Source organism: Haematobia irritans, chromosome 5, assembly GCF_050003625.1.
Source record: "Haematobia irritans isolate KBUSLIRL chromosome 5, ASM5000362v1, whole genome shotgun sequence".
NCBI lineage: Eukaryota > Metazoa > Arthropoda > Insecta > Diptera > Muscidae > Haematobia > Haematobia irritans.
Genome location: NC_134401.1, coordinates 37,749,262 through 37,893,440, shown reverse-complemented (window position 1 = coordinate 37,893,440; position 144,179 = coordinate 37,749,262). Strand labels below are relative to the sequence as shown.

General features: G+C 29.8%; 4 protein-coding genes across 8 annotated transcripts; 2 read left to right on the top strand and 2 right to left on the bottom strand.

Moving 5' to 3' along the window:
* Nucleotides 1-24,684: 24,684 nt before the first annotated feature.
* On the top strand, nucleotides 24,685-79,852 carry stmA (Protein EFR3 homolog stmA). 5 transcript variants are annotated; one of them, XM_075309988.1, is made up of 10 exons: nucleotides 24,685-24,919; nucleotides 36,487-36,691; nucleotides 41,229-41,382; nucleotides 65,853-66,104; nucleotides 69,923-69,964; nucleotides 70,191-70,321; nucleotides 74,085-74,948; nucleotides 75,019-75,481; nucleotides 75,552-75,710; nucleotides 79,423-79,852. In XM_075309988.1, exons 1-10 carry the CDS (start codon nucleotides 24,835-24,837, stop codon nucleotides 79,555-79,557), a joined length of 2,490 nt encoding a protein of 829 aa, XP_075166103.1. In that variant the 5' UTR covers nucleotides 24,685-24,834; the 3' UTR covers nucleotides 79,558-79,852. The 5 variants fall into 5 exon arrangements, with proteins under 5 accessions (XP_075166103.1, XP_075166105.1, XP_075166106.1 ...); XM_075309991.1 differs by lacking the exon at nucleotides 24,685-24,919 and adding an exon at nucleotides 30,197-30,379; XM_075309990.1 differs by lacking the exon at nucleotides 69,923-69,964 and having other exon boundaries at nucleotides 24,693-24,919.
* On the bottom strand, nucleotides 61,971-62,843 carry LOC142238374 (large ribosomal subunit protein uL16). The gene has a single exon (XM_075309993.1). The coding sequence runs from the start codon at nucleotides 62,791-62,793 to the stop codon at nucleotides 62,137-62,139; it is 657 nt and encodes a 218-aa protein (XP_075166108.1). The 5' UTR covers nucleotides 62,794-62,843; the 3' UTR covers nucleotides 61,971-62,136.
* A 283-nt stretch (nucleotides 79,853-80,135) lies between the features above and the next one.
* Nucleotides 80,136-80,673, top strand: LOC142238375 (uncharacterized). Its single transcript, XM_075309994.1, has one exon. It carries the CDS (start codon nucleotides 80,205-80,207, stop codon nucleotides 80,622-80,624), a length of 420 nt encoding a protein of 139 aa, XP_075166109.1. The 5' UTR covers nucleotides 80,136-80,204; the 3' UTR covers nucleotides 80,625-80,673.
* A 12,757-nt stretch (nucleotides 80,674-93,430) lies between these two features.
* On the bottom strand, nucleotides 93,431-143,529 carry gcl (germ cell-less). Its single transcript, XM_075309986.1, has 6 exons — nucleotides 143,222-143,529; nucleotides 107,683-107,964; nucleotides 107,383-107,603; nucleotides 101,872-102,652; nucleotides 94,741-94,959; nucleotides 93,431-94,680 (listed from the first exon to the last, which is right to left on the bottom strand). Exons 2-6 carry the CDS (start codon nucleotides 107,823-107,825, stop codon nucleotides 94,221-94,223), a joined length of 1,824 nt encoding a protein of 607 aa, XP_075166101.1. The 5' UTR covers nucleotides 107,826-107,964; nucleotides 143,222-143,529; the 3' UTR covers nucleotides 93,431-94,220.
* Nucleotides 143,530-144,179: the final 650 nt, after the last annotated feature.

Below are 144,179 nucleotides of genomic sequence, written 5' to 3'. Positions count from 1 at the left end.
TTGCTGCGATGTTTTTCAATACTTAATTTTAAAGACATTTTTTACTTGAAACATAACATAATTTCTACTGGAAGTCGAGTCTTAATTTAGAAAATAAAGTTGCCGTTAACTCGTGTTTAAGGGACTTTGATAGCATATGAAGAAAAAAAGTTGAAAAAGCGAAAAATTAAAATTTGTTTCCTAGAAGCAAGTACACACAACCCAAATTTAAAAGAGAATTCTGGCTTACAAGTATCCTTACTTGTATTCTACGAATTAAAACCATAATTTTTAAAATAAAGACAAAATCTTTGGAACCGAGCATGCTTTTTTTTCATTGTGTGTAAAGAACATCTTTGGGAGGGCATTTTTGGAAGTCCTTCCAAAGTTGTGCCTTTAAAAGAACTTCGATTTTTTTTTTTGCTGGGCATTTAAATTGACAATTGGTCGTACGTGAATAGTGTTATTAATATAGCGCACAAGGATAATGAAAATTCGATAAATTTTCATTTTATTGATCCTAGATTTAAAGCTAATAGGTCCCTAAAAATGTCTTTATTATAAAGAAGCCGAAACTTTTGCTCGATCAATGCCAAAATCCTTAAGGGAATTTACATAAGTGGTCAGCCATTGAAACTTTCTTCTATGGACATTTACCATAGAGGGCTAACGATTTGCGAAAATGATATAAGTGGTCGGCTTTGAGACTTTTTCCTATGAATAGAATCCACAGGGTACTAACGCGTTTAAGTGATGGGCATTCAATACTTTTTTTTTTTCTTTTTTGAGCCCATTTGTCTTTCAACTTTTAATTGGATTTTAATTTTAAAATTTACACGAAAGAAAATTCTATTGAACTAAAGTCAACTTAATAAACAATTTTTAAAAACAAATAGAACAGTCTTTTATAGCCTCATCTGAACGGCGAAAAATCTATTTTATAATAATATTGTATACTTTCATTAAAGTTTAAAAATAACCTCATTACATATTTTAAGTAGCTTTTGTTAGTTATTTCTTTACCAGAATTATGACTCCTTTATCTAGCAAATACTGATAAATGACATTCAATTTTAAAAATTGCCTAGAATAGTAAAAGTATTAATGAAAATCATTTAAATGATTTATTACACAAGTCACGTTTGAATGGCTAAAGAATTACAACAAGTTACAGAAAAAAAGAATAATTTCAAATATGAACAAAGAGACATAAGGGTGGATATTGTAGTAAACGGCAACGAAAAAAATTTTGCCCGGTTCCAAAGATTTTGTCTTTAAACTAGGGATTTTTGCATTGATGCCGAGACGAAGAAGCAGAGAATTGAAGTAACGATACATTGAAGACACAATTCTTTTTCAAATTTGAGTTTTGCCTACTTGATACTAGTAAATAAATTTTTATTTGGACAAGGAAAAACACTTTATATCTACGCATTATAAGGTTAAGAAATCTTAGGTCTCACGACAATATTTTTTTTAATATATATAAGTATGAGTCGGAGATAAAAGAAATAAATGGGAAACTGAGCAAGAATTAGCCCGATAGAAAGGAGGGACCTTTGAACGGTTCACTACAACCCTTTGTACGATTGTGTAATACCCACTTGCTAGGCTAAAGTGGTTATTACCATACATCCAATTTATTACGATTGAAGCTACTATAAGACACACTCTATATTGGAAATTGGGTGATTGGGATTTAAGAAACTTAGAACTCTTTAAATCCCCCAGAGCTAATCACAACAATATATAATATTGCTATATAAACTCATCCTAATCATTAGGATAATCCTCATTAGGCACTCAAAAAAAAAGTTTACTTGGATCTCAGAATTTTTACCTTCACTTAAGAATTTTGGAATTGACTCCGAGTCCATGATGCGGCTTCTTTAACCCATTACAGCCCTCTGTGCCCATATGAGGACACCTGTTTAAAGTCATACAAATATTCTTGTTATTGATTCGGATAACTTTTGTAAAATACTTTCAATTGTTTTATGTGTACCAAGTGATCTAAAATTTATAATTCTTCGCATATAATATTTCATATTGCAAATGAGCCATATCGGACGATTTTTACGTATAGCCCCCATAACAGGTTGGCTGATAAGTCCCCGGTTTAACAAAGAAAAACACATTTTTTTGTCAAAATTCGTTTTTATTATTCAACATAGTTCCCTTCAAGAGCGATACAACGATTATAACGACTTCCAATTTTTTGATACCATTTTGGTAGTACTCCTTCGGTTTTGCCTCAAAATAGGCCTCAGTTTCGGCGATCACCTCTTCATTGCAGCCAAATTTTTTCCCTGCGAGCATCCTTTTGAGGTCACTGGGGGCCAGATCTGAAGAATACGGTGGGTGGGGAAGCAATTCGAAGCCCAATTCATGAATTTTTGCCATCGTTCTCAATGACTTGTGGCACGTTGCGTTGTCTTGGTGGAACAACACTTTTTTCTTCTTCATATGGGGCCATTTTGCTGCAATTTCGACCTTCAAACTCTCCAACAACGCCATATAATAGTCACTGTTGATGGTTTTTCCCTTCTCAAGATAATCGATAAAAATTATTCCATGCGCATCCCAAAAACAGAGGCCATTACTTTGCCAGCGGACTTTTGAGTCTTTCCACGCTTCGGAGACGGTTCACCGGTCGCTGTCCACTCAGCCGACTGTCGATTGGACTCAGGAGTCATGTTTCATCCATTGTCACATATCGACGGAAAAACTCGGGTGTATTACGAGTTAACAGCTGCAAACACCGCTCAGAATCATCAACACGTTGTTGGTTTTGGTCAAATGTGAGCTCGCGCGGCATCCATTTTGCACAGAGCTTCTGCATATCCAAATATTGATGAATGATATGACCAAAACGTTCCTTTGATATCTTTAAGGCCTCTGCTATCTCGATCAACTTCATTTTACGGTCATTCAAAATCATTTTGTGGATTTTTTTTTATACCCACCACCATAGGATGGTGGGTATATTAACTTTGTCATTCCGTTTGTAACACATCGAAATATTGCTCTAAGACCCCATAAAGTATATATATTCTGGGTCGTGGTGAAATTCTGAGTCGATCTGAGCATGTCCGTCCGTCCGTCTGTTGAAATCACGCTAACTTCCGAACGAAACAAACTATCGACTTGAAACTTGGCACAAGTAGTTGTTATTGATGTAGGTCGGATGGTATTGCAAATGGGCCATATCGGTCCACTTTTACGTATAGCCCCCATATAAACGGACCCCAAAATTTGGCTTGCGAGGCCTCTAAGAGAAGCAAATTTCATCCGATCCGGCTGAAATTTGGTATATGGTGTTAGTATATGGTCTCTAACAACCATGCAAAAATTGGTCCACATCGGTCCATAATTATATATAGCCCCCATATAAACCGATCCCCCGATTTGGCTTGCGAGGCCCCTAAGAGAAGCAAATTTCATCCGATCCGGCTGAAATTCGGTACATGGTGTTAGTATATGGTCTCTAACAACCATGCAAAAATTGGTCTACATCGGTCCATAATTATATATAGCCCCCATATAAACCGATCCCCCGATTTGGCTTGCGAGGCCCCTAAGAGAAGCAAATTTCATCCGATCCGGCGGAAATTTGGTACATGGTGTCAGTATATGGTCTCTAACTACCATGCAAAAATTGGTCAACATCGGTCCATAATTATATATAGCCCCCATATAAACATATCCCCCGATTTGGCTTGCGAGGCCTCTAAGAGAAGCAAATTTCATCCGATCCGGCTGAAATTTGGTACATGGTGTTAGTATATGGTCTCGAACAACCATGCAAAAATTGGTCCACATCGGTCCATAATTATATATAGCCCCCATATAAACCGATCACCCGATTTGGCTTGCGAGGCCTCTAAGAGAAGCAAATTTCATCCGATCCGGCTGAAATTCATAATTATATATAGCCCACATATAAACCTATCCCCAGATTTGAACTTCGGAGCCTCTTGGGGGAGCAAAATTCATCCGATCCGGTTGAAATTTGGTACGTGGTGTAAGTATATGGGTTTTAACAACCATGCCAGAATTGATCCATATCGGTTCATAATTATATATAGCCCCAATATAAACCGATCCCCAGATTTGACCTCCGGAGCCTCTTGAAGGAGAAAAATTCATCCGATCCGGTTGAAATTTGGTATGTGGTGTTAGTATATGGTCTTCAACAACCATTGGTCCATATCGGTCCATAATTATATATAGCCCCCATATATATCGATCCCCAGATTTGGTTTAGGAGGAGCAAATTTCATCCGATTCAGTTAAAATTGTGTATTTTGTATTAGTATATGGTCTATAACAACCATGCTAAAACTGGTCCATATCGGTCCATAATTATATATAGCCCACATATAAACCGATCCCCAGATTTGACCTCCGGAGCTTCTTGGAGGAGCAAAATTCATCCGATTCGGTTGGAATTTGGTTCATTGTGTTAGTATGTGCCCGCTAGGTTAGGTTAGGTTAGGAGGCAGCCCGATGTATCAGGCTCACTTAGACTATTCAGTCCATTGTGATACCACATTGGTGAACTTCTCTCTTATCACTGAGTGCTGTCCGATTCCATGTTAAGCTCAATGACAAGAGACCTCCTTTTTATAGCCGAGTCCGAACGGCGTTCCACATTGCAGTGAAACCACTTAGAGAAATTACTGAGGTGGGATAATCCACCGCTGAAAAACTTTTTGGTGTTCGGTCGAAGCAGGAATCGAACCCACGACCTTGTGTATGCAAGGCGGGCATGCTAACAACCATGCTAAACTTAGTCAATATCGGTCTATAGTTATATATAGCCCTCATATAAAGCGGCCCACATATTTCAATTCTGGCTCTCTAATTACGGCGCAAAAGTTCATATCAGTTAGTTATTATTTGTAGATGTTCCTACACTGAAAAAAATATTGTCGTGAGGTCAAAGATTTCGTGTCTTTAAAATACGAATGCAAATTTTGCTTAGCATAGAAGACGCATTTCTCTAATATAACGTTTTTTTCCTTGTCCAAAAGTCGATAAACTTTTCAATGAAGTCGTATTGTCCTTATAATTAAGTGATTTGAATTAAAAATGGGTATCATAACATGAAAGAAAAAATGTTTGGTCAAGGTCAACTTGACTTTAACAATTCAGAAATATTCTTTAAATTTAATGAAATTGTCTTTAAACTAGTTGTCCTTTTGTATCTTGACTACAAAGCAAAAAATCGTTCAAATATAGGACATGTTTTTCAAAACTTTATTTTAAAGAAGTTTTTTACTTGAAACATAGCATAATTTCTACTGGAAGTCGAGTCTTAATTTGGAAAATAAAGTTGTCGTTAACTCATTTTTAAAGGACTTTGATAGCATATCAAGAAAAAAATATGAGTAAGCGAAAAATTAAAATTTGCTTCCTAGAAGCAAGTACACAAAACCCAAATTTAAAAGAGAATTGTGTCTTAAAAGTATCCTTACTTGTATTCTCCGCTTCTTTGGCTCGGAATCAATACCAAATTTTTTAAAGTAAAGACAAAATCTTTGGAACCGGGCATTCTTTTTTTCAGTGTATATATACCTTTTTTTGCCTAATATATATATATATATCACGTATGGACTAACTTACAATTTAGAAGACGATGTTAAGAAGTTTTAAGATATCTTCGTTTGTGGATGACAGTCTTTAGTAGAAGTTTCTACGCAATATGCATAAGATTCGGCCTAGCCGAACTTACGGACGTATATACTTGTTTTCTTTAACTTTAGATCTCGAATACTTGCAGCGAAACTATCGGCCAGTTATCAGAATATATTCGGATAATTCACTAAACCAAACGTAAATTAAACTCGAACCTCCTGAAAAAGTTTTTTGATACACGACTTTGCCTTCATAAATTTTTTATATTAGGAAATAATGTTACTTTGAAGTATTCGTAGTATTTTTAAACAAACATTTTTTGTATATATGAACATTTGATAAATGAGATGTGTATCCGAATTTAATTTTTATAGAAACTAAGAAGTCTTTACATAAACTCTTAAATGCACAAGGTCACCGATTCCTACGAAAATGATATATAATATGCAAAATATTAAATAAAGAACATCTACATACCACATTTAAAAAAACATGTGCATTTTGAAAAATAGTTGTTGTATCTGAAAAAATACGGTGCGATGTAAACTATGTTTTTTTCTGGTTGTATCTTAAAAGATACAGTGCACATTTAAGACGCATCTTTGGAGCGGAATCGATACCAAAATCCTTAATGGAAAGTCAACATCTCTGGATCAAAGTAAACTTTTATTTGTGCACGGAAGCTTCGGAATTTTCCCAGCATTACAAAGAGGAGAAAAGTTCCGCTGACAAACTTTTTGGTATTTAGAATTGAACCCATGATATCTCGTATACAAGACGGTGAAGCTAAGTAGACGTTGAACATAAAAAACCATTGAAAATGGTACCCTATAAAATATCTCATAAATTTATTTACAAATAAAATACTAAAATAACATGACACCACACTAATACGTAGGCCAAAAGATCTATCTAGGTATTATGTAAATTCCATTTATGAAAATAGCCAATTGTATAATTATGGTCAGAAGGTAATAAAAATTGACGTTTTTGGAGAGAGACCTACACCCTCAAACTCACGCGTAAACAATAAGAGACTTATGCCACAAATCCAAAGCTTTAAAGTGTGAATGGTAGTTACCACAATACATCAAACCCAATGGCCTTTGATACGAAGCTTTGGTAATATTTCTGGTGCCAATGGAAGTTAATTAAATAAAATTAAATTACAAAAATTATTTTGTTTCTTTTTTTTCAACTTCTTTAGGGCTTACCTAGAATTCAGAATAGCATACCCATCATCATTATAGATAAAATATTCCTAGGTTTTGGTTATCCACAGCAAAACTTCACTATATTCCTCCATCATTCATTAGATGGAAATTCATGCTTTAATAATTTTTTTATTTATTATGGCGATTTTTTTTTTCAAATTCTTTTACAAATACTTTGCCTCAATATTTAACTTGGTTTAAATGAATTTTAATAACCATGGTAGAGTGTGAATAAATCCATTATTCGAATCCCAAGTGAGGTGAGATACTATGGCGTCTGTTACTTGATGTGTTCAACGTTGTAATTTACATAAATACTCACCGGGAGGGAATTTTACCCCAACTCTTTGGTTGGGGCCATCAAGGTTAAGTCCATAATCAGTGAAGTCCATGCAAATGAACGATGATTTATTGTTTTCCTTTTCCTTATAGTTTTCATTATGATTTAATGTTGATATTTTTTTTTTCTACTACGATTATGATTTTTTTTGTTTGGATCTACAATTAATTATACAAAATTTGTAATGCCAAATTAGCACCAAAACAAAATTTACATTTTTTTCATCGATGGATAATTGAAAGATGTTACTAATTAGTGAATAAATGAGCACCAAATCAGTAATTGTTATTTATTTTATAGGAGAAATTATTTTCTGATTCATTTAAATTCAACTTATGAAATTAAAACAAAAAAATTTTAAAAATTAACGAAATTTGTGTAGATCGAATTAATATAAATTATTTAAAATCATATTTACATAAAAATGGACACAAAATCAGAAATTAGGGATATCAAATAATCAAATTCATTTCAATTGAACTGTACTAAATTAAGAAATTTATGTGGATAGGTTAGGTTAGGTTAAGTGCACCCAGAGAAGGAATATGATCACCTCAACCATGTTTTAAGAGCAAACTGTTATTTTTGGGTGGTGACCATGTAACATGGTTTTCGCAACCATGTTATTTTCTCGGAAGTCATGTATCTGACTTCGGAGAGCAGGTTATATTTGACGAGAAAATAACATTTTTGTGACAAACATGTTACATGGTCACCATACAAAAATAACATTTTGCTCTTGAAACATGTTTGAGGTGATCATATTCCTTCTCTGCGTGTGGCAGCCCGATGTATCAGGTTCACTTAGACTATTCAATCCTTTGTGATACCACAGTGGTGAACTTCTCTCTTATCACTGAGTTCTGCCTGATTCTATGTCAAGCTCAATGACAAGGGAACTCCTTTTTATAGCCGAGTCCGAACGGCGTTCCACATTGCAGTGAAACCACTTAGAGAAGCTTTGAAACACTCAGAAATGTCACCAGCATTACTGAGGTGGGATAATCCACCGCTGAAAAACTTTTTGGTGTTCGGTCGAAGCAAGAATCGAACCCACAACCTTGTGTATGCAAGGCGGACATGCTAACCATTGCACCACGGTGGCTCCCAAATTTATGTAGATTGAATTGAGATACATTATTTAAAATTTGATTTCTGCTTATTTCTATGTTAGTCAAAATATTGCTTAATAAATTTAGCAACTAATCAAAAAAAAGAATTTTTAGTAACAAAACCCCTAAAGCACGGTTGTCATTCGAGACTAAAATAATCTACCAACATTTGGAGAAAATTTTACCAAAAAACTACCCAACAAAAAATCTTATTTTGACATGTTTATATAGAAAATATTGACAAAATTTTATTTTTATAGGAACTTTTGTCAAAATTTTATTTCTATAGAAAAAGTTGTCAAAATTTTATTTCTATACAAAATTTTGTCAAAACTTTATTTCTATCAACAATTTTGTCAAAATTTTATTTCTATAGAAAATTTTGTCAAAATTTTATTTTTATAGAATATTTTGTCAAAATGTTATTTCTATAGAAATAGGTTAGGTTAGGTTAGGTGGCAGCCCGATGTATCAGGCTCACTTAGACTATTCCGTCCATTGTGATACCACACTGGTGATAAGAGAGAAGTTCACCAGTGTGGTATCACAATGGACGGAATAGTCTAAGTGAGCCTGATACATCGGGCTGCCACCTAACCTAACCTAACCTATTTCTATAGAAAATTTTATCAACATTTTATTCCTATAGAAAATATTGTCAACATTTTATTTCTATAGAAAATTTTGTCAAAATTTTATTTCTACTGAGAATTTTATCAAAATTTTATTTCTAGCAAATTTTTTGTCAAAATTTTATTTCTATAGAAAAATTTGCAAAACTTTATTTCTAAAAAAATGTTGTCAACATTTTATTTCAAAAAAAAAAAATGTCAAAATTTTATTTCTACAGAAAATTTTGTCAAAATTTTATTTCCATAGAAAATTTTGTCAAAATTTTATTTCCATAAAAAATTTTGTCAAAATTTTATTTCTACAGAAAATTTTGTCAAAATTTTATTTCTATAGAAAATTTTGTTAAAATTTTATTTCTATAGATAATTTTTCCAAAATTGTATTTTTATAGAAAATTTTGTCAAAATTTTATTTCTATAGAAAATTTTGTCAAAATTCTATTCCCATAGAAAATTTTGTCAACATTTTATTTCTATAGAAAATTTTGTCAAAATTTTATTTCTATAGAAAATTTTGTCAAAATTTTATTTCTATAGAAAATTTTGTCAAAATTTTATTTCTATAGAAAATTTTGTGAAAATTTTATTTCTATAGAAAATTTTGTCAAAATTTTATTTCTGTTGCAAATTTTGTCAAAATTTTATTTCTATAGAAAATTTTGTTAAAATTTTATTTCTATAGAAAATTTGGTTAAAATTTTATTTCTATAGAATATTTTGTCAAAATTTTATTTCTATAGAATATTTTGTCAAAATGTTATTTCTATAGAAAATTTTGTCAAAATGTTATTTCTATAGAAAATTTTGTCAAAATTTTATTTCTATAGAAAATTTTGTCAAAACTTTATTTCTATAGAAAATTTTTGTTTCTATAGAAAATTTTGTCAAAGTCATATTTCTATAGAAAATTTTGTCAAAATTTTATTTCTATAGGAAATTTTGTCACAATTTTATTTCTATAGAAAATTTTGTAAAAATTTTATTTCTATATAAAATGTTGTCAAAATTTTTTTCTATAGAAAATTTTGTCAAAATTTTATTTCTATAGAATATTTTGTCAAAATTTTATTTCTATAGAAAATGTTGTCAAAATTTTTTTCTATAGAAAAATTTGTCACAATTTTATTTCTACATAAAATTTTGTCAAAATTTTATTTCCATAGAAAATTTTTGTCAAATTTTTATTTCTATGAAATTTTTTTGTCAAAATTTTATTTCTATAGAAAATTTTGCCAAAATTTTATTTCTACAGAAAATTTTGTCAAAATTTTATTTCTATTGAAAATTTTGTCAAAATTTTATTTCTATAGAAAATTTTGTCAAAGCTTTATTTCTATAGAAAATTTTGTCAAAATCTTATTTCTGTAGAAAATTTTGTCAAAATTTTATTTCTACAGAAAATTTTGTCAAAACTTTATTTCTATAGAAAATTTTGTCAAAGTTTTGTTTCTATAGAAAATTTTGTCAAAGTCATATTTCTATAGAAAATTTTGTCAAAATTTTATTTCTATAGAAAATTTTCTTGTTTACGAAATTTCCTATAGAAATAAAATGTTAACAAAATTTTGTATAAAAATAAGTTTTAATAAAATTTTCTATAGAAATAATATTTTGACAAAATTTTCTATAAAAATAAATTTTAATAAAATTTTCCATAGAAATAAAATTTGGTAAAATAATTTTTTTTTTTGGTAGATTATTTATTCTAACGCCAAACGTATAATTTCTACCAGAACGGATGATAACTTCACCCCAGGAGGCTCAAGAAGTCAATTTGCGGGTATAAATTTATATTGCGGCTATACAGAGTGACTGATATGTAATGCAACGATGTAAATCTCTATATATTTATACCCACCATTCATTCCGTTTGTAACACATCAAAATATCGATTTTCGACTTTATAAAGTACATATATTATTGATCAAGGAGAAATTCTAAGACGATATAAATATGCCCTTCTGTCCTTCAAGTATGACGGCTACACCCAAAAAAAAATTGAAAGATGGCACTTTTCACATATTTTTAATTAGTTAAAAAAATTCACAAATATTTGTTAATTAAATCATTTTATTCTCAGACACGCTCTTGTATCACCTGTCCATAGATAACAATTATGTTATATGACACCCACTTGTGAACCACTAAAAATTTCTAGACAAATTTTGCATTTGCCGCAAGTGTGACAATAAATCATGGATAAATTTCAAATCAATATTCATATATTTTGTCAAATAATTAAAATTCGTGTTTTATGACATAAATCATGTCCGTTTTTTTTTTGGTAGTAGGTAACCCCATCTTGTGTTCACATTAGTTTGACTTATAACCAAAATGTTCTGGGTTGTAGATTTTGACATTTTTATTAACAGTATGATTCACTCAATACCTTCTCCCCTTTCAAAAGCTTGGACATCTAGCAATGTGATAGTTTTATTGTCAAAAATTTGGTTTGGACAAGGGAAAAAAATGATGATGAACAAAATCTTTTCAAATGGAAGTTTGTAGCTTTCAAATCATTCAAGTTGATTAGTGGCCAAAAATGCTTTTCTGGAGTTCTGGAGAAATTTGGATGATGTAATTTAGTTTATATATGTTATGTGATTCGTGGCTATGGGGATTTTATTAGCCAAAAATTCTTAATATTCACATTTAATGTGTGAATTTTTGTGGGAATGTGATTTTGTTGATGGAAAACAAAGATCTCTTTTTTCTGTCACCTTAAAAAACAATTATTCTGATATGTGCATATGTGATTTTTATGTCTTTTTACACTTTTGGCTAAATCTTCTCATGCCCTGGTATAAACTTAGATTTGTGGTTATTGGCATTTTATACGACTTTTTTTGTCAAAATAAAATTTTATATAGAATAATAAACATAAAAATACGCGTATTTAAGTAATAAGGAAATTGAAAATATTTTTACAGTATTGTTAAAAAAATTAAAAGATTTATTCGTTGTGAAATAATTATATATAACATAGTTAAAATTTATTAAAAATTTGGAATTTATTATTAGAAAATATTTTGGGAATTTATCATGTGTCACATCTTTTGCGACACTGTCCGTCCGTCTGTGGAAATCAGGCTAACTTCCGAACGAAACAAGCTATTGACTTGAAACTTGGCACAAGTAGTTGTTATTGATGTAGGTCGGATCATATTACAAATGGGCGATATCGGACCATTTTTTCGTACAGTCCCCATATCAACCGACCCCCAGATTTGGCTTGCCCCTTAGAGAAGCAAATTTCATCCGATCCGGTTAAAATTTGGTACGTGGTGTTAGTATATGGTCTCTAACATTCACGCTAAAATTGGTCCATAATTATATGTTGCCCCCATGTAAACCGATCCCCAGATTTGACCACCGGAGCCTCTTGGAGAAGCAAATTTCACCCGATCCGGTTAAATTTGGTACGAGGTGTTGATATATAGCCTCTAATACCCATGCAAAAATTGGTCCAAATCGGTCCAAAATTATATATAGCCCCCATATAAACGGATCCCCAGATTTGACCTCCGGAGCCTCTTGGAGGAGCAAATTTCATCCGGTCCAGTTGAAATTTAGTACGTGGTGTAAGTATACGGTCTCTAACAACCATGCAAAAATTGCTTCATATCGGTCCATATACATATAGACCCAATATAAACGGATCCCCAGAGTTGACCACCGGAGCCTCTAGGAGGAGCAAATTTCGTGGAATTCAGTTGAAATTTTGTATGTTCTGTTAGTATTAGAGGTGAGCACGTGAGTAATATTTGTCTCACGCATACTCACGAAAAATATCGTGACTCACGAATAGTTTTATGACTAATTTACCTTAGGGACGTGTTTGAAAACATGAGCATGATTAAAATCGAGAGCGTTATTAAACTCTTAACATCCCCGGTGTCACTAAAATTGTAAATGAATTTCATCTCGTAAGCGTTTTTAGTCCGTGGGCGGGATTTTTTCGTGAGCGTATTTTTCCGAAATTCATTACACACGCACACTCACGAAGAAATTATTTTCGTGACTCACGCTCAGGCACGACTTGTTTTTGTTAAACACGCGTGAGTCACGAAATTTTTCTTGTTAGTATATGGACACTAAAAACCGTGTAAAAATTAGTCCATATCGGTCCATAATTATATATAGCCCCCATATAAACCGATCCCCAGATTTGATCTCCGGATCCTCTTGCAGGAGCACATTTAATCCGATCCAATTGAATTGTGGTACGTGGTGTTAATATATTGCCTCTAACACGTGGTGTTAATATATTGCCTCTAACACCCATGCAAAAATTCGTCCAAATCGGTCCATAATAATATGTAGCCCCCACATAAACGCATCCACAGATTTTGCTTGCGGAGCCTCTTGAAACCTAACATGGTTCATATCGATCCAATCATACAAAAATTGTCCATATCGGTTCATAATTGTATATAGCCCCATATAAATCGACCCTCATATTTCACTTCTGGCTCCCTATTTACCACGCAACAGTTCATATCGGTTCGTAATTATTTATAGACTCCCCTATATATACCGATCAAGAACTGAATTATATACGTATTTAATCGGCCTTCTTTTTGTCTAATATATACCCCGTATGAACTAACTTACAATTTAGAAGACGATGTTAAGATGTTTTAAGATACCTTGCCATCGGTTAGTATTAGCACAACCCAAGTAATTCGATTCTGGATGACAGTCTTTAGTAGAACTTTCTACGCAATCCATGGTGGAGGGTACATAAGATTCTGCCTTACTGCTTGCCGAACTTGTTAAAGCTAAACTTAGTTATAGTTAAATTTAACTTACTTAGATTCAGCAGTGTTGTCAGAATAGGGGATTTTTTCCCAAACTGGGGATTTCTTTTTCTCGTGGTTGGGAATACTATTTCACTTTGGGGATCTGGGGATTTGACTGAGGATAAAGTTGTGATTTCGGGATTTTTGTGGGGATATTTACACCTTCAATCACATAGTATTAAATTTATTGTAGAAAGTCCATAATAATACTTGGGGTTATATACACGGTTACCACTCGAGCCAAAAATTATCTTCAAAAAAATTGGAGAAAATATTACCAAAAAACTACCAAAAAAAATCTTATTTTGCAAGATTTTATTTCTATAGAAAAATTTTGTCAAAATTTTATTTCGATAGAAAATTTTGTCAACATTTTATGTCTATAGAAATTTTTGTCAACATTTTATGTCTATAGAAATTTTTGTCAAAATTTTATTTTTAATAGAAAATTTTGTTATATTTTGCAAAAATTTGTTTATAGAAAATTTTGTCAAAATTTTATTTTGTATAGATAATTTTGACAAAATTTTATTCTGTATTCACGCAGAGAAGGAATATGATCACCTCAAACATGTTTTAAGAGCAAAATGTTATTTTTGAACATGGTTGCGAAAACCATGTTACATGGTCACCACCCAAAAATAACATTTTGCTCTTAAAACATGTTTGAGGTGATCATATTCCTTCTCTGGGTGTAGAAAATTTTGTCAAAATTTTATTTTTTATAGAAAATTTTGCCAATTTGTTTATAGAAAATACACACCGAGGAAAAAGGGGCTCTAATGCCAACTGAACTTTATTTTAGTTCATGAATCTTAGTTGATTTTAGTTAAATTTTGCACAATATGAGTAAATGTTCCTTATTTGAATGACTTGAACTTTAATGACGTGAACTAAAAATAAGAAAAAAAGTTGTATTCAAATATAGTGCACAATTTTACTAAAAAATAAAATAGTTCATGTTTTCCTAAAATGGCAGAAGTTTGCTTAAATTGAGTTCATAAGTCTCTCAAATGAGTAAATTTTACTAAAATTGTATCTGTCATAAACTTCGTATAGCGCTAAAGACATTTTAACAATTTTTAAATCCAATTTTTATACCCACCATCATAGAATGGTAACGGGGGTATAATAAGTTTGTCATTCCGTTTGTAACACATCGAAATATCGATTTCCGACTATATAAAGTATATATATTCTTGATCAGGGAGAAATTCTAAGGCGATATAACGATGTCCGTCTGTCCGTCTGTCTGTCTGTCTGTCTGTTGTAATCACGCTACAGTCTTCAATAATGAAGCAATCGTGCTGAAATTTTGCACAAACTCGTCTTTTGTCTGCAGGCAGGTCAAGTTCGAAGATGGGCTATATCGGTCCAGGTTTTTGGGATCTTGGGCTTATAGAAATCGTAGTTTTTATCCGATTTGCCTGAAATTTGAAATCTAGAGGTATTTTATGACCATTAAGAGGTGTGCCAAAAATAGTGAGTATCGGTCCATGTTTTGGTATAGCCCCCATATAGACCGATCTCCCGATTTTACTTCTTGCGCTTATAGAAACCGCAGTTTTTATTCAATTTTCCTGAAATTGGAAATCTAGAGGTATTGTAGGACCACAAATACGTGTGCCAAAAATTGTGAGTATCGGTCCATATTTTGGTATAGCCCCCATATAGACCGATTTCCCGATTTTACATCTTGGACTGCTAGAATCCGAATTTTTTATCCAATTTGTCTGAAATTTGAAATCTAGAGGTATTTTATGACCATAAAGAGGTGTGCCACAAATGGTGAGTATCGGTCCATATTTTGGTATAGCCCCCATATAGACCGATCTCCCGATCTTCTTGGGCTTCTGGAATCCGAAGTTTTTATCCTATTTGCCTGAAATTAGAAATCTAGAGGTATTTTCGTGTTTTAGTATAGCCCCCATAAGAACGATTTCCCGATTTAACTCCTTGGGTTTCTAGAAACCGTAGTTTTTATCTGATTTGCCTGAAATTCTAAATATTCTGGTATTTTAGGCTCACAAAAACGTGTATCGGATTAAGTTTTTATCGGTCCATTTGGCAATGCCTCCATATAGACCGACTTCACTTTTTGAGGGTGTAGAAGGCGCACTGATCATGAAAATTGCTTGAAACTCAATGTAAAACTTCCAGATTTTTCTTCTACAGATTTAAGATTTCAAATCAAGACGTTATTTTATAATTTTCTTGCACACTTACAAGAGATGTTAATGATTCCTCTAAAACTCAAACAAAAATGGTTCTTATAAATCCAGAATCTGATATAGTCTTCATAGGTGAAATCTTTAAATGTATCTTCGGGAAGTGTCCTCAAGTCCTCTAGCCCTCCTGAATAGAGGATTTACATGGTGGTGGGTATTTAAGATTCGGCCCGGCCGAACTTAGTGCTGTATATACTTGTTTCTTTCAACATATGAAATTTTCTTAAACAAGAGAAAAAAAATAATTATTTTTAATAAATTTTCTTCAATTTGACAAAAAGTATTAACTTATTTGTAACATGTTGCAATTAGAAAACTATTTTAGTTAAAATTTTCTAAAATAAACCTACATTTTCTTCCACGGTGGGTTAGCTTTTTTTTTTTGGTGCATCTTTGGCAGTATTGTTTTTTTAGTAGTACATTGAATTTTCGCTGGAGGGAGTAGTTTTTATGGTGGGAACTGGTATGTTAGAATTTATAATATATATTTTGTGCTTGTGCGTGTGTGAAGAAATACAAATTTTATTTTATTGTCCTACCAAAAAACAGTATTTACTCATCAAATTACTTCGACAGAAGTGCAGCATTTAAGTAAATGATCTAACAACCATGTATTGGTAAAAACTTAATTTCTGATATAACAACAAATTTATTTTGGTATTATAAAAGCTATGAACTGAAAAAAAAACTTACATGTAAAGTACCATTTCGATTTAATCAAAGAATTACTTAGACAACACTAATTATTTGGCAAGTATGTTTGTCATGGATATAAATAGTTTTCTAACATTGTTATATAGTCCGCAGAAGAAATAAAGTAAAACACAAAACTACAAAAAATATCGCCTGTGGAAAACTATCGTAACACACAAAACCAACTAAACGATACAAGCATACAAAACTAACTGATAGTTTCAATTTTGGATCTTAATAAAATAACCAGTTGGGTAAGTAGAGGAAGGCAACGGAAACTCTCAGTGTTTGTGTTTTTTGTGTGTGTTTTTTTAACGGAAGAGTACATAAAATTAAACCCTTCTTTTTTCACTCACAGTTTTGGGGTTTTTTGTTCCCCTTTGCTGCTCTTACCTTGCCAACGATGTTGATCCTCTGTAAATCCTCTGGTTTATTCACCCTATGCTCTCTCAAAATTTTTTTGTGGTGGAGACTGTTAAGCAATGGTGAATTGTGTTTTACGGTAGACCACAAGCAATGTAAGCTCATATTTAGTGTACGCTTGTGTGTGTGAGTGAAGCATACAAATCTTATTTTATTTTCCTACCACAAGAACAACTTATGGTTGTTGTTGCTAGTACGAGTAAATAACGCAAAATTTCATACTCACTAAAACTACTTCCACAAAAGTACAGCACGTAAATGATCTAACAGTCATGTATTTGGACAAAATGAATTTCTCCATTAAGAACAAATTTATGTAAGCATTTAAAAAACTTTGAACAGTAAACAAACTTACATGTAAGGCACCAATAGGATTTATTCAAATTATTTGGCGAGTATGTTTATCGTGGGTATAGTTTTTTAACACTGTTATATAGTCCACAGAAGAAATGAAAAAAAAACACACACACAACACTACAAAAATAGCAAATTTTTATAACACACAACACGACCATACGGCACGAGCATAAAAACCGAACTGTTAGTTTAGTTTTTGGACGATAATAAAATAACCTGTTGAGCAAGGAGAGGAAGCGCATATTAAACGCATGCAACTCATTTTGATGGTAACGGGACAAAAGAATTTTGTGGATGTGATAGATGTATCTTCACTTGTGTTATTTTATGTATTAAGCCTAGTAGTAAGATCACTTTTTCGGACGAAAAACTGTTATATTCCATATAAAAAAACGTTAGCGCGGAAATCTTTGTTTCGAAATCTTTGTTTTGAGCATTTTCAAACACATATTTATACAACCCTGGATTTTTCGCACGAAAAAATAGGCAGGCATATTATTTCGCATAAATAAGTTAACATCTCTGGTTTTGAGAACGTTTTTACGGAGATAGATGGAGATATTCGTTTTTCGCAGAAACGAACTTTGCATTTACAGAAAAAGGGAGATTTATACATTCAAAAAAAGTGAACCCACCAGAAACGAAAATGTGCACAGAAAAAAATTTCTGTAATTAAACTAATGCTAAATTTAACTTATTTTTAATGCAAAAAAATCATTTGTTTGTAGTTAAATTTTATTATTTTTTGCGAAATTTTCCTTTCTTTAAGTATGTCTCAAACATTTTATGAACTAAACGAGGGTATAAATTTCAACGACCGTATACATAAGTTCAATATGAACTAGAGCAGAAGAAAATTTTCGTACGATTCCCAAAAATAGTAAGAATGAACTAATGTATGGTTAAAATAGTCATGGTTTGGGTGTAATTTCGGAAATTGCAGTTAAAAGTACACCAGGGCATTAAATTTTCCTGGTTTTAACAAAGCTTTGTGGAAATCTCAAAAAGTGGAATACAATTTAGTTTAATTTTCGCACGAGGTAGTTCATTCTTCCTATAAAACAGTTTTACTTCTTTTTTGTACAATTACCACTTTTTGAAACGGAAATAATGTAATTTAATTTCTATTATACTAAAATCAATTTAACTTTATTTCAGTTCATGGAATTATTATGTTTGGAGAATGTTTCCTTGACTATAATAATTTTTTGTGTACGTTAGTTAAATGAACTAAAAAACGGGGAATAATTCTGCACAAATGAAGCAAAAAGATACACAAAATTCGTGATTCTCACAAAATAGTTCATTATTTCTTTAAATTTGTAATTTTACTGCAAATGTGGCACTAAAGATATTCTTGCAATTCTGAACTCCAATTTTTTCCTTCAAACTACAAAATTTTCTTTAACAACTCTAAAAAGTTTTTCTTATTTTTGTGATATCGGAACGATGTCAGCGTTTGCAATACTGTTTAGTTAAAATTTTCTAAAAATAATTTAAATTTTCTAAAATTAACCAAAATTTTTCTTTCTGGCTGGTTCACAGTTTTTTCAGTGTAAAGACAAAATTTCTATGAAATTTTCTCTAAAGACAAAATGTCTATGAAATTTTCTCTAAAGACAAAATTTCTATGAAATTTTCTCCAAAGACAAAATTTCTATGAAATTTTCTCCAAAGACAAAATTTCTATGAAATTTTCTCTAAAGGCAAAATTTCTATGAAATTTTCTATAAAGAAAAAATTTCTATGCAATTTTTCAGTGCAGTATACCCGTTTTGAAACGTTTTTATTTATTTTCTGAACAACACCACTGAATAATTTCACTATTTTTCACTTTTGGCTCTTTGGACCTCTCATATACCACTTTTTAAGAAGAATTCACCTACCCAAAGAAAAATACTTTCCTCCGGAACTAAAGTGTAACCCCCGAAAAAAGGCAACGAAATTTTTTACATAGCCAATTTATCTTTATTTTAGTTCATGAAAATTGATTTAGTTGATTTTAGTTCTATTTTTATTTTATTTATTTATTTATTTAGTGTAAATTAATTTACAACAAGTATATACGGCCGTAAGTTCGGCCAGGCCGAATCTTATGTACCCTCCACTATGGATTGCGTAGAAGCTTCTACAAAAGACTGTCATCCACAATCGAATTACTTGGGTTGTGGTATCTTAAAACTTTTAACATCCTTTTCTAAATTGGGAGTTAGTCCATACGTGTTAGAGAGCCAGAATTGAAATATGGGGTCGCTTATATGGGGGCTATATACAATTATGAACTTGATATGGACCAATTTTTGTGTGATTGGGGATCGATTTATCTGAGGGCTATATATAACTATAGACCGATATGGACTTAGTTAGGCATGGTTGTTAACGGTCATATACTAGCACAATGTACCAAATTTCAACTGACTCGGATGAAATTTGTTCCTCCAAGAGGCTTCAAAACCAAATCTCGGGATCGGTTTATATGGGGGCTATATATGATTATCGACTGATATGGACTACTTTTGGCATGGCTGTTAAATATCATATACTACCACCACGTATCAAATTTCAACCAGATCGGATGAATTTTGCTTCCCCAAAAGGCACCGGAAGTCAAATCTGGGGATCGGTTTATATGGGGGCTATATATAATTATGGACTGATATGAACCCATTCCTGCATGGTGGTTGGATACCATATACTAACATCACGTACCAAATTTCAACCGAATCGGATGAATTTTGGTCTTCCAAGAGGCTCCGGAGGTCAAATCTGGGTATCGGTTTATATGGGGCCTATATATAATTATTGACCGATTTCGACCAATTTTTGAATGGGTGTTTGAGGTCATATATTAACACCACGTACCAAATTTCAGGCGGATCGGATGAAATTTGCTTCTCTTAGAGGCTCCGGAGGTCAAATCTGGGTATCGGTTTATATGGGGGCTATATATAATTATGGACCGATGGGGACCATTTTTTGCATGGTTGTTAGAGACCATATGCTGACACCATGTACCAAATTTCAGCCGGATCGGATGAAATTTGCTTCTCTTAGAGTCCCCGCAAGCCAAATTTGGGGGTCCGTTTATATGCGGGCTATACGTAAAAGTGGACCGATATGGCCCATTTGCAATACCATATGACCTACATCAATAACAACTACTTGTGCCAAGTTTCAAGTCGATAGCTTGTTTCGTTCGGATGTTATCGTGATTTCAACAGACGGACGGACGGACATGCTCAGATCGACTCAGAATTTATATATACTTTATGGGGTCTTAGAGCAATATTTCGATGTGTTACAAACGGAATGACAAAGTTAATATACCCCCATCCTATGGTAGAGGGTATAAAAAATATAAAGAAAAATAACATTACACTGAAAAAAATATTGTCGTGAGGTCAAAGATTTCATGTCTTTAAAATACGAATGCAAATTTTGCTTAGCATAGAAGACGCATTTCTCTAGTATAAAGTTTTTTTCCTTGACCAAAGGTCGATAAACTTTTCAATGAAGTCGTATTGTCCTTATAATTAAGTGATTTGATTTAAAAATGGATATCATAACATGAAAGAAAAAATGTTTGGGCTAAGGTCAACTTGACTTTAATAATTTAGAAAAAATCTTTAAATTTAATGAAATTGTCTTTAAATTTGTTGTCTTTTTGCATCTTGACTACAAAGCAAAAAATCGTTCAAATATAGGACATGTTTTTCAACACTTTATTTGAAAGACGTTTTGTACTTGAAACACAGCATAATTTCTACTAGAAGTCGAGTCTTAATTTGGAAAATAAAGTCGTCGTTAACTTGTTTTTAAAGGACTTTGATAGCATATGAAGAAAAAAAAGCTGAAAAAGCGAAAAATTAAAATTTGCTTCCTAGAAGCAAGTACACAAAATCCGATTTTAAAAGAGAATTGTGTCTTAAAAGTATCCTTACTTGTATTCTCCGCTTCTTTGGCTCGGAATCAATACCAAATTTTTTAAAGTAAAGACAAAATCTTTGGAACCGGGTATGCTCTTTTTCAGTGTAGGATTGGTTGTCAGGACCTTCATCTATAATATCTAATAATTGTTTATTGTTTATAAGAAAAATTTTAAATCATTATATATTTCTAAGAATGTTAGCTGGTAGGTGTGATTTCAGTTGGAAGTAGTCGATTTCCTGAATGGATGCTGTAAGCGATTCGATTTTAGTTCAATTTTGCCAAATGTGAGAAAATTTTTCTTTTTTAAATTATTTTTTGTTTACTTTAACACAGAAAAATATCTACTGTAAAACTGATGCTAAAATGAACTAATATTTATTGCAAAAATTTTATTTTGTTTTAGTTGATTTTTAAAATGTTGTAAGAAATTTTCCCAGCTCAACGAATTTTTCTTTATTCCAAGTATGTCTCAAAAATTTTATGAACTAAATGACAGTAAAATTTTAATGGCATACAAATTAGTTCAATTCTAACTAAAAAAGAAGAAGTCTTTCGTACACTTCTCAAAAATACTAAGAATGAATTACAGCGTGGTTAAAATGGGAATAATCTGGCGCCCAAGATTTTTTTCTGTATTTTTAGTTTAGTTTTTCGAGAAAGATGCATTTCGTAAATGGTAATTAAAAATCCAAAAATGTCGGAAAAAGTTCGTCAAATTTGAAGAATCTCAAAATTTGGAATATAATTTAGTTCAATTTTCGCACGAGATATTTCATTTTTCCCATAATGTAGTTTACTTTTTTTTTCTGTGAATGAGATGAACTAAAAATGAAAATAAAAAGTTGTATACAAATAAAATAAACAATTTTACTAAATATGAAAATAGTTCATATTTTCCTAAAATGAGTGAAGTTTGCTGAAACTGAGTTCATAAGTTCAATTACTAAATTAGTAAAATATTTTATTTAAAATTTTCTAATATAAACATACATTTTCTTTCATCGTAGGTTAACTTTTTCTGGGTGTAGACAAACGAATTTACCCTTTATTGTAAAGTATTGTCTTTAAAAGCAATAAAACTCGAAGTGAGGACAAAGACGAGTGTATCCAATATTTTTTATTTTCCAAGAAACGCCTTCTTTCAATCTAGAAACAAAAATTATACTTATTAAATTGAAGAAAGGTCCTTTTAGACTATAATCAACTACTGTCTGCAAATCCCATTTAGCCTGTTGTACTTAATTATTTCTATTATTCAAACCATATAGCATATAAACACTCTCCTTATTCCATTAAGCTCGATGGACTGCTACATACGTATTATATATTTATGAGCGAATCTTTAATTCCTCATCAATGAAAATATAGAAGAAATGGTCAAAACAATAAAACTCCAACCACAAGACCGGCAAAATAAATTGTCAAAAGCTAATTTTGGCAAAAGCTTCGGAGGACAGAGAAAATGTGAGAGCAAAAGCTTTAGAAACCATAAAAAATAACCCAGTCACACGCACAAAACGAAAAAAGCTTTTTTCATTAGAATTTCTTGGCAATTTCAGTAGTTGCTCATAGATATTGTTAGGCTAAAAAAGATTGTTGAAAAAAAATTAAATGAAAATTAAAGAAATATATTTAAAATATATAATTTATAGAAATTTTGATTTAGTGTAGTTTAATATATATAAAAGTTAATTTGAAAATGTTTAGCAACATCAAAAAAAAATCACAGTGATATATAATTAAAAAAAAATATCTATAAAGTGTAAAGGTTGAAAAATATTTATGAAAGTAGTTAAATAAATGTTTATAAATAATACTATGTTAGTTAATATTAAAGCAATATAAATAAATTATATTATAATAATTAAAATAATAAAACAAGTGTTATGCAAATTATGAAAATTACAAACGGAAAAATTAGGTGTAGTTCAGAAGTTTCTATGAGAAAAACAATTTGAAAGAACCATTATAAAACTATATATAATCCTACAACAATAATGTTCCTCTTCTTTGTATAAAACTTGAAACAAATAATAATAATTGTTAAAAATAGTTACTACCATCACCAAAATACAATTTTGGCCAAAATAAGCATTGTTACCGTTAATTATGTCAAAAGTGACATCCCAACTTGACTCTGCAGTTATACATACACAGTCAAAAGCAACAGCAACCACAAAAGAGACGACCACTATAGACTACTTAGCGTCATCGTCATAGTCTTGGCCATTATTATTATCATCCAAGAGACTCAAGAACTTAAATGTTAAAAGTAATGCGTGGGGTATTCCTCATATGGAAAAACAAATGTCTACCGACATTTCATGATATGAATTCAGAATAAATTTTTCAATAAAAAAATATACAAAAAAAAGTGAACTAAACCTTACCATAAATAGAATAAGCTTTTGTTACCCCATCCAAAACCTAGAATATAAATACTTGATATGTTTTCTGAAAGAAATGACATTTAACCCACAACAAAAATATAAATAATTTCCCCAAATACGATATTATTAAACATGTAACGAGGAAATTTGTTTACCCCCTAAAAAACAAGAAACAACACAAGCCAGCAGAGACCATTAATAATAATAAAATAATAGAATCAAAAAACCAAAGGTCTAAATATGTCAACAAAACAAAAAGAGATGAGATAAAAAAAGCGTCACATGGTCCTCGAAAACAATTGAAAACAGCTGATTCATAAATGAGCAATTGTAAACACACCCCAAGATATATTAAAAAGCAATACAGTTATACCCTATAAGCTCTCTCTCACTCTGTGTTTCTCCCCATTCGTACTACACAGAGAGCGATATATAACTAACCTACCAAAACCCCATTTGTAAACAGCCCACCCACCTTACAAACAGTGGCAACTTTAAGCAGAAATGTGTTACACATACCCAAACCTTTTATTTACACTGCCACCTTCTGTAACGTACATTTATATGTAAAAGTGTATTAATGTTAGCACTGTTAAAGATAACCCTATCTGTAGTGTTGTTGTTAAACAGTTCAAGGTCGTAGTGGCTGTTGCACTTGTTAAGCTTTCACAAAAGAAAACAAATGTATCAAACAACTATGTACGAGAATCTATAAAAATAATTAGTTAAACAAAACGTCAATGAAAACAAAAACAAATTCAAAGCATAAAGCAACAAACACACACACATAATTAGCCTTTTGGTGTCATGTATTCAAAGAAATAGACAACAACAACAATAAAGGAAACGGAAATCTAAAAGCAAAGTGTGTTCACATCTCTTAATTAAAGTCTACTCATGATCAAATCTAAGTGAAAATATTTGTGTTTGTTTTATTTTAAAAAAATATATAAAAAGAAATACACATGATGCTGTTTATCAAAGGTTTTAAAAGTCTCATGTAAATGATTTGTTTGATAAATAACATTATTTAAATAAACCTCTCAACAAATATAACAACCTGTAAGCTTGGCTTACACTAATCATCTGTCGATATGGCTTTATTTACATGTTGCTTTGAACCTGTGGAATTTCCAGAATTTTTAGATACATTTATTCAAAAATGTACCGATCCATCATGTAAGTTAAAAAAAAATTATTTTAGTATATTTTATATATATGAAATCAGATCATATACCATTACCTACATATATTTTGAACAAATTTCTCTATGTAGTTCTATTCTATTTTAATGACATAGATAAGGTACACCGAAAAAAGTCCTCTTTTATAGGAAGAATGACCAAACTCGTGCGAAAATTGAACTAAAATGTACTCCATATTTTGAGATTTCCACAAAGCGATGTTAAAACCAGCAAACTTTAATGCCATGTTGTACTTTTTAAATGCAGTTCACGAAATGACACCCTCTCATAGAAGAACAAGTATATACGGCCGTAAGTTCGGCCAGGCCGAAGCTTATGTACCCTCCACCATGGATTGCGTACACGCAAAGAAAAAAAAACGTTTGGAAAACGTGTACCGAAAACGTTTTTCTTTTGTTAGAGTTTTTTTAATTGCTTCGAAAAGTATACACTTTTATCACCAAAAAAATTCGTTTGTTACAAAATTTTTATTTTTTCAGTAAAAAAAGTTATTTTTGAACCAACAACACAGTCCATTTCGTTTATATCAAACACTGTTCTTTTCTAAATTTAGGTCTTTAATAAGACACATTTTACAGTTCATAGTAAAAATTTAATATAGTAAAGGGTGATTCTTTTGAGGTTAGGATTTTCATGCATTAGTATTTGACAGATCACGTGGGATTTCAGACATGGTGTCAAAGAGAAAGATACTCAGTATGCTTTGACATTTCATCATGAATAGACTTACTAACGAGCAACGCTTGCAAATCATTGAATTTTATTACCAAAATCAGTGGCAGAAAATCCGCTTTTTTATCGACAAATTTTGTTCAGCGATGAGGCTCATTTCTGGTTGAATGGCTACGTAAATAAGCAAAATTGCCGCATTTGGAGTGAAGAGCAACCAGAAGCCGTTCAAGAACTGCCCATGCATCCCGAAAAATGCACTGTTTGGTGTGGTTTGTACGCTGGTGGAATCATTGGACCGTATTTTTTCAAAGATGCTGTTGGACGCAACGTTACGGTGAATGGCGATCGCTATCGTTCGATGCTAACAAACTTTTTGTTGCCAAAAATGGAAGAACTGAACTTGGTTGACATGTGGTTTCAACAAGATGGCGCTACATGCCACACAGCTCGCGATTCTATGGCCATTTTGAGGGAAAACTTCGGAGAACAATTCATCTCAAGAAATGGACCGGTAAGTTGGCCACCAAGATCATGCGATTTGACGCCTTTAGACTATTTTTTGTGGGGCTACGTCAAGTCTAAAGTCTACAGAAATAAGCCAGCAACTATTCCAGCTTTGGAAGACAACATTTCCGAAGAAATTCGGGCTATTCCGGCCGAAATGCTCGAAAAAGTTGCCCAAAATTGGATTTTCCGAATGGACCACCTAAGACGCAGCCGCGGTCAACATTTAAATGAAATTATCTTCAAAAAGTAAATGTCATGGACCAATCTAACGTTTCAAATAAAGAACCGATGAGATTTTGCAAATTTTATGCGTTTTTTTTAAAAAAAAAGTTATCAAGCTCTTAACAAATCACCCTTTAGAATGTAATGTTGAAAATTTTTCGGAATCTTCCGATCATATCTGGAATATATGTAAAAAAAAAAAAAAAACTTTGGTCGAAGCAGGGATCGAACCCACGACCCTTAGCATGCAAGTCAGACGTAGCAACCACTGCTCCACGGTGCCCAACTAAATGTATTTTTCTGTTAAATAAACTTTGTTTAATCGGCTCGTGGGCGCCGCAAGCTATGCTATATAAATATAACTTTGTTATATGGGTAATTGTCTATTGATGACAATAACGGCTACATGGCTCAGTGGATAGTGTGTTGGCTTACAAATTGCATGGTCCGCGGTTTGATTCTCCGTCCAGGCGAAAGGTAAAAAAAAAATTTTTAATTTATAAAATTGTACAATTTCTTCTACATTGTTTGTGTTACAGAAAAAGGTGCTAAGAACTAAAAAACTTCGTGGAAGTGGGAAAGATGTGAGGAAAAATGCAATTAGCCAGAAAAAAAATTTTTTGAGTTAGTCTTTATGAAATTGTTTTTACATCCTGCAAAAGAATAAACGTTTATCACAAAAAAATATACTTTTCTTCCAAATACACTTCCTTTCAACGAAAAGCAAATGAGAAACGAACTTTGTTTGTCTAAAATTTCGTTTGGGAGGAAAGAATTATTTTTTTGCGTGTAGAAACTTCTACTGAAGACTGTCATGCACAATCGAATTACTTGGGTTGCGGTAACACTTGCCAATGGCAAGGTATCTTAAAACTTCCTAACACCGTCTTCTAAATTGCAAGGTAGTCCATACGTGGTATATACACACAAAAAATTTTCACGAAAATTTTTCCAATTAAAATTTTAATTGAGTTTTAAAAAATATTCAATTAAAAATTTAATTGATTCAACAAATTTTTTAATTGAAACAAAAATCAATCACAAAAATAATAGTATCAATTAATTTTTTAATTGGATCAATTAACTTTTTAATTGACCTTCAATTAATTTTTTAATTGATACTATCATTTCTGTGATTAAAGACATTTCAATTAAAAATTAAATGGATCAATTAATTTCGTGATTGAATCAGAAAAAAATTTTTTTGTGTGTATATAACTAAAAAAGGCCGATTGAATACGTTTGACAAAATTTTCTATAGAAATAAAATTTTGACAAAATTTTCTTTAGAAATAACATTTTGACAATGTTTTCTATAAAAATAAAATGTTGGTAGATTATTTTTGGCTCGAGTGGCAACCTGAATATGAACCGATATGGACCAATTTTTGTGTGATTGGGGATGGGCTATATATATAACTATAGACCGATATGGACCAATTTTGGCATGTATATTAGCGGCCTTATACTAATACCACGTTGCAAATTTCAACCGGATCGGATGAATTTTGCTCCTACAAGAGGCTCCGGAGATCATATCTGGGGAACGGTTTATATGGGGGCTATATATAATTATGGACCGATATGGACCAATTCTTGCGTGTTTGTTAGCGACCACATTTTAACACCATGTTCCAAATTTCTACCGGATCGGATGAATTTTGCTCCTCCAAGAGGCTCCGGATGACAAATCTGGGAATCGATTTATATGGGGGCTATATATATTTATGGACCGATATGGACCAATTTTTGCATGGTCATTAGAGAACATATACCAACACCATGTACCAAATTTCAGCCGTATCGGATGAAATTTTCGTTTCTTAGAGGCTCCGCAAGCCAAATCGGGGGATCGGTTTATATGGGGGCTATATATAATTATGGACCGATGTGGACCAACTTTGCATGGTCATTAGAGAACATATACCAATACTATGTACCAAATTTCAGCCGGATCGGATGAAATTTGCTTCTCTTAGAGGCTCCGCAAGCCAAATCGGGGGATCAGTTTATATGGGGGCTATATGTGATTATGGACCGATATGGACCAATTTTTGCATGGTTGTTAGAGACCATATACTAACATCATGTACCAAATTTCAGCCGGATCGGATGAAATTTGCTTCTCTTAGAGCAATCGCAAACCAAATTTGGGGGTCCGTTTATATGGGGGCTATACGTAAAAGTGGACCGATATGGACCAATTTTTGCATGGTTGTTAGAGACCATATACTAACACCATGTACCAAATTTCAGCCGGATCGGATGAAATTTGCTTCTCTTAGAGCAATCGCAAGCCAAATTTGGGGGTCCGTTTATATCGGGGCTATACGTAAAAGTGGACCGATATGGCCCATTTGCAATACCATCCGACCTACATCAATAACAACTACTTGTGCCAAGTTTCAAGTCGATAGCTTGTCAGCCGGATCGGATGAAATTTGGTTCTCTTAGAGGCTCCGCAACCAAATCGGGGGATCGGTTTATATGGACCGATGATTATGGACCGATATGGACCAATTTTTGTATGGTTTTTAGAGACCATATACTAACATCATGTACCAAATTTCAGCCGGATCGGATGAAATTTGCTTCTCTTAGAGCAATCGCAAGCCAAATTTGGGGGTCCGTTTATATGGGGGCTATACGTAAAAGTCGATCGATATGGACCAATTTTTGCATGGTTGTTAGAGACCAAATACTACCACCATGTACCAAATTTCAGCCGGATCGGATGAAATTTGCTTCTCTTAGAGCAATCGCAAGCAAGGGGCTATACGTAAAAGTGGACCGATATGGACCAATTTTTGCATGGTTGTTAGAGACCATATACTAACACCATGTACCAAATTTCAGCCGGATCGGATGAAATTTGCTTCTGTAAGAGCAATCGAATATATATACTTTATGGGGTCTTAGAGCAATATTTCGATGTGTTACAAACGGAATGACAAAGTTAATATACCCCCATCCTATGGCGGAGGGTATAAAAATACCTTAACATTTTTGATTTTATTCTGTGAAATACAACCTTCGCACGGGTCTTTAAACGTTGAATTTTATCTAAAATAAAATCATAGAAAAATGATCTCTAGAAAACAGGAGCTGTTATATTTTCCAACAACCAAAAATTGTTTTTAGTTTAATCCAGCCATAAAGGTTGAGTTACATATCATGCGTTAATCCGTACGTTGATGGAAGGATTGATATTTTTAAGTTTGAAGCACTCTAACAAAACTGTTGCTTTCAAAGAGAAAATTCAACTCTTCAATCAACGGACGAATTAAAGCATGGCATGTAACTCAACCTTAATACTTAAAATACTTAAAAGCAAAATACTTAAAATCTTCTAAATGTAAATTGCTGCCGGGTTATATAGGCTTTTATCTTTTTTTTTGTTGAATTTATTTCGAAATACAAAATGTTACCCAATCTACGCCTTAGACCTGTTCCATCCATATTATGACAATATTCGATAAAAATATAATCCTCGCCATACATATTTTTCCGCTGGTAATTTAGAGTTTTGTAGGCAAATCGAATATTATTGAATTTCAGTTTTAACAGTTTTTCGAAAAACTTATTTTTCTGCTGTTTAGAGTTTTGGAGGGAAAATGGAATATTATTGAATTTCATTCAATTTAACAGCTTTTTAAGAGCTCTTAAATACAACTCTGTTCAATAATAACTTGGCAGCATTCTACAACAGCTGATGGTAGCATTTATTTTCTTATTTGTGCGATTTTATTTTAACCTAGTAATTATCGCATGTTTTCTTTTGTTTTGTATTCTAAATAATTGATGCCATCTCTTTTACCCACACATTGCAAACACCACCCGTACTCTTCACACCATTCATTCAATACTCATCGTCGAACAGCTGCTTTTGGAATATATTCCTGGTATCCTCGTCTCAGATCTTGTGAAAAAGTAGCTGTATAACTCTCAGATCAAGGATCCAGAACATTATTCCATCAATCAGTCAAACGAATTTTGTATTAATTGCGGCTTTTTAAAACCATCAACATGTCGGGTGAGTCACTATTGTAAGCAAGTTCTCTTTGCAAAGGCCATTATTGTCCATCTAGTGGGTATATGGTGTTGAGTGATTCCTCCTATAGTTTGGAATCATGTACGATATCCACAATGTAAGAAAGACAAACAAATGGTTTGCGTGGACCCTTGGAAAGTTTACAAATCCTTGGAGAAAGGTTTGCTAGTGTTACTTAATATGACGTTGCAGGTCATTGGCCTTGCCTTGGGGTTGTTTAATATTTAGTTGATAGTTCAGAGTACATCCAAGCGTAAGGGAATCAAAAATATATGAAATTTTAGCTCAGATATTTGTCTATGAAGCCTAAAATATGTTTTTCCAGTAGGATTTTGTATTTTCACCTCTTTTTTTAATAAGCCAAACGATCTATAGAATCTAGAAATGTTATCCCTCAAACATATAATTTACACATAAGCCCTTTACCTTTTATCCTTGCCATCTTTATAAATAATATAACTTATTTTCTATAACAACATCACCCATCGTTTTCCAACTTCATTTTATAGAGGTTAAAGTCCAAGGTCTATGATACTTCTATAAATGCCTGATGAAAACATACGTAAACGTGTGCCGTATATGATAAATCTATTTGCAAAGTGAAGAGGGGTGTGGTTATTTTGACCTGATCACCTATAAATGTTTGATTTTAAAAAGTATTATTCTTAATTGTTTCTGTCAATACAAGCAAAGATATAATAGGAAATAATTGTCATAGCTATTGGAGGGGAAATCTTTATTGTGAACTTATACAAAAATATCTTTATTCGATTGATAAGATTGCATACTAACAAGAATAGTTAACAAATACATGCGAAAAAAATGTTACCGGCATTCTGTATAGTTATTTAGAGTTAATGGTTTTAGATATTTCATTCTTTCTATTCCCATGAATCTATTCCTTGTAGATGGATACATTTTTATTCACTATATTTACTGTAATCTAAGCAGCTGCACCAAATAAAAAGAATGGAAAAGGTCCAAGGCATTAAGTCAGTAGCATTTGGTCTTTCTATATTATTTAAGTTAAAGAAGGGCCTCCACATGCTGGTTTTCAGGACCCACTTTAAGGCATAATAAGAACGACACCATATTTGTTCAGACCAAATCATTTATTCTCAACCTATGCTATGGATTGGATTGTTTACTTGTTCACACTACAATTAGATCTTCTCTCGAACATAAAGGATGAAACCTTGAAAAAAATGGCTGATAAAGCAAAACCGCGGTTCTACGACAAAATTACACCTCGAATTTCTCAAAAGTATGACACTCTCAAAGTCCAACTCTGAGTTGTCTACGACAATTGTTCATAAAATTATAGAAAGGGAACCATCATGGTACAATGGGTTCTGGGTCCAATTTCAGTTTCGACCGAACACCGAGGTTTTTTATCCCCTCTCAGTAATACTTGTAACATATTTGAGAGTTTCAAAACTACTTTAAGTAGTTTGACCCTAATGTGAAATGCCGTTCGGACTCGGCTATGAAAAGTAGGTCCCTTCCCATTGAACTAAATACGGAATCGGAATGCACACAGTGATAAGAAAGAAGTTCAGCAATCTGGTATTGCAATGGACTGAATAGTCTAATTAAGCCTGAAAAAACGGTCTGCCCAACCCAAGCTATTATTATAGAAGTGAATCGTCGATTTTCGATAATTTGTAATTGGAACATTAACTTTTCACTCGGTTCAATTTCTCGTACCACATATAAGATGTGCTTTCTATACCCACCACTGTAGGATGCTGGTGGATATATAATAAGTTTGCCGTTCCGTTTAAAATACTTCAAAATCAAGTTAGAAGATGAACAACGGTCCAGGCTTTAATACCCGCATGTAAACTGACCCCCCTATGTGGTTTCTTAAAAATCTAAAAAACGCAAGTTTTGTCCGATTTGCTCGAAATAAAAAATCTAGAGGTGAGGTTCATAGATAGGTTGCCTAATATGGTGTGTATCGATCCATGTTTTGATCCGATTTCTCGATTTTAATACTTGGTCCTCTAGATACTACATTTTTTGTCTTATTTTCCTGAAATTAAAAATGTATTTTAGGTGCACAAAGGTATGTTCTAAATATGGTGTGTTTGGTCCATGTTTTGGTATAGACCCCATATAGGCAGACATCTTGATTTAACTTTTTTGGCTCCTACACACCATAATTTTTATAAAATTTCCATGAAATTGGAAATCTGGAGGTCTTATAAGTCCACAAGTAGGTTTGGCGAAAATGGTTTATATCGGTCCATAGATTGTTATAGGCCCCATATAGAGCGAATTTACTTCTTTGCCATCTAGACACTGCAAATTATATCCCATTTGCCGGATATTTGATATCCTGAGGGCCTAATATGCATCAGTTCATGGTTTCACATAGCTTCCATAAAGACAGATCTCCCGATTTGTTTTCATGAGCTTCTAGACATCGCAATTTTTATCCTATTTGCCTGAAATTGTAAATTTAGAGTTAGAGGTATAAGTATGCCGAATATGATGGGTATCGGTCCTTATTTTAGTTTGGTCTTCATATCACGGTTGTCACAGTTGTTAGTATTCTACGAAAAACGGTAGATTGTACTGTTTGGTAAAAAATTTTATAGAAATAAAATTTTGAAATAGAAATAAAATTTTAAAAATTTTTTATAGAAATACAATTTTGAAAAAATTTTCTATAGAACTAAAATTTTGACAAAATTTTCTATAGAAATAAAAATTTTTTAAAGAAATAAAATTTTGACAAAATTTTCTATATAAATAAAGCTTTGACAAAATTTTCTATAGAAATAAAATTTTGACAAAATTTTCTATAGAAATAAAATTTTGACAAAGTTTTCTATAGAAATAAAATTTTGACAAAATTTTCTATAGAAATAAAATTTTGAAAAAATTTTGTATAGAAATAAAATTTTCACAAAATTTTCTATAGAAATACAATTTTGACAAGATTTTCTATAGAAATACAATTTTGATACAATTTTCTATAGAAATAAAATTTTGAAAAAATTTTCTATAGAAATAAAGTTTTGACAAAATTTTCTATAGAAATAAAAATTTGACAAAATTTTCTATAGAAATAAAATTTTGACAAAATTTTCTATAGAAATAAAATTTTGACAAAATTTTCTATAGAAATAAAATTTTGACAAAATTTTCTATAGAAATACAATTTTGACAAAATTTTCTATAGAAATAAAATTTTAACAAAATCTTCTATAGAAATAAAATTTTAACAAAATTTTCTATAGAAATAAAATTTTAACAAAATTTTCTATAAAAATAACATTTTAACAAAATTTTCTATAGAAATAAAATTTTGACAAAATTTTCTATAGAAATAAAATTTTGACAAAATTTTCTATAGAAATAAAATTTTGACAAAATTGTCTATGGAAGTAAAATTTTGACAAAATTTTCTATAGAAATAGAATTTTGACAAAATTTTGTATACAAATAAAATTTTGACAAAATTTTCTATAAAAATAAAATATTAACAAAATTTTCTATAGAAATATAATTTTGACAAAATTTTCTATAGAAATAAAATTTTGACAAAATTTTCTATAGAAATACAATTTTTTAAATTTGGATGTATTTTATTTTAGAAATTTCATTTCATTATACGTAAAATTTTCATTTATTTTGATCAAATATTCTATGGAAATATAATTTTGACAAAATTTTCTATAGAAGTAAAATTTTGACAAAATTTTTAATAGAAATAAAATGTTGGCAAAATTTTCTATAGAAATGAAATTTTGACAAAATTTTCTATAGAAATACAATTTTGACAAGATTTTCTATAGAAATAACATTTTAACAAAATTTTCTATAGAAATAAAATTTTGAAAAAATTTTTGATAGAAATAAAATTTTGAGAAAATTTTTTATAGAAATAAAATTTTGAGAAAATTTTCTAAGGAAATAAAATTTTGAGAAAATTTTCTAAGGAAATAAAATTTTGACAAAATTTTCTATAGAAATAAAATTTTGACAAAATTTTCTATAGAAATAAAATTTTTAGAAAATTTTCTATAGAAATAAAATTTTGAGAAAATTTTCTAAGGAAATAAAATTTTGACAAAATTTTCTATAGAAATACAATTTTGACAACATTTTCTATAGAAATAAAATTTTGACAAAATTTTCTATAGAAATAAAATTTTGACAAAATTTTCTATAAAAAAAAATGTTGACAAAATTTTCTATAGAAATAAAATTTTGACAAAATTTTCTATTGAAGTAAAATTTTGACAAAATTTTCAATAGAAATAAAGTTTTCTCCTTGCCCCTGTATACACCGATTTGACTTTTTGAGTTTCTAGACACCGAAATTTTTATCCGATTTGCCTGAAATTGGAAATCTAGAATTATTTTAGGTTTACAAATAGGTGTACCGCATATGGTGTATATCGGTGTAGGCAGATCTCCCGATTTGACTTTCAGCGTGGAGAGATCTCCCGATTTAACTTCCGCAGCTTCTTGATACAGCAATTTTTATCTAATTTGACTGAAATTGAAAATCTAGAGATATTGAATTCTTTAAAATTTCTTTTCATAGATGTAATTATTCGTATAATGAATAATTTAAACTATCAAATTCTAAATGAGAATTCCTTTTGAATATATTTGTAACTATTTTAGATTTATTTTATTAAATAAATAAATGAAAAAATATGATCTGCAGGATTTATTTGGTACACTGGATCTCGTACTCTAGAAAATTAAGATTGACCTTGACATTTCTGGGTGGGTGTTTTATGTTTTATCTTCTTAAAACTTTTTGACCATTTGTTTTATTTTCACATTATCATTGAGTGACGTATGTTGTATATACATATACATAAATAGATAATTTCTTCAAATCGATATTGAATTGATTTGCCAATTTTTTGTTTGCTCACCCAAATTTTACAACGAATTTATGTCACCTTCATATGCCTCACCTGAAGTCCAATATAAAAATTCAAATTCTTCCTTAATATCCCCAAAAAATATTCAACTTCCGTGGTCTAATCTATTTCCATATCAAAAGTTCAATAATGGGGCAATTTGCCAAAAAGGGTATAACGACTTTTTTATTGACCTAGTCCAATGAATTTAGTTTCCTTTTAATATAGATCAATACGCTGATAAGTCAGCATGATTTAGGCCAACAAATAGTTTAATAACCTCTTCGCATAAGACTTACGTTATCCTTTTGCGGCCATAGTGCTTTAGGTTCTATTAAAACAAAAGAAAAACGTTCGTCTTTTTTTCTACAAATAAAATTGAAATTGAGACGACGTTATTCGCAAGTAAATGACTAGCGTTCTACTATCATTTAGGGTTTCATGTTAACTGATGACAAGAATGCTAGTAGTAGAATGCCACTCCAAAGTGTATACAAAACAATAATATGAAAACTATATCGACGTCAGAGGTATCTCAAAACAAAGGCCGTTGTCGCTCTTGTCTAAGGGCTATCATAACGATTTGTAAACACAACATTTTCTTTATAGCAAAAAAAAAGTAAAAAAGTAAAATTAAGCACGATGTTAAAAGTAATTTCGCTATGCAAAACAGAATAAGAATATAGAAATGAAATGAAAAAAAAATATGATACAACAAACGTGGAAAACATAAACATTCACACCACAATCCAACAACACAACCACCAACACTTGGACTGTCAAGAAACAGACTACTGCTGATATGAACGCAATCTAACCGCTATGAGTACCTTGGAAATGTTAACGGTTGTTTAGTACTAAAACGTCTTCCTCGGCATAAACACTGGGCTAAAGAACGGCAAAGCCCTTATACATCCACACGAACGCATTGCTGCGATTTTCCATGCACAAGATTCCTTACTAGCTGGATATTGCTTTGCGGATATGTTTGTTGACACTTCACATTTTCTCTTCGTCGTTGGAACATTAAGACGCATAGCCTAGTGTGACCGATAGAGAAGACTTAGGATAGGAGGATATCATATCCATTTGTCATCATCATGTTTAGTTATAGTTGCATGCGTTTATTCATACCGCGTCCCTCGGTATCGCGCGGTACTTGTTCTTGTTGTTTTCAACCTTGCCTTATACCCTTAGGTTGTTGCGGCTGCTGTTCGGCTTTGAGACCGCGTTACAAGCGTCTTGTGGATAATATATTTCCGGTCAACTCTGAAGATGGTTTGGTCAAATCAAATATGGAAAAGCTGACCTTTTACTCTCTCAGCTCACCAGACAAATTGGATCGTATTGGTGAATATCTATACCAGAAAGCATCCAAGGATATTAATCGCAAACGTTACAAGTAAGTATAGAATGCAAAATTATTTAAAATTCAATTCCAATGCATATCTAAAGAATATCCATAATTTATGATAGCTATAGTGTGGTAGCATATGGCAAATAATAGAAGGAGGTGAATTCATAACAACAAAAGTCCTATAATAATAAATATTTTCTCAGCCGCCACAATTAGATGTGTAGCAAGACAATTGAATTGTATCATTTATTACCAACATGTGCCAATATGTTGGACATCTTGTTTGTTTCTCATTGTGGCTTATTTATAATGCAGTCCCACCGAAACTGATTCAGTCTATATGATGACATTGTTTTTGCCAGATGTTTAAATTTAAATTTTATAAAAATTGAATGCCCAGAAACAAAATATTACAAATATTTGTTTTTTATTTTGATTAAAGATTTAAGTAATTTAACAAAAAAAGTGATTCAAAAAATTATTTTCTTGAATTAATTTCAATTAAAAATTTATTAGCTTAATGAATAATAGAGTCCGACCGAAACTGATTCAGAAAATGTCATAAAATGTTTTATTTATTTATTTATTTATTTATTCATTCAGAGCTCGAAATTTAAATTCAAATTTTATAAAAACTGGATGGCATGAGGAATGATTAAAAAAAGTTAAAACAAATATTTTATTGAATTAATTTCAATTAAAAATTAATTAGATTAAAATGTTTATGCCCGAAGTTTAAATTTCATAAAATGTTGATGCACGGAAAAAAATATTGCCAATATTTTGTTTTTTTTTTCTGACTAAAGACATAATTCAATTTAAAAATAAATTTAAATTAAAAATTAATTCATTCGATTATTTTTTAATAAAATAAAAAATTATAAATTGAATTAATTTCAATAAAAAATTAAGAATTAGCTTAATAAATTTCGTGGTCCAAACCATTGTGGCTTATTTATAATGCAGTCCCACCGAAACTGATTCAGAATATGTGATAACAAAATATTACCAATATTTGCTTTTTGTTTTGATTAAAGATTTAAGTGATTTAAATAAAAAGTGATTCAAAAAATTATTTTGTTGAATTAATTTCAATTAAAAATTTATTAGCTTAATGATTAATAGAGTCCGACCGAAACTGATTCAGAAAATGCCATAAAATATTTTTGGCCGAAGTTGAAACTTAAATTTTATAAAAATTGGATGCACAGAAACAAAATATTACCAATATATCTTTTAAAGCTTTGATTAAAAATTTTAGTGATTTAAAAAAATTAAAAAAAAAAATATTTTATTGAATTAATTTCAATTGTTTGTGCGAAGTTTAAATTTCATAAAATTTTGATGCACGGAAAAAATTGTTACCAATATTTTCTTTTTTTTTTTTGATTAAAGACATAATTGAATTTAAAAATAAATTTAAATTAAAAATTAATTGATTCAATTATTTTTTAATAAAAAAATTTAAATTGAATTAATTTCAATTAAAAAATTAGCTTAATAAATTTCGTGGTTCAAACCAGCTTTTATTTCTGTAGGATTATAACGTTAAAACCTAAACGCTAAATGAAAAATTTTGCGATTCCGAATAGTGGACCAGTGTTGCCACATTTGGTAGTTGGTCCTTTGGAAGGATTGGCAGACCTGGAAAATATTATCTTGAGACTACTAATGTTTTTTGACCAATCAAAAAATTATAGTTGGGTTGTTTCCACGATGAAAAATTAAAGGATGAATAAAATCAATAGTCTAGGCGGAGAAGTAGCACATGTTTGAATAATATGTCACATCAAGACTCAACATTCCAATAGTCGTCTTTTTCCAGAATCAACAAATTCTCCGTTTGACGTACGCCAATTGAATTCAACAGTGTTGATGGAACAGCTCTTATATAAGAATATAACCTAATTTTGATTGAAATGGCCACAAAACTCACAGTTCATAAACGATCTCAGCTACTATATGTGTTACCGTTGTTTCAAGCGATGATACTCTTGTGCCACAAAATGAAATACCTTTTGCTTTTTTGCGCCACGTTTTTGTCAGACTGCGCCACTTTTTAATTATATTAAATTATACTGTAATATTTTTTATATATTTTGATCCCGAACACCGTTAGGACCACAGATATCATTAGATTTTTAACAAATTCACGAGCTAAATGTAATATTTGTAAGAAAATTTTCTTTTTGTATATTATACGTGTATACATATGCTGCCTAAAAGTATGCAATGAAATTTTACTACTGTATATATACCGGGTTTACGTTCGGAATATTAAATTTCAATGGATGATTTTCAACTGAATTAGGTTAGGTTAGTTAGGATCTAAATTGAATCCAACCATCTTGCAGTCTAAAGGGCTTTGTCCAAATAAATTCAACAAACATACCTTTCTTCTGGTGGTTAAGCTACACTTGTAGTTGGGTCAACGGAAAGTTTTAAGTCGAAATCAAAACGATAATAATATTTCACTATGCTACATAAAACATATGTGATACATGTGCGTTTAATAGCTCGTTTTAGTTTATTAAAAAGTGTGCCACTTTGTATGCTATCGTCTTAAAATTAGTATGCCAGCTTTTATGGCGTATGCCACTTTTTAGAAATTCTCAACGGTAACGCTGTATATGTAATGTTCCCCGTTTATGTTAAATATAGTGGCAGCCCGATATTTCATGCTCACCACTTAGACTAGTCGATTGTGATACCACAGTGGTGAACTTCTCTCTTATCACTGAGTACTTCCCGATTTCATGTTGAGCTCAATGACATGTCCCCCAATTATGACTAATTTGGGAACAAAACGTAAAATATAGATAAACCTGGCATGTAGTATTAAAATATATCCAGAAAGAATGAAAATACAAGATAACGAAATTGTGTATTTTTGCATGGTTGTTAGAGACCATATACTTACACCACGTATCACATTTCAAACGGATCGGATAAATTTTGCTCTTCCTAGAGGCTTCGGTGGTCAAATCTGGGGATCGGTTTATATGAGGGCAATATATAATTATGGACCGATATGGACCAATTCCTGCATGGTTATTAGAGACAATATACTAACACCAAGTATAAAATTTCAACCGGATCGGGTGAATTTTACTCCTCCAAGATGCTCCGGAGGTCGAATCTGGGGATCGGTTTATATGGGGGCTATATATAATTATGAACCGATATGGACCAATTTTTGCATGGTTATTAGAGACCATATACTAACACAACGTACTAAGTTTCAACCGGATCGGATGAATTTTGCTCTTCCAAGAGGCTCCGGAGGTCAAATGTGGGGATCGGTTTATATGGGGGCAATATATATATTGCATGCAGAATTAGTCCGTAATTATATATAATTATGGACCAATTCTGCATGGTTGTTAGAGACAATATTCTAACACCATGTACCAATTTTCAGCCAAATCCAAAATCTGGGGATCGGTTTATATGGGGCTATATATAATTATGGACCGATGTGGACCAATTTTTGCATGGTTGTTAGAGACCATATACCAACACCGTGTACAAATTTTCAGCCAGATCGGATGAAATTTCTTAGAGGCTCCGCAAGCCAAATCTGGGGATCGGTTTATATGGGGGCTATATATAATTATGGGCCGATATGGACCAATTTTTGCATGTTTGTTAGATACCACATACTAACGCCATGTACCAAATTTCAGCCAGATCGGAGTAAACATGCTTGTCTTAGAGGCTCCGCTGGCCAAATCTGGGGATCGGTTTATATGGGGGCTATACGCAAAAGTGAACCGATATGGATAACAATTACACTACGCTTCTTTTAATCTCTACATAGAACCAGTGTTACTGTTTTGCCACTTGAGTGGAAAATTTATGTCACCTTTGTGCCCACTAAATGCCATACTTGTTTGGTCCACCTTTTTCATTATTTCCATTTTTTGTTTCCAGGTCCCTTTAAAATGGCGGATGTTTTTGTTTAAAATCGAGCTACTGCGTCAAATATTATAATTTTTAGTACCTTTTCCTTCTCAAAGACATTTTTCTGTAGTAGGTATACCGGGTTCTCACATAAACTTTTAATTTCAAAGGGTGATTTTATTACTTCGTATTTTTCTTTAGAAAAAAATTGCCACTTTTTGTGCCACCTTTTATTGCAAGTGACACTTTTTAGAAATTCTCAATGGTAACACTTCCAAGATTTAATTTAAAGACTTCACGCTTTCCTCTGAATATTAACCTTTAAATTTTCTAGAGCTCATTTTTCTACCTCTAAAAACTTACCACCCTAAGAAGCTTCTCAGTTTCGGTTATTCATTTTTTCCCTGATTATAGAATATGACCGAATAGTTATAATTCCAATTATTAGGCCCACCTTTGATTGTCGTCATTGCTGCTATTACTCCCGTTTTTGCTTTTGTTATTTGTTTATATGTAATTGGTCTCATATTTCTTCGAAGGGGAAGGTTATAAGAAGCTAGGGCTGTTCATCTTTTGCCATTGTTTATGCACTTTATTAGAAATCATCTTTTTTTTTACTCTTGTCCACTTCTTACTCACTATTGTTAATGCTCTTATTAATGTTGATGGTTTTCTATAGGTTTGTGGAAATCGCTATGGAAGCAATGGATATCTTACTACAGGCATGCCATGCCCAAACTACCCTGAATTTGTTTGTGGAATCATTTTTACGTATGGTACAAAAGCTATTGGAGGATTCAAATCCAAATTTACAAATTTTGGCCACCAACTCGGTAAGTTTTCCATACAAATTTAATTCAATTAAGGAAGTAACAGCAAATATTAAGTCACACTATGAATCCAAATTAAATTTGGGGACAAGGACAAGCATAGTTTACTCGAAATACTGATCCTTTTTTTTCTATTTTATGACTGACCTCTATTCAAATCCAAATTGCTATGGAGCAATTAAATGTTTTGTCGTCGTCGGGTGCGTTAACTATTCTTTTTTTTTTTTGGCTAAAAACTGTTGTGTGTTTTATTATTATTGCAAGGTTTCTTATCACTTACGAAAGTGATGACAATGATGTTTGTTAGTGGTTAACAAATTGTTGTTGCTATAGATTGCCAACAACAAATGGGTCGGAGCTAGATATGACGACCATTTTATGTTGCTGTTTTTGTGTGTATGTCATTTTGTGATCAATAACATAGTATTTTAATGTTATCCACGAGAACAGCAACACCAAAAAATGGGAACTATATCCAATTAATCGAGGGAGTTCTATAGAGAACTAGGCAAAAATTTTAACGGGTGTATGAAATTCCTATGAAACATTTGCAATATTTGAAAAGACTTAACGTGAAGTATTTTATCCCTGAAATGTGAAAAAAGTTCAACAGTTTGGATACCGGAAATACTCCTGACATTGTTAGCTCACTATACCTTGACTTTGAAAGTCATAGTCTAAACCATGAAAAGTAACTTTTGAAGAACAAGAAAAGTGGACTTCTATTGGCTCGTATGGAAAATGTTACATCCACCTGAACTAATTTAAACGACTTACATTATATGAGCTTTATATCAGAAGTATGTGTGTGAAAATAAATCGTAATGTATCTCGTTATAAAATCACTAAATGCGCGCCCCCTTCATATCAAATTTGAATAGTTGTGAAAAAAAATTACACAAACCGTAAAAATTAATTTATTAACCATATCAAATTCTATATTTTATTTAAAAAATATTATTTCTATAAAAGAAATTATTAAAATTCTATTTCTATAGAAAATTTTGTCAATTTTTTTCTATAGAAAATTTTGTCAAAATTTTATTTATATAGTAAATTTGGACAAAATTTTATTTCTATAGAAAATTTTGTCAAAATTTTATTTTTATAGAAGATTTTGTCAACATTTTATTTCTATAGAAAATTTGGTCCAAATTTTATTTCTATAGAAAATGTCAAAATTTTATTTCTATAGAAAATTTTATCAAAATTTTATTTCTATAGAAAATTTTGTTCAAATTTTATTTTTATAGAAGATTTTGTCAACATTTTATTTCTATAGAAAAATTTATCAAAATTTTATTTCTATAGAAAATTTTGTCAAAATTTTATTTCTATAGAAAATTTTTTCAAAATTTTGATTTCTATTGAAAATTTTATCAAAATTTTGATTTCTATTGAAAATTTTATCAAAATTTTATTTCTATAGAAAATTTTGTTCAAATTTTATTTGTGTAGAAAATGTTGTCAAAATTTTATTTCTATAGAAAATTTTTTCAAAATTTTATTTATATAGAAAAATTGTGTCAAAATTTTGATTTCTTTTGTCAAAGTTTTGAATTCTATAGAAAATTTTGTCAAAATTTTGATTTCTTTTGTCAAAGTTTTGATTTCTATAGAACATTTTGTTCAAATTTTGATTTCTATAGAAAATTTTGTCAAAACTTTGATTTCTATAGAAAATTTTGTTAAAATTTTGATTTCTTTAGAAAATTTTATCATAAGTTATTTCTATATAAAATTTTGTCAAAATGTTGATTTCTATAGAAAATTTTGTCGAAATTTGATTTCTATAGAAAATTTTGATTTCTATAGGAATTTTTTTAAAAATTTTTATTTCTATAGAAAATTTTTTCAAAATTTTATTTGTATAGAAAATTTTATCAAAATTTTATTTCTATAGAAGATTTTGTCAACATTTTATTTCTATAGAAAATTTGGTCCAAATTTTATTTCTATTGAAAATGACAAAATTTTATTTCTATAACCAATTTTGTCATAATTTTATTTCTATAGAAAATTTTGATTTCTATAAAAAATTTTTTAAAAATTTCGATTTCTATAATTTTTTTTTTTTCAAAATTTTATTTCTATAGAAAATCTTGCCAAAATTTTTATTTCTATAGAAAATTTTTGTCAAATTTTTTGTTTTCTATAAAAAATTTCGTCAAAATTTTGATTTCTATAGAAAATTTTGTCAAAATTTGATTTCTATAGAAAATTTTCTCAAAATTTTGATTTCTATAGAAAATATTTTTATTTCTATAGAAAATTTTGTCAAATTTTTTGATTTTATAGAAAATTTTGTCAAAATTTTATTTCTATAGAAAATTTTATCAAAATTTTATTTCTTTAGAAGATTTTGTCAACATTTTATTTCTATAGAACATTTTGTGAAAATTTTGATTTCTATAGAAAATTTTGTGAAAACTTTGATTTCTATAGAAAATTTTGTCAAAATTTTATTTCTATAGAAAATTTTGTCAAAATTTTGATTTCTATAAAAAATTTTCTCAAAAATTTATTTCTATAGAAAATTGTGTCAAAATTTTATTTCTACAGAAAATTGTGTCAAAATTTTGATTTCTATAGAAAATTTTGTCAAAATTTTGATTTCTATAGAAAATTTTGTCAAAATTTTGTTTTATATAGAAAATTTTGTCAAAATTTTGATTTATATATAAAATTTTGTCAAAATTTTATTTCTATAAAAAGTTTTCTCAGAATTTTATTTCTATAGAAAATTTTGTCAAAATTTTGGTTTCTATAGATAATTGTGTCACAATTTTATTTCTATAGAAAATTTTTCCAAAATTTTTATTTCTATAGAAAATTTTTGTCAAAATTTTGATTTCTATAGAAAATTTCGTCAAAATTTTATTTCTATAGAAAATTGTGTCAAAATTTTGATTTCTATAGAAAATTTTGTCAAAATTTTGAATTCTATAGAAAATTTTGTCAAAATTTTGATTTCTATAGAAAATTTTGTCAAAATTTTGATTTCTATAGAAAATTTTGTCAAAATTTTGATTTCTATAGAAAATGTTGTCAAAATTTTGATTTCTATAGAAAATTTTGTCAAAATTTTATTTCTATAGAAAATTCTGTCATAATTTTGATTTCTATAGAAAATTTGGTCAAAATTTTATTTCTATAGAAAATTTTGTCAAAATTTTGATTTCTATAGAAAATTTTGTCAAAATTTTGATTTCTATAGAAAATGTTGTCAAAATTTTATTCCTATAGAAGATTTTGATTTCTATAGAAAATTTGGTCAAAATTTTAATTCTATAGAAAATTTTGTCAAAATTTTTATTTCTATAGATAATTGTGTCAAAATTTTGATTTCTATAGAAAATTCTGTCATAATTTTGATTTCTATAGAAAATTTTGTCACAATTTTATTTCTATTGAAAATTTTGTCAAAATTTTATTTCTATAGATATTTGCTAATATATATACTATTGCAGTGGATGTTTATTACATTCTGTTTAAAATGAAAATTTTATTCCTACGGTCATTTTCATTTAAGTCAATCTGGAATAGATTAGAGACTTTTAAAATCATTGGTCATTATTTGTAATTGTTTCATATACGTCGTTTTAATTTGGTTTTCCTTATCGAAATTGAGGGCTGTCTATTTCTCATAAAAACTTACAAAGACCTTGAAATACTAATCAGAGTTCACGTTACAATAATACACATAGTATTCGTGCCAAATAATTTTCAAATTAGTTATCGCATGATCGATGTATGTAATTTCATCATACAAAATGATAAACTATGTACATTTATACTTGTCAAATGGATCAAACTTGAGTTTATCTCAGAATGTGCTATAAAATCATAGGGTGTTTAAATTTAAAGATAAAATGGCATTTCATTCCAATTCTACCAATAAATCAATTCTCATTCAAGAGTATGAATTTAATCCAAAAATTATTCCGATTTACTTGAAATTCGTTAACATCATCATACCTTAAAATACCATATATTTTTAATCCAGTCCATTTAAAATTCATTACGTGACATTAGTTTACACGATTTCACTTCTTGTAAAGATCGAAAAGAGAATTTCTAGTCTGTGTCTCGTTTGTGCCCCTTTAGTGGCAAATTTGCCACTTTTTCCTTTGATGCTACTTTTCTCAAGCTAAATGCCATGCTTTTTACATTTTTGTTCAATTTATTTGTCATGATGTGCCACGATTTAATTAATATAATTTTTTCTGTAAAATACTGTGTGGAATTAGATTCGTAGCTTTATCCTTATGGGAAAGAGTGTAATTTTTTTTAAATAACTATGTCACTAATGAAAATAAATTAAAATAAATTAGGATTTCAATAAATGTGTATCATCCGTTTGTTACAAATTTGGCCATTTTACCCCCTTTTATTAATCGATTTCATTTTCATTTGTCGCTTTTTATGATGGGGGGTATAATAAGTTTGTCATTCCGTTTGTCATTCTTGATCTGGGAGAAATTATAAGACGATATAAGCATGTCCGTCTGTCTGTCTGTCTGTTGCAATCAATCTACAGCCTTCAATAATGGACCTATCGTCCTGAAATTTGGCACAGATTCGTGTTTTGTTTGCAGGCAGGTCAAGTTCGAAGATGGGCTATATCGGTCCAAGTTTTGATATAGTCCCCATATAAACCGACCTCCCGATTTGGTGTCTTGTGCTTTTAAAAGCCGTAGTTTTTATCCAATTTTCCTGAAATTGGAAATCTAGAGGTGTTTTAGGACCATGAAAGAGTGTGCCGAAAATGGTGCCTATCGGTCCATGTTTTGGTATAGCCCCCATATAGACCGATTTCCGGATTTTGCTTCTTGGGCATCTAGCAACTGTATTTTTTATCTGATTTGCCTGAAATTGAAAATCTAGAGGTATTTTAGGACCAAAAATTGGTGTGCCAAAAATGGGGTGTATCGGTCCATGTTTTAGTATAGGGATCATATAGACCGATCTCCCGAGTTTACTTCCTGGGAGTCTAGCAACTGTATTTACAACCCGAGGTATTGTGGGACCATAAAGAGATGTGTCGAAAATGATCCGTATCGGTCCATGTTTTCGTACAGCCCCCATATAGACCGATCTCCAGATTTTATTTCTTGGGCTTCTAGAAACTGTGTTTACTATCCGATTTGCCTGAAATTTGAAATCTAGAGGTATTTTATGACCAGAAATAGGTGTGCAGAAAATGGGATGTATCGGTCCATGTTTTGGTATAGGGCCCATATAGACCGATCTCCCGATTTTACTTCCTGGGCGTCTAGATACTGTATTTTCTATCCAATTTGCTTGAAATTGAAAATCTAGAGGTATTTTAAGACCACAAATAGGTGTGTCGAAAATGGGGAGTATCGGTCCAGGTTTTGATATAGCTTCCATATAAACCGATCCCCCGATTTCGGGTCTTGAGCTTTTAGAAACCGTAGTTTTTAATCGATTTGCCTAAAAATTGAAATCTAGAGGTATTTTATGACCAGGTGTGCAGAAAATGGGGTGTATCGGTCCTTGTTTCGGTGTAGCCGCCATATAGACGGATCTCCCAAATTTACTTCTTGGGCTTCTAGAATCCGTAGTTTTTATCCAATTTGCCAGAAATTAGAAATCTAGAGGTACTTTAGGACCATAAAGAGGTGTGTCGAAAATGATCCGTATCGGTCCAAGTTTTGGTATAGCTCCCATATAGACGGATCTCCCAAATTTACTTCTTGGGCTTCTAGAATCCGTAGTTTTTATCCAATTTGCCAGAAATTAGAAATCTATAGGTACTTTAGGACCATAAAGAGGTGTGTCGAAAATGATCCGTATCGGTCCAAGTTTTGGTATAGCCCCCTTATTTTACTTCTTGGGCTTCTAGAATTTGTAGTTTTTTCCCAATTTGTCAATCCTAGAGGTATTTGAGGAACATTAAGAGATGTGTCGAAAATTTTGAGTATTGGTTCATGTTTTGGTATAGCCCCCATATAGACCTACCTCCCGGATTTATTTCTTGAGCTGCTAGAATCTGTGTGTACTGGTTGAATTGATCTGCTTGGGAGAATATCTGTCAAGATACCCGTACCGACGAAGAGTTTTCAAAGGAAACTTGTTACGAGCGAGTCTGATTTCGAAAATCCTTTTCTGTATTGTGATCAAATTTAAAATAAAACAAGTCATTGGCATAAAAGTTGACGGCTAGTTCTCAAGTGGCGTGATTCTTTGACCCATTAAATTTTCGACTCGAACATAGTTTAGAAAAAATATGCCATACAATGCCACATAAAATTTAAATGTCATACATATACAGTAAATGAAAAGGCTTTCATTTCACTATTCTGATTTATCGAGTAACGCGATGTTATTGTTACAGGGAGTACATTTTTCCCCGCCCATGACCCCGTTGTGGGTACGCCTATGGTAATGTCAGTACTCGTAGTTATACATTACCCCTTTGATTGCACCTGTGTTGTCACTACATCTCCCTACCAACTGTCCTCTCTCCAATTAAAAGAGTTTAGGGTTTCATATTCAATCTCTTATTATTAAAACAAATTCATTTATATAATTACAAGAGGGGAGAATCTTAAAACTATGTTGTAATTGTACTTACAAATACTCTTAAGATAAATTAAGTTAATAATGCTTTACAAAATTGATCAGATTTTTGTAATAGAAGAAACAGCTGGCTTGTATGTTGATTGAAGAAGAATATCATAAATGGTTATAGTTGTTGATCTCGGGGATAATCTTGAACCATACATTTCAAGGTTGAAGGGCGCGTGTTTAGCGATATAGTTCATACATATAATTTTCTTTATACTGCGGGAAAATTGTATTTACTTATTCTCTTCCATCGCGTAGATACATGGTATTGTTGATTTTTTTGACATTACTTCTTTTAATTTTGTTGCTCACTAGTTAGCAATATTGTAGTATGTATCAATTATAGTTATTTAACTTATATTTATTAATTTTTTTTTTGTCCAGATTTGCACATTATACCATTTCCTTCGTGAATTAGCATTAACAAACTACACAATGTGGTTATTAATATTTACATCGTCGTATGAACAAATAATATTTACATTTTTCTTCTTTTACTGTCCACGACGACACAAATGGTTCTATTGACACCTCAATTTGTTTTATGGAAGTTATACCGTTCTTGATGGTTTTTGAGAAACTGGATGGAACCAAAGTGGTATTCACTGATTACATATCATTTTCATTTCGTTCTTGTAAATATATTTTTTTTTATAAATTCTGCAAGCGAAAAATCAAATATATTTTTTTTCATCTATCTAAAAGTCACTTTATTATTATTTAATTTAGTTCAACAACTAAGGTTTTCTGATCACACCACATTGTAAAAATAATATTGTTTTTGGATCGCGATGATTTTCTTTAGCTTGGTAAAGTAATACGGAAATCGCGACCGTTTTCTTTAAATTTATTTTCAGATTTCATCACGTTGACTGAAATAAATTGAAACGATTCAACAACGTGGTTATAATTGCATAACCTTTTTTTTTTATCGATCTTGTTTTATATTTCACGCGACTCCGCCTTGCTTCACGACCTTTTGTTTCCAGCTTTGCCTACGTGACTGACTCGCGCATATCTCGACGATCAAACCTTAATATACAAAACTATTTCTAACGGTACTTTTCCAATTCATCAAAAGGGAAAAGAAATAATGATTAGAATGTATATGTACGAATAAGTGCGAATACAGAAGTATGCGTACGAAGAAACTGAATAAGAAAATGTTGGGAACAGTTAAGGGATACCATCCCTCATAACCCAAATGTTTGCTAGAATTAATTTACTGTGGGATTTTTAAAATCTCCTATGCCAAGTATAATTCAGAAGTAATGTTTGCAGAAAATCCCCAACAAAACTGCTTCGTTAAGAGAATGTAAATTGATTAACGAACAGGAAAAGGATTTTCACTTACTTGTTATTGCCAACGTGTGGCACGACCCACGACAAGCCGGGCAAAGAATAGCTTTATTATAATTTCTATTCTGTTTTGGCAAATCAGGAAATAGCATAGGGCATCATCATTATCATGGTTTCAGATCGGAGGCATGAACCTTACCGACATATTTACCGCGAAGGTCTTCAATTTCATATAAGGATGATCCTACTTTTGAAAGTATACGGCATTTAACATACTTTGGGGTAAACTTGGCATTCAATCCCTTCTCAAACTTGCTTAGATTATGGGTCTTTCGGAAAACTTCCTGGCCAATTTTATAATCAACAGGCTTAACCCTGGTGTTATAGACCCTAGCCGCTTTCTCATGAGCCTTTTCCAAATTTCGTTCTATTTTCTCCCGAATATTAGACAATTTATCTACCCTCGTAACTACGGTGTCATCTCTTAGTATGTTCAACTTATCCAATAGTGGGTACGTCGAGCCATGCATGCACATGTTTTGCCCAAACATGGCATAGTAGGGCGTACATTCGATCGAAGAATGAAAATCACTACGTAACACTGCCAGGATGCGGGGAATGCAAGAATCCCAGTCTAAATGATTGGGTTCATCTTTTAATAAAAACCGAATTTTGGAAATGATTTCACGGTTTGCACGCTCGGAAGCGTTAGCCTGCGGGGAGTAAAGACCAGTGCGCACATGATTAACACCATAAAGTTTTAAAAACTCTTGCATCTCTTTAGAAATGAATTGTTTAGCATTGTCCGAATGCAGAAATTGTGGGACCCCAAAGGTATTAAAAATTTGATTTTTAAGATAGTCAATAACGTTGATAGAGGTTGCAGATTTCATAGGCTGAAGGAATAAGAATTTTGTGAAATGGTCTAGAATTATAAACAATTGGGTGTTCCTTGCTCTCGATAACGGATAAGGGCCGAGAAAATCGCAATAAATTCTTTGCATCGGGCGTACCGTTGGGAAAGCCTCACCCATAGGTGGCCTTAATATACAGTTAGCAGGCTTAATTGCCTTGCAATCGTCGCATCCATCTACATATGCCTTAACGTCTCGCGCCATGGAAGGCCAATAATATTTTTGGCGTACACGAGTGAGGGTTTTCATGAATCCCCCATGGCAGCATGCCTCGTGTCCAAGTATCACGGCTTTCCCGGTTAATGATTGTGGGAGCCATAGTCTCCACAAACTATCTTCTCCTGATTCCACGCCAAGGCGGAACTTAACCCTCTTAAAAATCTTGTCCTCGGAAATGCGTACATCGGGTAGACGATCGCCATTTTCCATAACAGTCTTTCTCAAAAGATCATATTCGGGACATTCAAAATCTTTTGAGTTAAATTCAATCTCGGGAAATGAAGAGGCGAGCTCTAACGCGTCTACATCAAAGCGGGATAAAGTGTCTGGGACAATATTTAGAGATCCCTTCCTATGTTCGATGCGGAAATCGAACCCCTGGAGTTTTAGGCTCCATCGGGCGAGTCTGCCATTCAAGTCTTTTTGGTTCATGAGCCATTTAAGACTTGAATGGTCCGTGATTATCCGGAATGGCAAACCTTCCACGTAAGGTCTGAATCGTCTAACGCATACTATGGCGGCGAGGCACTCAAGCTCCGTGACTGTGTAGTTGCGTTGAGCACGATTTAGTTTCTGAGAAACAAAAGCAATCGGTCTTTCCCTGTTATCATCATCCAGTTGGTAGAGTACTCCACCAACACCAACACGTGATGCATCACACTGGATGATGAATTCCCGCGAAAAATCGGGCTGTGCTAACACCGGGGCATTGCTAAGAGCGTCTTTCAGCTTCCTGAAGCTTGCAATTGCCTCTGGTGTGAGCTGGAATTTTACCCTACTTGAACGCAGACAGTCTGTCAACGGTCCCGACATGTCTGCAAAATTGGTGATGAAATTGCGGTACCAGTTTGCCATGCCAATAAAGCGACGAATTTGGCGAGGGGTCTTCGGTAGAGGAAAATCCACTATAGCCGAGACCTTCTCTGGGTCAACTTTAAGACAGCCACTACCTATGCGATAACCAAGGTACTTAATTTCGGCCTGACAAAACTTGCTCTTGGACACATTGATCGTTAGACCGGCGGTCTTCAAGCAATGGGCCACTTCGCGTAGAAGTCTAAGGTGGTCAGAAAACGATGCGCTACATACCAATAAGTCGTCTAGGTAAATAAATACGTTTTCTCTCAGGCGAGATGGTATGCATTTATCCATCAGACGGCTCATTGTCTGTGGACCATTACAGAGCCCGAACGGCATAACTCTATATTGGTAGAGCGGCCTACCGGGAACCGCAAACGCCGTTTTTTCCTTGGAGGAATCCGTGAGCGGTATTTGAAAGAAGGCGTCTTTCAAATCAATACCGCTAATAAATTGGGTATCGCTGAGTCTGGACAATAATCCGTTGATGTGAGGAAGTGGGTACGAATCCTTCTTAGTTACCGCATTTAATTTTCGGGAATCCAAACACAGTCGAATCTTACCAGGTTTCCGCACATTTACTATGGGAAAACACCAGGGTGAATTGGATTCCTCGATTATACCCAACTTCAACAGGCGATCAAGTTCTTCATATACTTCCATTTGCCGCGGAGGAGATAGCGGATAATGTTTACACTTGATTGGAGCGGAATCCCCGGTATCTATATGATGACTTAAAAGAGTTGTCTTGCCTAGACCAAGTTTTTCAAATGAGGGGAATTCGGCTGTCACAGAATCGAGTTCCAAAGCCTGTTCGGCAGATAGCCTGTGAAAACAAAACTCTTCTTTACGGTCAGATTCCTCCAGGTCCATGGACTCAATAGGGGGAATTATATTTGGGGCTATCGCAAATTTCTGCCAGAAATCTAATCCCAAATATATTTCCTGGCAAAGAGTAGGTACAATGTAAAAGTCGATATCCTTAGTTACGCCTTTATAAGTTACTGGTAACTTACAATGTCCTAAAACATGATTTTTCGATCCGTCAGCAGTAGAAATCGAAGATCTAAATGGCCTCAAAATTACACCGTTGTTCTCTAGAAACTTTATGCCATTCTTCCCTAGGGCTGATACGCTCGCTCCAGAATCGAGTAGTCCTAAAAATTGTTCACCAAAAATTGAAATTTTTGCAAAAGGTCGTTCATCCTCCCTTCCGCAAAAAACGGATGACTCAATCAAGCGACGGTACATTTTTCTTTTCTTATAGCGTTCACGACAATTTATTATCTTCCTAGAGCGGTTTCCAAGAGTCCTAGTTAAAATCGTCACTTCCGGGTTTAACAATTTATCATTAGTATATGGTATAGATTCGCCTTCCTGTGGAAGACTTATCTTTGACCTTGACTCAAACACGGGGTTTGCTGAGGAGAACGAGATTCCCCGGTTACAATCTCGTTCCGCTTCCGGTTTCCCGGGTGAGGATTCTTACACCTGATGGTAGATACGTTGCGTTCCCCACATTTGTAGCAAAAAAGTGCTCGAGTCTCATCGGGACAATAAATGTAGGAATGTCCAAAAGATAGACAGTTCCAACATTTAATATGAGAATAATCTTGCTTGCGTTGCGAAAACTTAAATGCCTCTACCTGTGGATCGTCCTCGGTATCTGAGTCAAGAGCCTGAGCATCGATCACTTCCAGTTCGTGGACCTGACGATTCACTACCTTCGAGGGATATAAACTCTTGTTCTCCCTTAGTATCTTTTCAGCGTTTCTTGCCACCTCCCTAAGGGAGTGCAAATTCTCCGCATCAGAATTGAAAAGCATTAACTTTAACTCCGGAACAACATTCTTCCTTATAATTGAAATGAGACGAGACTCAGAAATCGGTACCCTCATTCTCGCATTCATTGTAATTATGGCGGAATGAAAATCATCATATGTCTCGCGTAGATTCTGTTTCCTCGAGTTAATCTGATATAAAAGATCGTCATCGGACTCAAATGAGGAGAATTCCTTTAACAACGCCTTCTTTATAAGTTGATACGGAGGGTCATTATTAATCTTCACAAACTCCCAATACCATAATTCGGCCCTACCACTGAGGAATATCTGAAAGTTATCCTCTAGCTGCTCTAAAGGGCATTGTGTCCTATCAACAAGGGTGTCTATTCTAAAAAGGAAGTCTGTCACATTACCCGTCCCATCGAAATTTATCTTCCATTTCTCTAAGTCGATTCTTCGTCCAGTCGATATCCTAGGGACTGGATTTGAATTAGTACCAGCGGGTGGTCTGTCAGAATCGGCTGTATCCGATTGGTTAGTCATAACTGGTGGTTGCGTTAGACCTGAAATAGTTTCCCTAATTGATCCTAATTCAGTCGCAAAATTTAACTGGTCTTTCCTTATGTCATTCAAAAGCTCTAACATATTAGTGGCGTTTGTCCTATCGCCAGATTGCTGGTCGTTACCTTCCATATTAGCTGTTAAAGGCTGAGATGTTAAAATTTCGTCGAAACCAATCAAGGTGGTAGTTTGGCCTAAGGACTGATCCAAAATATTTATCTCGCTATTTATAGTAGTTCCTATCCCGTTCGGTGAGGATAATAAATTGTATCTCCCTTCCAAATCAACAGACCGAGCGTCACTAATCTCGTTATCCTGACTTGTAAATGGATTCACTAATAAAGCACTAGAACTACAAGGCGGCGAATGAATAACTTTCGGCCTTCCTATCGGCGGACTATTCAAATTTAATACCGATGGTCTTGTCGGCGTTTCTAATCTTTTGCCGCGACCACGAGAATGATTTGTTTTACTCGGAGAAACTTTCCCGGAGCTACGCAAAAACATAATACTTAATGGAGTTCATTAGGTAAAGGATTCAACGCGCCAATGATATCGTTAAACTTTGAGTTAGAAAATTTTTATGCATGTGATCAGATAATCTTTAAACCAAAAGAAAATGATTTTTCAATATGTTACTAAAATTTATTTTTAATTAATTAATTTATTATTTTTCCTCATATAACCAAAAATATATTTACGGTATTATGGTAATGGAATGGAATTGGAATGGAATGGAAAATCAAATAATTCACGAAGAAGATGGTAGATTCGAGAGGTATTATATGCCGTTTATAATTTTGAATAGTTTATGTATATATGGTTTTGATAATATCTTCTTTTAGAGTGAAATTTGAAAAACAAATATTAAAGAAAATGTTACCTTGTTATTGTTTTTGTGTTCTTAAGCACTCGCTATGAGGAGAGATTCCAGTTTCTTAGGAGTTGTTGTGACATCCCAGGATTTTATTAATAATTGAATACACAAAGCAAATTATCTAATAATCGTGTACCGGCTATATTCAATTACATGTACTATGTTCCAATAGACCAATTGACATGGACTATTGTCTATAGTTTTTTTTTTTTTTTTTTTTTTTTTTTAATTTTATTTAAAAAAAATCAGAATAGTGAAACATTATTTACCAACAAATGTTATTATTGCTAGGCCAATTGTGATATTCAATACCATGAAATATCAAGGTTCTTTCCCAAATATTTAAGACTTTTGAATCTCACAAAAAGCTTATTCACTCGTCAAAATCGGAAATAGCATTGCTAATAAAACAGAAATTTCGCAAATTTAATGCTACTGACTAATGTATTTTCGAAAAATCAAAGTGAATGGGATGTACAAAAAAAAATAATTTAATATTAGTCTCAAAGCGGCGAACGCATGACAGTGTTTCTTGACACCAGTCCCGTATCCCTTCATTAAGATTTATATCTTAGCCATTTCCAATGTACGCATATTAGAATTGGTATGCATTTCCAATGCATGATCATAAATAGATTTGATTTGTTTGGCAATACTCGTTACAAAATATATAAACCAATTTCGAGTTGACTCTAGAACTGAGTAAAAAACCTAACAGACATACCAATTTTAATATACTGACTATATTAGTATGAATCGTAGGACTGGAACTTTAAGGAGCAGTCCCACGTTTTCGTTGGGCGCCATCTATGTTACGAGCGAGTCTGATTTCGAAAATCCTTTTCTGTATTGTGATCAAATTTAAAATAAAACAAGTCATTGGCATAAAAGTTGACGGCTAGTTCTCAAGTGGCGTGATTCTTTGACCCATTAAATTTTCGACTCGAACATAGTTTAGAAAAAATATGCCATACAATGCCACATAAAATTTAAATGTCATACATATACAGTAAATGAAAAGGCTTTCATTTCACTATTCTGATTTATCGAGTAACGCGATGTTATTGTTACAGGGAGTACATTTTTCCCCGCCCATGACCCCGTTGTGGGTACGCCTATGGTAATGTCAGTACTCGTAGTTATACATTACCCCTTTGATTGCACCTGTGTTGTCACTACATCTCCCTACCAACTGTCCTCTCTCCAATTAAAAGAGTTTAGGGTTTCATATTCAATCTCTTATTATTAAAACAAATTCATTTATATAATTACAAGAGGGGAGAATCTTAAAACTATGTTGTAATTGTACTTACAAATACTCTTAAGATAAATTAAGTTAATAATGCTTTACAAAATTGATCAGATTTTTGTAATAGAAGAAACAGCTGGCTTGTATGTTGATTGAAGAAGAATATCATAAATGGTTATAGTTGTTGATCTCGGGGATAATCTTGAACCATACATTTCAAGGTTGAAGGGCGCGTGTTTAGCGATATAGTTCATACATATAATTTTCTTTATACTGCGGGAAAATTGTATTTACTTATTCTCTTCCATCGCGTAGATACATGGTATTGTTGATTTTTTTGACATTACTTCTTTTAATTTTGTTGCTCACTAGTTAGCAATATTGTAGTATGTATCAATTATAGTTATTTAACTTATATTTATTAATTTTTTTTTTGTCCAGATTTGCACATTATACCATTTCCTTCGTGAATTAGCATTAACAAACTACACAATGTGGTTATTAATATTTACATCGTCGTATGAACAAATAATATTTACATTTTTCTTCTTTTACTGTCCACGACGACACAAATGGTTCTATTGACACCTCAATTTGTTTTATGGAAGTTATACCGTTCTTGATGGTTTTTGAGAAACTGGATGGAACCAAAGTGGTATTCACTGATTACATATCATTTTCATTTCGTTCTTGTAAATATATTTTTTTTTATAAATTCTGCAAGCGAAAAATCAAATATATTTTTTTTCATCTATCTAAAAGTCACTTTATTATTATTTAATTTAGTTCAACAACTAAGGTTTTCTGATCACACCACATTGTAAAAATAATATTGTTTTTGGATCGCGATGATTTTCTTTAGCTTGGTAAAGTAATACGGAAATCGCGACCGTTTTCTTTAAATTTATTTTCAGATTTCATCACGTTGACTGAAATAAATTGAAACGATTCAACAACGTGGTTATAATTGCATAACCTTTTTTTTTTATCGATCTTGTTTTATATTTCACGCGACTCCGCCTTGCTTCACGACCTTTTGTTTCCAGCTTTGCCTACGTGACTGACTCGCGCATATCTCGACGATCAAACCTTAATATACAAAACTATTTCTAACGGTACTTTTCCAATTCATCAAAAGGGAAAAGAAATAATGATTAGAATGTATATGTACGAATAAGTGCGAATACAGAAGTATGCGTACGAAGAAACTGAATAAGAAAATGTTGGGAACAGTTAAGGGATACCATCCCTCATAACCCAAATGTTTGCTAGAATTAATTTACTGTGGGATTTTTAAAATCTCCTATGCCAAGTATAATTCAGAAGTAATGTTTGCAGAAAATCCCCAACAAACTATTATATTTCATTCATGGCGGTGGGTATTTAAGATTCGACCCGGCCGAAATTACTACTGTATATACATATTTGTGTTTTAAACATTTGATGATATTTCCTCAAGTTTAGCCATAGCTCAGTCTTTCTAAAATCGGTGCAAGATATATTTCATGATCCTCATATACAAGAGCATACGAATTTAAAATATGTATTACAAACAATCTATTTGGTATTTTCGATTTTTTTGTCAACTTTTGGATCCCAACTTAATGATTATTTTTCCTTCCCATAACGTTTTTGTTAATATCATTGCACAATTAAACTGAAATGGAGGGCTGCGTCACTGTTAATGTTTAATATGCTAAACGTCATAAAAATTTGAATTTATCTGAAATTAAAATAAATCAAATAATAAACGATTACATTACCATACTTCAAGTTATTGTTCTTTTTGCACAAGCTAATGAGTTTAATTCCAATTTAAAGCGAATTTAGGTATATGACTCATTTCTTAAACCAGTCCCAAATATAAAATGAGTGAGTGAAGGGAAAATCTATACGTGTCTTCATATGCTCAAAGGCATTTGGGAAATATTTTAGAATATTTGTGAAAAGTTGGTACGTTTCCAAAAATTAAATCTGAAATTGAAACATATAGACTTTTAAATGAAAATTTCAACAAATTAGGCCAGAAATCTAGATATAAAACTAGGCTGTCTCATTCAAATATTTTTTTGTTATGGAAATCTTTAGACCCAATTAAACTTTTTTTATTGTCAGATTTTATGGCATAAGTTATTCAAAATTTTAACTCTACCTCATCAAATCACACACTGCAATCAAAAGAAGTTAAATCTGAAATCGGAATATATACACTTTTAAATGGAAAATTCAATAAATTGAACCTGAAACCTAGATAGAACATTGGGCTGCTTCATTTAACATGGAATCGGGCAGCACTCAGTGATAAGAGAGAAGTTCACCAATGTGCTATCACAATGGACTGAATAGACTAAATGAGCCTGATACATCGGGCTGCCGCCTATCCTAACCTACGCGGCTCCTAAAAATTCCCTTTTTTCCCTACACCCAAAATTTTTTTCCCTACATTTTTCGCTACGGTGAAAATTTGACTAAATTCAAACAAATATGGGAAGAAAATAATAAGAATTTCTTTAAAATTAATAGTCAGGGACTATATCCCTCAATAAAGGGACCAAATGTGCAATAATATTAATACTGACATTCTTAATCGGATTTCAAACTTTGCAACGTCATTGCTCATTTTTAATACTACCAATGCAAAAAATCTTTTAACGATACCGCTGACCTTTTCTAAATAATATCATTACAATAACATTGCTGACGGTGATTTACGCATTCAATTAGTTGATGCCTTGACTACCGTATATTATGGATCTTATAATATTTGAAATGCAAAAGTACTCTTCTTGTTGCAAAATATAGTAAAATCTGAAAATTGGAAAAGTTCCCTACTTTCGTAGAAAAAATGAAAAATCTGTCATTTTCCCCTACAGTTAGGAAAAAAATCCCTACAAAAAATGATTTTCCCCACGCATGGCATCACTGCCCGTCTGTATCAAGTAATATTAGTTTTTAATATTCATGATTTCTGGAGATTAAGACGAAATTATGCCTACGAATAACTTTTAAAATTTTCGCAAATTTGGAAGTATGCAGTATGGCCAATGGAAAAAAAAAACTAATATGTATGGCATAATCTTTTTTGCCTTGAGTTTGCAATGGGTCAAAATGCTGACAAACTTATTTTCTAGCTTTAAGATGCAATGGAAAGAAAAAATGATTTTCGTCAGTCGTAGTGATAAACGATCATCCACATCTAAATGTGATTCATACTAACAACATGAATACATTTATATGTGGCCAGTAGATAATAAATTTTGGAATCACTCAAATTATTACTTATACCCTACACTTCTGCGTTGCAACAATATTCTACGTTTTAACGAAATTGATTGGGCTCTTCCTCATGGTATATGCGGATCAACTCAATCGCCTTCTGATTTAATATATTCCTTAAGTATTCTTTGCCAGATACAATAAATTCCAATCGTTATCAAATTTTATACGAATTTGAATGAATTGAATTTGAAAGAAAAACAAGTAAAGAAAGACTAAAGTTGGGCTGGGCCGACTATATCATACCCTGCATCATTTATAGAAGGAAAGATATATATGAGAGCTATACCTAATCTGAACAAATTTCATCCAAATTTGTTATACCTAATCTGAACAAATTTCATAACTAGGATGCTAATTCTACTTCCTGAGCTATATAGATGGCATGCATCTATTCCCTGTACAAAATATCACATAAATCGGAAAAAACTTTGGCCTCTGTGGTCATATGAGTGCAAATCAAGCGAAAGATGTATATGGGAGTTACATCCAAATCTGAAGCGATTTCAACCATAATTGACATGCATAGCTAGAATGTTAATTCTACTCCCTGGGCTATATCTGAATTTGAACTGATTTTAAACAAATTTGGAATAAATAGCTAGGATGATAATTCTACTTCCTACGCAAAATTTCACGTAAATCGCATTAAAAATTTGGCCTCTGTGTTCATATGAGTATAAATCGGGCGAAAGTTATATGTGGGAGCTTATATCTAAATCTGAACTGATTTCATTTTGCACAAGGGTGTGCAAAATTTGAAGCAAATCAGGGTAAAATTTTGGTTTCTGGAGCCATACAAGTACACGTCGAATGCTATATATGGGAGCTATATCTAAATGTGAACTGATTTTAGTTCTACTCTGATCCAAACACATATTTGTGCCAAATCCGAAGTCGATTGGACTGAAACTGCGACCTAAACTTTGATCACAAAAATGTATTCACAGACAGATGGACATCTAGATTGACTCAGGAGCACGGTTGCACAGTTAGTAGAAGTCTACCAAAAATGGTAGATTTTTTTACTGTTTCGTAAAATTTTCTATAGAAATAACATTTTGACAAAATTTTCTATAGAAATAAAATTGTCCAATAGAAAATAATAAGAGAAAGATCGAATAAAATCAAAATTTCGAAATAAAATTGTGGTCAAATTTTCTATAGAATAAAATTTTGACAATATTTTCTATTGAAATAAAATATTTCTGGTTGATTATCGTTGACCTTTTTATTTATTTTTAAATAAATTTGAATATTTAAAATTTTGAAAAAATTTTCTTAGCAATAAAATTTTGACAGTTTTCTATAGCAATAAAATTATGAAAAATTTTCTATAGAAATAACATTTTGAAAAAATTTTCTGCAGAAATAAAATTTTGCAAAAAATTTTCTGTGGAAATAAAATGTTGACAAAATTTTCTATAGAAATAAAATGTTGATAATTGGTTGATAGTTTTGCTGCAAGTAGAGGATGCTGATGAGGAATGTGGTAATTCCGAAACGTGCGTCCATCCAACCATCTTGCAGTCTATAGGGCTTTGCTCAAATAAATTTGACAAACATTCTTTTCTTCTGTTGGTTAAGCTACACTTGACTTGCTACACAGTTAATGCATGGTTTTAAGCTGAAATCAAAAACAACAATAATGAAATAAAATTTTGAAAAAAAATTTCTAAAGAAATAAAATTTGACAAAATTTCCTAAAGAAATAAAATTTTGACAAAATTTTCAATAGAAATAACATTTTGACAAAATTTTCTATAGAAATAATATTTTGACAAAATTTTCTATAGAAATAAAATTTTTACAAAATTTTCTATAGAAATAAAATTTTGACAAATTTTCCTACAGAAATAAAATCTTGACAAAATTTTCTAAAGAAATAAAATGTTGACAAAATTTCCTACAGAAATAAAATCTTAACAAAATTTTCTAAAGAAATAAAATTTTGACAAAATTTTCTAAACAAATAAAATTTTGACAAAATTTTCTATAGAAATAAAATTTTGACAAAATTTTCTATAGAAATAAAATTTTGACAAAATTTTCTATAGAAATAAAATTTTGACAAAATTTTCTACAGACATTTTTTTGTTTGGTAGATTTTTGTAACATTTTCTCGAAATTTTGTTAGATTATTTTTGGCTCGAGTGGCAACCGTGTCGAACACCCTGCATAGAATTCTGTGTTCGTCCCTTCAACGAACAATTCATCTTCATTATACCCTTCACCACTACTGTGGTACAGGGTATAATAAGTTTGTGCATTTGTATGTAATTTTTTAATTTAACTTAGATTTTATGCATTATCAATACTTCAAATGTAGCTTCAGAATACCTATCTACAATCCACGTAACTATTAAACTTTCTTTACTTTCGGTCCGAGAAGCCGTTGTCTGTAATGAGATTTACGGCAACTCCATCTATTTTTCCAATTTGATGGTGACATTCTCTTAATGTCAACTATCAAATGTGAAGGTTTGTGCCATGTAGAAATATGGATATTATCCTTGAAAAAATGAAAATGAAGTGACCATGCACTTTATCCTACTACTCTGTGGTAATGGAATTACTAATGGCCTTCATGCCTCTTGGGATTCTGTTGTAATGTGACATACACATTATTAGTTGTTGCTCCTTGACCTCTAATGGTAACATGCTTTACTGGTTTAGAACATGCCTTGCAAATGGTTGCGTTGGTCAATGGTTGGTTTGGTGCTTAAAAGTTGTTATAACGATATTTCCAATAATTTAACGAACTTCCATACGTCATGATACTCCTTGAATCTATGAAAAAAGAAAACAATTATCATATTGAAAATATGTTATTATACTCACCAACAGCTTGTCTTTTGGCAATCCCAAGTTCTCAGACTCCATATCCCCCCTAACCAGATTCTGAAAATTCCACTTCATCAAATCCACTTCCATGTTTAAATAAAAACCAAGTAACAAAATTCATTGTTTTTCTTCAAGTAAATGGACGAAATAAATCGCCATTTACCCATTTTATTTTATTTAAACAAATTCTATATATTTCACAAAAGATGTTCACTTGTGTTGTTCCTTCTTTCATTGTTGTTTAACAACAATTTGCGACACATATACACCAAACCATGTTATTTAAGCATAAAGATCACGTTGAGCCTTTTCCCAGGCAGCCATGGGTCCATGTTCTGGCCTGTATTTAACGTTGCAACCATCAGGTTCGAAACGGTTCTCATCACGCAATTCCTCGTAACGCTCACGTTCGTATTTGGTGAAGCCCCATTTCTTGGAGACATAGATCTTTTGGCGACCAGGAAACTTGAACTTGGCACGACGGAGAGCCTCAATAACTTGAGCCTTGTATCTGTCACTGGAACGCACCGACATGATGGGTTGTCCAATGCGTACACGGGCTACAGTACCTTGGGGTTTGCCGAAGGCACCACGCATTCCAGTTTGGAGCCTATCAGCTCCGGCACACGATAACATTTTATTGATGCGAATGACGTGGAAGGGATGCAAACGCATACGGATGTGGAATTGATCCTTACCGCAGAATTTCACCAAGTATTTGTTGCAGCAAATGCGGCCAGCTTCCAAGGCTTCACTGCTAAGTTGTTCATATTCGTCAGAAACTAAATGCACGCACAGAGGGAAATCTTCTACGCCAGCCTTCTTTCTGCCCAAATCGAAGATACGAATTTTGGGATCGGGTACACCACGACAGAAACGTGATTTTGGGTATGGCTTATTTTTGCAGTAACGATAACATCTCGCTGGACGGCGACCCATTTTTCCAACCGAACTTTACTCCGTCAGAAAAAGAAAGAAAGAAATACAACAGGAAATTACTTAACACAGCATAGGAAGTGTTCAGAAATCATGTTCAGTGAGTCACATTTTTCGCTGAGATAACACATTGCTGTGTGCTAACTAAACAAAGCCCAATATGTTGTTGAGCGTACGACGGCCACCTAATTGATGGCGTTAATGTCTATCGTATGCTTGCATATTTGTAAACAAAAAAATGAGTCATTCATAACATGCGTTTATATAGAAATAGCGACATAGATGTTAGGCTTAAATCTACTTTAGCACAATTTTTGGCCAGGGCATACATATTTTTAATTGGAATACAAAATGTTTGTAACATTTTTTGTCGGAAAGGGCCATTTTCGAAATTACGTGCCCCTGTAGCTTTCATTATTGCTTATAATCTCAAAATCTGCGTAAAATATTTTTGGAGTCCAAATAAAGGCTATATTAACTCAAACAAAAAACTTCATACTAGGGCTGGCTTCGGGACGATTTTTATAAATCCTGGGATTCGGGATTTCAAAATATAGAATTCCGGGATCCCGGAATTTTTCGGGATTCTTTAAATATTTTAAGTTATAACAATCTACAGCGCCAAAAAATTGTTGTAAATTAAGCCAATTTAGTTTAATTCAATTTTATTAACAAAAGAACATAAGAGTAAACTAAAACGCCATTTCAAATTGCTATCACATTTAACGAACACTTAATCCAACTGAACAAAATGAAGAAAAGAAAAAAAAATATAATAAAAAAAATTAAAAAACAATTCTTACTCACCAAAAAATTTTAAGGATTTTGATTAGATTAGATATATTTTCATACTCTTGTGTTAATCCTTTGGTACTTCATCGTTTTAAGTAACTTCTTAAAAATATCAAGGCATCTAATTTTTTTTTTTATCAGATAAACGCCATCTTGTCATATTGTCGACGGACATTTTATCATTGTTTTTTTATTTTATGTGGCAAGAATTCCATTTCACATTAACTCATTGTTCAAAGGAGGGCCTTATCCTTTATTACGATTTTTGATGAAATTGTGCTTTTTATAGTATACCACGTGTATAATAAATTCTTACTTAAGGTGTACCATAAATTTTTATTAACTTAATTTGTCGGGTATGAAATCTAAGGGCAGTTTGCACTGAATAGAGACTCCAATTTATTAATAAATAATGCTAAAAAGTCACAAATTTTCCGATCCCGAAAAATCTTGGCATTCAATATAAAAATCTGGGGATTCGGGATTAATCCTGTCCCGAAAATCCCGGGACTTCCGGACGGGATTTATCCTGGGTAATAGCCCTTCACCCACAGAGGTCCCAGGCCCTTCAAAATCTTCACATCATCCCATATAAGCAATATGGTACGCATATTAAAGCTTATTGCGAATTCAATAATAAGACGGACTTTAGAAAGCCAATTGGGGAAAATATCAAAAAAAAAATTGCCTGCGGCGTTTTTATTAATAGTTGCTTACATTGCGAATTCGATGAAAAAAATCGGACTGTTTCATTAGGATAAACCAAAATTGCGGTAAAGATAAGGAAGGATAGCAAATAATATCCATGAAAATGTTTAATTTACAACTGTAAAACATGACCTTAAAGTAAAAACTCGAAAACTCCTTTTTGGCATTTAAGGACTCGCATTTGTATAGAAAGGTGATTTTCAAATTCGAAAAAGTGAGATTTCTAACATAGCGTTAACGTATATACATTATTTGAAATCTTTTTATTTGAAAATATATCGTTGGTCGCTTAACGACTTTAATGTGTTTCCACCTTTTATTCATCAGCGTACTATTTTGTTGTACGTCGCCATCTGCGTTGGTCATGACTAAATACAACCATGGTGTATTACTTATTGAACACATCCAGGGGAAGTGTTCAGAATTATTCTTATTAGTCAAAACAGTTAAGTGATGTCAACATAAAACACACTCATAAAATTGACAAGTAGAACACGCCTTCAAATGTAAGGTATTGAAAGCTCTTTGAATTCAAACCTTTTATGTTTCTGTGGGAAACAAAATATTAGACGTGTTTTGTCTTTCTATATTTTATATTTAAAATATAACAGATGATAGATTTAAGTTTCTATTCTATCTACAGCCACAGAAATAAATCTGCACTCTATAGTTTGGGGAAGGAAAAAAGACATTAAATTATCATTTTCAGAATTTTAAATAAATCGTTTAAAAAACGTACCATACACACAAAAAAATAATGTTTGGATTCAATCCCGAAATTAATTGATCAAATTAATTTTTAATTGAAATGTCTTCAATCGCAGAAATGATAGCATCAATCACCGAAGTCAATTAAAAAATTAATTGAACCAATCAAAAAATTAATTGATAATCAATTTTTGTGATTGAATTTTGTTTTAATTAAAATTTGTTGAATCAATTAAATTTTTAATTTAGTATTTTTTAAAATTGAATTATTTTTTTTTTAATATAATTTAATTTTTGTTATTTTATTTTTAAGGCAGAATGATGTTAATAAATTTTCATATTTTTAATAAAAATAATTTAAAGCTATAAATCTAATTTTTGTAGCATATTTTCTTAAAAGAAATTTCTAATGCTCATATGTGTGCTTAAAAGAAACTTTTTTCATACTCTATAAAAAGAACATTTTCTTAAATCCGTTGTATTCCGCATTACTGAAAGGCTAACATAGCCTAATTCATACACAAAAATGATATATTATCAGTGAATAATTTCCACTTAATATCCACAAATTTCATATTTATAAACCTCTTTATATATTTTTACTTTTAATTGTTATTTTTAATCATATATTTTATTCAAGCTGACCTTAAGACCAGGGTCAGCCGACAATGTCCTTACTATTTCTACCTTCATTAGTATATCTGTTACGTGAGTGTTCTCTGAAGCACACAAAATATTGTAATTCTTCCATATCTATGTATATATGAGTATATCTTATTTCATTTTGTCATTTATAATGATTATTATTAACCTTGTTCTATTGTTTGTTTCTCCCTTCGTTTGTTTTTTTGCAGTTTGTTAAATTTGCCAACATTAATGAGGACACTCCTTCCTATCATCGTCGTTACGATTTCTTCATTTCGAAATTCTCATCTATGTGTCATGGGAACAATGAGAACATTGAGCTGCGTGACAGTATTCGTTTGGCTGGTATTAAAGGTGTTCAAGGTGTGATACGTAAAACTGTTTCCGATGACTTGGTTGAGAATATCTGGGAAAAACAGCATATGGAAAAAATTGTACCATCGTTACTTTTTAATATGCAGGTGAGAATAACTTAATTGTTGCACATTTAAATAATTCATATCACATTTAAAATGGAAAATTATATCATTTTTATAAATATAAATAATTAAAAGAAATTTATTTGCACTCTACTCAAAATATATTGAAAACATTTTTTTACTTTTGTCACAGTGGAGGATAAAAGATTACATAAACTTAAGATTTAAAGTGGGTAGAATTTTACCAAAAATGGTATATTTTTTATTGTTTGTTTATTGTTTGGTAGATTTTTTATATAGAAATAACATTTTGACAAAATATTCTATAGAAATAAATTTTTGACAAAATTTTCTATAAAAAATAAAACTTTGACAAAATTTTCTATAGAAATAAAATTTTGACGAAATTTTCTATAGAAATAATATGTTGACAAAATTTTCTATAGAAATAAAATTTTGACAAAATTTTCTAAAGAAATAAAATTTTGACAACATTTTCTATAGAAATATAATTTTGACAAAATTTTCTATAGAAATAAAACTTTGACAAATTTTCATAGAAATAATATGTTGATAAAATTTTCTATAGAAATAAAATTTGGACAAAATTTTCTATAGAAATAAAATTTTGACAAAAATTCCTGTAGAAATAATATGTTGACAAAATTTTCTATAAAAATAAAATTTTGACAAAATTTTCTATAGAAATATAATTTTGACAAAATTTTCTATAGAAATAAAATGTTGACAAATTTTTTTTATAGAAATAAATTTTTGACAAAATTTTCTACAGAAATAAAATTTTGACAAAATTTTCTACAGAAATAAAATTTTGACAAAATTTTCTATGGAAATAATATGTTGGCAAAATTTTCTATAGAAATAAAATTTTGACAAAATTTTCAATAGAAAAAAATTTTGACAAAATTTTCTATAAATAAAATTTCGACAAAATTTTCTGTTGAAATAATATGTTGACAAAATTTTCTATAAAAATAAAATTTTGACAAAATTTTCTATAAAAATAAAATTTTGACAAAATTTTCTATAAAAATAAAATTTTGACAAAATTTTCTATAAAAATAAAATTTTGACAAAATTTTCTATAGAAATAAATTTTTGACAAAATTTTCTACAGAAATAAAATTTTCTATAGAAATAAAATTTTGACAAATTTTTCTATAGAAATAAAATTTTGACAAAATTTCCTGTAGAAATAATATGTTGACAAAATTTTCTATAAAATTTTAACAAAATTTTCTATACAAATAAAATTTTGACAAAATTTTCTATAGAAATAGAAAAAAATTTTGACAAAATTTTCTATAGAAATAAAATTTTGACAAAATATCCTGTAGAAATAATATGTTGACAAAATTGTATTTCTTTAGAAAATTTTGTCAAAATTTTATTTTTATAGAAAATTTTGTCAACATATTATTTCTACAGGAAATTTTGTAAACATTTATTTCGATAGAAAATTTTGTCAAAATTTTATTTTTATAAAAAGTTTTGTCAACATTTTATTTTCTATAGAAAATTTTGTCAAAATTTTATTTCTATAGAAAATTTTGTCAATATATTATTTCTATAAAAATTTTGTCATATTGTTTTTTCTATAGAAAATTTTGTCAAATTGTTTTTTTTTTTTTTTATAGAAATAAATTTTTGACAAAACTTCCTGCAGAAATAATATGTTGACAAAATTTTCTATAAAAATAAAATTTTGACAAAATTTTCTATAGAAATAAAATTTTGACAAAATTTTCTATAGAAATAAAATTTTGACAAATTTTTTTATAGAAATAAAATTTTGACAAAATTTTCTATAGAAATAATATGTTGGCAAAATATTCTATAGAAATAAAATTTTGACAAAATTTTCAATAGAAAAAATTTTGACAAAATTTTCTATAGAAGTAAAATTTTGACAAAATTTCCTGTAGAAATAATATGTTGACAAAATTTTCTATAAAAATAAAATTTTGACAAAATTTTCTATAGAAATAAAATTTTGACAAAATTTTCTATAGAAATAAATTTTTGACAAAATTTTCTACAGAAATAAAATTTTCTATAGAAATAAAATTTTGACAAATTTTTCTATAGAAATAAAATTTTGACAAAATTTCCTGTAGAAATAATATGTTGACAAAATTTTCTATAAAATTTTGTCAAAATTTTCTATACAAATAAAATTTTGACAAAATTTTCTATAGAAATAATATGTTGACAAAATTTTCTTTAGAAATAAAATTTTGACAAAATTTTCAGTAGAAAAAAATTTTGACAAAAATTTCTATAGAAATAAAATTTTGACAAAATTTTCTATAGAAATAAAATGTTGACAAAATTTTGCTATAGGAATAAAATTTTGACAAAATTTTCTATAGAAATAAAATTTTGACAAAATTTTCTATAGAAATAAAATTTTGTCAAAATTTTCTTTAGAAATAAAATTTTGACAAAATTTTCTATAGAAATAAAATTTTGACAAAGTTTTCTATAGAAATAAAATTTTGACAAAATTTTCTATAGAAATAAAATTTTGACTAAATTTTCTATAGAAATAAAATTTTGACAAAATTTTCTATAGAAAAGAAATTTTGACATCATTTTTTGGTACAATTTTCTCCAAATTATAGTAGATTATTTTTGAGACAGTGACAACCGTGAGTCGAAGACGATATTCGGCAAAAATGCAAAATTCGGACAAAGACGAAACCGAAACCAAATCTTTTAAAATGTATAATTAATGTGCTTTTCCCTATCTCACACGAAAGCTATTTCTTGTTTGGAATACAATAAATAAATTGATGTTGGTTCTTCAATTTCAAAAGGCAAGTCACTTCGAGTAGAAGTCAAGAGTGTACAACGTTTTTTTAAAATTTAAAATTTAATTTTTGATAATTAATGTATTCTATACAAAGGAGCCGAACTTTCAAAACTAGAAAAATACCCAAGATCATTCAAATTAGAGTGAGTGCTTAACGGTTGAGTTACATACCATGCGTTAATGCGTCCGTTGATTGAATAGTTGAATTTTCTCTTTGAAAGCAACTGTTTTGTTAGAGTGCTTCAAACTGAAAAATGTCAACCCTTCCATCATCGCATGGATTAACGCATGATATGTAACTCAACCTTAAATTTCGAATGGGGTTTCGTACGATTTACACATACTACAAAAAAACCTATTTAGACGTTTTCATAAATAATTAAATCGAAAGCAATAGATGTCAGAAACCTAATATGGTATTTGGTCTATTGATAAAACCGTGCAAAACAAAGGATTTTTATATAGGACCTCAAAATAATTTTTGTGAAATGAAAATTAAGTCGATTTCTAGAGGAGTATTTTTGGATGTCCATCAAAATGTTATTTTAAGTAAGGCCTTTGTAAGGCTTAGTTACATATGAAATGAATAAATTAAAAAAGTAATGACTTAGGAAAAAATTTTATTTTTTTTTTGCTGGAAGCTTTGTTAAAAAATACGTCTTCATAGTTTATGAAATCTTTGAATCCCCATGTTATATTTAAAAAAAATAAGAATAATAATTACTTACAAATTAATATTTATTAAAATGTTTTTTTTTTTTCTGTATTGTTGTTTGTTTCGTTTTCCTTTTGCCAAAATTTGTTTGTTTGTTTAATATCACAATGTTCCAAACATTAAACTCACCACACAAAATGCTCACATTCAATTTAATTTAATTTTGTTTTTGCTAATAATCACAATGACAAAATAAAAACTAAATTAAAATCAAAATAATTTTCTTGCTTTCACACATTATTCCACAATTGAAACACACAACCAAACACCACACACTACTCTCTCGTTCTAATGTGAATTCGAAAAAAGTTTGGCGTTAACGTTATGTTTGTGAAGAAAAACATGCTGGTGGTAATAACAAAATTTATACAAATATTTATTTATTGATTGTGCCATAACAATATATGTATATGTATGTCTAGAATTGTTTGTTTTATAGATTTACGTATATATGTAAAAGTAAAATTTGCAATAGTTTTTTATTTGTATTTTTAGGAATTGTATGTCTTTAGTTTTAAAATGTGTTTAATTCCTTTAGTAATTATGTCTTTTTGTTATGAAATTAATCCATATCTAGTCTGGAGATTTGACACCGGTTGAAGACGCTACAGTGAGTACTCCACCAGTTTTGGCCGAGGAAGTATTGCGTGAATTGGTTGGACGAGCTTCATTTGGCCATATTCGAAGTGTATTGAAGCCGCTTTTGACGTAAGTATAATTTATTTTAAAAAAATATTTAATCTTTTTAATTTTAAATTTAAATTAAGAGCATAAATAATCTACCAACATTTGGAGAAAATTCTACCAAAAAACTAACTACAATTTGTCAAAATTTTATTTCTATAGAAAATTTTGTCAAAATTATATTTCTATCGAAAATTTTGTCAAAATTTTATATCTATAGAAAATTTTGTCGAAATTTTATTTCTATAGAAAATTTTGTCAAAATTTTATTTCTATAGAAAATTTTGTCAACATTTTATTTCTATAGAAAATTTTCTCAAAAATTTTATTTCTATAGAAAATTTTCTCAAAATTTTATATCTATAGAAAATGTTGTCAAAATTTTATTTCTTTAGAAAATTTTCTCAAAATTTTATTTCTTTAGAAAATTTTCTCAAAATTTTATTTCTATAGAAAATTTTGTCAAAATTATATTTCTATCGAAAATTTTGTCAAAATTTTATATCTATAGAAAATTTTGTCGAAATTTTATTTCTATACAAAATTTTGTCAAAATTTTATTTCTATAGAAAATTTTGTCAACATTTTATTTCTATAGAAAATTTTCTCAAAAATTTTATTTCTATAGAAAATTTTCTCAAAATTTTATATCTATAGAAAATGTTGTCAAAATTTTATTTCTTTAGAAAATTTTCTCAAAATTTTATTTCTTTAGAAAATTTTCTCAAAATTTTATTTCTATAGAAAATTTTGTCAAAATTTTATACTATAGAAAATTTTGTAAAAATTTTATTTCTATAGAAAATTTTGTAAAAATTTTATTTTTATAGAAAATTTTGTAAAAATTTTATTTCTATAGAAAATTTTGTCAACATTTTATTTCTATAGAAAATTTTGTAAAAATTTTATTTCTATAGAAAATTTTGTAAAAATTTTATTTCTATAGAAAATTTTGTCAACATTTTATTTCTATAGAAAATTTTGTCAACATTTTATTTCTATAGAAAATTTTGTTAAAATTTTATTTCTATAGAAAATTTTGTCAAAATTTTATTTCTATAGAAAATTTTGTCGAAATTTTATTTCTATAGAAAATTTTGTCGAAATTTTATTTCTGTAGAAAATTTTATCGCAATTTTATTTCTATAGAAAATTTTGTCGACATTTTATTTCTATAGAAAATATTGTCAAAATTTTATTTCTATAGAAACTTTTGTCAAAATTTTATTTCTATAGAAAATTTTGTCATAGTTTTATTTCTATAGAAAAATTTGTCAAAATTTTATTTCTATAGAAAATTTTGTCAAAATTTTATTTCTATAGAAAATTTTGTCAAAATTTTATTTCTATAGAAAATTTTGTCAAAATTTTATTTCTATAGAAACTTTTGTCAAAATTTTATTTCTATAGAAAATTTTGTCATAGTTTTATTTCTATAGAAAAATTTGTCAAAATTTTATTTCTATAGAAAATTTTGTCAAAATTTTATTTCTATAGAAAATTTTGTCACAATAGCATAAATAATCTACCAACATTTGGAGAAAATTCTACCAAAAAACTAACTCCAATTTGTGAAAATTTCATTTCTTTATACCTCATTCACATTACACTTCCAAAATCCACTTTTACTAGTTTTCAACTGTCATTTGTCTTATAAAAAGAGGATTTCAAATCCACTTTTATTCGATTTCGAGCCTAATGTGAATGAGCTATTAGAAAATTTTGTCAAAATTTTATTTTTGTAGAATATTTTGTCAAAATTTTATTTCTTAAAGAATTTTGTCGAAATTTTATTTCTATAGAAAATTTTGTAAAAATTTTATTTCTATAGAAAATTTTGTCAAAATTTTATATCTATAGAAAATTTTGTCAAAATTTTATATCTGTAGAAAATTTTGTCATAATTTTAGTTCTATAAAAAATTTCGTCAAAATTTTATTTCTTTAGAAAATTTTCTCAAAATTTTATTTCTATAGAAAATTTTATCGTAATTTTATTTCTATAGAAAATTTTGTCAAAATTTTATGTCTATAGAAAATTTGGTCGAAATTTTATTTCTATAGAAAATTTTGTCAAAATTTTATTTCTATAGAAAATTTTGTCAAAATTTTATATCTATAGAAAATTTTGTCATAATTTTATTTCTATAAATAATTTTGTCAACATTTTATTTCTATAGAAAATTTTGTAAAAATTTTATTTCTATAGAAAATTTTGTAAAAATTTTATTTCTATAGAAAATTTTGTCAACATTTTATTTCTATAGAAAATTTTGTTAACATTTTATTTCTATAGAAAATTTTGTTAAAATTTTATTTCTATAGAAATTTTTGTCAACATTTTATTTCTATAGAAAATTTTGTCGAAATTTTATTTCTATAGAAAATTTTGTCAACATTTTATTTCTATAGAAAATTTACTCAAAAATGTTATTTCTATAGAAAATTTTCTCAAAATTTTTCTTTTTATAGAAAATTTTGTCAAAATTTTATATCTATAGAAAATTTTGTCAAAATTTTATTTCCTTAGAAAATTTTGTCAAAATTTTATTTCTATAGAAAATTTTGTCAAAATTTTATTTCTATAAAAAATTTTGTCAAAATTTTATTTCTATAGAAAATTTTGTCAAAATTTTGTATCTATAGAAAATTTTGTCAAAATTTTATTTCTATAGAAAATTTTGTAAAAATTTTTTTTCTATAGAAAATTTTGTAAAAATTGTATTTCTGTAGAAAATTTTGTCAACATTTTATTTCTGTAGAAAATTTTGTCAAAATGTTTTCTCTATAGAAAATTTTGTAAAAATTTTATTTCTATAGAAAATTTTGTCAAAATTTTATTTCTATAGAAAATTTTGTAAAAGTTTTATTTCTACAGAAAAAAGCATCAAGAATTCTACCAATCTAACAAACAGTAAAACAACTACCAAACAGTAAAACACCTACTATTTTTTGGTAGAATTCTACCAACTGTGGTCCTAAAGCGGAGACGAGTTCAATTCGTGATCACACCTAGAAAATGAAAAATTCCATCCAAATCTTAAAAAATCTAAATTTTTATATGATCTCACACTTAGAAAATCCAAAATTCTATCCAAATCGTGAAAAAATCGAAAATTTTATATGAAACATTTCTTTTGCTCTTGTCTCCTAAACTATGTGTCCTAGAACAATAAGAGGCTTAATTCGTGATTACCCCTAGAAAGTCCAAAATTCCATCCAAGTATTGAAAAAATCGAAATTTTTATATCCATCCAAGTATTGAAAAAATCGAAATTTTCAAGCACTCTCCTTTTCAGATATAAAAAAAGGGTAACCTCCTTTCCTATCAATTTGTTTAGTTACACAGCAAAGAATATGACCAAAATATTTCCAGTTAAAATTTTAGTTGAATTTAAAAAATTTAATTGATTCAACAAATTTTTTAATTGAAACAAAAAACAATCATAAAATTAATTTTATCAATTAAATTTTTAATTGACTTCGATGATTGATACTATCATTTCAGTGATTGAAGACATTTCAATTAAATATTAAATGGATGAATTAATTTCGTGATTGAAGACAAAAAATATTTTTTCTGTGTATGTTTATGTCAAGACAACCCAAAGATTAAAATAAAAGCAAACATTTTTTTCCTAAGGAACTCAATTCGATCAGACTTTGTATATCAATGGGAAATATAGTAGATAGGAATAACTTTTCAGAAAATTTGGTTTATATAATAATTTTGAAATATTACAAAATATTTATTTGGTGTTTATTTACTTTATTTCCACTCCCATTAGGCACTTGGATCGTCATGAACTTTGGGTACCCAACACATTTGCCATTCATACATTCCGTATTGTTATGATTTCCATACAACCACAATATTCGTACACTGTGGTCGAGACTTTAATGCAACATTTGGATAGTAATTTTAAATCATCTCCCAAAACTCGCACATCCTTAGCAGTGGTTTTATCCAAGATTATTGCCATAGCAGCTGGGGAAAGTGTTGGCCCATCCGCCTTGGATATTATCAATAATTTACTAACCCATCTAAGGACCAGTGTTAGTGGGACATCGGAGATAACACCCGAAGAATCACAATATCAAGAAGCTCTTATCAATGCTTTGGGTGAATTTGCCAATCATCATCCAGATTATCAGAAAATTGAAATTATGCTCTTCATTATGAACACCGTACCGGATCTATCGAAGAAGAGTAAAGGAGATCAAATGTTGCAAAATATCCTATTGAAATCATTACTCAAAGTTGGCACACAATATAGTACAGTGTCCTTTGAAAAGGCATTCCCGGCTAGTTTCCTACAGCCGCTATTGAAAATGGCTAGGGCACCCCATGATCCCACTCGCATTATTGTTATGCAAATATTCCAAGCCCTATTGGATCGTCATCAAAACGAGAAAGTTTTAAGTACGGTTAGTGTTAAACCATATGCTGCCCTCTCCCAGGAGACACCATCGCGATCGGATATTATTTTCACACATAAACATGGGGCGAATATAATGCAAGCATTGATTGATAGCATGGCTTTGTCAGAGAAGTTAGATTCGCTAACATCTAGCTATAATACAGCGGCATTGCTGATAGTGGAAATGGCATGTGGTGAGACGGTGCAAGAATTTTTACTATTTATACTGGGGTAAGTGGTATTGTTTTTTTTTTTAACCTAACTGTTAATATCCTGTATTTTTTGCCCCTTCTTCATTAAGCATACAACAAGTGGCCACTACATCCGATGACTTAAGTAACGTACATAAATGCTGCCTTAATATTATTGCCATGGCTTTACTCACCCTGATTGCCCGAGTTACCGGCATTAATAGTTTACTCGAATATGCGCAAAAGATTATCGAAGATCGCAAAGTGGAGGCTACACATTTCTTACCACCCCTTTTGGATTCCCGAAAAGCAAACAAAACCTATAATCTTAGTCTACCCCATTTGGCTATTGATAAAATGGCTTTGGCTGAATGTTTACAAAATGCTGGCATGGACTTTAATCGTTTGCAAACTGGTGTACCATATTCCCTTAATCAAATGGATAATCCTGGCCATAGACATTCGTGGGTGGAAACGGTTAGTAGTAATATGACTCAACGTAATAGTTCAGCTGATCTAACTGCTTACAATGGTGATGCGGATAGCATTAGCAGTTCACCAGGTGTATCAAAGGTAATAGTTTGGTGTAATAATTTTGATTTAAAATTGAGGGATTTTAATTTTCCGTTTTTTTCCTTTGCAGAAAGCATTAGCTCCCGAATATACTGTAGATGCCATGAAACGTTATTTGGCTGAACCCTCCGAATCGGTTAAGAAAGAACAGCAGGAGAAACAAAAGCAGATTGTTAAAGCTTTCCGTGAAAGTGATTTTGAAGAACTTATGAGGCGGACTGAACCAAAGGTAGGTAGAAAAGGAAGATCTTTAAGAGATAAAAAGAGAAAAAGATCAATGGAAAACCAAGAGGTACACATGCCGTCGACAATTTTTGTTTCTATAGAAAATTTTGTCAAAAGTTTTATTTCTATAATAAATATTGTTAACATTTTATTTCTATAGAAAATTTTGTCAAAATTTTATTTCTATAGAAAATTTTGTCAAAATTTTATTTCTTTAGAAAATTTTGTCAAAATTTTATTTCTTTAGAAAATTTTGTCAAAATTTTATTTCTTTAGAAAATTTTGTCAAAATTTTATTTCTTTAGAAAATTTTGTCAAAATTTTATTTCTTTAGAAAATTTTGTCAAAATTTTATTTCTATAGAAAATTTTGTCAAAATTTTATTTCTACAGAAAATTTTGTCAAAATTTTATTTCTACAGAAAATTTTGTCAAAATTTTATTTCTATAGAAAATTTTGTCAAAATTTTACTTCTAAGAAATTTTGTAAAATTTTATATCTATAGAAAATTTTGTCAAAATGTTATTTCTATAGAAAATATTGTCAAAATTTTATTTCTATTGAAAATTTGGGCAAAATGTTTTGTTTCTATAGAAAATTTTGTCAAAATTTTATTTATATTGAAAATTTGGTCAAAATGTTTCTTTTATATAAAATTTTGTTCAAAATTTTATTTCTATAGAAATTTTTGTCAAAATTTTATTTCTATAAATAATGTTGTCAAAATTTTGTTTTTATAGAAAATTTTGTCAAAATTTTATTTCTATAGGAAATTTCGTCAAAATTTTGTCAAAATTTTGTTTTAATAGAAATTTTGTCAAAATGTTATTTCTATAGAAAATTTTGTCAATATTTTATTTCTATAGAAAATTTTGCCAAAATTTTATTTCTATAGAAAATTTTGCCAAAATTTAATTTCCTTAGAAAATTTTGTCAACATTTTATTTCTATAGAAAATTTTGTCAACATTTCATTTCTATAGAAAATTTTGTCAAAATTTTATTTCTATAGAAAATTTTTCAAAATTGTATTTCTGTAGAAAATTTCGCCAAAATTGTATTTCTATAGAAAATTTTGTCAAAATTTTATTTCTATAGAAAATTTTGTCAAAATTTTATTTCTATAGAAAATTTTGTCAAATTTTTATTTCTATAGAAAATTTTGTCAAAATTTTATTTCTATAGAAAATTTTGTCAAAATTTTATTTCTATAGAAAATTTTGTCAAAATTTTGTTTTTATAGAAAATTTTGTCAAAATTTTATTTCTATAGGAAATTTCGTCAGAATTTTTGTTTCTATAGAAAATTTTGTCAAAATTTTATTTCTATAGAAATTTTTTTCAAAATTTTATTTCTATAGAAAATTTTGTCAAAAGTTTTGTTTCTATAGAAAATTTTGTCAAAATGTTATTTCTATAGAAAATTTTGTCAGAATTTTTGTTTCTATAGAAATTTTTGTCGAAATTTTATTTCTATAGAAATTTTTGTCAACATTTTATTTCTATAGAAAATTTTGGCAAAATTTTATTTCTATAGAAAAAGTTGTCAACATTTTGTTTCTATAGCAAATTTTGTCAAAATTTTATTTCTATAGAAAATTTTGTCAAAATTTTATTTCTATAGAAAATTTTGTCAAAATTTTATTTCCATAGAAAATTATGTCAACATTTTATTTTTAAAGACAATTTTGAAAAATTTTATTTCTATAGAAAATTTTGTCAAAATGTTATTTCTATAGAAAATTTTGTCAGAATTTTTGTTTCTATAGAAATTTTTGTCGAAATTTTATTTCTATAGAAATTTTTGTCAACATTTTTGTTTCTATAGAAAATTTTGTCAAAATTTTATTTCTATAGAAAAAGTTGTCAACATTTTATTTCTATAGAAAATTTTGTCAGAATTTTTGTTTCTATAGAAAATTTTGTGAAAATTTTATCTCTATAGAAAAATTTGTCAACATTTTTGTTTCTATAGAAAATTTTGTCAAAATGTTATTTCTATAGAAAATTTTGTCAGAATGTTTGTTTCTATAGAAAATTTTGTCAAAATTTTATTTCTATAGAAAATGTTGACAAAATTTTATTTCTATAGAAAATTTTGTCAAAATTTTATTTCTATAGAAAATTTTGTCAGAATTTTATTTCTATAGAAAATGTTGTCAAAATTTTATTTCTATAGAAAATGTTGTCAAGATTTTTGTTTCTATAGAACATTTTGTCAAAATGTTTGTGTCTATAGAAAAATTTTGCCAACATTTTATTGCTATAGAAAATTTTGTCAAAATTTTATTTCTATAGAAAATTTTGTCAAAATTTTATTTCCATAGAAAATTATGTCAACATTTTATTTTTAAAGACAATTTTGAAAAATGTTATTTCTATAGAAAATTTTGTCAAAATGTTATTTCTATAGGAAATTTTGTCAAAATTTGATTTCTATAGAAAATTATGTCAAAATTTTGTTTTTATAGAAAATGTTTGCCAAAATTTTATCTATATAGAAAATTTTCTCAAAATTTTATCTCTATAGAATATTTTGTCAAAATTTTTGTTTCTATAGAAAATTTTGTCAAAATTTTTGTTTCTATGGAAAATTTTGTCAAAGTTTTATCTCTATAGAAAATCTTGTCAAAATTTTATCCATATAGAAAATTTGGTCAAAATTTTATCTATATAGAAAATTTTGTCAAAATTTTATCTCTATAGAATATTTTGTCAAAATTTTTGTTTCTATAGAAAATTTTGTCAAAATTTTATTTCTATAAAAAATTTTGTCATAATTTTTGTTTCTTAAAAAAATTTTGTCAAAATTTTTGTTTCTTTAGAAAATTTGGTCAAAATTTTATTTCTATTGAAAATTTTGTCAAAATTTTATTTCTATAGAAAATTTTGCCAAAATTTTATTTCTATAGAAAATATTTTCCAAATTTTATTTTTATAGAAAATTTGTAAAGTATCTCTTAGTTGGAGAGGTATATTTTGCAAAATTAACCAAAACGTCCAAAATTCTACCATTTTACCAAACAGTAAAAATTATACCATTTTTGGTAGAATTCTACCAACTGTTGCAACCGTGTACTAGAAGTCCTAGAGAAAGAAAGTTCGATAATGAGATATGCTGGAATTCCGCGTTCTGAGTCTGAGTTAAGAGAATGGGCGAAAGATTGAAAAATACGACTGATGAAGTGTGACTGTTCTATACCATTTTGGAATTAAAAAAAAACACATGTTTTTCTCTCAGTAATGACGATGGTTTTGTATTTTAAAAATTTTCTAAGTATTCCCTATCATAGAGCAGCACTTTTTGATTATAGGCAAGATAACCTATCCTAACGGAAAGAAAATAGGACTACAGAACTACTCAGAGGCAGTAGGAAGACCATCAGCATGATCGAACGGAATTATATGCAGAACCTGTGCCGAGGGATTGGTTCTCCTGGGGATTTGGGGAGATTTTCGAATAGTACATTTGTCCTTGCTTTCTCATGACACGGGTTTCATCTTTTTGGGTGGTAGGATAGTATAAAGCTTGAGACTACAGCAGCTTTTGCAAAATAGCAAATTATTTGTAGCTTGCTAAATCTGAAATAGCAGTTTTTTGTTGGCTGAAAAACAGCAGTCAGTGTTTGCTCTCAACAGCAGTCTTTTTTTCTAAAAGTGTAAAGATTATAAAAATATCATCAAAAACTAAAAGTTCCCCTTTTTTGCCTATTTTCAGCATGATGTCATACAAAATCGTCTAAATGACCTCTTCAATTCCTTGGCCATTGACAGCAAAACTCCACAAAGTGCATCATCGCAAAATGAAAAGCCCATATATGAAACAAATTTTCCCGAATTATTTTACTATTAAATACATACCATACAGAACAAAAACACTACATGCAATAATTAAAAACTAAAAATACATAGGCGAATAAAATTTAATATTGGCTTTGTTATATAACAATAAAATTGTTATAGTACATATTTCTTAAATATAAAAAACTTATATATATATACAAACAAAATTGAATTTTTGGACAAAACAAAAAAAGAGAAAAAATTGAATAATTTGTTTGGCTATTAAAGCGTTTCGATATTTCCTTATATACATCATATACATAATCTTTATATATACATAAAAATATACAAAAATAAAAAAGGCATATTTTAAAGTAAAATCTTTATTTTAAAAGTTACTTAGTTAATTAATAAATATGATTATGTTGGGTTCCCTTATAGTAGATGGATATTACTAAGATGTTAATAGGTATCAGATTTTATCTACATATGTATTAATTTGTTGTTCATTATTTGTATTATTTTAGATTATACAAGGATTTACTTTTTGGAATTTATTTATGTATTTCTAAAGAAAATAAAAATTAAAAAAAAAACAATAAAAACACACTCCCACAAAAAATAGCTTTGACTTTTATTTCAAAATTGTGGTTTATTTTTTTTTTTTTTTGGTGTTTTTTGCTTTTATATCAAAATCAATAATTTCTTTTTCATAAAATGGGAATATTTGACTTTTCTTTATTTAGAAAATCTCAACCGTTATCTATTGAAGCTTCTACACAACAAGACCAAAATCAAGATGCCTCATTGAGTAGCCGTAATGCTTTTGTTAATTTTTTGAGAGAATATCGTAGAAACTATCATCCTTCGCCATCGAATATACCCATATGGCGTATAACCATTGAAGCTGCAAATCGATGGAATAACATGACATTACGTGAAAAATATTCCTATATACAATCAGCCCACAAGGCCAATTATATTTATAGAGCCAGAGATCGTAATGTTAATCGTATAATGAAATTATTGCGCAAAGCATTACTAACGCAAGACCACATCAATATACCCTATTTAATGGCAGCAGTTAAACAAATGCGATTGTGGAAACAAAAGATTCTAAGTGATATTTTAAATTAAATATCGAATTATGTTACCTGGTATTTTCAATAAAAATTATATATACTTATTGGGGTCTCAGTTTACTACATCTTTTGTCTGATGAAAAAGAGAAAGCAATTTCGATTGCTTGAGTAGAATACTTTCAACGATTATATTAAATCTAATTTTAAATGAACTACACAGAAAAAAAATTTCAAGAAATTTTTTCCAATTAAAGTCTTAATTGAGTTTTTAAAAATATTCAATTAAACATTTAATTGATTCAACAAAGTTTTTAATTGAAACAAAAATCAATCACAAAATTTAATAGTATCAATTAATTTTTTAACTGGATCAATTAATTTTTAATTAACTTTCAATTATTTTTTAATTGATTTCTGTGTCATTTCAACATTAATGTCATTTCTGTGACATTTCAATTAAAAAATTAATTGGATCAATTAATTTCGTGATCGAATCAGAAAAAGTTTTTTGTGTGTAGTACATGCAAAAAAAATCTTATTCAATCAATTATACCCTCCACCATAGGATGATATTAACTTTGTCATTCCGTTTGTAATACATCGAAATATTGCTCTAAGACCCCATAAAGTATATATATTCTGGGTCGTGGTGAAATTCTGAGTCGATTTAAGCATGTCCGTCCGTCTGTTGAAATCACGTTAACTTCCGAAAGAAACAAGCTATCGACTTGGCACAAGTAGTTGTTATTGATGTAGGTCAGATGGTATTGCAAATGGGCCATATCGGTCCACTTTTACGTATAGCCCCCATATAAACGGACCCTCAGATTTGGCTTGCGGAGCCTATAAGAGTAGCATATTTCATCCGATCTGGCTGAAATTTGGTACATGGTATAAGTATAATATAAAAATTGGTCCATATCGGTTCATAATTATATATAGCCCCCATATAAACCGATCCCCAGATTCGACCTCCGGAGCCTCTTGCAGGAGCAAAATTTATCCGATCCGGTTGAAATTTGGTACGTTGTGTTAGTATATGGTCTCTAACAACCATGCAAGAATTGATCCATATCGGTCCATAATTATATATAGCCCCCATATAAACCGATCCCCAGATTTGATCATTCATCCGATCCGGTTGAAATTTGCAACATGGTGTTAGTATATGGCCGCTAATAACCATGCCAAAATTGGTCTATAGTTATATATAGCCGATCCCTAATCACACAAAAATTGGCCCATATCGGTTCATAATCATGGTTGCCACTCGAGCCAAAAATAATCTACCAAAATTTTATTTTTATGGAAAATTTTGTCAAAATTTTATTCCTATAGAAAATTTTGTCAAATTTTTTTTTCCTATAGAAAATGTTGGCAAAATTTTATTTCTATAGAAAATGTTGTCAAAACTTTAATTCTATAGAGAATGTTGTCAAAATTTTAATTCTATTGAAAATTTTGTCAAAATTTTATTTCTATTGATAATTTTGTCAAAATGTTATTTCTATAGAAAATTTTCTCAAAATTTTATTTCTATTGAAAATTTTGTCACAATTTCATTTCTATAGAAAATTTTGTCCAAATTTTACTTCTATAGAAAATATGGTCAACATTTTATTTTGTCAAAATTTTATTTCATAGAAACTTTTATCAAAATTTTAATTGTATAGAAAATTTTGTCAAACTTAATTATATACGTATTTAATCGGCCTTTTTAAACCCTTCACCACTACTGTGGTACAGGGTATAATAAGTTTGTGCATTTGTATGTAACGCCAAGAAGGAAAAGTCTGAGACCCATCGTTTAGTATACCGATCGTCTTAGAATTAAATTCTGAGTCGATTTAGCGATGTCCGTCTGTCTGTCTTTCTGTCTGTCTGTCCGTCTGTCTGTCTGTTGATGTATTTTTGTGTGAAAAGTACAGCTCGCAGTTTTAGTCCGATTGTCCTAAAATTTGGTATAGGATCCTGTTTCGGCGCAAAGACGATCCCTATTGATTTTGGAAAAAATCGGTTCAGATTTAGATATAGCTTTCATATATATTTTTCACCGATCTGGTCATAATTGGCGTGTATATCAACCGATCTTCCTCAAATTCTGTACATCCGAATATTTTATGAGTCTCGAAAAACTTGCAAAATATCAGCCAAATCGGTTCAGATTTAGATATAGCTCCCATATATAGCTTTCGCCCGATTTACACTCATATGACCACAGAGGCCAATTTTTAACTCCGATTTAGTTGAAATTTTGCACAGGGAGTAGAATTAGCATTGTAGCTATGCGTGCCAAATTTGGTTGGAATCGGTTCAGATTTAGATATATCTCCCATATATAGCTTTCGCCCGATTTACACTCATATGACCACAAAGGCCAATTTTTAACTCCGATTTAGTTGAAATTTTGCACAGGGAGCAGAATTAGCATTGTAGCTATGCGTGCCAAATTTGGTTGACATCGGTTCAGATTTAGATTTAGCTCCCATATATATGTTTTTCTGATTTCGACCAACATTTTCCTTGTAAAATCGCCACTGCTTAGTCGAAAAGTTGTAAAAATGAGTCTAATTTTCCTAAACTTCTAATACATATATATCGAGCGATAAATCATAAATAAACCTTTGCGAAGTTTCTTTAAAATTGCTTCAGATTTAAATGTTTCCCATATTTTTATACCCACCACCATAAAATGGTGACGGGGGTATAATAAGTTTGTCATTCCGTTTGTAACACATCGAAATATCGATTTCCGACTATATAAAGTATATATATTCTTGATCAGGGAGAAATTCTAAGACGATATAAGCATGTCCGTCTGTCCGTCTGTCTGTCTGTATGTCTGTCTGTCTGTTGTAATCACGCTACAGCCTTCAATAATGGCGCTATCGTCCCCAAATTTGGCACAGATTAGTTTTTTGTTTGCAGGCAGGTCAAGTTCGAAGATGGGCTATATCCGTCCAAGTTTTGATATAGTCCCCATATAAACCGACCTCCCGATTTGGGGTCTTGGGCTTATAAAAACCGTAGTTTTTATCAGATTTGCCTGAAATTGGAAATCCAGAGGTATTTTTGGACCATAAAGAGGTGTGTCGAAAATGGTCCGTATCGGTCCATGTTTTGGTATAGCCCCCATATAGACCGATCTCCCGATTTTGCTTCTTAGGCGTCTAGAAACAGTATTTTCTATCCGATTTGTCTGAAATTTAAAATCTAGAGGTATTTTAAGACCATAAGAAGGTGTGTCGAAAATGGTCCGTATCGGTCCATGTTTTGATATAGCCCCCATATAGACCGATCTCCCGATTTTGCTTCTTGCGCGTCTAGAAACAGTATTTTCAATCCGATTTGTATGAAATTGAAAATCTAGAGGTATTTTGGGACCATAAAGAGGTAAGTCGAAAATGGTCCGTATCGGTCCATGTTTTGATATAGCCCCCATATAAACCAACCTTCCGATTTGGAGTCTTGGGCCTATAAAAACCGTAGTTTTTATCCAATTTGCCTGAAATTGGAAATATAGAGGTATTTGAGGACAATAAAAAGGTGTGCCGAAAATGGTGCCCATCGGTCCACGGTTTGGTATAGCCCCCATATAGACCGATATCCCGATTTTGCTTCTAGGGCTTCTAGAAACTATATTTACCATCCGATTTGCCTGAAATTGGAAATCTACAGTTCTTTTGGGACCATAAAAAGGTGTGCCGAAAATGGTGCCCATTGGTCAATTTTTTGGTATAGCCCCCATATAGACCGATCTCCCGATTTTGCTTCTTGGGCTTCTAGAAACTATATTTACCATCCGCTTTGCCTGAATTTCTTGAGCTTCTATAAACTGTATTTATTACCCGATTTGCCTGAAATTCGAAATCTGGAGGTATTTTTAGACCACAAATAAGTGTGCCGAAATTTAGGTATATCGGTCCATTTTTTGGTATAATCCCCATATAGACTGATCTCTCGATTTTTACTTCTTGGGCGTCTAGAGACTATGTTTTCTAGCCGATTTGTTTGAAATTCTGGAGGTATTTTAAGATCACAAATACGTGAGTAGCAAATGGTACCCACTACGACGAAGAGTTTTCAAAGAAAACTATCATATTTGATTCATGGTGGTGGGTATTTAAAATTCGGCCCGGCCGAATTTACTGCTGTATATACTTGTTTTTTACTAAAATTGTGTTCCACCCTAGTGCATTAGCCAACTTAAATTTTGAGTCTATAGATTTTGTAGAAGTCTATCAAATTCTGTCCAAATCGAGTGATATTTAAATGTATGTATTTGGGACAAACAAAGTGGTGCAGGGTATAATATAGTCGGCCCCGCCCGACTTTAGACTTTCCTTACTTGTTTAGTTTAATATATACCACATATGGACTACCTTGCAATTTAGAAGACGGTGTTAGGAAATTTTAAGATACCTTGCCATCGGCAAGTGATACCGCAACCCAAGTAATTCGATTGTGGATGACAGTCTTCAGTAGAAGTTTCTACGCAATCCATGGTGGAGGGTACATAAGCTTCGGCCTGTCCGAACTTACGGCCGTATATACTTGTTTTTTAATTAAAATTTAAAAATGTTCCATATATGTTATATCGACTCAGGAGCCCACCCTGAGCATTTTTGCCAAAGACACCATGTGTCTATCTCATCTCCTTCTGGGTGTTGCAAACATATGTACTAACTTATAATACCCTGTTCCACAGTGTGGCGCAGGGTATAATAAAAACATCAATTTACTCGGAAAGTCACTAAACGTTTGGATTACAAAAAAAAAAAAAAAACAAATAAAATTGCAAAACTTTTTGTTAAGGAGTAATCGAAGAACTTTGAGCGAACTAGAAAGTTGTTCATATATATATAGGCTACATTTCTTACCTTGATTGTTTGGTAACATTTTCAATAGTTCATGAGCTATAGTAGGAAAACCGAAAAAATCGGTGAAAATTTTTAATTTTTCGACATTTTTCTGCGTTTTGAGCATGAAGATGAAATTTTCCGACTTAATTTATTCAGCATTTTTGTTTGCCTAGTCAAGAGCTCCAACTTTGCTGAATGATGCAAAAACAAATAACACAATTTTTCGAGGTATTTATAGCAATTACTCTAAAAAGGGGGCGTAGCCCGCCCATTTTTTCTAAAATATATATTTTTTTTAACTACAAATCTACTCACCAAATTTTGTGAAGCTAACTTGGTGGGAAGTATTTTTTGCCGCTAAAATCATGATTTCGCCCATAGTGCATTGTGGTAGTCTAAGTGAGCCTGAAATGTTGGGCTGCCGCTATACCTAACCTACATCAAGTTTCAAGTGGATAGCTTGTTCGTTCGGATGTCCTACTAGAGGTTTCGTGAAACACATAAGTCGTGAATGAAATTTAAACTAAATCTTGTGAATGTGTGTGATTGGACTAAAGAAAAATGTGTAGTGCGTTAGTAAAAATCAAATTCTGTTCCTAAATGTGCGCGAGTGAAATTTCTTCAAAATCAAGCTCACGAAAACAAATCACGCTCATTGTAAAATTGTCGCTCACAATAAAATATAGGCACACAAAACAAAATCACACTCACGAAAAAATACACGTTGACGATTAAATTTATGCTCACCGATTCCAATTACCTTCACGGTTTTGAGTACGCTTCAGATTTCAATAGCCTTCATTGTTTGATGGGCCACTGGTAATGCTAATAGTTCCGTCGTGAGTCATGAGATTTGCAATGTGTCATGAACATTTTCGGCGAGTTAGTCATGAACATTTTCGTGAATCACAAATTTGTCGTGAGTCACGAGGATTTTCGTGAATCACGGAAAATTTCGTGTCGCAAAAAATTTCGTGAATCACGGAAAATTTCGTGTCGCAAACAATTTCGTGAATTACGAGAATTGTCATGAATCGTGCGTAAGCGTGAGGCTTTAAACGTTGTTCGTGCATGAGTGTGAATTTCGACTCACATGTCGTGCGTGAATGTGCATCAGCGCGAGTAAAATTTAAATCATGTGCCCACCTCTAATTCCTACTTTAATAAATAAATATAACAGCGATTTTAACTTTCAATATTTTTTTTTTCAACTTCCAATATTTATTCTATATATAAAATAAATGCTATGTACAAAATTGGTTAACCATTTGAAGTACATATAGTTTTTTCATTGTGATAATTGTAATCTAAAAAAATTGATAATTTATAATTAATAAAAATTGACAAAAAAATGTAAATAATTAAATTACTTTTATTGGCGATTTAGTTCTTTTAACAACTTAATATATGTATGTAGGTACAAATAGTAATAAAGTAATAGGATATTTTTCAATTAACATATTAAAACATTCCTATATAAAATATTCATAATATAAAATTATTAGGAAAATGGACATACACCCAAAGAAATTTGTTAGTAGGGACAGCAGAAAAGTCTGCTAAAACAACAGAAAGTCTGCTGAAAAAGGGACAGCAGTCACTGTTTGCTGAAATAGCAAACATTTCCTGCTATTTTTTAAGCTCGATTACACTAAAATCTGTTTTATTTTGGCTAAAACAAATAAACATGCCAACTTAGGAGCTATTCTAACATAATTAAAAAAACAATATTTTATGAATATCTATAGTATTTGACCAAAAATCTGAATATTTATCGAATTGAGACATAACAGCATACAAAATGTTTGCTGATCGTATTTAGGAGCTTGTAAGTATATTACAGTGCAAAAACATACCAAAAACTACTTTTGATTCTTAAATATGCTTTGGGGAAAAATTTATAACCAAAAAATTTTACAAATTGTTGTTCATTAGGCCCTGAAGTACAAAAATATAACAGCAGACATCGACTGCTGTTTTTAGCAGACTTTTTTCTATGAGTGTATGTATATTTAATTCATTCTTCAGATAATATTAAATGATTTTATTTTCTTAATTTAATTGTAAACGTTTCATAATTAATTCTAATTTCAAAGAAAAAACGTTGAAAGAAGTTAATTGACTTGTCAGAATCATGTCTATGATTAGCTGTGGTTGAGAAATTATTTATGTGAAGTCCATAAATGACAATGAAATGAAATGAAATTTTACTGAAAATCCATTAACCATTGAAAACTTCTAAATTTTTTTAAAATTAAAACAAGCATAAAGGCAATTATTATTTTAAGTTTTTATGATTTTGTTTTCTAATTTTTATACTCATAATAGAGTCCCTAAAAATATGATATCCTCCAATGTGAATATATTATAAATCGAATAAAAAATGCCTTTTTGTGGTAAATAAGGACACAAATTCCGAATATTTTGTATAAAATTTCCGCCCAAGTGCTCCAAAACTAATTTAAATATATTTTTTAAAGCAATATAATTCCATATTTTGAATTTTAGGTATTGACAACTGCAAATTCTGTTTGTTATATTAGCAGGGAACGAAAGGTTTTTCTAACAGGTTGGCCGATAAGTCACCGGTCTAAAAAAGAAAATCAAATTTTTTTTGTCAAAATTCGTTTTTATTGTTCAACATAGTTCCCTTCAAGAGCGATACAACGATTATAACGACTTTCCAATTTTTTGATACCATTTTGGTAGTACTCCTTCGGTTTTGCCTCAAAATGGGCCTCAGTTTCGGCGATCACCTCTTCATTGCAGCCAAATTTTTTCCCTGCGAGCATCCTTTTGAGGTCTGAGAACAAGAAAAAGTCGCTGGGGGCCAGATCTGGAGAATACGGTGGGTGGGGAAGCAATTCGAAGATCAATTCATGAATTTTTGCCATCGTTCGCAATGACTTATGGCACGGTGCGTTGTCTTGGTGGAACAACACTTTTTTCTTCTTCATATGGGGCCGTTTTGCCGCGATTTCGACCTTCAAACGCTCCAATAACGCCATATAATAGTCACTGTTGATGGTTTTTCCCTTCTCAAGATAATAGATAAAAAGTATTCCATGCGCATCCCAAGAAAACAGAGGTCATTACTTTGCCAGCGGACTTTTGAATCTTTCCACGCTTCGGAGACGGTTCGCCGGTCGCTGTCCACTGAGACGACTGTCGATTGGACTCAGGAGTGTAGTGATGGAGCCATGTTTCATCCATTGTCACGTATCGATGGAAAAACTCGGGTGTATTACGAGTTAACAGCTGCAAACACCGCTCAGAATCATCAACACGTTGTTATTTTTGGTCAAATATGAGCTCGCGTGGCACTCATTTTGCACAGAGCTTCCGCATATCCAAATATCGATGAATGATATGACCAACACGTTCCTTTGATATCTTTAAGGCCTCTGCTATCTCGATCAACTTCATTTTACGGTCATTCAAAATCATTTTGTGGATTTTTTTGATGTTTTCGTCGGTAACCACCCCTTTCGGGCGTCCACTGCGTTCACCGTCCTCCGTGCTCATTTCACCAGGCTTGAATTTAGCATACCAATCAATTATTGTTGATTTCCCTGGGGCAGAGTCCGGAAACTCATTATCAAGCCAAGTTTTTGCTTGCACCGTATTTTTTCCCTTCAGAAAACAGTATTTTATCAAAACACGAAATTCCTTTTTTCCATTTTTTTCACAATAACAAAAGTTGCTTCACAACAGACCTTTTATCTCACAAACTAATTGACTTACAGACGTCAAATTTTGACACGAATCATTTGATGGTTGGTACTATATAAAAATAATATGCATTTAATACTAGCGACGCCATCTATGTGTCAGACCGGGGACTTATCAGCCAACCTGTTATTTTGAAGGTTATTTGCAGTTTTAGAGGACTTTCTTGATGTTACTGCTATAAACTTGTTGAAGTTTATATAGGTAAATTTTGCTTTTTTTTTTTTTTGATAATAATAAATAGCGTAAACTAATCAATGAAATTTTATATAAAAAATGTATCTTAAAACTTTTAATACGTCAATAAATAATAGTCTAATGGTGTTTTCCTTTCTTGTAAAAAATGCACACTTTTTTTGCATTTTGCCCGGAAAATGTACTTTATAGGCTCTTTTCTAAAAAAAGAAAGGAAAAAGTGCGAAAAGTCTTCGCTTCTTCTGTGGTGAAAATAGTGCCACGCTTAGAAGCAAATTGGGGGCACATTGAGCACTGCCGACAAACGAGAGTGCTGCGATTGCCCTGATTGCTCGCTGATTCTTTTCATTGTAATTCGTTACATTGGACCTTTAAATGCTTTGAATTGCTTAAATAAATGGAAAATAAAATAAAATGATAGTTTTTTTTTAGGTTGTTGGAAACATTTTAAAAATCCACATTCTGTACAGACAAAATGAAGGCAAAACACTATTTTTCAGAAAAGAAAACACCATAAGTGATCATTATTATTACTTGGTGGTTATTTTTACATTGGAAATATTTGATCCTATTAAAAAAAAAAAAAAAGTGAAAACCCACGACTGCTTTGAAACTCTTTGGGGGTAAATTTTTTTATATTTCAATGACACCAATGCTAATTTCCGGATGTATCCTCTTAGGAACAAGAGAACTCCTCTCATACAATATCACCAATATTTTTTCAATGAATACTAATTGAACTTATTTTTTAGTCCAAAGAAAAATTAATCAAATCAACTCAGTGAGTCGATTATATTATTATCTTTCCGTGATTGAATAAATTTCTATTAAAAATAATTGGTTCAATTATTTTTATTGTTGAATCGGATTGATGTATATGAGTTAGAGGTGAGTAATATTTTGCTCACGTTCACGCACACCCACGACAGAGAAATCTTATTCACGTACACTCACGCACGATAGTTTTTGGTAGGACTCACGCTCACGAAAAGAAAATTTGTACTCACGCACGAAAATCTTTTTAAATTTGGTGACTCACGAAAGATGTCGTGACTCACGAATAATTTTATGAGTGATTTACCTATAGAACCTGACTGAAAACATGAGTATGGTTAAAATCGAGTGCGTTATAAAACTCTTACCACCTAGGATGTCACTAATATTATAAATGAATTCAACTCGTAAGCATTTTATGTTCGTAAGCGGGATTATTGTCGTGAGCATGTTTTATCGAAATTCGTTACTCACGCACACTCACGAAGATATTATTTTCGTGACTGACGCTCATGCACGACATTTGGTTGGTTAATCACGCTTACGCACGCTCATGCCGTTGGCGTCAGCGTGACTCACGACTCACGCACGACATTTGGTTGGTTAATCACGCTCACGCACACTCATGCCGTTGCAGTCAGCGTGAGTCACGTCAATTTCGTGTCACGTGCACACCTCTAATATGAATGAGTTAAGTCTTTTTCTATTTTTATCTCAATAATATGGACCTCCTTTGGATATTTCGACTATTGAAGTTTTTTCCATGCTAAAATTTCCCGACACGAATGTTAGGAAAATCATAAACACAGGAGAAAAGTTTGCCAGTGTCTGTGACTAGGTGTACCGCCTGAAGATAGGCAAACTATTTTTGTTTTTGCTATCCAATTGATGTATATCCTATTGAACTGTATGTCTTATTCAGACTCGCAAAATTGTATTTTAAGGATTTTTTTGTTAGTTCGAACTTTACTTTTAGTTTTTTTGAAGCGGTCACGTAAGTTATGTTAGGTTAGGTGACAGCCCGATGTATCAGGCTCACTTAGACTATTCAGTCCATTGTGATACCACATTGGTGAACTTCTCTCTTATCACTGAGTGCTGCCCGATTCCATGTTATGCTCAATGACAAGGGACCTCCTTTTTATAGACGAGTCCGAACGGCATTCCACATTGCAGTGAAACCACTTAGAGAAGCTTTGAAACCTTCAGAAATGTCACCAGCATTACTGAGGTGGGATAATCCACCGCTGAAAAACTTTTTGGTATTCGGTCGAAGCAGGAATCGAACCCACGACGTTGTGTATGCAAGGCGGGCATGCTAACCATTGCACCACGTACACGTATATCGCCTGAAAATATGAAAGTCCATACCCCAAAAAAAGTCAATGAAAATAGCCTATAGCCTATTTAATTATACCCTGCGCCACACTGTGGAACAGGGTATTATAAGTTAGTGCATATGTTTGCAACACCCAGAAGGAGACGAGATAGACACATGGTGTCTTTAGCAATAATGCTCAGGGTAGGCTCCTTAGTCGATATAGCCATGGCCGTCTGTCTGTGAACACATTTTTGTGATCAAAGTCTAGGTCACAGTTTAAGTCCAATCGCCTTCAAAGTTGGCACAAGTTCCTGTTTTGGGTCAGAATAGAACCCTATTGATTTTGGAAGAAATCAGTTCAGATTTAGATATAGCTCCCATATATATCTTTCGCCCGATATGCCCTTATATGGACCCAGAAGCCAAAGTTTTATCCTGTTACAAACGTAACGCTTGGTCGTCGGTTGAAATCGGTTCAGATTTCTATATAGCTTCCATATATATGCTTTTCCGGTTTGGGCAAAACTGACCAAAATACCCACATTTTCCTTATAAAATCGCCGCTGCTAAGTCGAAAACTTGTAAAAGTGACTCAAATTTTCCTTTATTTCTAATACATATCTATCGACCGATAAATTATAAATACACTCTTGTGAAGTTGCTTCAAAATTGGATAAGATTAAAATGTTTCCCATATTTTTTACTAACATAGTGTACCATCCCAGGGCATTAGCAGACTTAAATTTTAAGTCTATAGATTATAAATTTTATTCAGATGGAGTCAGATTTAAATGTATGTATTTGAGACAAAACCCTTTATATATAGCACCCAACACATTTGGCGGATTTGATATAGTATCGAAAATGTGGATTTACAAAGTGGGCCCGCCGGACTTTACTTGCTTTTAATGAAAATGTTGTTTAATCGGAAGTGAAATTATTATGGAGCTGTTTATACTTTCTTAAAAACTTATGCTAGTAAATTAACATCACGAAAATATGAAGAGTAGAACATCAAGATCTTGGAATTGTTTCACTTTCACCTAGTAGTGGATGATATGCGAATATGAGCTTTTACACCCATGTTCGCATATCCACATCAATTCCACTTCCACTATTCACGACAAATCCACGAATGGGAAAATTTTGTGTCCTTAATTCCACTTTGTGTTTTTTCAAATTTTCTGTAACCAGCTGGGTTGCACAAACCACCCAAAAATTCACTAAGGCGGAAATCAAACCAAGTAGAATCAATAGACTTATTTTAATTTACTATTTTTTTTTTAATTAAAAATGACATATTTTTAATAAAACTCATATATTAAATATAAAACATTTCAAATCTCTTACGCGAGTACTTTTTTTCTAATCGCAAATACATTCATCTTAGGCATAATTCACCTTTCACCAAGACTTTTGCAAGTGAATTGATTTCACGAAAATTCCGGTGAAAGTGGATTGTAGGACACGAAAATCGTGGAATTGATTCACATGCACCTGGAAGTGGATATGCGACTATGAGCTTTACAGCCATGTTCGGATATCCACTTCAATTCCACTTCCACTATTCACGACAAATCCTCGGGAAATTTTAATTAAAAATTACATATTTTTAACAAAACTCATGTATTAAATATAAAACATTTCAAATTTCTTACGCGAGTACTTTTTTTCTAATCGGAAATACATTCATCTTAGGCATAATTCACCTTTCACCAAGACTTTTGCAAGTGAATTGATTTCACGAAAATGCCGGTGAAAGTGGATTGTAGGACATCAAAATCGTGGAATTGATTCACAATTTATGTGAGTTATTGCTGGATCCATATATAGGTAACTACTTAAGTTAGATGAGGTTGAGAGAATGATCTTGGTTCACTAAACACCATACGAAAATTCGATTCAATGAAATGAAAATCAGTGTCTTTTCAAAAAAAAAAAAAACGTTTTTGTTTAGAGGAAAATAATAAAATAATAAAATCTATTCAAATCAATATATTTTTGAGTCAGCTAAAAAAACGATATTGTACAATAAATTTTCTTTTTTTCAATAAAATAATGGTTTTCAAAAAAAAGTGATCATTTGAGTTTTTTTCTTCATTCTTTTCTGATATGGTCCTTGCATCTTTTGTGCAGTTATAAGTCATAAAAATTTCAGTAAAAAAAAGTAAAAATGGAAAATGTTATTGAAAAGATATTTAAGAAATAATTCTAGCAATATGTACTTCATTTTTCGGTAAGTAAATATTAAGTAAATTTTAGAATATAAAAAAATACACAATAAATTTATGGCGATATTGTTACAAAAATAAATAATATAAGAATATATATTATATAAGAAATATAAATGTAATTTTACAAATATAAATTTTGTAATTTTGTGAAAAAAATAGCAAAACGATAGCAAACTAAAGATATTTGCGAACATTTTTTTTAATGTAGAAATTTAAATCTACATATTTTAAGTATATTTACAACAATTACAACTATGAAAAATTATAGTTGACATAGAGTGATTTAATTTACATTACACATATATAACAAATATTTTTGGAATCAATCCTTTGAATATACAACGAGAGTGCCACAAAAGCACATATGGCTTTTTTCGAGTTTTCAGTTTTTTTTTCATAGGTCTGTCTGTCTCTGGGGGTTGGGTTTCTATCACAAAGCACCTTTTGATAAATAAAAACAAAATATATATGTAGATATTGCAGCATTTGTTTGATTTTTGTATCTCTCTCCTCTCTCTTTCTTTCTAAGCTAGATTCTACAAAAAATCTGTAGATGAATATGAAGATGTTGAGGCATTTGAAGATGAACTAGAAATTGTCGATGTTGCCGAAGCTGCTCGCAGCTGGTTTGTAGATCCAACTGTAGCATTTGGTGGAGAGGGTGGTACTAAAAATATGGCTCCTCCTCCTGCTGCTGCTTCACTACTTAACAGATTGGTGTTTGTTGGTGTTGTAGACCTATCAGAATTGGCTCCTATCTCCGATATGGGTACAGATGCATTTGCAAACTCTTCACATACTAAGAGATTTTCCTTAAATGTTTGCGATGCCGGTGGTACAACTAAAACATTAACTGAGATCAATAGCGGGTGTACAAGTTTGGAATCCATAACCATTAAAGTGATTTCTTCATTTTTCTCCAAACACAGTGAAGTGATATCAGACTTTTGTGTAAATACAGGTTGCCTTTGGGAATTAATGGAAGTCACTGAAGCTCTGAAATGGATGTTGGAAATTGAGAAATTTGTTTTACACTTTTTCTTTTGGAAATCTTACCTTATCATAAATTGTCGTTTCGTTTGTAAACTTAACAAACGCTCATGTTCATTTCGATGATGTCTACGTATGCTTAATATTCGCGAATCGGCTATCAATATTAGATCTAAACCAAAATTGAAACCAGTCCATCGCCATTTTTGATATCCAGGCTCTAGTAATATTCGTCCACAACGCATGCAGTTTTTATAGAATTCTTCTGGATCAAGATTTGTTGGCCTGTAATTTAATATAGTAAATGAGTAAGATATTAGATTAAAACATTAATGTTCCCTCTAGGTGGAAAAAATATTTATAGGATTCCATTAAATATTTTATATCAATTGGTTGATATGGTTACTGTTGGCTAAGCGAATATTTCTTGCTATGTACTTTTTAGTTTTTACCTTTTAGTAATAATGGAAACATTTTGGAGTATTATTTCAAAGCTTCCGCAAATTGGTTCAACGTAATGTGAACACGGTTGCCGCAGTTGATAAAATTCTACCAAAATTGGTAGATATTTTACTGTTTAGTAGATTGATAGTATTTTTGATGTTTTGATAGATTTTGCAAATTTTCTATATAAATAAAAATTTTGAGAAAATTTTCAATAAAAAAATAAATATTGAACCAAATTTCTTTAAAAAAAAATAAATGTTGAGGAAATATTCTCTAATTTTCTATAGAAAATAAATGTAGACAAAATTTTCTATAAATTCGAAGCAAATTAATTTTTGTTTTATTTCATACATTGAAGTCTATTGTGGTAAGTTCTCCAAATTTTATAGAAGTATTAATTTTTGGTAGGGATTTTTTTAACCACAAAAATTTATCAAAACTTAAAAAGTTTTTTTTTTTTTTTTAATTTGGTAGATTTGTGGTAAAATTTTCTTCAAATTTTGATAGATTATTTTTAGCAAAATTGGCAACCATGAATGTGAAACAAAATTCGTACTTGGAAAAGGGCAAGGAGAGAAATCATCGCAATGAATTGAATAACCTAAGCGAACCTGACATAATGGACTGCTACTATACAATGTATCTACCAGAAATATTTGTCCCAGTCCCACTAACAGATTGGCTGATAAGTCCTCCGGTCTAACAAAGAAAAACACATTCTTTTGTCAAAATTCGTTTTTATTATTCAACATAGTTCCCTTCAAGAGCGATACAACGATTATAACGACCTTCCAATTTGTTGATACCATTTTGGTAATACTCCTTCGGTTTTGCCTCAAAATAGGCCTCAGTTTCGGCGATCACCTCTTCATTGCAGCCAAATTTTTTCCCTGCAAGCATCCTTTTGAGGTCTGAGAACAAGAAAAAGTCGCTGGGGGCCAGATCTGGAGAATACGGTGGGTGGGGAAGCAATTCGAAGCCCAATTCATGAATTTTTGCCGTCGTTCTCAATGACTTGTGGCACGGTGCGTTGCCTTGGTGGAACAACACTTTTTTCTTCTTCATATGGGACCGTTTTGCAGCGATTTCCGACCTTCAAACGCTCCAATAACGCCATATAATAGTCACTGTTGATGGTTTTTCCATTCTCAAGATAATCGATAAAAAATATTCCATGCGCACCCAAAAAACAGAGGCCATTACTTTGCCAGCGGACTTTTGAATCTTTCCACGCTTCGGAGACGGTTCACCGGTCGCTGTCCACTCAGCCGACTGTCGATTGGACTCAGGAGTGTAGTGATGGAGCCATGTTTCATCCATTGTCACATAACGATGGAAAAACTCGGGTGTATTACGAGTTAACAGCTGCAAACACCGCTCAGAATCATCAACACGTTGGTGTTTTTGGTCAAATGTGAGCTCGCGTGGCACCCATTTTGCACAAAGCTTCTGCATATGCAAATATTGATGAATGATATGACCAACACGTTCCTTTGATATCTTTAAGGCCTCTGCTATCTCGATCAACTTCATTTTACGGTCATTCAAAATCATTTTGTGGATTTTTTTTTTTGATGTTTTCGTCGGTAACCACCTCTTTCGGGCGTCCACTGCGTTCACCGTCCTCCGTGCTCATATCACCACGCTTGAATTTTGCATACCAATCAATTATTGTTGATTTCCCTGGGGAAGAGTCCGGAAACTCATTATCAAGCCAAGTTTTTGCTTCCACCGTATTTTTTCCCTTCAGAAAACAGTATTTTTCCATTTTTTTCACAATAACAAAAGTTGCTTCACAAAAGACCCTCTTTCTCACAAACTAATTGACTTACAGACGTCAAATTTTAACACGAATCATTTGAAGGTTGGTACTATATAAAAATAATATGCATTTAATACTAGCGACGCCATCTATGTGTCAGACCGGGGACTTATCAGCCAACCTGTTAATGTGTATTACCGATCGACTTTTAATTCCCAGCCTGTTTACTGTCCGTCCGTTTTTTATTTGTTGTTCACGCCATATTGGTTGAGATTTTTGATCCGAAAAATGAAAAATTAGCCCAATATTGCAATATTAGACTAATTAACTGATTTTTTATGAGACATAAGATATTCCTTTACCTTGCCGCTTCAATGTACAATGGCTGGCTGTCTGCCTGTTTTTCTATTTGTAGTAACCAACAAATAGAAAGACTATAGATTTGGGTCTATAATTATAAGATTATAGACCCAAAGTCTAAACTTTGAATTAATTGAAAAAAATGTGAACTGCGCCCTCGTCGACCAGATTGATAAAAACGTTTGAGGAAAACTATGATATTATCACCATTGTATGGACAAAAGAGGATCAAATGTGCATTCGTAAATAATTAGATAACGGTACATACAAGTCTTCATGGTCCCAGCAAAAAAAAAATTGGAAGTTCTTCCAAAGGCACAACTTTAAAAGCACTTCCAGAAGATGTACACCAAATGATGTTCTTTATTTAAACTACACAGGAAGTTCTTTTCATTCAATTTTTATAACATGCTTTTTTCATATTTTTAATGGGTAATTTTACCTTTTTTTTTGTTTCAAATTGGTTAAAAACAGTTTAAGAATTAATAAAATGGTACAAATTATTAAAATTTTGTCGAAAAAAATGCTAAATCCAATTTGAAAAAATTGTGAATTTTTGAAAAAATTTGAGGTCAAACGTTTCATACAAGCGTTAGAATCCTTTAAAAATATAAAAAAAATATAAAAAACATCACGGAATTTTTTAATTTACATCCAAAACATTGAATTCGGATCACACCTAAAGAAGTGATGCAAATTCAGTGCACCGGCTGTTGAAATTGAGGACTTCCATCCTATGACAAGCCCATGTTAAATTCATCGCTTCTGCGTCAATTTTACACTACTTCCGGATCCAAAAAGAACATCTTCATTACTTTTTGACGAGACTTTTTTTTGCTGGGGTGCAATGATTAGTACGCCGCCTGCATTTAAAGGATCATGGGTTTAATCCCAATTTTGACCAAACACCAACAAATTTTTCATCGGTGGATTATTCCCTCTCAGTAATGCTAGAGATATTTCTGAGTGTTTCAAAGCATCTCAATGTAGGACGCCTTTCGGACTCAGCTATAAAAAAGAGGTCCCTTGTCATTGAGCTCAACATAGAATCTGGCAGCACTCGTGATAAGAGAGAAGTTCCCCATTTGTGATATCACAATGGTCAGAATAGTCTAAATGAGCCTAAAATAACGGGCATTCACTATGCCAAACCATTGTATGGAGAATAGGGGACCAAATTTGTGTAACCAATTCGATAATGGCACCAGAAAATCTTCATCGAAAGCCAAATTTACTATGGAAAAAAATAGTAAGACATGGGTGATGGATTCCCCATGTACCGATATTTGGAATTGCAAATCGCAACGAGAATTAGAATTTTAAATTAGATTGAAATATGCGAAAGTACAAGGAAACATCGTAGTTGGTTTTTTGTTTAAAAATTCTTTAACAAGTTGGCTGATAAGTCCCCGGTCTGACACATAGATGGCGTTGCTAGTATTAAATGCGTATTATTTTTATATAGTACCAACCTTCTGTAAGTCAATTAGTTCGTGAGATAGAGCGTCTTTTGTGAAGCAACTTTTGTTATTGTGAAAAAATGGTAAAAAGGAATTTCGTGTTTTGATAAAATACTGTTTTCTGCAGGGAAAAAATACGGTGGAAGCAAAAACTTGGCTTGATAATGAGTTTCCGAACTTTGCCCCAGGGAAATCACCAATTGTTGATTGTATTCAAGTGTGGTGAAATGAACACGGGGGACGGTGAACGCAGTGGACACCCGAAAGAGGTGGTTACCGACGAAAACATCAAAAAAAATCCACAAAATGATTTTGAATGACCGTAAAATGAAGTTGATCGAGATAGCAGAGGCCTTAAAGATATCAAAGGAACGTGTTGGTCATATCATTCATCAATATTTGCATATGCGGAAGCTCTGTGCAAAATGGGTGCCGCGCGAGCTCACATTTGACCAAAAACAACAACGTGTTGATGATTCTGAGCGGTGTTTACAGCTGTTAACTCGTAATACACCCGAGTTTTTCCGTCGATATGTGACAATGGATGAAACATGGCTCCATCACTACACTCCTGAGTCCAATCGACAGTCGGCTAAGTGGACAGCGACCGGTGAACCGTCTCCGAAGCGTGGAAAGACTCAAACGTCAGCTGGCAAAGTAATGGCCACTGTTTTTTGGGATGCGCATGGAATAATTTTTATCGATTATCTTGAGAATGGAAAAACCATCAACAGTGGCTATTATATGGCGTTATTGGAGCGTTTGAAGGTCGAAATCGCGGCAAAACGGTCCCATATGAAGAAGAAAAAAGTGTTGTTCCACCAAGACAACGCACCGTGCCACAAGTCATTGAGAACGATGGCAAAAATTCATGAATTGGGCTTCGTATTGCTTCCCCACCCAACGTATTCTCCAGATCTGACCCCCAGCGACTTTTTCTTCTTCTCAGACCTCAAAAGGATGTTCGCAGGGAAAAAATTTGGCTGCAATGAAGAGGTGGTCGCCGAAACTGAGGCCTATTTTGAGGTAAAACCGAAGGAGTACTACCAAAATGGTATCAAAAAATTGGAAGGTCGTTATAATCGTTGTATCGCTCTTGAAGGGAATTATGTTGAATAATAAAAACGAATTTTGACAAAAAATGTGTTTTTCTTTGTTAGAGCGGGGACTTATCAGCCAACCTGTTATTTATTCTGTACTGCAATAGTAGTACTGCATAAGTGGTATAAAAAATTAACTAAATTGCATTTTTTATAACATAGTTATAAATGAAGGAAAGGTCTCGAAATGGCCGAATATTTTGCTCTTTTTTTGCCAAATATAGCTTAAAACCAGTAAGGAAAGTCTAAAGTCGGGCGGGGCCGACTATATTATACCCTGCACCACTTTGTAGATCTAAATTTTCGATACCATATCACATCCGTCAAATGTGTTGGGTGCTATATATAAAGGTTTGTCCCAAATACATACATTTAAATATCACTCGATTTGGACAGAATTTGATAGACTTTTACAAAATCTATAGACTCAAAATTTAAGTCGACTAATGGACTAGGGTGGAACACAATATTAGTAAAAAATATGGGAAACATTTAAATCTGAAGCAATTTTAAGGAAACTTCGCAAAAGTTTATTTATGATTTATCGCTCGATATATATGTATTAGAAGTTTAAAAAAATTAGAGTCTTTTTTTCAACTTTTCGACTAATCAGTGGCGATTTTACAAGGAAAATGTTGGTATTTTGACCATTTTTGTCGAAATCAGAAAAACATATATTTGGCATGCATAGCAACAATGCTAATTCTACTCCCTGTGCAAAATTTCAACTAAATCGGAGCAAAAAATTAGCCTCTGTGGTCATATGAGTGTAAATCGGGCGAAAGCTATATATGGGAGCTATATCTAAATCTGAACCGATTTCAACCAAATTTGGCACGCATAGCTACAATGCTCATTCTACTCCCTGTGCAAAATTTCAATTAAATCGGAGTAAAAGATTGGCCTCTGAGGTCATATGAGTGTAAATCGGGCGAAAGCTATATATGAGAGCTATATCTAAATCTGAACCGATTTCCACAAAATTTGACACGCATAGCTATAATGCTAATTCTACTCCCTGTGCTAAATTTCAACTAAATCGGAGCAAAAAATTGGCCTCTGTGGACAAAAGAGTGTAAATCGGGCGAAAGCTATATATGGGAGCTATATCTATATCTGAACCGATTTGGATGAAAATTTGCAAGTTTTTCGAGACTCATAAAATATTCCTATGTACGGAATTTGAGGAAGATCGGTTGATATACACGCCAATTATGACCAGATCGGTGAAAAATATATATGGCAGCTATATCTAAATCTGAACCGATTTTTTCCAAAATCAATAGGGATCGTCTTTGAGCCGAAACAAGACCCTATACCAAATTTTAGGACAATCGGACTAAAACTACGAGCTGTACTTTACACACAAAAATACATCAACAGACAGACGGACGGACATCGCTAAATCGACTCAGAATTTAATTCTAAGACGATCGGTATACTAAACGATGGGTCTCAGACTTTTCCTTCTTGGCGTTACATACAAATGCACAAACTTATTATACCCTATACCACAGTAGTGGTGAAGGGTATAATTAAAGTGGCTGCCCGATTTGATTCAGCCTCACTTAGACTATTCAGTCCATTGTGATCGCCAAATATAGGCTTCGGCCAAAATGTAACCGCTTTGTTGAAGCTCTACTACCAGCTTTAAAATAACAAACTAAAAGATATTATTAAAAATGTATAACAAAAGTAAAATTTATTCAATTTATTCGAAAATAAAACTAAAATTTTGAAAATCTGCATATTATTCTTTAGGTCTAAAAAAAGCGAGGTACTGAATAACAAATAAAATAAAATTAAAACAAATTCCATTACTAAATGTTTATATTATGTAGACTTTGGTGGTATTTAAGGAACTGGGACACATAAGCCACCTTGATTAGAGTCTCATTTATTCGATGATTATAAATACAAATAGTTTTGTATGAAAAGGCTTTTTAAAAACAGTTTCGTCTTCACTAGTTACGTCTTTTACTACTACCAACCAAAAGAAATAAAAATTTATTTAATTTCTTGGAATTTATTCTACATGGAAATTTCCAAAAAAAAAACAAATACTTACCCTTCTTCTTCTGGTATATGATCCACTTTTAAAATTGAATTCCAATTACTTAAGACATGATTGTGTAGCCATTCTTTTGGTATGATATTATCATTAAGTACAATTTTCAAGTCCATATAATGATTGGTTAAATATTGTGTACGTAATGCCATAAATGGTCTCAGAAACTGTTGGCCATCAGGTGTGGAAAGAAATGAACGTTTTTCACGGCGATTTGTGAAAAAGTTTTGTGCAATATCACTTGGCGAATTTTCTGTTGTCGATGATGGCGATGATGATGATGGTGGAGATGTTGATGCCAATGACATAGAATTACTGGTTTGTGTTGTCTGTTTTTGTAGTTGTAATTGTAATTCTTGCTGTTGTTGTGGATTTTCCGGATCAAAATCGGGATGTAATCGCAAATATATCCAATTGCGTAATAATGTGTACAGGGAAAATTCTGTTTGTAAGACATACAGATCAGGACTAGATATGAGTGATGTCATTAATTCTATACTAATTTGTCGTAGTAAATTTGGATATTTTGTATAAATGCACAAGAGATTTGTTTCCAACCACACAAAAGCCGCCTTCTTAACATTTTGACATCCATATTGACATGCTGATTCATAATAATTGATGGCAGTTTCAGCATTTATAGATTCGATCATTACTTCTGCACATTTTTCAATGATACCATCCAAATGGAAGAGGGTAGCAGTTGCCAAGACGGATATAACACCTTTGGCATCAATTTCAATTTCATCCGAATACATAGAACCAAATACAGCATCCAAAGCTGGAAAGAAAGGAAAGAATATATTATAAGGATTTGAAAAAAGAAATGCATAAAAATAAAAGTATTTAAAAGAAGATGATATGTAAAAAAAAGCTTATTACAATATTTGGCAAATTGGATATAAAAAAAATAGTCTTCTTGATAAGTTAAATCGAGAGATCAGTTCATGATGGCTATATAAAAAACTGGAATATGTTTCGGCACATATATTTCAAGCAAATCTCATTAAGAATTATAAATAAAAAAATGGACTATATCCATTTTTAAATTTGATCGTATATGAGGATTTATTTAAAACCCATATTCGAAACAAATTTGATTGAGAATGAGAAATGGTCCACATCCATTTTCAAACTTTATCGGATATGTGCTATATTTCGGCAAGATAATTTCATTATATAGCGTGATTAGAACTCCGTTAAATGGAAATCTTCAGATTGTTGTAGAATTTCACAGTGATCAAGAATATTTGCAAGATAACGTATATATCTGTAGGAAATTAATTCATTTCAAAATATCATTTGAAAAATGATGTGTGGAGTATTTGCCAATACCTTCACTTAGCAACTATAAAGGGAGTCAGATTTAAAAAAAATACATTCTAGTTCTTTCACCCATTCTTCCATTATCTAAACAAATGTTTGATATGATTTGTTAGTATTTAGTTGCTAGACTTGTCTAATTCCATTAATATAATATTTTCTAGACATCAAAATATCTATGTTTCATAAATGTATATGTGTTTCGGTGCTGATATACTCGTACACATGCGAGCGTGGAAAACCCAAATATAAATTGTACCCATAGAAACATATGGGCCTATCGGTTTAAAGACCTACCAAAAATTTCAGGAAAACCGCAAGAAAATTCGATTTTTAGGCACAACGAATCAACCAAATTAAATCGGTTTGGGCCATACAGATTTAGATGAGTCTAATATTTGTCCAATTCCGAGTAAAATTGTACATTTAAGGTCTTTATGTTGAACCGTTTACATGAGAATTTTTTATATGCCGAAGAAATAAAATCAGGGGATCATTCTATACAGACAGTTTGTCATTCTAATAGAGAAGTACCGATGTGCACCATCTTTTGTACATTGTCTTCAGAAACTACATTTTAGCTGCATTTTTAAACAAAAAAATATTAACTAAATATTTGAAAAAAAATCCTTAGATAAAATTTTACTAAAAATTCTATGGAAATAAAATTCCCACCAAAAACTAAGTTGTTAATAAAAATTTCTATAAAATTAAAATTTTGACAAAATATTCCATAAAGTTTACGTCTAAATGTGGTATACAAAACAAATTTTTGTGGACATTTCCATAAAACATTTTTGAATGAAATTTAAAATTTCTCAAAATTTTCAATAGAAACATTTCTACAGAGTAAAATTTTCTATATAAAAAAAATTCAACCAAAATCTTAATGGAAAGAAAAGTTTTTGAAGAAAATGTCTATAAAATTAAAATATCGACCAAACGTTTTAAAAAGTCTTCGTCTAAATTTTCTATACAGAAAATTAAAGAAATTTTCTATAAACAAATTAAGGAAATTTTCTAAAACAGAAATTAAGGAAATTTCCTATAAAAAATTAAGGAAATTTTGTATAAAAAAATATTAAGGAAATTTTCCAGAAAAATAAAACTTCTACAATATTTTGTAAAAAAAAATAAAACTTTTACCAAATTTTATATAGAAATAAAATATCGACGATATTTAAAAAAAAAATCCTTATATAAAATTTTGCAAAAAAAATCTATGAATATAAAATTCCCACCAAAAACTAAGTTTTTAATAAAAATTTCTATAAAATTAAAATTTTGACAAAATATTCTGTAAAGTTTTCGTCTAAATTTTCTATACAAAATAAATTTTTGCAGACATTTTCATAAAACATTTTTGAATGGAATTAAGGATTTCTAAAATTTTTCGATAGAAAGATTTCTACAGTGTAAAATTTTCTATAGAACAAAAAATTTGCTAAAATTTTAATGGAAATAAAGTTGCTATCAAAAACTAGATTTTTGAAGAAAATTTCTATAAAATGAAAATTTCGACCAAACGTTCTAAAAAGTCTTCGTCTAAAATTTCTATACAGAAAATTAAGGAAATTTTTTATAAAAAAAAATTAAGGAATTTTTCCATAAAAAAATTAAGGAAATTTTCCATAAAAATTGTTGAAGAAATTTTCTATAAAAATAAAACTTCGACAATATTTTATAAAAAAATTAAACTTTTACCAAATTTTATATAGAAATAAAATTTCGCCGATATTTGAAAAAAATCCTTATATAAAATTTTGCAAAAAATTCTATGAAATAAAATTCCCAACAAAAACTAAGTTTTTAATAAAAATTTCTATAAAATTAAAATTTTGACAAAATATTCTATAAAGTTTTCGTATAAATTTTCTATACAAAATAAATTTTTGCGGACATTTTAATAAAACATTTTTGAATGAAATTTAGAATTTCTAAAATTTTTCGACAGAAACATATATAGAGAGAGAAAAAGTTTCTATATAATAAATTTCTATAGAATATAAAAACATTTTTCCACATAAACAATTTACCATGGAAAAAAATTTACTAAAATTTTAATGAAAATAAGATTTCTACCAAAAACTATATTTTTGAAGAAAATTTCTGTAAAATAAAAATTTTCTATAAAAAAACTAAGGACATTTTCTATGAAAAATGAAGGAAATTTTCTTTAAAAAATTAAGGAAATTTTCTATAAAATTTTTTGAAGAAATTTTGTATAAAACTTTTTGAAGAAATTTTGACAATAAACTTTGACAATATTTTGTAAAAAAAATAAAACTTTTACCAAATTTTATATATAAATAAAATTTTGACGAAAGTTATCATGGAAATAAAATTTCAACTAAGTTTTCAACAAAAATTAAACTTTCGAAAAATTTCTATAGAAATATTTCTAGAGAATAAAATTTTATATAAGACACTTCTAAAAAAAAATATTCTATACAATACAATTTTTCTATAAATAAAATTTTGCTAAAAATTCTATAGAAATAAAATTCACACCAAAAACTATTTCTATAAAAAGGAAATGTTGACCAAACTTTTCATAAAGTTTTCATCTAAACTTTCTATACAAAATAAAATTATGAGGAAATTTTCTATAAAAACATTTTTGAAGAAATTTTCTAGAAAAAAATAAAATATTTAGGAAATTTTTTACAAAACAATTTTTAAGAAATTTCCCAAGAGAATAAAACATTGACGATTTATTGTAATAAAATAAATCGTCAATGTTTTATTCTCTTGGGAAATTTCTTAAAAATTGACGAAATTATCTACAGAAATAGAATTTCGACTAAATTTAGTTTAGAAATTCAATTTCGACTAAAGTTATTGTAGAAAATAAATTTGGACTAAATTTATTGTAGAAATTAAATTTCGAGTAAATTTTGAAAAGAAATTAAATTTTCGACAAAATAATATAGAAATATATAGAAAAAATCGTATAGAATAAAATGTTTGCGTAGATAGAATTTCTATGGAAATAAAATTCCAGTTTTTCATAAAAAAAATTTATAAAATTAAAAATTTGATAATATATTCTATTCTAGTTTTCGTCTAAAATTTGTTAAAAATTAAAAAATGAAACGAAATTTTCAATGGAAACTAAGTAAGAATAACTCTTCAACAGAAATTAAAATTTCGGCAAAATTTTCTGTAGAATATACAAAAAAAAAACTTTCTCTAGGATAAAAATGTTTTATCGATAAAATTTTGCTAAAATTCCTATGGATTGTTTGGTTTTGTTATTATTGATTTCCACTTCAATCGTCGTTATTGTTTTGGTTTCAGCTTTATTATAATTCTCACCTATAACTAAATTTTAAATGAAAAATTCTTTAATATCAAAATTTCGAAAAAAAAATACTATAAAGTGTTTGCCTAAATTTTCTATGAAAAATAAAATTGTGAGAAAATTTTCTATAAAAACATTTTTGAAGAAATTTTCTATAAAATTAACTCTTCGGACACAATTTGTAAAATTCTATAAAAATAATATTTCGACTATATTTATTATAGAAAAAAATTCGACTAAACAAAATATTCAATAAAGTGTTCGCCTAAATTTTCTATGAAAAATAAAATTGTAAGAAAATTGTCTATAAAAACATTTTTGAAGAAATTTTCCATAAAATAACATTTTGATCATAATTTGTAAAAAAAAAAAATTAAACTTCGACAAAATTACCTATAGAAATAGTATCTCGACAATATTTATTTTTTATTTATTTATTCCTTCAGAGCATGTAATTTCGAGTAAATTTATTATAGACATTTAAGTTCTACAAAGTTTTCAAGAGAAATTAAATTTTCTACCAAATTGGCTATAGAAACTAAATTTTGTTAAAATTTATTTTAAATTTCTATGAAATTTGATAATATTTCTTTATAGTTATTTAAAAACGACGAATTTTGAAATTCATTATAGAAATCAATTTAAACAGACAATAAATTCCCATTATGCATCTCCACGCGTAGTTCTTTTGTTAAATATTTACTCCCTTTCAAAATATTAAAATTTTAATCTGCCTCACTAAACTTTGTTTACTAAAGAAAGAAATATGATGAAATGATATCATAATCTCTATTGTCTTCACTTTCACTATTCCGAAAAGTACAGTTTCCCCTTTTCCACTGTGTTAAATGGCATAGCGAACCATCTTCATTTGGCTTACTTACCATCTAGCGTTATTCTCTCATCCAAAATTTTGATATGAACAAAATCCTGACAAGCTTCCTTCCATGAACCATTGAACATACTATAAAAATAAGGACTCTGGGACAAATAGACCTTGTGTAAATTCCAAACTTTACCCAAAGCCATAATGGCAATATCGGAATTCTTTTGCTCCTTAAACAGAGCTTGATAAATATATTGAGTAGTGGTCAAAAGTTTCTTTCTGAAAATAGAAGAGAGAGGGAAATTAATTGTGTAAATAATTTCTGTAAATGTCAAGATAAGAATAAACTCTGACATACTTTTTCGGTGATTGCGATTCATTGTTGGTCTGTTCACCATTTGTCTGAAGAGAATCGATGCTGCGTTTACGTTTTCGTCGTCCTCCCAAAATATCGGCAACATTGCCTACCGGCTCTACTAACTTGACAACCAACTGACCCATGATGTTCAAGTCTGTTGTACTGACTGACTGCGTGGTCGTCAGAAAACTGTATTGTTTGAGCACCTATCCCTCCGCCAGTCAGCTGTTAACACAAATTCTCACAATAGGTTTGCAAATTTACTTTTTTTATTTAGTTAAACTGCAATATATAGAAGAGAGAACATGGAGAGCATATAGTCTGAGAGAAATATTTATTTATGTTAATTGATTAAAAAAACTAACAATAACTAATATGATGGAAGAAGGGGAGGAACAATTATAAACTGGAATCTATATAGTGGGTGCTGGCATTTAGTTTCCCTTTTCATTTAGTGTTTTAAGTCGGTCACACAGGTTTATCTTATCGGTGCAAAATGTTTATATTTCTTAAATGCCTGTTTGTTTTTTTTTTTTTTTTTTTTTGCAAATAGAAAATAACAAACCAAAAGAGGTATGGTAACATAGGTTTTAAATAAAATTATAAAATTATTGTATGAATGCCTATGTTTGTCTTTGTATGCCTGCCTAATTATATACAGTGCAAGCAAAAAATTTACGTACAAGGAAGAAAAAAATTGTATTTGTTTATGCGCTAACAGATAAGAAATATATCAATTTGCAGTTAGAGAACAAGAAAAGTTTTTAATTCCCCAAAGTTCGTTTCTGACGATATAAAATAAGTAATTAGATATAAATAAGGTAAATATCTATTGCTGAAAGTGTAAAAAACGATGCCAAATTGATAGGTATAGAGGTTATAGAAATTGAGGTTGAACCACCTCAGTATAAACATCTCCCAGTGGCCTTACTTTTTACTTTTAACATATGATTAACCGATTTCGGATAACATTAAAATTTCCATAACTGATTTTATCCAAAATGTAAACAAATTTTTCTACAGAAATAAAAATTTGACATAATTTTCTATACAAATAAAATTTTGACATAATTTTCTATAGAAATAAAATTTTGACAAATTTTTATATAGAAATAAAATTTTGACAAAATTTTCTATAGAAATAAAATTTTGAAAAAATTTTCTGTAGAATTAAAATTTTGACAAATTTTTCTATAGAACTAAAATTTTGAAAAAAAATTCTGTATAATTAAAATTTTGACCAAATTTTTTTAAAAATAAAATTTTGACAAATTTTTCTATAGAAATAATATTTAAAAAAATCTATAGAAAAAAAATTTCGATAAAATTTTCTATAGAAATAATTAATTCTATTATAAAAAAATAAAAAAAATAAAATTTGTTTGTTTCTATAGAAATAAAATTTTGACAAAATTTTCTATAGAAATAAAATGTTGACAAAATTTTGATAAAAATTTCTATAGCATTAAAATTTTGACTAATTTTTCTATTGAAATAAAATTTTGACAAAATTTTCTATTGAAATAAAATTTTGACAAAATTTTCTGAAATTTTAACAAAAAATTTTTATAGAATTAAAATTTTAACAAAAAATTTTTTAGAAATAACATTTTGACAAAAATTTTGTTAGAAATAAAATTTTGATATAATTTTCTATTTAAATAAAATTTTGACAAATTTTTCTATAGAAATACAATTTTGACAAAATTTTCTATAGCAATAAATTTTTGATAAAATTTTCTATAGCAAAAAATTTTTGATAAAAAATTTCTATAACAATAACATTTTGACAAAATTTTCTATAGAAATAAAATGATGACAAAATTTTGATAAAAATTTCTATAGCATTAAAATTTTGACAAAATTTTCTATTGAAATAAAATTTTGACAAAGTTTTCTATTGAAATACAATTTTGACAAAATTTTCTATTGAAATAAAATTTTGACAACATTTTCTATTGAAATAAAATTTTGACAAAATTTTCTATTGAAATAAAATTTTGAAAAAAATTTCTGATATTTAAAAAAAAAAATTATAGAATTAAAATTTTAACAAAAAATTTTTTAGAAATTTTGACAAAAATTTTGTTAGAAATTTTGACAAAAATTTTGTTAGAAATAAAATTTTGATATAATTTTCTATTGAAATAAAATTTTGATATAATTTTCTATTGAAATAAAATTTTGACAAAATTTTCTATAGAAATACAATTTTGACAAAATTTTCTATAGCAATAAATTTTTGATAAAATTTTCTATAGCAAAAAAAATTTTGATAAAAAAATTCTATAACAATAACATTTTGACAAAATTTTCTATAGAAATAAAATTTTGACAAAATTTTCTATAGAAATAAAATTTTAACAACATTTTCTATAGCAATAACATTTTGACAAAATTTTCTATAGCAATAAAATTGTGATAAAATTTTCTATAGAAATAAAATTTTGACAAAATTTTCTGAAATTTTAACAAAAAAATTTTATAGAATTAAAATTTTAACAAAAATTTTTTTAGAAATTTTGACAAAATTTTCTATAGCAATAAAAATTTGACAAAATTTTCTATAGCAATAAAAATTTGACTAAATTTTCTATAAAAATAAAATTTTGACAAAATTTTCTATAGAAATAAAATTTTAACAACATTTTCTATAGCAATAACATTTTGAAAAAATTTTCTATAGCAATAAAATTTTGACAAAATTTTCTATAGCAATAAAATTTTGACCACATTTTATATAGAAATAAAATTTTTTCCGTAGAAATAAAAAAAAATCGAAAAAAAAAATTCGAAAAAAAAACATTTTGATAAATTTTCTATAGAAATAAAATTTTGATAAAATTTTCTATTGAAATAAAATTTTGACAAAATTTTCTATAGCAATAAAATATTGACAAAATGTTCTATAGCAATAAAATATTGACAAAATTTTCTATAGAAATAAAAATTTGACAAAATTGTCTATAAAACTAAAATTTTGACAAAATTTTCTATAGCAATAAAATTTTGAAATTTTTATGAAATATTAATAAAATTTTCTATAGAAATAAAATTTTGAAAAAATAAGATTTTTTTCGGTTTGTTTTGGTAAAATTTTCTACAAAGTTTTTGTAGATTATTTTCAAATAGGAAGTCCTAATCAACCCGTCGTATAGCCCAGACGTTGCTCATTCTGATCAACACATGTTCCGATCGATGATACATGACCAGGTTGATCAGCATTTTCGTTCTTATAAAGAAGCCAAAAATTGGGTCAAAAGACAAGCCGTGTTTCTTCGCGGTATCCGTATATTGACAGAAAAATTGATTTAATTTGTGTATAATTTTTTCAGATTTTCTAGTTCATTTAACTAACGTTTTTGCTCCAAAATTGTGTAAAAATATTCAATTTACAGTAGAAAAAAAAATCAATTATAATAGTCTCCTAAAATATATCCTAAGAAAAGTCAACGAAAATGTCTATAGCCTATTTAACTTTATTGTAATTCATGAAAATTAGTTGATTTTAGTTAAATTTTGCCTACTGTGAGAAAATCTTCATTGCTTTAATTATTTTTTATTTATTTTAATGACGTGAACTAAACACTTTACTAAATTCAAACAAAATATTTCATTTGTTTTTTGCTAAAAACAAAAGTAAAATTTACTTAAATTTTGTTTACTTAATGTTTGTTTTCACGAGCAAATTTTATATAAATTATTCAAGTTCTTAGAGCGTTAAAGGCATTTAAAAAAAATGTTTAACTCCAATTTTTTGATGCAAAATATGAAAATTGTATAAACAACAAATGAACATAATATTTGTTATTATTATTAACTCATTTGTATCGTTAGTAAAATTTTAATTAAAAAATTCCAAAATACTATAATTGTGGGCACATTTTTTGTGTGTAGGACACATTTTTTTCTCTTCATATCTTTTATCTTTTAATAGCAATATTTACATTATCTAATTGATTATTAATTCATTAAAGGTACCCACCCAGTGGTGAGCCTATTTTATATCAAATATAAAAAAATATAGCAAAAATAACACACTGCTTTAGTTGCACAAAAATTGCAGTGTACTTAAACTATTCGGCCTCACTGTATATAAAAAAATTGACAACTAAGGAAAAGAAAACATAAACACAAACGGTCTGATATCATTTCAGAGTTCATTGTTCTATAAAAGAAAATAAAAACAAAACATATGAATATTGAGGTAGTGGGTATTATATTGTGTTTTTTCGAAAACTAGAAGCAAATTTTTTAAATATAGATTTTCTTCCATATGTTGCAAAAATTCAAACAAATATAACAAGTGTAGGTTTTAAAATATCGACATTAAATTTGCACAACTCGTTATCTTCATTCGTATTCTCCATTTAATAACTAAAATAAATAATGGATTATAAGAGCATTCGCATCCAACAGCGATCAAGACTATAGTCATATTAGTAAATGTTATCTCTCTTTTAATTTAATAATTCAATTTTACACACAAAAAAATTTTTTTCTGATTCAATCACGAAATTAATTGATCCAATTAATTTTTTAATTGAAATGTCTTCAATCACAGAAATGATAGTATCAATTAAAAAATTAATTGACAGTCAATTAAAAAATTAATTGATCCAATTAAATATTTAATTGATACTATCAATTTGTGTGATTGATTTTTATTTCAATTAAAAAATTTGTTGACTCAATTAAATTTTTAATTGAAAATTTTTTAAAACTCAATTAAAATTTTAATTGGAAAATTTTTCGTGAAATTTTTTTCTGTGTACTCAAGCTAACAACAAGAGTTTAATTTATAAGCTCTTTTATTACATCAATATTACAGAGATGTATACTCGTACATGATTGCAGGTTAATGGATGTAGCGGCTTTCTCCATGTTATGGGGAAATTATTAATTATTTGAGAAATCTTTAATACCACACGGCGAGGGGATGGATATTTCCTTTACCTCCCCCAAAGTGTATTTTATACCCATTTAATTACTTTTAATTTTCCTAAACAATACGTCGTACACGTCGATGATGTCATTTCATAGTGTAAGCTATAATCTATGGCGTAAAAATAAAATCAAGCAAACTCAATAGACTAAAATGGTAAAAAAAATAATTAAAAATTTGCTCAATTGTTTAAAATATTGCAATTTTTACTATTGATGGAAATTAGGTGAAGGAAAACTGACAGAGGTTTAGCTAAGTAGTTTTCATGCATTATAATAAATTGTATACCACATAAAAAATGCTACCCCATGTTTCGAGACAATTGATTAAAGTTTTTTTTTTTGCTGAGAAAACTATTGTAGTAAACAGAAAAAATATCACATAAATATTTCCAATTGTAAAGTTGATTGAAGTTAAAAAAGTTATATTAATAAATTAATTGATACAATTAATTTTTTTAATCAAGATAGAAAAATTAATTTAATTAAGTCAATGATTGAAAATTTTTAATTAAAAAATTAATTGATACAATTAACTTTTTAATCAAACACAACGTGTTGGACATTTTTGTTCATTGAAATGATGGATCGCTTGAGTTTTTTCCGATCAGCGAACGAATTTTTGTTTATAATTTATCCATAAACAAGTAAGGAAAGTCTAAAGTCGGGCGGGGCCGACTATATTATACCCTTCACCACTTTGTAAGTCCACATTTTCGATACCATATCAAATCCGTCCAATGTATTGGATGCTATATGAATCCATACACATATATTCTGTATATCTGAGCAGATCTGTACAGAGTTCTGCAATACTTATAGATTTTACATTTAAGTCGGCTAATGCGCTGAGGTGGAACACAATGTTAGTAAAAAAATAGGGGAAACATTTAAATATGAACCAATTTTGAGGCAACTTCGCAAAAGTGTATTTATGATTTATCGGTCGATAGATGTGTAACAGAGTAATAGGAAAATTTGAGTTATTTTGATAAGTTTTCGACTTAGCAGTGGCGATTTGATAAGGAAAATGTAGGTATTTTGGCCAGTTTTGCCTAAATAGGAAAAACATATATATGGAATATATATCGAAATCTGAACCGATTGCAACCAAATTTCACATGCATAGTTACTATGTTGAATCTACTCCCTGTGAAAAATTTCACGTAAATCGGATAACAACTTTGACCTCTGTGGTCATATGACGGAAAATCGGGCGAAAGATTTATATGGGAGCTATATCAAAATCTGAACCGATTTCAACCAATATAAACACGCATATGCAGAACCTTAATTCTACTGCCTGTGCAAAGTTTCAAGTTCAATTCTACTCCCTCTGCAAAATTTCAAAATTTGCCTCTGTGTGCATATTAGTCCAAATCGGGCGATGATATATATGGGAGCTATATCTAAATCGGAACCGATTTTAACCAAATTAAGCACACTTAACGATACTATTAAACGTACTTGTTGTGCAAAATTTGAAGTAAATCAGGGCAAAACTCTGGCTTTTGGGGCCATATAAGTCCAAATCGGTCGAAAGATATATATGGGAGCTATATCTAAATCTGAACCGATTTCAACTAAATGTGGCACAATTAACGATACTATTAGACGTACTCCTTGTACAAAATGCTAATCAAATCAGGGCAAACCCCTGGCTTTTGAAGCCATATAAGTCAAAATCGGACGAAAGATATATAGGGGAGCTATATCTAAATCTGAACCGATTTCAACTAAATTTGGCACAATTAAGGGTATAAAAATATACATTGAAAACAATATTGAACTAATATGAAGGTTTACGCAAATCACACAATATTAACAACAAATTTCGTTGAAATAAGGAAATTTTAATTAACCTTTAACTGTCCACGTGGTGCTAAAATTTACCACCTCGCACACTTGTTCACATGTATTATGAATAAGACGTTTGAAATAAAGTGCATTTTTAAAAGTGCATATAATATTTTGAAAGTTTGTTTTGTTTTCGCTGAATACAATGTGTTCTAATCAACAAATGTAATGATAAAAAAACACTATTTTTTTTTAGAAAAAATATTTATGTAAATTTATCCCACGCCCAAAGTACCCAAAAATTTACACCACGTCCCAAAGTACCCAAAAAAATTTCACCTCACCAGTTAAAGGTTAAAAGAGAGTTATTTTAATACATATGAATAGCAACATTTATGACAAGGAAAAGTACCAACCCCAGAACAGGTACAGCACCAGGGATGGAATCTACAATTTTTAAGAAAGTACAAAAAGGTATTTTTTTTTTTTTGAGCGAAAAAGTACTTTTCACTAAAATTCAACAAAAAATCCATTATTGTCAAGAGCTCATTTACTGAATTTGAAAGAAAATTAAGTTTTGTTTGTCAACTCCTCAATTTCAAATATTTTTGTTTAGTTTTATATCCGCTTATAAAGACTACACCCAGAGAAGGAATATGATCACCTCAAACATGTTTTAAGAGCAAAATGTTATTTTTGGGTGGTGACCATGTAACATGTTTGTCACTAAAATGTTATTTTCTCGTCAAATATAAACTGCTTGCCGAAATCAAATACATAGATAATTTTTTTTTTATGTTTTTTTTTTATTCAATTTTAAGTTACATTAATTTATAAATTTCATGTATGTGTATGAGTAAATAAAAATAAATTTTGACAAAATTTTCTATAGAAATACAATTTTGACAAATTTGTCTATAGAAATCAAATATTGAAAAAATTTTCTATAGAAATAAAATTTTGACAAACTTTTCTATAGAAATCAAATTTTGAAAAAATTTTCTATAGAAATAAAATTTTGACATAACTTTCAGAAGAAATACATTTTTCCAAAATAACATTTTTTGGTAGTTTTTGTCAAGATTTTCTCCAAATGTTGGTAGATTTTTTTTGTCTCAAGTTTCAAAATCGAGGTTCTCTTCCCGCATGAACTTGTATGCTTTGCCAAATTTGTTTAATGCCATTAACAAATAAGTTTGTTAAAGACTTTCTCAAAATATTAAAATGTTTTGACAAAACTATTGTACCATAAATCTGATATCGGTATTGATTAGGGCGAAAAAGTATTGAAAAATTTATTATAGTACTGCATTTTCCATCCCTGTACAGCACTAGTCCCTGAGTGTCCTAGTTTTGGTCAAAACTTGTGGGAAGGACTGGTCACTTTAACGTGTGTTTTTTATTTAAGGGGTAAAATTCGATGAGACCTGTATCCTGAAAAGAGAAAAGGGCGTAAATGTAAAGGCTGGAAATGGAGGCTATGTCGAAAGCGAAGAAATCTGACTGAACAAACCGATGTGCTTAAACTAAAAAAAGCGTTTTTTGCTATTGCTTCCGAGCCAAAGTAGCGGAAAATTTAAGTAAGCATATTTATTCACAATTCTCTTTTAAATTTGGGTTCAGCCTACTTGATACTAGGAAAAAAAAAAATAATTTGACCGATTTTTTCTTTGGGTGCTATCAAAGTCTGTTAATGGGTCGACGTCAAGTTAAAAACGTCTTTAAAATAAAGCACTGAAAAACATATTTTTTTAAATGCGTTAATTAATTTAAAGACGATTTAATTAATTTTAAAGAATTATTAAAGCCAAGTTGACCTTAGTAAACAAAATTTCCTTCTGTGTGAAAATACACATTTTAAGTCAAATCTCTTAATTATAAGGACAAAACGACTTCATTGAAAAGTTGATTGAGTTTTGCACATGCTTTATATCAGAGAAATCCGTCTTCTTTACTTACTTTAACTCGAAACTTCCTTTTTGTCAATTTTTCCACAATGCACGTATAGTGACTCTTAGACATGCAAAATTATGGCAGCTTCAGTGAATTATAGCACTGTGAAGAGTTTAGTTAGAATGTAGAGTTTTTAATTTAGGAGTGGAATATGTATACACAAAAGCTTTGCTACGTCACAATAAAGAACCTTGAATATGCAATAAATTGATACATATGTCTTAGCTTTAAATAAATATTTAAAAGTGAATTGCGACTTAAAAGTGTATTGAGCGAAATGCTTTAAATATTTGGCCATTGATCAACACCAACATCAATTAAATAAAGATATATTTCTTTGCATATGCCCAAAAGTTCTTTTCAGTGTATATTACGAATAAATTCACATTAACACATTTATATATTTATGTGGAAAATATTTTCTAAGAGAACACTGTGCGTAATACTAACATATAACGAATAAATGGGTGATTGTGTCAAGGTCGTTAAACCAGTAAAACACGATTTATTTATTTAAAACCAAAGCAGTGTCGAAACAAAAACACTACAATTAAAATTACACATAACGTAATATACTATACATAAAAAATTAGCGTATATTTGAATGTAGCGTAATCTATTACAAGTAAACAAAAACATGCGACAGGGCGCGAAATTGTTTGAAATAATTTAACAAGGTAATTGTAGGCGCAAACAATGAAACCATGACTAAATATTTGATTATTTCTATGCTACCATGAAGTAATACTAATACCACCATAACGTGGTAAGCAAGTCTTACAAAAAATGTCTAACAATTTGGGATAGAGTTTGTTGAACTTTTATTTGATTACACAATGCAACACAAAAGTCGCTTATCCCAGCCGAAAATACTCGTTGAGAAGAGGAGAACATTAATTTCTGGATTTTTTTAGATTGGAAATAAAATTTTGACAAAATTTTCTACAGAAATAAAGTTTTGACAAAATTTGCTATAGAAATAAAATTTTAACAAAATTGTCTATAGCAATAAAATTTTCACAAAATTTTCTATAGAAATAAAATTTTTAAAAAATTTTCTATCGATATAAAATTTTGACAAAATTTTCTATATAAATAAAATTTTGACAAAATTTTGACCAAATTTTCTATAGAAATAAAATTTTGACAAAATTTTCATGATAACAAAATTTTCTATAGAAATAAAATGTTGACAAATTTTTCTATCGAAATAAAATTTTGACAAAATTTTCTATAGAAATAAAATTTTGATAAAAATTTCTACAAAAATAAAATTTTGATAAAATTTTCTATAGAAATAAAATTTTGACAAAATTTTCTATAGAAATAAAATTATTACAAAATTTTCTACAGAAATAAAATTTTGACAAAATTTTCTATAGAAATAAAATTTTGACAAAATTTTCTATAGAAATAAAATTTTGCCAAAATTTTCTATAGAAATAAAATGTTGACAAAATTTTCTATAGAAATAAAATTTTGACAAAAATATCTACAGAAACAAAAATTCTGACAAAATTCTCTATAGAAATAAAATTTAGACAAAATTTTCTATAGAAATAAAATTTGGACAAAATTTTCCTAAAAATAAAATTTTACAAAATTTTCTATAGAAATACAATTTTGACAAAAAATTTTCTACAGAAATAAAATTTTGCCAAAATTTTCTATAGAAATAAAATTTTGACAAAATTATCTATAGAAATAAAATTTGGACAAAATTTTCTATGGAAATAAAGTTTTGACAAAATGTTCTATAGAAATAAAATTTTGACAAAATTTTCTATAGAAATAAAATTTTGACAAAATTTTCTTTAGAAATAAAAATTTGACAAAATTTTCTATATAGAAATAAAATTTTGACAAAAATATCTATAGACATAACATTTGACAAATTTTTCTATAGAAATAAAATTTTGACAAAATATTCTTTAGAAATAAAATTTTGACAAATTTTTCTTTAGAAATAAAATTTTTACAAAATTTTCTATAGAAATACATTTTGGGAGAATTTTCTGTAGAAATAAAATTTTGACAAAATTTTCTATAGAAATAAAATTTGGACAAAATTTTCTATGGAAATAAAATTTTGACAAAATATTCTATAGAAATAAAATTTTGATAAAAATGTCTATAGAAATAAAATTTTGATAAAATTTTCTATAGAAATAAAATTTTGACAAAATTTTCTATAGAAACAAAATTTTGACAAAATTTTCTATAGAAATAAAATTTTGACAAAAATTTCTACAGAAACAAAAATTCTGACAAAATTCTCTATAGAAATAAAATTTAGACAAAATTTTCTATAGAAATAAAATTTGGACAAAATTTTCCTAAAAATAAAATTTTACAATATTTTCTATAGAAATACAATTTTGACAAAAAATTTTATAGAAATAAAATTTTGACAAAATTTTCTACAGAAATAAAATTTTGACAAAATTTTCTATAGAAATAAAATTTGGACAAAATTTTCTATGGAAATAAAGTTTTGACAAAATTCTCTATAGAAATAAAATTTTGACAAAAAATTTTATAGAAATAAAATTTGGACAAAATTTTCCTAAAAATAAAATATTACAAAATTTTCTATAGAAATACAATTTTGACAAAAAGTTTTATAGAAATACAATTTTGACAAAAAATTTTATAGAAATAAAATTTTGACAAAATTTTCTACAGAAATAAAATTTTGCCAAAATTTTCTATAGAAATAAAATTTTGACAAAGTTTTCTATAGAAATAAAAATTGGACAAAATTTTCTATGGAAATAAAATTTTGACTAAATTTTCTATAGAAATAAAATTTTGACATAATTTTCTATAGAAATAAAATTTTGACAAAATTTTCTATAGAAATAAAATTTTGACAAAATTTTCTATAGAAATAAAATTTGAACAAAATTATCTTTTGAAATAAATTTTTAACAAAATTTTCTAAAGAAATAAAATTTTGACAAAATTTTCCATAGAAATAAAATTTTTACAAAATTTTCTATAGAAATAAAATTTTGACAAATTTTCTTTAGAAATAAAATGTCCACTCTTGAGAGGTTTCACTGTGTATTAATTTCACTAACTGGTAGTAAGTGTGATTAACCACCGAATGGTATTTAAATATTTATTGTAAATTATAAAACTCAATTAAAATTTTAATTGGAAAAATTTTCGTGAAACTTTTTTCTGTGCAGAAATAAAATTTTGACAAAATTTTCTATAGAAATAAAAATTTGACAAAATTTTCTACAGAAATAAACATATGACAAAATTTTTTTATAGAAATAAAATTTTGACAAAATTTTCTATAGAAATAAAATTTTGACAAAATTTTCTATAGAAATAAAATTTTGACAAAATTTTCTATAGAAATAAAATTTTGACAAAATTTTATTTCCATAGAAAATTTTTCTATAGAAATAATATGTTGACAAACTTTTCTATCAAACTAAAATTTTTACAAAATTTTCTACAGAAATAAAATTTTAACAAAATTTTCTATAGAAATAAAATTTAGACAAAATTTTCTATAGAAATAAAATTTAGACAAAATTTTCTGTAGAAATAAAATTTAGACAAAATTTTCTGTAGAAATAAAATTTAGACAAAATTTTCTATAGAAATACAATTTTGACAAAATTTTCTATAGCAATAAAATTTTGACAAAATTTTCTATAGAAATAAAATTTTGACAAAATTTTCTATAGAAGTACAATTTTGACCAAATTTTCTATAGAAATAAAATTTTGACAAATTTTTCTTTAGAAATAAAATGTCCACTTTTGAGAGGTTTCACTGTGTATTAATTTCACTAACTGGCAGTAAGTGTGATTAACCACCGAATGGTATTTAAAAATTTATTGTAAATTATAGATAAACGTTTTTCATTGTAGAATAGTTTTCATGTAGAAAATGCAATTGATTTGGTATCGTATCAAATTAAGCATTTAATATCGTTAAATTGTTCAACCATTATAAAGATAAAAAAAATGAAATCGATAATAATCATATTTCCCAATCGAATAGACGAGGTATGACACCGAAGTGTAGCATATTACCTGAGTAATTTGATATGGAAATCAGCAAAAATATTATTGTCAGTTTAGCAAATTAAAATTTAAAAATGTACGTTATCTCATGAAAATCTAGACGTGCATCAATGAAATATTTTAATTTGTTTCTATATTTGTTATAATACTATACCAACATATGGGTATCAATCATTCAAACGAAAAAATTGTTTCTAATTTATGAGATATTAATGCAGACATCTCTACTCATTATACAGTGATCTTTCAATTTTTCTTTTTTGTTTGTTTTGTTTTTGTAAACAAGCAAAAACATATTATATACCAAAGCGTTGATTTCAGTACAAGGAGTTTAAAAATAGCCACAAAAATTGTTTTTGATCGGTTACTTTTTCAAAGTTTAAAAATAAAATTGAAAAAAAAACGAAAACAAAGGAGATTATGATGTCATGGCATAGCATAGGCTAAAGTAGAGTTTCTTTGTGTATTTTAATTTATAGTTGAATATAGACATCTTCTCATTTATAAATAAATATGCAGATACTAAACGTGGGATATTTATGCAGTACATGCTACTAATACTTAGCGTTGTACACTGATAGGAAGTTATGGTATGGATTTGAAGTTGAGGTACTATTTCCAAAAAATGTCAATGAATTCCAGTGAATATGTTTGTTCGATGTCAATGAGGGTCCATTGAACGCATCTATACAATTTAGAAGATATTGTCTTTTCTATGGAAGCGATTCACTTTTTCATTCATTCATTAAAAAAAATTTAAATTTGTAAATCTGCCTTTCGAATTTTTGATATTAAAATATTTAAATCCGAAAAAATGTCAATAAATTCAAGGTTCAATAAATAAAAATTGGTTTTCGAAGATCGATTGAGGTCCCATCAAAAGCATCTAAACATTTTAGAAAATATTAGGTGAGTTTTGTTTGAAATGGGATAGTTTTACTCTTTCATTTATTAATTTCCAAATTTTAAATTTATAGCGCCCTTTGTGTGGGAAGTCCGTTAAGAAAATAGTCCTTAATTAGGGCAGCACTCAATGATAAGAGAGAAATTCACCATCTGGGAAACCACAATGGACTCAATAGTCTACGTGAGCCTACACTCAAAAAAACAGTTTATTTTATTTAATGGAATTTATTATGTTTTACTTTAAATTTTCCCAGTATGAGAACGATTTATTCATTTTTAAAATTTTACGATTACTTTAGTTAGTTTAGTTTTTACAAAATTAAGCTACAATTTTCCAAAAATTCGAATTTCCCAAAAAAAAAATAGTTAAGAATTTCTTAAAATTTGTAAAATTTTTACCACGAATGCGCCCAACTTTATATGGTGCTAAAGATTTTTTCAATTTTCAATTTTTGACTACAATTTTTTGCTTCAAAGTACGAAATATTTTTAGCAAGTGAAAAAAATCTATGACTAATAAATTTTCTTAAATTTGTCAAAAATTACTTAACAGTTTACTTAAAATTTTCTAAAATTGACCTTTTCCTTCATGATGGGTTCACTTTTATTTGAGTGTAGTATACTTAAAATTGAACTACATCTTCTTTCCTTTTGGGTTCCCGTTTTTTTTAGTGTACGACTATGCCTGACCTAATACACTATATTCCTCATTTTGACCTCAACTATTTTCTGTTCTTAAATTTGTACAAATGTTTTGTTGGAAAGAAATATGTAGCGCGCTTAAGGATTTTTGTATGGATTACGAGAAAAAGGTACAGCTTCTTTAAAATAAAGACCATTGTCAGAGAGTTATCTAGCTTTAACTCTAAGCTCTATAAAATTAAAATTTAGATACAGATCTCATTTATATATTTTTTATTCTTTATTAACAAAGCTGTTCAAGTCAGTTAAAAATCCAAATTCCCCAGATTTGTCTTGCGGAGCCTCAAAGGGAAGCAAATTTCATCCAATCCGGCTTAAATTTGGAACATGGTGTTGGTATATGGTCTCTAACAATCATGCAAAAATTGGTCTACATCGGTCCATAATTATATATAGCCCCCGTATAAACCGATCCGCAGATTTGGCTTGCGGAACCTCTGAGAGAAGCATATTTTATCCGATCCGGTTGAAATTTGGTACCTGTCGCTAGTGTATGGCCGATAACAACCATGCCAAAATTGGTCCGTATCGATCTATATTATAATAGCCCCCAAATAAACCGATCCCCAATCCCCAAAATTTTGTCAAAATTTTATTTCTATAGAAAATTTTGTCAGAATTTTATTTCTGTAGAAAATTGTGTCAAAATGTTATTTCTATTGAAAATTTATGAAGCATTTCATAGCTGGATAGGAATTCAAGAATTTTTACTAATCTACCAATTAGTAAAAAATCTGCCATTTGTGGTAGACTCGTGTTCATAATTGTAAGGGGTGGTTAAATTGTAAGGGCCGATGTTGAATGTGAACCACACCTAACGTCAAGTTTTTTTCCGAATTTTATTTGACATTTCTCTATTTCAGACTTTCTCAATTTGAACCATGGAGAGATACACAATCCAACAACGTGTTAAATGGCTCCAAGAAATGGCAACAATGAATGATCAATTTTCGAAAAAAATCATCTTCAGTGATGAGGCACATTTTCACCTCAGTGGATTCGTCAATAAACAGAATTGCCGCATTTGGGCGAATGAGAATCCAAGAGTGATTGTCGAAAAACCAATGCACCCACAAAGAGTGACTGTTTGGTGCGGTTTATGGACTGGCGGCATCATCGGGCCGTATTTTTTCCAAAATGAGGCCGGTCAGGCAGTTACTGTGAATGGTGTTCGCTGTCGTGAGATGATAACGAACTTTTTATGGCCCGAATTGGAAGATATGGATGTGGACGATATGTGGTTTCAGCAGGACGGTGCCACATGCCACACAGCCAACGAAACAATGGCTCTTTTGCGCAACAAATTCAATGGCCGTGTTAATTCAAGAGCTAAAGGATGAGATAATTCGGCACATAACCTCCATTATGCCTCAGCGTCATCGAAAATTTGGACCATCGGATGAAGGTGTGCCACCGAGGTCGCGGCGCCTAATTGACCGATATTTTTTCCATACATAATTGAGTAATACCAATATATCATAATAAAATAAAATTACAATAATTTCCTAAATAGTTTGTGTTTTATTCAAAATCAACATAGGCCCTTGAAATTTTAACCACCCTTTATATAGCGACCATATAAAGCGACCCCCCATATCTCAATTCTGGCTCTATAATTACCCCACAAAAGTTTATATCGGTTCATAATTATTTCTTCCCTATATATACCGGTCAAGAAATGAATATATACGTATTTAATGGACCTTTCTTTTGTCTACTATATATCCCGCATGGACTAACTTACAATTTAGAAGATGATATTAAGAAGTTTTAAGATGCCTTGCCATCGGCCGCAACCCAAGTAATTTAAGATTCGGCCTGGCCGAACTTACGGCTGTATATACTTGTTTTAAAAATAACTTAATACCAGAGATACAAAATCCTCAAAATAAGTCTTATATTTGAAGGTTATTAAACAACATCTCAATTGCTTAAGTTACTTTTTGAAATATTTTTTTTTTCTTTACTTTAAGGAAAATTTGCCTTGCTTCAAAGACATGCGACTTTAACGAAGGAACGCCAATTTCAAAAAGTCCTGTCCTAAATTAGATTAAAAAATTTTAAAAGCAAAGATTATGATTTTTTTTAAATTAAACTTATTTTACTTTGAAAAAATGTTGTCAATATTGACTAAATTCCCAGTCATAAAATTTAGATTGCATTAGGTCGTTACTTTTTTTGAGAGAAGTAATAGCTAGAACTGAGGCTGCTTTAATCAAAATACCATATTTCAAAAACGTATTAAAGGTCAGGTCTAATTAAATATCATATGGATTTAATACTAGTAGCGCTATCCAGGTGCTAATCTGTCTAAATTATGAATGATTACACTCAAAAAAAAGGGAACTCACTATTTCACTAAAGCCAATTTAACTATATTTTAGTTCATGAACTTATTATATTTGGTGAAAGTTTCATTTACTCCGATACTTTTTTGCGTACGTTAGTTAAATGAACTAAAAGACGGGAAAAAATTATACACAAGTTAAGGATATAGATTTACTAAATTCGTATTTGTCATAAAATAGTTCATTATTTCTTCATATTTGTAAATTTTTCTACAAAAGTGTCCATTATGAACTTCGTATGTCACTAAAGACATTCTTGCAATTTTTAACTCCAATTTTTTCCTTCAAACTACAAAATTTTCTTTAAAAAGTGAACAAAATTATTTATGTCTAATAAATTTTCTTGAATTTGTCGTAAAATATTTACTTATTTTTGTGATATCGGCGCGATGCCAGAGCTTGTAATACTGTTTAATTAAAAATTTCTAAAAATATTCAAAATTTGCTAAAATTAATCAAAAGTTTTCTTCCTGGTGGGTTCACTGTTTTTTCAGTGTAGGTAGCTTTAAAAAAAATCCCTCTTCTTCTTCTTTGGTAGCAATCCCTATCTTTTTATAATATTCAATGTGGATATTTTTTTTTCGAATGAAAATGATTTATGATGTTTCAATTGCGAACAACCAATATTTTTGCCGCGAAGAATATTCGCATAAATATGACATCATTTTTAGCGACGCAACAACATTCTATGTCTTTGTTTTAATATTAGTCTCATAATATAGAATTCAATCATACCATTATGAAAAGGTACTTATATATTAATTAGTATTCAATAAGCATTTGTAAATAGTTTTATGTCTCAACAAAATGAATGTTGTTTATTATTATTTTTTTTGGTAAGCTCCCGCTCAACCATAACGGATTTTAAAAAAAGCAACATTTTTGAAAACAATACCTTAATTTCATTCAGATCTTTATATTGACCTATATATTATTAATGCGCTCAAAGCTCACCGCAAAACGAGTAGGCGCTGAAAATGCACTTTTGTATATAAACGACCAAGTTATTGCCATCAATGAAACACCCACTTTGGACATTAAAAAAGAAGAGATATAAAGACATGCACAACATATTTTTGTAATGTCTATGATGGCGACATTGCTTGTAATGGGAACGATTTCATATCTACCCCAAAAAATATTTGGTAATAAAAGTAGGTAAATCTGTTAGAAATACACTGTTAATGGATTAGCAGAGATGTTAACTATATAACAGTGTTTATGTTACAAATGTCTCTTTTGTGGAGTAGCCATAGTCATTACTAAACAATAGGTCTTTAAATAAATTTTAAATCGACATGTTGTCGATATTAAAAAAATGATTGTATGACAAGTTTGAAACAAACACCAATTTATTTTTATTAGTTGAATAAAAAATATTTTTCTTACAAAATTAAATTGTAAATGACTACCAATTAATACTTCTTGGAAAAACCAGGAAAAAAATTACTGAAAGTAGACATACATAAACACTTTCGGAGGTGTTACTGAGTGATTTATCTACTTTAGAGACACAGTGAAAACAGAAAACAGCCGACATGAACGATAGTGCTGTATCTGTACAATGAAAAACAAGTGAGTAAAGTAGAAAGTCGGGCGGGGCCGACTATATCATACCCTAAACCACCCCTACTGAATTAGTAAACATAAGCATTTGTGGGATATCATTGATATAGGAGAACATAAAGGGGGGTACATGTTTATGGGTGTCTTGTCACAATCTGAGCAGAAATGTCTAATATTAGGAGCTATAGTTTATTTTGCACCAAAAGAGTTAGTATGCCACTAATATTGAGTCCATTATTAAATAAGTAAGTAAAGTAGAAAGTCGGGCGGGCCCGACTATATCATAAACCACCATTACAGAATTAGTAATCATAAGAAAATTAAGGGGTACATGTCTATGGGTGCTTTGTGTCAGTCTGACTATAGCTCATAGCCAATGTTGCCACGGAAAATGTTCGGTTTACCATACAAGGACAAAAAAGTTTCCTACTTTCCCATACATTCCCAAACAATTTTCCCTAGTATATTTTTCGTTAAATTTAAAAAATTTTACAAAACAAAAATGGTTCTAAGTACTTTATTATCTTAAAACATGCAACGTATACAACTTAGAATATAAATTTGTATTACCACCACGGTTGCCACAGTTGGTAGAATTCTACCCAAATTAGTATTCTTTTTTGTTAAATCTCTATAAAAATAAAATTTTGGAAAAAGTTTCTATAAACAAATTTTTGTGAGAAATTCTTCTATAGAAATAAAATTTTGACTATAAATTCTATAGAAATAAAATTTTGAGAAAAAATTCCACAGAAATAAAATTTTGAGAAAATTTTTTATAGAAATAATATATTGAAAAAAAATTCTATAGAAATACAATTTTGACAAAATGTTCTATAGAAATAAAATGTTGACAAAATTTTCTACAGGAATAAAGTTTACCACACATTGTTAAAGATCAAGTCTTGTCGGCTTCTAATTTCCTCATCTAGAGCCACCAAAATGTAAAAATTATTACAAATTGTGTTGAGTGAAAATGTCCTACATTGTGGCCCCACGTCCCTACAAGACGCTAAATATTAGAAAAACCCTACATATAGGGAATTTCCCCTACTTCTAGCAACACAGGCTGTGTTGATATTGCACCTACGGAGTTAGTATGCCACTAATATTGAGCCCATTATTAAAAAAGGGAAAATCGTTAAATTAGTGTGGCTAATAAATACAAATTTGTAAAAATCGAGCAATATTCTTATGTAAGAGCTACAAGTACGTATAAGTACGATCGGCTAGTACATCAAAATTTGAAATTTGAGTAACATTGGTTAATAAATAAGAGTACTATGGCCAAATTTGGGAAAATCGAGCGATGCATATATATGGAAGCTATATCTAAATCTGAACCAATTTGCATAATATTTTGCGGGTTTGATTAATACCACAAAAGGTTACCTTGTGCAAGATTTGAGTACGATCAGTTAAGAATTGAGGCCTGTATGGTCAAACATAGGGTTATTAAGGTCGAATTTTTCAAAATCGGTTGATACATATATGGGAGCTATATCTACATCTGAACCGATTTCGATGAAATTTTGCGCATATAGTTAGTACTATAGAGGACTAGATCTAGCCAACTTTTAGTAAGATCGGTTAATAAATAAGGGTTCTATGGCCAAATTTGGGAAAATCGGGCGATACATATATATGAGAGCTATATCTAAATCTGAACCGATTTGGATGAAATTTTGCAGAATTCAAGGGCGATGGAAAAGATTACCTTTTGCCAAATTTGGTGACGATCCGTTTGAAAAAAAGCGCAACGCAATGACCGAAATCGGGCGATACATATATATGGGAGCTATATCTAAATTTGATCCGATTTCTTCCAAATTCAATAGCGTTCGTCCTTGTTCCCAAAAAACTCCCTGTACCAAATTTCATCAAAATCGGTTAATAATTGCGACCGGAATCCTGTGAACAACAAATACATGGGCAGACGGACGGACGGACACCAAGCGCTAGATCGACTCAGGAGGTGATTCTGAGTCGATCGGTATATATTTTATAGGGTCTAAAATCAATATTTCTGATAGGCACATTTTTTGGCCGATCAAACTTATTATACCCTGAGCACTATGTGGTTTAGGGATATTTTTTTATCCAAAAGTTGATAATCTTTTCAATGAAGTCATTTTGTCCTTATACACTGAAAAAAAAATATTGTCGTAAAGCCAAAGATTTTTTGTCCTTAAAATGCGAATGAAAATTTTGCTTAGCATTCACCCAGAGAAGGAATATGATCACCCCAAACATGTTTCAGGAGCAAAATGTTATTTTTGGATGGTGAACATGTTTGTCGTAGTCATATTATTTTCTCGAAAATTATGTATCTGATTTCATCAACCATGTACACTCAAAAAAAGTTTACTTGGATCCAAAGATTTTGACCTTTCCATAAGGATTTTGGTATTGATTCCGAGCCAATGATGCGGCTTCTTTAAAATAAAAACATTTTTTACGGACCTCTTGGGCTTTAAATCTAGGATCGATAAAATTAAAATTGAATACAGCATGCCTGGTTCCAAAGATTTTGTCTTTACTTTAAAAATTTTGGTATTGATACCGAGCCAAAGAAGCGGAGAATACAAGTAAGGATACTTTTAAGGCACAATTCTCTTTTAAATTTGGGTTTTGTGTTTTTGCTTCAAGGAAGCAAATTTAAATTTTTCGCTTTTTCAGCTTTTTTTCTTCATATGCTATCAAAGTCCTTCAAAAACGAGTTAACGACAATTTTATTTTCCACATTAAGACTAGACTTCCAGTAGAAATTATGCTATGTTTCAAGTAAAAAAACATGTCCTATATTTGAACGAATTTTTGCTTTGTAGTCAAGATGCAAAAAGACAACAAATTTAAAGACAATTTCATTAAATTTAAAGAATTTTTCTGAATTATTAAATTCAAATTGACCTTAGCCCAAACATTTGTTCTTTCGTGTTATGATACCCATTTTTAAGCGAAATCACTTAATTATAAGGACAATACGACTTCATTGAAAAGTTTATCGACTTTTGGACAAGGAGAAAAACTTTATATTAGAGAAATTCGTCTTCTATGCTAAGAAAAATTTGCTTTCGTATTTTAAAGACATGAAATCTTTGACCCCACGACAATATTTTTTTTAGTGTACAAACGAGAAAACTCAAATAGAATTTAAACACTTCCAGATGTGTTACAATTTTTTTTTTCAAATTCTATGAAAAATACATACAATATTTTAATATTTTGTTTACATTATTAAATAAAACATAAAACACATATATATTTTAACACTATCATTGATAATAGACCAATGAATGATGATGACCTTGATTTTAGTTTTTTTGCTGTAATTTCCAAAAACAAATGTACCTAATTAGACTGATTGTCTGTCTATACTTTTGGGATTCTATCTTTAAAAAGTTCTTTAGAAGTCGTTAATTAATGTGTTTTTGTTTTTTCGATAACGAATGAATAGTTAGGGAGGGTTGATGGATTGCATGTAAACAATTTTGGCCCACATAAATTCTATGGCTGAACGTCATCAAATGGAACAGTAGTAAAACACCAAGTCAAACCTTAACTAGGTCAACATTGTGTATATGGAAGTAGCGAAGACGATGATGATGATGACGAAATATGTGCACTTTGATATAATAATTCTTGAGGTAAGCAATAGAAGTTTTATACCTTCAATATTAACGTATTGTGGTTTAAATCAATTTTATAGACAAACGATAAAAAAATATAAATAATAAATAAACAAATATGGTATCAATAGTTTGGCATAATGGTTAGCTATGAAAATACAACATTCAAGGCCAATGAGAGAAATGTAAACAAATTGGGGAGGAGAACTTGCCATAATTGGAGCTGTGATGTAGAAAATTGTTAAGAAATATGATCTGCTGGAGACAATGATAAAGGCGAACTATAAATGCACTACAAGGTGATAGTGATTTAATTATTGATTCCAAGGACATTAAGATACCTATTTTAATATGCAATTCGCACTCAAAAAAAGTGAATCCACCAAGTGCACAGAAAAAAATTTCACGAAAATTTTTCCAATTAAAATTTTAATTGCGTTTTAAAAAACCAACAACATTTTTAATTGAAATAAATAAATATCAATCACACTAATTAATAGTATCAATTAATTTTTTAAATGATACTATGATTTCTGTGATTGAAGACATTTCAATTAAAAAATTAATTGGATCAATGAATTTCGTGATTGAATCAAAAAAAAATTTTTTTGTGTGTAGGAAAATAAAGGTTAATTTCAGAAAATGTTACGAAGATCTATTACATATCACAAAAATAAGTAATTTTTTTTTACAAAATCAAGAAAATTTATTAGACATAATTAGTTGTTTTACTTGTTAAATCTCGTAGTTTAAAGGAAAAAATTGGTGTTCGAAATTGCAAAAATGTATTTAGGTCATACGAAGTTCAAGATGGACACATATGTGGTAAAATCTAAAATTTTTTAAGAAATTCTGAAATATTTTGTGGGAAATCGGAAATTAAGTAAAACTTTATAGGGGTATACTAAGATTGTCATTCGGTTTGTAACTCATCGAAATATTGGTCTCAGACCCCATAAAGTATATAAATTCTGGGTGTGGTAAAATTCTGAGTAAATTTGGCGATATCCGTCCATCTGGCTGTCCTTCCGTCCGTTGAAATCACAAAAATATCCGAACGAAAAAAGCTATCGACTTGAAACTTGGCACAAGTTGTTGTTATTGATGTGGGTCGGAAAGTATTGCAAATGGTCCATATAGCCCTATATAAACCGACCCTCATATTTGGTTTGCGAAGCCTCTTGCAAGAGCAAATTTCATCCGATTCGGTTAAAATTAGGTACGTGTATATGTTATCTAACAACCATGCAAAAATGCATATCCATATCGGCCATAGTATATCGCCCATATCTGGGAAACTATTCTTGGTGATTTGATCAGAAAAAGTCTCATGCACAATATTTGAGCGAGTTAATTCGTCCCACAAATTTGAATTTTGCTTAGCCGAGACACAAGCCATGAATTTTTTACTCACGAACAGTGTTGCGGGTATTAAGGAATTTTCCCCAAATTGGGCATATTTCTTCGTGGATGCACCCAAAAAAAGTTTACTTGGATCCAAAGATTTTGATCTTCCTTTAAGGATTTTGGCATTGATTCCGAGCCAAAGATGCGGGTTCTTTAAAATAAGGAAATTTTTTTGCGACCTATCTGGCTTTAAATCTAGGATCTATAAAATTAAAAATTAGGATACAGATCTCATTTATCGAATTTTTATTCTATTTTTTTCGGTATATTAATAAATTCACGTACAAACAAATGTCAGTTTAAAAATACAAATTATAATGGATACTTCGAACTAAAAAAAAAATATTGTCTTAATTCAAAAAAAAAAAAAAAAAAAACTTTAAACCAAAGATGCTAAATTCTCAAAATAAGTCTTATCCTACATTTGAAGCGTTTTTATCTTAAATCTAAAGATTCAATATTTCAGTTCATTTAAGGACGATTTTTTAAAATCAAAAATGTGTTTCTTTACTTTAAGGAAAATTTGCCTTAGTTTAAAGCTATGCAACTTTATCAAAGGGACGCAAATTTTCAAAATGTTTGTCCTAAATTTAATGAACAAATTTTTGAAGCAAAGATTATAAACTTTCATTTAATAAAAATTTCATTATTTTAAAGAAATTTGTCCTTAATAGGGTGTAAATTGCGCATCCTACAATTGAGGATGCGTAATCTTTAATATCGCGTAAATATTTTTTTTTCAGTGTGGGGACAAGTATTTTGAGTTGGTGGTGATTTTCCATAAATTTGGGGTTTTGTGGGGATCCGTTCAGTACAGGTTAGGGACGAACAGATTAGGACAAAAATTTATTTCTAAACCGAAACTCCCATTTTCATTTTTCGAACATTTGGAAGCAGTGCTGCCGCTACTACTTCAATCGAAGTATTTTGCTTCATTTTCACAAAATTTACTTCGTCACTCCTTCTTCCAAAAATCTGCTTCACTTTTTGTTCTGCTTCAAATTTTTAAATTTTTCCCATATTACCTAATTGTTTTTCCTATTCCTTTAATTACGATGAACATAGCGGTTTTAATCATTGCATTATTAACCGATGTGGACCAATTTTTGCATAGTTGTTAGAGACCGTATACTTACACCATGTACCAAATTTCAGCCGGATCGGATGAAATCTAACAACTATATATAATTATGGACCGATGTGGACCAATTTTTGCATGGTTCTTAGAGATCATATGCTGAAACCATGTACCAAATTTCAGCTGGATCGGATGAAATTTGCTTCTCTTAGAGTCCCCGCAAACCAAATTTGGGGGTGCCTTTATATGGGGGCTATACGTAAAAGTGGACCGATATGGCCCATTTGTAATACCATCCGACCTACATCAATAACAACTACTTGTGCCAAGTTTCAAGTCGATAGCTTCTTTCGTTCGGAAGTTAGCGTGATTTCAACAGACGGACGGACGCACATCTCAGATCGACTCAGAATTTCACCACGACCCAGAATATATATACTTAATGGGGCCTTAGAGCAATATTTCGATGTGTTACAAACGGAATGACAAAGTTAATATACCCGCATCCTATGGTGGAGGCTATAATAAAATGAATTCCATTGTTTTGTTTTCAAAAATGTATGCTACTTCAATTTTATTCAATCTACTCCACTTTTTTCCAAAATCTACTTCACTCAATTTTTCACTAGCGGTAGCACTGTTTGGAAGACAATCACTGGTCCCTGGTGTTGTGATTCGATATTTTGATCTTTTGGAGTCTATTTCTTTAATTTTTTCATAAAAACTTGTCAAAAAATTATTGGGCAATTTTGTGAGGAATTTTGATTTAAATTGGGGATCTTTGGGGACGAAAGCATCCTGTTTTCACTACTCACGAATTTATTCCAACACCCTTTTAAAAATAGACATTTGCAAAAAAAACCCAAAAATTCAAAAGTTGTCTTTTTCAAAATTCGAAATATCAATATTTTGATACTTTTAATTTAGCTCAATTTATTTGGGTTGGGAATGTTTCAACAAATTACTACAATGGGAAAATTTGGGAAATGTTCCTGTTGCTAATTAATGAAATTTCTCACGTGAAACAAAATCGACTAAGAACTATGTTCACAATGTTGTCAGTAAAACGAGTGTAGTATTTAAGTTTATAATGAGTTTACATTGAAGAACTAATGATGATTAACTACTCGTTGCGATCTTGTAAAAAAATATGTACATCAATTAGCCTCATCTTTTAACAATTTTCTCGCTCTCTTCTTATGTTTTAAGGCCATCATTAAGATACGATAATTAACTTTCGTAATTATCAACAAAAAAATACTCCCAGCAAAACAAGAATGGGATAACGTCATCGATATCATGTTCGCAATTATTTACAACTCTCTTATTGTTAGAGAATAATACTGGTATGCCCGATTACGTGTACTTTAATTGTTCACTTTGACCACCAAGTATGGAGATTGCAAACAAGACCACTCCAATAGCCCGTACTGCCCCCATACATGGATTAAATGTCTTACCCCTAAAAGTGCTATAACTACACACGACTAACCCAAATATTTATTGGTTTTGGATTCCATTTGTAAACAAAAAGGAAAACTGGTTTACTTTGAACGCATACCCCCAACGCAATAAATGGTAAGAAGTTTTTCATCGAAACCAAAAGAAAAGGTTGTCGGCGGCGCATGAAATCATTTTTCAGTTGCTTTTCATGGGTTTCGAGAGTGTGCTAGCTAGCATTACGTCATTTTAACGTATTTAACGACGAACTTGACAGGTAAACGCATCAGTTTGCGACGATGGATAGACCTATACTAACTCCTCCTCACGCCAACAGCTGTTTAGGAGTCATTGAAAGTTCCTCTCATGATTTGACATAACAAACAAAACCAGTGTGTTGTTGAAAAGCGAAAATGATGACACCATTGGGCAATACCATATAAAGTTGGTGCATCTGATAGATACTCAATGAATTGTCTGGGGGTTTGTTGCATTTTAATGGACATAATGAAGTGGTTGATTATAAAAAATTCAAGAGCAATTAAGAGAATATATATGACGTAAAACCAACCCACATTGAGTGAGGCAAAGGTTGATATTATTAGACACGTTTGCCACAGTTGGTAGAATTCTACCAAATATTGTAATTTTTTTACTGTTTGGTAAATTGGTAGAATTCGTGATATTTTGAAAGATTTTGGAAAATATTCTCTCTTCAAGTAAGAGATGCTTCAATTTAAAATCTTGACAAAGTTTTCTATAGAAATGAAATTTTGACAAAATTTTCTATAGAAATAAAATTTTGACAAAATTTTCTATAGAAATAAAATATAGACAAAATTTTCTATAGAAATGAAATTTTTACAAAATTTTCTATAGCAACAAAATTTTGACAAAATTTTCTATAGCAATAAAATTTTGACAACATTTTCTATAGAAATAAATTTTTGACAACATTTTCTATAGAAATAAATTTTAGACAAAATGTTCTATAGAAATAAAATGTTGACAAAATTTTCTATAGAAATAAAATTTTTACAAAATTTTCTATAGCAACAAAATGTTGACAAAATTTTTTATAGCAATAAAATTTTGACAACATTTTCTATAGCAATAAAATTTTTACAAAATTTTCTATAGAAATAAAATTTTGACAAAATTTTCTATAGAAATAAAATGTTTACAATATTTTCTATAGAAATAAAATTTTGACAAATTTTCTATAGAAATAAAATTTTGACAAAATTTTCTATAGAAATAAAATTTTGACAAAATTTTCTATAGAAATAAAATTTTGACAAAATTTTCTATAGAAATAAAATTATGACAAAATTTTCTATAGAAATACAATTTTGACAAAATTTTCTATAGAAATAAAATTTTGACAAAATTTTCTATAGAAATAAAATTATGACAAAATTTTCTATAGAAATACAATTTTGACAAAATTTTCTATAGAAATAAAATTTTGACAAAATTTTCTACAGAAATAAAATTTTGACAAAATTTTCTATAGAAATAAAATTTTGAAAAAAAAAATCAATAGAAACGAAATTTTCACAAAATTTTCTATAGAAATAAAATTTTGACAAAATTTTCTATAGAAATAAAATTTTGACAACATTATCTATAGTAATAAAATTTTGACAATATTATCTATAGTAATAAAATTTTGACAAAATTTTCTATAGAAATAAAATTTTGACAAAATTTTCTATAGAAATAAAATGTTGACAAAATTTTCTATAGCAATAAAATTTTGACAAAATTTTCTATAGAAATAAAATTTTGACAAAATTTTCTATAGTAATAAAATTTTGACAAAATTTTCTATAGTAATAAAATTTTGACAAAATTTTCAATAGAAATAAAATGTTGACAAAATTTTCTATAGAAATAAAATTTGGACTCAATTTTCTATAGAAATAAGATTTTGACAAAATTTTCTATAGAAATTAAATTTTGACAAAATTCTCTATGGAAATAAAATTTTGACAAAATTCTCTATAGAAATAAAATGTTGACAAAATTCTTTATAGAAATAAAATTTTGACAAAATTTTCTATAGAAATAAAATTTTGACAAAATTTTCTATAGAAATAAAATTTTGACAACATTTTCTATAGATATAAAAGTTTGGATCGACTTCGATCCAAACTTGGAAACAATCGAAAAACTTCAAATCGTTGAAAATCAACTGTTTCAAAAACAGAAAAAGTATCTCTATAAATTCACTTTTTCGACAGAAACCTTTCGATTCTTATATTTCTCTTATAAACAGAGGCTAACTATGGGAAAGAATCCATTCGTCAAAAGAAAATTTGTAATATACAATGAATTAATAATGACCATTTTGTTTGACGTTTTAATTTCATAGAAAAATACAACTTCAGAAGCAATATACAAATACAGCAATCAAGGTGCTAATTGATTGACAATGGCTTTTTTGTTTAAGCCAAATACAAAGACCCCATACATATATATATAAATATGTGAATCCAATCTTAAATGTTAATGTGAGAAAAATATTGACGACTTGTTGAGAGATACTCAATTTTGCTGTATTTGCGTCTGAATAACAAGATGCAAATATGTTTAAAAATAAACTGGGGATTGGTTTTGGATTGTACATGATATGCATAAAAAATTACTGACCATTTGATACGAATTTGTAAATAGCCATTGAAAATACTATTTAGGCTTGGATTAAAAGCAATACAAGTTGAACTATATCAAAAGAAATTAAGGAAAACAGGAATTGGAGACAATAAAAGGAGTCTCGTTAATTACACGAGCTAGAGCGCACAACAAGCCATAAACTGGCTTGTATATCAGTTGACATGAAACTGAGAAACCTAATTAAATTAAAGTTAACGAGTTCAACAATTCTAATGTTTGATAATAAAGTTGTGAAAAATTTAACCTTTTAATATAGACGGTGTCCAGTTTTTACTAAAAGCTAGGCCGACTTTATGGGTCATCTTTACATAGCCACTTGCCGGCATCACTTGGAGTGATAAAATACCAGATTAGGCCACATTGGTGTATACTCTCAAAAGTATTAGGTGTAAACCATACATATCGCCCCATTTGATGATATAGCTTTCATTTAAACCTTTCATTCGAAAGCATCCATTAAACGTTCGTTTTGGAAGACATTTGAAATTTGGTATTTTTACACCTTCCACCATAGGAAAGGGGTATATTAACTTTGTCATTCCGTTTGTAACACATCGAAATATTGTTTTAAGATCCCATAAAGTATATTCTGATGAAAATTCTGAGTCGATGACATCGCTAGTCAGTACGTCCGTCTGTGGAAATCAAGCTAACTTCCGAACGAAACAAGCTATTCACTTGAAACTTGGCACAAGTAGTTGTTATTGATGTTGGTCTAGTGGTATTGCAAATGGGCTATATCGGACCATGAGCTATATCGAATCGTTTAGGTATAGTCGCTATATAAATGGACCACAAGATTAGCTTGCGGAGCCTCTTGGAAGAGCAAATTTAATCCGATCCGGTTGAAATTTGATACGTGATGTTAGTACATATATGCCCAACTAACAACCATGGTACATTTCGGTCTGTAATTATATACAGGACCCATATAATCCGACCCCGAATTTGGCTTGCGGAGACTTTTTAAGAAGTCGAGTCTAAGCCGATCTAGCGATGTCAGTCCGTCCGTCTGTGGAAATCAAGCTAACTTCCGAACGAAACAAGCTATTCACTTGATACTTGGCACAAGTAGTTGTTATTGATGTTGGTCTAGTGGTATTGCAAATGGGCTATATCGGACCATGAGCTATATCGAATCGAATATAAATTGACCACAAGATGTTTGTATATACCCTCTAACAAACATGGAAAAATTGGTAGATATTGGTCCATAATTATATTTAGCCCCCGTATAAACCGATCCCCAGATTTAGCTTGCGGACACGGTTGCCACAGTTGGTAGAATTCTACCAATGGAAGATATTTTACTGTTTGGTAGATTTTGGAAATATTCCTCTCCAACTAAGAGCTACTTCACAAATTTCCTCGAGAAATAAAATTTTGAAAAAAAAATTCAATAGAAATAAAGTTTTGAAATCAATTTCAATAGAAATAAAATTTTGGCAAAATTTTCTATGGAAATAAAATTTAGAAAAAATTTTCTAAAGAAATAAAATTTTGACAACATTTTCTATAGAAATAAAATTTTGACAACATTTTCTATAGAAATAAAATTTTGACAAAATTTTCTATAGAAATAAAATTTTGACAAAATTTTCTTTAGAAATAAAATTTTGACAAAATTTTCTATAGAAATAAAAATTTGAAAATTTTCAGTAAAAATACAATTTTGAGAAAATTTTCTATATTAATAACAATTTGACAAAATTTTCTATATTAATAACATTTTGACAAAATTTTTTACACAAATAAAATTTTGACAAATTTTGATTTTCTATAGAAATTAAATTTTGACAAAATTTTCTATAGAAATAAAATTTTGACAAAATTTTCTATAGAAATAAAATTTTGACAAAATTTTCTAAGAAATTAAATTTTGACAAAATTTTCTATAGAAATAAAATTTTGACAAAATTTTTTATACAAATAAAATTTTCACAAAATTTTCTATAGAAATAAATTTTTTACAAAATTTTCTATAGAAATAAAATTTTGACAAAATTCTCTATAGAAATAAAATTTTGACAAAATTTTCTATAGAAATAAAATTTTGACAAAATTTTCTATAGAAATAAAATTTTGACAAAATTTTCTATAGAAATAAAATTTGAGCAAAATTTTCTATAGAAATAAAATTTTGACAAAATTTTCTATAGAAATAAAATTTTGACATAATTTTCTATAGAAATAAAATTTTGACAAAATTTCCTATAGAAATAAAATTTTGACAAAATTTTCTATAGAAATAAAATTTTGACAAAATTTTCTATAGAAATAAAATTTTGACATAATTTTCTATTGAAATAAAATTTTGACAAAATTTTTTACACAAATAAAACTTTGACATAATTTTCTATAGAAATAAAATTTTGACAAAATTTTCTATAGAAATAAAATTTTGACAAAATTTTCTATAGAAATAAAATTTTGACAAAATTTTCTATAGAAATAAAATTTTGACAAAATTTTCTATAGAAATAAAATTTGAGCAAAATTTTCTATAGAAATAAAATTTTGACAAAATTTTCTATAGAAATGAAATGTTGACAAAATTTTCTATGGAAATAAAATTTTGACAAAATTTCCTATAGAAATTAAATTTTGACAAAATTTTCTATAGAAATAAAATTTTGACATAATTTTCTGTAGAAATAAAATTTTGACAAAATTTTCTATAGAAATAAAATTTTGACAAAATTTTCTATAGAAATAAAATTTCTACAAACAAATCTTGCTATAGAATAATTTTGACAAACAAAATTTTCTACAGATATAAAATTTTAACAAACAAAATAGAAATAAAATTTTGACAATAGAAATAAAATATGCACGAGCAAATTACATCCACTCTTGGATGAGCAAAATTCTTTCGATCCGGCTGAATCTTGGTATTTGATATTGGTATAGGTTTTCTAATCAAGATTTGATTTCTGGAGTCTCAAGCAGGAACCAATTTCACCTGATGAAGTTCAAATTTGGCTTTCTCTTCTGTCCGATCGTGGAATTGAAACTATAACCCCGACGGTTTTGCTAACCCTTGCATCAAAGTGGTTCTTTAGGAAACAAACATAATTCTATAACGGAACAATTAAAGTGGATTTAAAATACAAAATATTCATGACATTGACATCGAACGTGGGTATAATTACGGTAATGTATTCCGAGATGTAAGAAGTTATTACATTTTGAAGTAAATCTATTAAGTTTTGCGTGGGCTTGGACACGAGTCTTACCAACGATTACGTAGCTGATTAATATTCAGCTAAGGTAGATAGAACTTGGTTCTATTTAGTTTTTTTTTATTTGATGCACATTTTATTTTTGTTTTGAAATGGTGACACATGCCTCAGATATTGACCGACTATATAAACCCATCAAAGATTTATACCGCCTCCCAAATGCTTATTTCCGCTCTAAAAGCAAAACAATTTATTTTAAGTACACACGTGACCTCTACAAACAATTTAAAGTGAATTTCTAGCAATTAAAACTTACATAATTTAGTTAACAGTGGAAGTAATTTGTAATCTTTTCGTGTCAAATGATCTACGGAATTTTTTTTTTAATTGTCTTTAGTAGTGTGTTACAGGTCAATCATCAAAAAAATATAGCTGATCTTGTAACTCAGGGAGTTTAGACGTATAACGTGGTATTTATTCGTTATAATTCAACAGTCTGAGCCATACACATAAGTGAGTAATCTAACAGCTTTTCATTTCGATGAAACTTGAGAGCAAATTGTATTGAACGATTTGAAACAAAATGCCTCAATGTTAAGCTGTCTGCATGACAAATAAGAATATTAACACATGCTGATGTGTGTTTGTATAAAACACGCCGTCCCCAACATATGAACCGAGTTGGGTATCGAACCTGAGTCGTTGTAAAGCATATAAAAGTCAACAAAAGCCAAACGCTAACCCACTCAGCCAATTCATATCAAGAATATGCCACAACAAAAACCCAAACCAAAAAAAAACTGAGGGGAGAGAAAACACCGATGGCGAGACTTGAATGAAATAAGAATAGACGACAACTAAAAATAGATCTCTTTAGTGGCACAGTACTTTAATTCCACCACAACAATGGAAGGCAAATTACCGTATACTTATATTAGGTTTCAAGCAATTCTTTTGATTGGAAATATTTTTGTGAAATTTTTCTGTGCATAGGATTTTTTTTTACTCCGTTTAAAAAATACGTTATAGGCCCGCAAAATAGTGATCCGTGGCAGCGAACACTTCTTTAGCACCTTGGTTAAAATGACGTTATGGCTGTCAATTAATTATCTTTAGCACCATGATTAAAATGACGTTATGGCTGTCAATTAATTATCTTTAAAACTTCCCATATATTAGAATGTTATTGAGAAGATAAACGAAACCTAATCATCAATCGATAATTATCGACACAAATAAGTTATCATTGACATTGAATAGAATTTTTGTAAAAATACGGCATTGGTTACATAGCACTGATAATAGAACTAGACACACACACAAGGTAATTATCTCCTTTCTATTCGAAATAAATACCACAACAAATGTCTTAATAAATTGTAAAATAATTTGCCTATTATAGCATTCGCTTAAAACCACCGACTGCTCTCAATAACAAATTTAAATTTCCGTTAATTTGTAATATATCCATTTGATAGGATGGGGACAAAATGGGGTTTGTGGTTAAAAAAAAATGTAGAATGTCAAACCACAAAGTGAAGCAAAAACATAAGAAAGACCTAAGACTAAGTGAAGGGAAGCTTTAATATGCGAATGTAGCAGTGTCGTATCTTTGGCACTAATGCTCATGTCCTGCCCATGAGCATAATCACCACTTGAGACCATAATAATCTACAAAAATTTGGAAAAAAAATTACCAAAGAAAAAATTTTATTTTTCAAAATTTTATTTCTATGGAAAATTTTGTCAAAATGTTATTTCTATAAAATATTCTGTCAAAATTTTATTTCTATAGAAAATTTTGTCAAAATTTTATTTCTAAAGAATATTTTGTCAAAATTTTATTTCTATAGAAAATTTTGTCAAAATTTTATTTCTATAGAAAATTTTGTCAAAATTTTATTTCTATAGAAAATTTTGTAAAACCTTTATTTCTAAAGAAAATTTTGTCAAAATTTTATTTCTAAAGAAAATTTTGTCAAAATGTTATTTCTATAGAAAATTTTGTAATAATTTTATTTCTATAGAAAATTTTGTCAAAAATTTATTTCTATAGAAAATTTTGTCAAAATTTTTTTCTATAGAAAATCTTGTCAAAATTTAATTTCTAAAGAAAATTTTGTCAAAATTTTATTTCTATAGAAAATTTTGTCAAAATTTTATTTCTATCGAAAATTTTGTCAAAATTTTATTTCTATAGAAAATTTTGTCAAAATTTTATTTCTATAGAAAATTTTGTCAAAATTTTATTTCTATAGAATATTTGTCAAAATTTTATTTCTATCGAAAATTTTGTCAAAATTTTATTTCTATAGAAAATTTTGTCAAAATTTTATTTCTATAGAAAATTTTGTCAAAATTTTAGTTCTATAGAAAATTTTGTCAACATTTTATTTCTATAGAAAATTTTGTCAACATTTTATTTCTATAGAAAATATTGTCAAAATTTTATTTCTATAGAAAATTTGTCAAAATTTTATTTCTATAGAAAATTTTGTCAAAATTTTATTTCTATAGAAGATTTTGTCAAAATTTTATTTCTATAGAAAATTTTGTCAAAATTTTATTTCTATAGAAAATTTTGTCAAAATTTTATTTCTATAGAAAATTTTGTCAAAATTTTATTTCTATAGATAATTTTGTCAAAATTTTATTTCTATAATTTTGTCAAAATTTTTTTCTATAGATAATTTTGTCAAAATTTTTTTCTATAGATAATTTTGTCAAAATTTTTTTCTATAGATAATTTTGTCAAAATTTTTTTCTATAGAAAATTTTGTCAAAATTTTATTTCTATATAAAATTTTGTCAAAATTTTATTTCTATAGAAAATTTTGTCAAAATTTTATTTCTATAGAAAATTTTGTCAAAATTTTATTTCTATAGAAAATTTTGTCAAAATTTTTTCTATAGAAAATTTTGTCAAAATTTTATTTCTATAGAAAATTTTGTCAAAATTTTATTTCTATAGAAAATTTTGTCAAAATTTTATTTCTATAGAAAATTTTGTAAGACCTTTATTTCTAAAGAAAATTTTGTCAAAATTTTATTTCTAAAGAAAATTTTGTCAAAATGTTATTTCTATAGAAAATTTTGTAATAATTTTATTTCTATAGAAAATTTTGACAAAATTTTATTTTTGAAGAAAATTTTATTTCTATAGAAAATCCATACTAGTCAATTCTAGTAAGATTCCAATACGATAATCATTCTGAAGCAGAAAGTAGCAATATACATTTCATTTTCCCTCATAATAAACACATTATTGTCATGCAACAGGACTTGGATTGAGTTACATACTGGGCTTTAAGCTCGACTCTATGATACTACGAATACTTCCTTGAGGCGTTATTCTGATTCTTCCATTTTGCTTTGCAGTGGCTCGGAAGAGGTTCGAGGGGCATTAAAACTCTAGAAAATAGGTTTCGAAAAGGTTTGAATTGACGATTTATAAATAAACTTAAAACTTAAAAGATCACATTTGAACGTAGAAAGCCAAGAAAATACGAAGTTTAATGTTGAATGGATTGTTTGGAAACAATATAGTGGTTTATTTACGCATTATTTTGGAAGACTATTAGAGGCAGTTTTTTGTAAACTATTGAAAAGTAATTGTCCTGCAATATCACATATCACCCTATGAAGAGAAAGCTGTGTGCCCTAAGCAGCTCCTCTGCAAAGCTTGGACTGGGTACCCCAAACAAACAAAAAAAAAAATGATGGAGCGTAATCTGTGTACATATTTTCGTTCATAGTCAAGTCGTCGAGAGAAATAGGAGATGCTGCACAAAATGTGATTGCCATCAACCACTAAAAAGAAATGCAAGGAAACACACATACACACTATTGGACGACTTACCTCTACCTCTTCCAGTTTGCAACAGGGGATAGGGGATGTTATCCGAAACAATTTACGCAATTCCCGTTGTTGACGATACAAAAGCAAAATTAATTGATTATTAAACTTTAACTTTAGAAAAATATGTACTCCCAATAACACTTCCTAGGCAAACCATGCTTTTATAAATTTACTACGCGCTTGGGCAGTATTAATTTTAATATTATCTAGCTATTTATTTTTTTCTTGCTTCTATTATTATTATATTCACTATTATTGTTTTATTGTTATATTCACAGATCCGATCGGAACACCCGTCCACATTGAGAATTGAAAGTAAACAAAGTATAGCAGAAAAGAAAGCCAGCGACAAAATAATGACGCCGTTCAAATATTTTAAATCAGTGATGAGAAACTTCTTATATCGGTACCATTTTGGTTTGAAAATAATAACAGGTAGTGAAAACCCATCAACTGATATCAACCTTATAAAATAATTGGCCGTTCATAACATTTATTTATTTCGTTTTTAAATAGTTTTTTTTTTTTTTATATATAAATATTTTTAAATATCCATTTATATGATGAAGAGTCAATTCGTTAGTTTATATATGACCCAAAAGCTACAAAATTCTTTGAATAATGAAAAGAATCACAGAATACTATATCATATTATGTAGGCTACTTTTCCGTAAAATGATTAATACTGCAACAGTGCCGTTCGCACTATAATTTTGTTCGTCCTATAAATTGTCAATGAAACTTTTCGATAAAAATCACACCATAATTTATTTTGCATGATGTAATCGATAATACAGTTAACTTGTTATCGACAAGCCTTTATCGATTTTTAACTTATCATAGACAATTTTAAGCGTTTGATCACATCATAAGATACATTTGGAATACAGACGTTTCGTACGAGCGAATCTACAGGAGGAACGGGGTATTATGCCAGATAAATTAATATTTTGAACGA

What these genes read in the sequence shown, in the direction of transcription:
- stmA (XM_075309987.1), top strand. Translation starts at nt 36,390, where the DNA reads ATGTTTAGTTATAGTTGCATGCGTTTATTCATACCGCGTCCCTCGGTA. An exon ending in TTTTTACTATTTATACTGGG is followed by an intron (nt 74,949 to 75,018) that starts GTAAGTGGTATT and finishes TTCTTCATTAAG; the next exon opens with CATACAACAAGTGGCCACTA. An exon ending in TGAGGCGGACTGAACCAAAG is followed by an intron (nt 75,711 to 79,422) that starts GTAGGTAGAAAA and finishes GCCTATTTTCAG; the next exon opens with CATGATGTCATACAAAATCG.
- LOC142238375 (XM_075309994.1), top strand. Translation starts at nt 80,205, where the DNA reads ATGGGAATATTTGACTTTTCTTTATTTAGAAAATCTCAACCGTTATCT.
- LOC142238374 (XM_075309993.1), bottom strand. Translation starts at nt 62,793, where the DNA reads ATGGGTCGCCGTCCAGCGAGATGTTATCGTTACTGCAAAAATAAGCCA.
- gcl (XM_075309986.1), bottom strand. Translation starts at nt 107,825, where the DNA reads ATGGGTCAGTTGGTTGTCAAGTTAGTAGAGCCGGTAGGCAATGTTGCC. An exon ending in GAATCGCAATCACCGAAAAA is followed by an intron (nt 107,604 to 107,682) that starts GTATGTCAGAGT and finishes TTCTATTTTCAG; the next exon opens with AAAGAAACTTTTGACCACTA. An exon ending in TGAGAGAATAACGCTAGATG is followed by an intron (nt 102,653 to 107,382) that starts GTAAGTAAGCCA and finishes CTTTCTTTCCAG; the next exon opens with CTTTGGATGCTGTATTTGGT.